This window comes from Falco peregrinus, chromosome 5 (genome assembly GCF_023634155.1).
Source record: "Falco peregrinus isolate bFalPer1 chromosome 5, bFalPer1.pri, whole genome shotgun sequence".
Taxonomy (NCBI): Eukaryota; Metazoa; Chordata; class Aves; order Falconiformes; family Falconidae; genus Falco; species Falco peregrinus.
Window position 1 is genome coordinate 107,726,466 of NC_073725.1, and position 133,164 is coordinate 107,859,629.

General features: G+C 61.9%; 9 protein-coding genes across 19 annotated transcripts; 5 read left to right on the forward strand and 4 right to left on the reverse strand.

The window, feature by feature from the left end:
- Window positions 1-11,376: 11,376 nt before the first annotated feature.
- On the forward strand, window positions 11,377-16,909 carry HYAL3 (hyaluronidase 3). The gene is made up of 4 exons (XM_055806186.1): window positions 11,377-11,419; window positions 15,166-16,095; window positions 16,205-16,294; window positions 16,460-16,909. Exons 2-4 carry the CDS (start codon window positions 15,199-15,201, stop codon window positions 16,811-16,813), a joined length of 1,341 nt encoding a protein of 446 aa, XP_055662161.1. The 5' UTR covers window positions 11,377-11,419; window positions 15,166-15,198; the 3' UTR covers window positions 16,814-16,909.
- NAA80 (N-alpha-acetyltransferase 80, NatH catalytic subunit) lies at window positions 11,846-14,081 on the forward strand. The gene is made up of 2 exons (XM_055806187.1): window positions 11,846-12,202; window positions 13,292-14,081. Exons 1-2 carry the CDS (start codon window positions 12,067-12,069, stop codon window positions 14,020-14,022), a joined length of 867 nt encoding a protein of 288 aa, XP_055662162.1. The 5' UTR covers window positions 11,846-12,066; the 3' UTR covers window positions 14,023-14,081.
- A 2,567-nt stretch (window positions 16,910-19,476) lies between the features above and the next one.
- IFRD2 (interferon related developmental regulator 2) lies at window positions 19,477-23,550 on the reverse strand. Of its 3 annotated transcripts, none has more exons than XM_055806666.1 (12): window positions 23,465-23,550; window positions 23,044-23,160; window positions 22,864-22,948; window positions 22,607-22,731; window positions 22,366-22,523; window positions 22,083-22,133; window positions 21,558-21,727; window positions 21,340-21,445; window positions 20,938-21,075; window positions 20,663-20,791; window positions 20,491-20,586; window positions 19,477-20,346 (listed from the first exon to the last, which is right to left on the reverse strand). In XM_055806666.1, the coding sequence occupies exons 1-12, from the start codon at window positions 23,490-23,492 to the stop codon at window positions 20,266-20,268; spliced, it is 1,284 nt and encodes a 427-aa protein (XP_055662641.1). In that variant the 5' UTR covers window positions 23,493-23,550; the 3' UTR covers window positions 19,477-20,265. The 3 variants fall into 3 exon arrangements, with proteins under 3 accessions (XP_055662641.1, XP_055662642.1, XP_055662640.1); XM_055806667.1 differs by having other exon boundaries at window positions 20,696-20,791; window positions 22,864-22,951; XM_055806665.1 differs by having other exon boundaries at window positions 22,864-22,951.
- A 3,526-nt stretch (window positions 23,551-27,076) lies between these two features.
- Window positions 27,077-29,328, forward strand: LOC101910501 (2'-5'-oligoadenylate synthase 1-like). The gene is made up of 6 exons (XM_005229802.4): window positions 27,077-27,393; window positions 27,568-27,862; window positions 27,942-28,117; window positions 28,200-28,441; window positions 28,529-28,661; window positions 28,741-29,328. Exons 1-6 carry the CDS (start codon window positions 27,199-27,201, stop codon window positions 29,242-29,244), a joined length of 1,545 nt encoding a protein of 514 aa, XP_005229859.1. The 5' UTR covers window positions 27,077-27,198; the 3' UTR covers window positions 29,245-29,328.
- Window positions 29,329-30,156: 828 nt separating this feature from the next.
- On the reverse strand, window positions 30,157-43,490 carry LOC101910325 (semaphorin-3B). Of its 6 annotated transcripts, XM_055806434.1 has the most exons (19): window positions 42,616-43,137; window positions 39,732-39,877; window positions 35,511-35,644; window positions 34,386-34,546; window positions 34,239-34,301; window positions 34,034-34,153; window positions 33,864-33,957; window positions 33,655-33,774; window positions 33,208-33,353; window positions 32,999-33,113; window positions 32,838-32,907; window positions 32,611-32,755; window positions 32,284-32,503; window positions 32,104-32,195; window positions 31,893-31,934; window positions 31,631-31,788; window positions 31,464-31,519; window positions 31,247-31,386; window positions 30,157-31,168 (listed from the first exon to the last, which is right to left on the reverse strand). In XM_055806434.1, exons 3-19 carry the CDS (start codon window positions 35,614-35,616, stop codon window positions 30,728-30,730), a joined length of 2,289 nt encoding a protein of 762 aa, XP_055662409.1. In that variant the 5' UTR covers window positions 35,617-35,644; window positions 39,732-39,877; window positions 42,616-43,137; the 3' UTR covers window positions 30,157-30,727. The 6 variants fall into 6 exon arrangements, with proteins under 6 accessions (XP_055662409.1, XP_055662411.1, XP_055662407.1 ...); XM_055806436.1 differs by lacking the exons at window positions 39,732-39,877; window positions 42,616-43,137 and adding an exon at window positions 43,323-43,490; XM_055806432.1 differs by lacking the exon at window positions 39,732-39,877.
- A 7,890-nt stretch (window positions 43,491-51,380) lies between these two features.
- SLC38A3 (solute carrier family 38 member 3) lies at window positions 51,381-65,961 on the forward strand. 3 transcript variants are annotated; one of them, XM_055806139.1, is made up of 16 exons: window positions 51,381-51,525; window positions 58,886-59,037; window positions 59,186-59,270; window positions 59,363-59,478; window positions 59,932-60,005; window positions 60,086-60,178; window positions 60,253-60,334; window positions 61,151-61,233; window positions 61,390-61,448; window positions 61,916-62,089; window positions 62,224-62,303; window positions 62,739-62,839; window positions 62,938-63,062; window positions 63,531-63,675; window positions 64,146-64,249; window positions 64,359-65,961. In XM_055806139.1, the coding sequence occupies exons 2-16, from the start codon at window positions 58,928-58,930 to the stop codon at window positions 64,461-64,463; spliced, it is 1,536 nt and encodes a 511-aa protein (XP_055662114.1). In that variant the 5' UTR covers window positions 51,381-51,525; window positions 58,886-58,927; the 3' UTR covers window positions 64,464-65,961. The 3 variants fall into 3 exon arrangements, with proteins under 3 accessions (XP_055662114.1, XP_055662113.1, XP_005229855.3); XM_055806138.1 differs by lacking the exon at window positions 51,381-51,525 and adding an exon at window positions 56,498-56,670; XM_005229798.3 differs by lacking the exon at window positions 51,381-51,525 and adding an exon at window positions 56,712-58,362.
- Window positions 65,962-67,594: 1,633 nt separating this feature from the next.
- GNAI2 (G protein subunit alpha i2) lies at window positions 67,595-83,034 on the forward strand. Its single transcript, XM_055805289.1, has 9 exons — window positions 67,595-67,786; window positions 76,651-76,693; window positions 76,874-77,015; window positions 77,393-77,553; window positions 80,059-80,187; window positions 81,314-81,443; window positions 81,663-81,816; window positions 82,192-82,399; window positions 82,563-83,034. The coding sequence occupies exons 1-8, from the start codon at window positions 67,669-67,671 to the stop codon at window positions 82,380-82,382; spliced, it is 1,068 nt and encodes a 355-aa protein (XP_055661264.1). The 5' UTR covers window positions 67,595-67,668; the 3' UTR covers window positions 82,383-82,399; window positions 82,563-83,034.
- A 256-nt stretch (window positions 83,035-83,290) lies between these two features.
- GNAT1 (G protein subunit alpha transducin 1) lies at window positions 83,291-88,096 on the reverse strand. Its single transcript, XM_005229797.3, has 8 exons — window positions 87,805-88,096; window positions 86,339-86,381; window positions 85,965-86,106; window positions 85,733-85,890; window positions 85,521-85,649; window positions 85,306-85,435; window positions 85,066-85,219; window positions 83,291-84,809 (listed from the first exon to the last, which is right to left on the reverse strand). The coding sequence occupies exons 1-8, from the start codon at window positions 87,908-87,910 to the stop codon at window positions 84,619-84,621; spliced, it is 1,053 nt and encodes a 350-aa protein (XP_005229854.1). The 5' UTR covers window positions 87,911-88,096; the 3' UTR covers window positions 83,291-84,618.
- Window positions 88,097-90,872: 2,776 nt separating this feature from the next.
- Window positions 90,873-114,453, reverse strand: LOC101924245 (semaphorin-3F). 2 transcript variants are annotated; one of them, XM_055805287.1, is made up of 19 exons: window positions 114,293-114,453; window positions 111,013-111,182; window positions 101,535-101,695; window positions 101,301-101,363; window positions 100,731-100,850; window positions 99,227-99,307; window positions 96,914-97,007; window positions 96,403-96,522; window positions 95,257-95,396; window positions 95,065-95,179; window positions 94,789-94,858; window positions 94,539-94,683; window positions 94,200-94,422; window positions 93,294-93,382; window positions 92,935-92,976; window positions 92,528-92,685; window positions 92,381-92,448; window positions 91,460-91,593; window positions 90,873-91,373 (listed from the first exon to the last, which is right to left on the reverse strand). In XM_055805287.1, exons 2-19 carry the CDS (start codon window positions 111,131-111,133, stop codon window positions 90,963-90,965), a joined length of 2,355 nt encoding a protein of 784 aa, XP_055661262.1. In that variant the 5' UTR covers window positions 111,134-111,182; window positions 114,293-114,453; the 3' UTR covers window positions 90,873-90,962. The 2 variants fall into 2 exon arrangements, with proteins under 2 accessions (XP_055661262.1, XP_055661263.1); XM_055805288.1 differs by lacking the exon at window positions 99,227-99,307.
- Between the last annotated feature and the right edge of the window lie 18,711 nt (window positions 114,454-133,164).

The following is a 133,164-nucleotide window of genomic DNA, read 5'->3' on the forward strand; positions in this document are numbered from 1 at the left end:
AAACCTTAGTAACATCTTTACGAAAGCAGGTAAGATCAGTTAAGATGTTGGGAATAGCTAAAATGGTAACTGCAAAGTGTGAAGTATGTTTGAAAAATAATCCAGTGATTAAGAAAAAGGTTCAAATGGGTAGACTGAAATCTGGTACAGAACCTGGAGATTATTGGCAAGTAGATTTTTCAGAGTTACCTAGACAAAATGGGTACCGGTACATCCTGGTAAGGGTTGATACTTTTACAGGATGGCCAGAAGCCCTTCCCTGTCGCAGCACACAAGCAAAAAGAGGTTGTGAAGCGGTTGTTACAAGAAATAATTCCGAGATTTGGAGTTCCTATTGGAATTTCCTCTGACAGAGGTCCACCCTTTGTTGCTGAAGTAGTCCAAAGTGTTAGCAAAGTATTGGGTAGTAATTGGGATTTGCATGCGTCTTGGAGACCACAATCTAGTGGAAAAGTGGAGAGGATGAAGCAAACTTTGAAACGACAAATAAGTAAAATTTGTCAAGAAACCAGTCTAAAGTGGCCTCAGGCACTTTCATTTGCATTATTATGAGTCAGGGTACAGCCAAAGAGTGGAACCTCGGTCAGTCTTTATGAATTATTATATGGAAAACCATATGAGTCTCTAGAGCCAAATCTAAACATACATGTAAAAGGAAAACAAGATGCCTATAACTATTTGCTTTTTCTAAGGAAAACTTTGGCTGCGATTTGGAGTGCAGTAATTTGGAATAGACCTTTACCCCTGGAAAATTCAGTGCATGATTTCCAACCAGGAGACTATGTCTATGTGAAGACCTGGACCTCCGAACCTTTGCAGGAGCGCTGGAGAGGACCTTTCCAGATACTGTTAACCACTTTTACAGCTATCAAGATAGCAGAATCAGATGCTTGGATACACTATACTCGAGTGAAGAAAGCACCTACTCCATGGAAGATTGTCAGTCGTGACCCAGAGACTTGAAAATTGACACTGAAACATGTCTAATTTTTATATTGGATTTTATTTTGGTCGGTAGTGTTGGTGGCATCATGGGCTGGCTTGGTGGACAGGAACAAAAGACAAGTAGAAACAGAACAAGTGATTGAAATTCCCAAACAAATGGCTGAGGAAAATTTGATGGTAGGATTGACTAAAGAATTTGCCAGTTTACAAAATGTCACGCAGATCACTGCTTGTTTGCCAATACCGAGGGCAGTAGGTGAATCTATTCCATGGGGAATGTTAACCATGAATCTGACCAATCTGGAATGTAAAAATGAGACCACCTATTGTGAACAAAGGCCAGTAACTCAATGGTATGAACAAGTAAAGGTTATCAGAAAACAGTGGAAGTCGCCAGGGAAAGAAACAGATTGTAAAAAACTATTGAATTATGATTTTATAACAGGATCCCGACCTAGTGCCATAGCTTGAGTTCTCTTTCCTGGGGGTCCAAATCCCCAGTTAGGATGGTGTTCTTATGATGAACAACTTGAAACCAATGTGAGCAGAAGTGTCATGAAATGGAAGTGTAACAAAACGGGCCAAGGTGCCCAATTAGTAGAACAATGGGACTCTATACGGTCTATGTCCATATTTTCCCATTTTCAGTATATGGCAAGAACTTCTTGGTGTTTGACCTGGGATGGAAAAGTTTTTTCAGTATTACCCTGGGTCAATGATAGGTCAACTTCATCGGGAGAAGGAAAATAAAATAGTGCCATGGTGGAAATGTGAAAAAGTGTATGATTGCAGTAATGCAGACTTAGTAATCCAAAGAATTCCTCCGTTGGCCGCTGCTTTGAAATAGGGTTGTTTCTGTCGAGGTCTTAAGAATATTTTCAATTTAACCGGCACTTTCACAGTTAGAAAAGGAACTTTGTTTAGTTGCAGAAAAACTACTATTCGAAGTCCAGGACATTTAGTTTGGGCATTAAGTGATGGAACCTGGAAATCACATTTACCATTAGAAGGTAAGGTGAAAGAAATTACTTTAGGCATGCCAACATTGTGTCCAGTTTGCAAGAAATCACCCTTTAGAGGATCTTTAGAGAATTTAGAATTGAAACGAATAAAGAGATCTGAGATAAATGATGATATTTGGAATGAACCATCTACAGGAGTGAAAATTGGCTGGGCACTTGAATCACTTTTAAATCCTATAGCTTCATATAGAAACAGAGCATGGCTCTATCAGTTAACTGGTCAAGTGGAAAAATTAGCAAACGTTACCAAAAAGGGGTTTAAGGAATTGAATATACAATTACAGGCGACCTCCAGAATGACTTTACAAAATAGAATGGCATTAGATATGCTCCTACTTAAAGAACACGGAGTATGTGGATATCTCAAGGATAAGCTGGACCACTGTTGTATCCACATTTCAAATGTCACACAAGATGTGGAGCATGATTTGGATTTATTAGATAAAATTGAAAAAGAAACAGAATCAATTCAAGAAGATATGTCAGAAGACTGGTTGGGGAAAATTTTTAACAAACTGGGATGGAATTTGAGCTCTTGGATACAATCCATAATCAAAACTTTGTTTCTGTTACTAATTGTAATTCTGATGATCGTGCTAGTATATGCAAGTTTGAAGAAACAGTTTACCAACAGAATTTCAGTCAATCGTATGAGAGAAGTACCAACTATTCCATCAAGACATAGTCCACCACCAAAATATGTTGAAACAAATGATATGTAAATAACGTGAAAGTACTGAAAAATGATTTTCAACACTTTCAAAGGGGGGAAATGTTATAGATTTGTTAATAAGTTAAGATTGATTGACTTTATTTGATTATTTGATTTTATAAAATTATTTTATAGAATAGAAAGATAGAGGGATAAGAAATCTATTTTAATGAAACTTATAGTTGCACAGCAAAAGCTGCTATGAGATCCTCTGTACATCCCGTACCAGGGCTAGAAGAATGGGCTACAACCACTGTTAAAACTTTGGTAATAACTTCAGGGTTTGAAAGGTTTCTTTGTATTTGACCAGTCTTCTGTAGGTAGAAGGTGTATTGAAGTGTCAGAATATGAGATGAATGGAAACTGGGGAGAGTCGACTGGAACAGCTTGTGCTTACCTGCCAAGAAACCGTGAACTTTAGTAAAAGGTAATTCCGGCAGGGGGAGATCGCGACCACCGACTCATATACCACCTACCCAAATCGTACCCCAGAGCCATTTCTAGACCTTTCTAAGCTCTACTGCGCAGAATCGGATATAGGAGGAGAATATGTTAACGCTTTACGGGAAATATCATGGCTATGCATGAATACTTAATGAATATGTATGAATAAGTTCTATATATGGCGTCTAATTTTGAGACTTGGTGTGCGTTGATCGTGAGAGGACTCGCTCACGCACCCGGCCGTCAATAAAGAAGTGTCTGCTTATCTACATCACATTGGTGTCGATAAGTTCTTCATTCCGAGATTTCGGTAACACAGGGAGCTCCTTCCATTCCGAGCAGGAGGAGATGGGCTTTGCTGTGGGGGTGTCACGGCCTGGGGTGGGCTGCCCCGGGGCTGGGCAGTCTCTGGAGGCTCTCAAACCCCGCCTGGCCGTGACCCTGAGCGGCTGGCTCCTGGGAGAGCTGCTTTCGCAGGGCCTTGGGCTGGATGGCCTCCAGAGGTCCCTGCCAGCCCTGGCCAGTCTGATTCTGCCGCTCTGTGCGGAGGCGCGGGGCCGGCCCGCGGTCAAGTCACTCACAGGCGAAAAATGGACTATCCTATTAGCCTTTTCATTTTTGATTCAACTTTTCAACCCTATGGTCTCTTAGCACAGTGGGTTCCGCAAGATTTCTTTGATTATTCTGGAATGGGTATTTTTAACACATAATTTTGGAAAAACAGTTACCACAGCTATTGAAGTGATACCTGTGGTAATTCAGAAAGGAAGAAAGCATTTATTAACTTTAGACGGTGTTGAACCTAATATTATCTATTTGCCTCTTGATACAAAACAGCTAACTTTTTTAACTCACCATTCTTTTGTTTTTCAGTGTGCTCTAGCAGATTTTACAGGACAGATAAGTATTCATTTCCCAGGACACAAAATTATACAATCCCTGCACTTTTTCTCTTTTACCTGCTTCACAATTAGCTATCACGCCAATAGTTGATACCCCTGCAGTATTCACTGATGGATCTGGCAAAACAGGCCGAGCAGCGATAGTTTGGAGAGATGGTGAAGGAAACTGGAAAAGCAACATACGTATTGTCACAGGATTGCCTCACATAGTAGAACTCGCTGCAGTAGTCCGTGTTTTCAAATTATGGACTACCCCAATAAATGTTATCAGATTCTGCCCACATGGCAGGCCTTGTTTCTAGGCTAGAATGCTCCTTTTTGAAGGAAATCTCACACGAAGCCTTATTTGCTCTTCTCTGGGAGCTCAAGCGGCTCCCAGATCGATGGGCACATCCATATTTTATACAACACATACGCTCACATACCTCCTTACCCGGTCCCATAAGTGAGGGGAACACACAAGCAGACAGGCTTGCAGGTATCATGCAGGTCTTACCTGACAGTTTTGCACAGGCCCATTTATCTCATGAGTTCTATCATCAAAATGCAAAAGCACTGCAACGCACGTTTCAACTGACTCTGGACCAAGCAAGGCAAATTATACAGTCGTGTCCCGATTGTCAACAAGTTTTGCCTGCACTGTCGATCTAAACTAATCCTCAAGGTGTTTCGTCACTTGAAATGTGGCAGACAGACGTTACTCATATAGCCCAGTTTGGCAAGTACAAATATGTACATGTCTCTATTGACACTTTTTCATCTTATATTTATGCATCAGTACGCTCAGGTGAAAAAGCAAAAGATGTTTGCAGACATTTTATTATGGCCTTCGCCACCCTGTTCCGAAACCTATAAAAACAGATAATGGCCCAGGCTATATAGCGCATAAGACAGACATCTTTTCAACAATTCAGCATATTACAGGCATTCCACATTCTCCCACAGGCCAATCCATTGTCGAATGCACACGTAGCACTCTTAAAACTATGTTGCAAAAAAAAATAAAAGGGGGAGTCTAAGGTTAACCCCACAAGAGCGTATGCCAGAGCGGGCTGGAAACTAGGACCATGCATGGCAATCAGTTAGCTGAGGGGAATGTACTCGAGCTTGTCTAGACAGCAATTAACATGATGAGACATGTTTACAGGGCACAGGGGAGTGGGAGACGGATGGCGCCAAGGAAAGGTAACACCTTGCTGTTAATTGATGGTAGTTAACCACCAATCAGGGATTGCCTAGGATGCAATGCTTAGCTTCAAGAACCAATCTGTTTAAAACGCGCAGCTTCTGAAAGTGTATAAAAACACGTGCTTCTGTACAATAAATTGACATTTGCTTGCATCAAGCTGCGTCCTGTCTCTTCATTCGCCGCAAATTGGAGACCCCGACGTGATGCGTTTAAGGATCTAACGTGAAGGGCTCTCGAATCGCCTATCTGAGCGACATGCAGCGAATCCCACAGAACTTTGAATGATCTGCTGAAAGGAAGCAGGAGCCGACCAGAAATCCCTCCAGAGTTGAGAGGTGAGCTGTGGGAAATCCGTAACGGGGAATCAGGCTTCGTCCCCAGAAAGAGACGTATATGGACTCATAAAGGGTCTTCTAGTCAGATCAGGGAGTCCGTGCCTCAGTCTCCTCAAATGGTGACCCCTATGGTGGTGTTCCGAAGCCTTGGAAGAATAAGGACGGAAAAAAGACAGCTCGTGGAAGAGGGCTGCATTCCAGAGGAGACGGCTTGGCTGAACGATCGTCTTGCTGTCTGGACCAGGCGGACAACCTAAACCCCGAGGATAACACCTGTATTCATCGAGACAGGTGAGCAGCCAAGAAACTTTAGAGACTTGGAAAGAATGAAAGTGTGTACATACAGCAGCCAATTGTATGATGCTGCCCTGGAGGGGAACTCCGTGTCGGGAATGCATTTAGCATCTTGGTGGCAAATTCTGACTACTCTTTGCCAAGTGTGGACTAATTCTACTAATGGTGCTAAACCAGAGGAAGCTGTAAATTCCACCGACAGCGCGACTCTTCTCAAGACACAGTCAGCGATGGCAATTCCGTCCACACCTCCTCTGCCCCCAAAGCTTCTGTCACTGATTGCAGCGACCCTTGCAACACAGGAGCAAGCACAGGAACAGGACAACTCAGAAAATTATTTCATTGACACTGATAAACCTTTTGATCCAGGTCCTATAGATCTGGAAAAGGAGCTAGACCTTTCCCCCACCCCCTTGTCTCTCCTGATGCATTGATTGTATTTTTGGGGAGGGTGAAAAGGGAGTCTGAGGGATTGGTGGCAGGAATGCAAGTGGGAAACACTTAAGTGATGGGTTTTGGGAGTCGCTAGGGCATGTTCAGTATTTTGTCAGACAAATCAACCTGCAGAGTGGCAGCCTGTGCAATACGAGGCTGTTAAAGGGTTAAGCAAAGCAGTGCGGGAAGGGAGGATTCATAATACATTTGCTATGTCCCTTCTTGAAGTGATGGCAGAGCCTTATACACTCACACTGCATGATTGGAAGTTATTGCTTTGTATGGTACTAACTGATACAGTATATGATGTGGTTATCTGATTTTTGTGAGCTATGTGTAGTGGCCTTGACTGAAAACCTTAATCGGGGAATTGCTGTTAACTATGAGCAGTTGGCTGGAGCAATTAACTGTGCTGATTCTGGGACTCAGGCAAGGTATCCCAGGGACAACTGTTTGCAAATGAATGAGATGGCTATTAAAGCAGTCAGGATGCGGGAGTCTTGCCACAGTCTTGCAGGGTCCTAGAGAGTCACTAACTTTAATACTAACTTTATTGATTGGCTTCAGAATATTTTGCAACAAGTCGAACATCAGGAAGCTCAAGGGTTGCTTTTAAGACAACTAGCTGTGATAATGTCAATGAAAATTGTAAACGGGCAACTTTCACAATCGCAACCCCAACATGTGTCAAATGATTGTAACGCAGAGCTCACAGCAGACTGTAATTCTCAGGCTGAGTTCTGGAATGCAGCATAACACATTTTTGCTTCTCTAATCTCTTCTGTAAGAATAGTACACGCTCTTAACTTGCTTAGTAAATTAGGCTGCTAGCTTGCTAAACAAGGTAATACTACAAATACTGTTCTTTTTTTTCTGGCTTATTAACAGATGTTGATTCTGTCCATCATATGTTGCTACAGAACCGAGTTGCTATTGATTTGTATTATTAGCACAGGGACACAAGTGTGAAGACTTTGATAGGATGTGTTACGTGAATCTGAGTGACCATTGTGAATTAATTTACAAAAGTATACAAAACTCAAAAGACTTAAAACAAAGATCTGCAACAGAGCCAGGGGCGGGATGCCTTTGGTCTCTTCTCACGGCTGGGAAACTTTGGGCCATGACTCAAAAGTATTACAGGATTTATTATAATTATCTTTAATAACCACCTTATTGATGTTTGCCTTATGTCTCCCATGCTTTTTTTTTCCTGTATTCAGTGTTTAGTTGATTGTAACATAAATCAGGTCATGGTCGCCCAGCTACACACACCCTTTGCCTTGTCGCAATTAACAAGCAAAAAAGAGGAGGATAGAGAATGTCTGAAGAGAGACGTAGGAGAGGAAGCTGGAGAATATTTGACCTAACAAGAGATGAGAGAACAGCTGGGTATTGTGAAGGAGAATAGGAAAGATAAACATGGTTATCTAGTGTTTAATAGGTGTCTGCATACTTGTAGAGATATATAGCTATGTAACTACATGAACGATTTCTGCCCTGAGCGTGGTGGAGCATACAGCTGCAGTTTGTGTCCGGGCTCAGATGTAAATAGGGGCTTCTCTGTTATGGTAAAAGTGTTTCTCTTTGCATAAAAAAGAAAGGGAATGAAGGGAATGACCCCAGAGGTATGTTCAGAGAAGGCATGCAATGTTTCGAACTTTTTGACTGAACCAGTTCTTGTTTGGTGTGCCCTTCCACCTATGTATAATGTTAATCCAAAAGAAGCTGATATTGTTTACACTTTGAATGTTGATAATTGTCTTTCTGTAGATGCTAATGTAGTAGGAGGCTATGATGGGAACGTGTCGCAGCGGTTCTTCTCTTATCCAGAGTAACAGCAGGGAAAGCATTAAAGAGTTAAATCACCTTGTTTGGTAGGCAGTTCAGAATGTGAGTCAAAATTGCCACTGCTTTTTGTTGTTGGTTCAAGGACATGGCTGTGAGGATTTTGATGGTATGTGCTGTGTGGATTTTAGGCGCCCCATTGCAGCAACATGTTAACAAAATCTGAGAAAATTTCAGCCTTTTTGGCATCCATTCACTCAATTGGCAGTATTGTTTGTTTGCTATTACCTTGGTTGCTGTCATGTTTGCAAGGGCCCTGCAGAACATGGCAAGCCTGGTACTAGCTGTTCAAAAACAAAAAGGGGAAATTGTAAAATTGTACGGAACAAAGACAGTGGGTTATTTTGACATTAATAATATGTCTCAGTTGGTTTTTTATTTGTTCTATTACTTATACCTTGGTTTTACTCGTTCGATTTCAAAGGTTCCTTTTGTGCAACAGGAAGGGGGAGATGCCGGAGCGGGCTGGAAACTAGGACCATGCATGGCAATCAGTTAGCTGAGGGGAATGTACTCGAGCTTGTCTAGACAGCAATTAACATGATGAGACATGTTTACAGGGCACAGGGGAGTGGGAGACGGATGGCGCCAAGGAAAGGTAACACCTTGCTGTTAATTGATGGTAGTTAACCACCAATCAGGGATTGCCTAGGATGCAATGCTTAGCTTCAAGAACCAATGTGTTTAAAACGCGCAGCTTCTGAAAGTGTATAAAAACACGTGCTTCTGTACAATAAATTGACATTTGCTTGCATCAAGCTGCGTCCTGTCTCTTCATTCGCCACAAGCGTATAACTAAAGCTTGTTATGTTTTGAATTTTTTAAATCGTTGGATGGAGGATGGACCTCCTATACACCACCATTTTGGCTTACACAATGCTTCAAAATCTAATGAGAAAGCACAAGTTATAGTAAAAAATTTGCAGACAAATCAATGGGAAGGTCCTTTTCCATTAATAACTTGGGGTAGAGGGTATGCTTAGGTTTCCACAGGTTCTGGCCCAAGATGGGTACCAGCTCAATGGATCAAGCCATCATTATCTCAGTCATTGCCATCACCTGTGCCATGACGTCAGCTGCATCAATATGGATCCCACCTCAACCCAAACCCAACATCTGGGTAACCTTGGCCAGTTGCACTGGGCAGGACACACTATGTCTGTCAACTGCTTCTCTGGAAAACCCTTTTACAACCTGTCTGGTTGGACAACCTGTTGATGATTGGCCCGTCCCCTCAGATAAACGGATCATAATTCAGGGATTTGGTGATGTGGTTAATAATTGGGATGGTTGGGTTCCATATTTAACATATGGTGGGATCGAACCACAGGAACTGGACTTACTAGGATCTGTAAAAATGGATTATTGTGTATACTTTAACTACACAGGCAAAGTTGATATAAAAACAATTCAATTGTTAAATGCTACCATACCTGCATATAGAAATGCTAGCACTTGGTGTAATTATACTTCTCCTAAAGTATCAAAGTCTAGCAATTGTCCACAGGATTATTTCTAATCTGTGAAGATCGCGCATGGCCTGGCATTCCCTCCCATGTGAAAGGAGGACCATGTAGCATTGGAAGGTTAACTTTGTTAACACCCAATACATCCATGATTATGACTCATAAGTTACACTGCCACAAACGCACTACACATGCCTTTAAAACGGATTGTAAAGGTAATATGGAATTTTGGAGCCCTGGTGATATTATAGCAGCATCTATATTTGCTCCAGGAGTAGGAACAGCGCAAGCACTAACCAGCTTGAATAAGCTTGGCTGTTGGCTTGCAAAACAAACTAATGCAACTTCATTAGCCCTGGGTGGACTATTGTTAGACATTGATGCAATAAGACATGCTACGCTACAGAATAGAGCTGCAATAGATTTTTTGTTAGCGCAAGGTCATGATTGTCAGGATTTTGATGGACTTTGATCTGTCTGATCATTCTGAATCTATTCACGAAAGTATAGAAAATTTGCAAGGAGTACAGAAACTACAACAAAGTGATGCTTTTAACATTTTTGGAAATATTTTTAGTAGATTAGGTTTAACTGCATGGATAAAAAGTTTATTACAAATAGGCATAAGATGCTTATTCATTTTGATATGTATTCTGATCTGTATTCCATGTATGTTAAAATGTGTGCAAACTCTAATAGATAGAGCATTGAAGCAAGCCTTTTTTATATATAAAGAAGACGGAGATGTGGGTATTTCTCAAGCTCGCTCGACGGTGTCAGTGAGCAAAAACCAGCCTTGGGAGAGAGACACGGTTATGCTTGTTGGAAGGAAGCCATGGAACCAAGGAGAGAAACTTTAAAATACGGAGTAGGCTGCAAAGCTTGTGGCCGTGTGGATAAAGGGAGCTGCTAAGTTGCTGTGCTTGCAATAGAAAAAAGAGCTAAGAGTGGAAAATTATTAAAGCACAGTTATACGCTGATACGTCAACCCGCTGTAAAGGTATAAAAGGTTTGCTTGATTTTATTAAGTGTCTTTGAGTGTCTTCAAGGTGTCTTTGATCTGCTCTTGGAGTCTGTCCATCAATAAGCTACAGCCAGGCAGCCAGGGGAAGGGCCACCAGCCCCCGTGCCTGTCACTGCCTCCGGCACCTTCCCTCAGGGCGCTGCCTGGGCTCTGGGCACCGCACCTGGGCCTCGGCCCGACGGGATCTTATCAACGGGACAAGGGGCAACGGGCACAAACGGCCACGCAGGGAGCTCCTTCCCTTCCGAGCAGGAGGAGATGGGCTTTGCTGTGGGGGTGTCACGGCCTGGGGTGGGCTGCCCCGGGGCTGGGCAGTCTCTGGAGGCTCTCAAACCCGCCTGGCCGTGACCCTGAGCGGCCGGCTCCTGGGGGAGCTGCTTTCGCAGGGCCTTGGGCTGGATGGCCTCCAGAGGTCCCTGCCAGCCCGGACCAGTCTGATTCTGCCGCTCTGTGCGGAGGCGCGGGGCCGGCCCGCGGTGCTGAGGGGCGGTGGGGCCGCAGGGGCAGCGGGGTCGGGAAGGCGGTGGCGTGGGCTCTGAGGGGCCGGTGTGCGGGACAGCCGGGAGCGGGCAGCCCGGCGGGCAGCGGGAGGCGACGGGCCGGGGACTGAGCCGCCGCGGGCGCACGCCGCTCACGCTAACCCACGGCGACGCGCATGCGCACAACGTTGGGCGGCACCGCTACGGGACGGGCCCACAACGGCGCCGCAGCCTCCGACCGCCAGAGGGCGCAGCCGGGCCCGGCATGCGGCGGCGCCGGAAGGGAGTGCTCGGCGCGGCAGCGGCGGAGGGGCCGGCGGAGTGGTACGGCCGGGTCGGGGCCTGGGGGCGCGGGGAGCGGGACGGGGGGCGGTGATGGGTCAGCGATGGGTCACCGATAAGTCACTGGTGAGGCAGCGATGGGGTCAGTGACGGGTCCGTGGTCGGGACAGTGACAGGTTCACGGATAGGTCACTGATGGGGTCAGCAATAGGGTCAACGATGGGTCCATGATGGGTCCAGCGATGGGTCACTGATGGGGTCTGCAGTGGGGCCAGCAATGGGGTCAGCGATGGGTCTGTGATGGGGTCAGCGATGGGGTCAGCGATGGGTCAGTGATGGGTCACTGATGGGGTCCATGATGAGTCCATGATGGACTCAGTGATGGGGTCCACGATGGGGTCAGTGATGGGTCTGTGAGGAGGACAGCAACAGGGCAGTGATGGACTCAGTGATGGGGTCCACGATGGGGTCAGTGATGGGTCTGTGAGGAGGACAGCAACAGGGCAGTGATGGGGTCCGTGATGGGGCCATTGATGGATCAGTGATGGGAACAGTGATGGAGCAGCGATAGGGTGGGGGCCATGTATTGAGGAGGTGCAGCCATGGGTGGTCCACGCACCATGTGCAGGTGTAGGCAGGGCCAGGTGCCCTGTGCCAGGGTGCAGTCTGGTTTGGGGTGCTGAGGGCAGATGGGGCCCTGGACAGACGTGTCATTCACATTGGGGAAGCAGAACCAGGGGCTGTGGTTGGCCTTGAGCCTGGGCTGCTTCCTGCCACGCTGCTGCACAGGCACCGAGGGCGCGGGAGCCGGCAGCAGCAGGCAGGGTGAGTGTGAGCAGGGTGAGCACAGGGCAGAGTGAAGGTGGACAGGCTGAGAGGCGGGCTGGGTGGGTGCAGGCAGGGTGAGCAGCAGGCAGGGTGGGCAGCCCTGTGTCCCTGGACAGGAGCTGGAGAGGGACAGGCTTGGGGAGGAACTGGGCACTGGGGTGACCAAAGCTTGGCAAGGCACCGCAGGCAGAAGCAGCAGGAGGGCAGGCATGAGCAGGGCTTCCCACAGTATTTGGGGCACCCAGAGTGCAGAGGGATGCTGGTGGGGTTCTGGTGTGGGTTTGCTGGGGAGATGGAAGGAAACGTATCACCCACCTGGGGTGCTGATGGGGCCTTGGGGTGCTGCCTGGCCTCCAAAGGGGGGAGTGCAGTCTGGGCTGGGAGCCAGGGGTCTTAGAGCTAGGGGGGTGACTTTGGGGACACCCTGAAGGGTGCAGGGGCAGGGCAAAGCCAGGCCCTCCCCACCCTTCAGAGGGGGAAGCAGGGCAGTTTGCTCAACCCCAGTTAGTAAGCTGGCATGCCAGTTCCTCCTGCCCTCTGCCTGTGGCTTTTCCTCTGCAAGAGGAAGAGCCGCTGGGCTGCAAAAGGGGTCCCTGCTGCACACCGCTTGTGGTAAGGGGTTCCTCACCCCTCAGAGGCTGGCAGGGCCACCCTGAGCCTCCACACAGGTGCAGTATGGTTGGGGTCTGCTCAGTTCCATGGTGCTGTAGCCCTCTCTTGCCAGCTGGGGTCACGTGTGATGATCTGGCTGGTCTCCAGTGGGTGCCCAGGAGGCAGGAACTGGTGGCAGGGCTGGGAAGCGGCAAGGCCAGCCTTGTGCCTCCTACCCCTGCCCCTCTGCTGGCTTGGTGGTGGCAGATCTGCCTGCAGGGCTTATGGCACAGGTGCCTGGAGCTGGCACCATGTGCCACTTCCCCACCGCAGTGCTGTCATTCAACTTTTGGACCCGCCGCCAACCCCCACGAACCCATCCGGCCACGCTGCTGGGGAGCTGCGCCTGTGCTGGGGCTGGTGCTGGGCTGTGAGGGGGACACATGGTCTGTCCCCCGCTGCCTCTAAGCTGTGGCCTGCTTGGTCTCCCATCAGTGAGAAGAATGGGCTCCATGTCGGAGGAGCTCAGCCTGGTCCCCCTGCACCAGAGGCCAGAGCTGCTGGAGGCCTGCGCCAAGCTCCTGGGCGAGGAGTGGGGGAAGAGCCGGGCGTCGCGGCTCCACATGCTCCAGCGGTCCTCGGACACCTTCCCCACCTGCCTGCTGCTGCTGCGGAGCCGGGGACGTGCAGAGGCCCCTGCCACCCAGGAGGGGCCCTGCCAGCTTGTGGGCCATGTCCGGCTCTCCCGTGTGGCTGGCCGTCCTCACGACCTCTTCGTGGAGAGCGTGGTGGTGGCCCGGGCGCTGCGGGGCCAGGGCTATGGACGGCAGCTGATGGAAGCCACTGAGCGGTGGGCCCAGGCCCGAGGCTTTTGCTGCCTGCACCTCACCACCCACGACAAGCAGCATTTCTACGCTCACCTGGGTTTTGTCCTGGGCGAGCCAGTGCAGAGCGTGGCCTTCCTCAGCCCTGCCATACCCACTGCAGTGCTGCGGCTCTTCTCTGCCCCTCCTGGTGCTGCCACTGCCACCACCGCTAGGCCAAGGGTGCCCTCTGGCCCCCTGTCTCCCTGCCAAACCCCTGCCACCCCCCCACCGCCCCCACCACCACCGACCGTGGTTTGGGCGAGGGGAGTCCTGGCTGAGAACAGCAGGCAGAGCCTCCTGGAGACCCCCCACCGTGATGCCAAAGGGCTGCCCATCTTCTGGATGAAGAAGGACATCTGAGGGGCTGGGGCCCTGAGCCAGTGATTAAAAGCAGTGCAGGCGGGAGCTGCCTGCCCCGGCGCTGCCTGCCTGCCTGCCATTCTTTGGGGCTGGCAACAGCTCCCCCAGCCTCCCTGGTTTGTGCTGGCCCCACGCATGGGGGCTGGCAGGGAGGTGGTCCCCACACCCACTGGCTCTGCTCCTGCCCAGCCCCTAGGTCGCCCAGCTGGGGCCCTGGGACCACCAGTATGGCAGGGAGCCAGGCCCACTCCAGGCTCTGGGGTTGGGACTGGTCCCAGGAGTGCCACCCAGTCCCACCAGTGTCTGCTTCACCCAGGGGACTCGCTGTGGGGCAGCTGGGGCTGATGACATGCTGCGGCTGCTGCTCTCCCCACAGAGCAGCCTGGGGAAACTGAGGCACATGATGGCAGGAGGGGCAGTAAAGCAGCATGGGCTGCCTGCACTGGGCACCCCTGCACTGGGCTGCGAGGGGGGCAGGCAGCCAGGCCCCCCCGAGGCAGCTGGCAGCAGCAAGGGCTGGAAGCACAGTAGTGGGAGCGGGAAGGTCAGGGAGAGTGGCTGAGCCCTGCATGGGGGATTAGCGCTGTCCTTGCTGTGTCACGAGGCTCCCAAGCCCATCCCCTGCCTAATCCCCTCACCCCAGGTGGCCAGCCAGCACCGGGCAGGGGGGGACAGGGCTGCCTGCTGCAGCAGCTCTCGGGGGGGAGGGCAGGGGCGGCGGGGGCTCAGTCCCTCAGCAGGGCACCTGGGCTGGCCAGGCCCTACTACGAAATGGGGAAGAGGGGGGTCACAGTGCCCCTGCTATGGGCAGGGCTGGTAGCCAGCAGGGAAACTGAAGCACCGGGGTCAGTGGCTTGCAGTGCCACACCAGTGCCATGCCATGGCTGTGGTGGTGCAGGCAGGGGTGCTGGACACCAGGGCGCAGCAGGCAGAGGTGCCCGCTGGCAGCGCTGAGGAAGGATGTATCAAACACCCAAGTCTGCTGAGTCCCATGGGATTTTGGGGTGGGCAGCATGTACTGGTGGGGCACCCCAGCCCTAGTGGCTAATCCTAGCCCACCACGTGCCATGGTGGCAGTGCCAGTGCAGCTGGGGTGCCCGCTGCACCCTGCTGCCACATCCCCCTGCTCTCCTTTCCCTGCAGGGTGCCGGCCCCGCAAGCAGCCAGCAACACAGGATGGTGCTGGCGATGGTGCTGTGGGCCTGCCTGGTGCTGGGCATGGCTGTCGGGGAGAGCCCGGCACCAGAGCCCCTGGTGGGCGGGCATCCCTTCGCCGTGGTGTGGAACATCCCCACCAGCCGCTGCCAGAACCGCTTCGGCCTGGGGCTGCCCCTTGGCGACTATGGCATTGTGGAGAACCGGGATGGCCACTTCACCGGCCAGAACATCACCATCTTCTACAAGAACAAGTTTGGGCTGTACCCCTACTTGTCCCAGCAGGGTGTCCCCCACAATGGAGGCATCCCCCAGCGGGTCCCCCTCGGCGCCCACCTCACTAGGGCAGCTGAGGACATTCGCCGCATCCTGCGCCCTGCTTTCCGTGGCCTGGCCGTGGTGGACTGGGAGGAGTGGAGGCCTCTCTGGGCCCAAAACTGGGGGGCCAAGCGGATCTACCGGGCGGCCTCAGAGCAATGGGTGCAGGACCAGCACGGCCTCCTGCCAGCGCAGCAGCGGCTCCAGCTGGCCCGCTGGGAGTTTGAGCAGGCAGCGCAGGCTGTGATGGAGGAGACACTTCTGCTGGGCCAGACCCTGTGTCCAGGGGGGCTCTGGGGTTTCTACCGCTTCCCTGACTGCCTCAACAGCAACTGGGCCAAGGAGGCCAACTACACCGGGCAGTGCCAGCCAGCAGAGGTGCAGCACAACAACCGCCTTGGCTGGCTCTGGGCCACCTCAGCTGCCCTCTACCCCAGCATCTACCTGCCACCAGCGCTGCCGTCTGCCCTGCGCCACCGCTATGTGCACCACCGGCTGCGCGAAGCCCTGCGCGTGGCCACCTTCAGGGCCAACAGCCCCCCGCCCGTGATTGCCTACTCCCGCCTCTCCTTCCGCCGCTCACACAGATTCCTGGAGCTGGTAAGCACTGCACAGCCAGGGCTGGCAGCTAGTGTGCTGGGGGTCCTGCTCAGCACTGGGATGCAGCCTGTGCCCCCCCAGCCCGGTCACACCTCTCTCTACCTGGCAGGCTGACCTGGTGCACACCATCGGGGAGAGTGCAGCGCTGGGTGCAGCTGGACTCGTGCTCTGGGGAGACATGTCGTACTCCCACTCGGCTGTGAGTATGGCCCCTTGCTGCACCACAGCCAGCATATGGTCGGCAGCAGGAGATGGCGTGGGCATGGGATCTATGGGATTGCCATGTCCCCTGTGCCCACTGGGGAGGGGTGGCCAGAGGGACCCCAGTGCTGGGGCGGGTTCTCACTGGTGCTTGCTCCCCCAGGAAAGCTGTGCCAGCCTGCACCACTACCTCACATCCACCCTGGGTCCCTACGTGGCCAATGTGACAGCAGCAGCCCAGGAGTGCAGCTATGTGCAGTGCCATGGCCACGGGCGCTGCGTGCGCCGGCAGCCCCACGACCTGAGCAGCCTCCTGCACCTTGGCCCTAGTGCCAGCCCACCAGGCTCCTTCCGCTGCCACTGCTACCGTGGCTGGGCCGGCAAGGACTGTGCCCGGCGAGTCAAGCCCAGCCCTGTCTCCTCCTGCCTGGTGCCCACCCGTGCTCACAGCCTCTGCAGGCACAACAACCTCCCACCCTCTGACACCTGCCTACCACGGGACACATGGGGCTGGTGACCATGACCGGGGACCGTGGCAGTCCCCTACCCCAGCAGCACTGCTGTCTGGCACTTTCTATAGTCCCATTAACTTAAATAAATCCTCGTGACACAGCTGGTATGGTCCTTGTGGGTGAAGCTGGGGGGCTCCGTGATGCCCCCAAGCTGAGTGTAATTGCCGTTGCTGCCGAGAGGCAGCAGCCACATCAGCTAGGCTCTGGATGGGCCCACCAGTGCCTCGGTTTCCCTGCACAGGCTTTACCCTGATTCCACAGTGAGCTGGAAGCCCCTTTTGTGGAGGCAGGGGGCACCCCCACAGGCTGCTCTCCCTTTGCCATGCTGGCACCATGCTGCTGGCAGCCCTGACTGCGCCAACCGCGCCCCCCTCCCCACAGCTATTTTTAATCCCCCCCAACCGTGTTTCTCACTGTCCTATTTTAAGCAGTGCAGTTGGTGCACCAGGAGCCCTGTGCCCGGCTCCCAGGGGCCCCGCACCACCTCGCTGCCTACTCACGCTGCCTGGGCACGGGGCACAGGGAGCCATGCCCAGGGAGGCTGGAGAAGGTAGGCTAGGGAGCAGGCTGGGGGCTGGCGGGGGCCCTGGCACCCCGGAGGGGACCGGGTGGCATGGGGCTATGGGGTTGGGGTGGAAATAGTGGCCAAATGCTGCCCTCCACTGCAGGGGCTGCAGGCAGAGATACCTGCCCAGGAAAGGAGGGGGTCCTGGAGGGCTGCAGGCACAGGGCTGCAGGTTTTGGGGAGGGGGCAAGCAGCTGGCTGGCACAGCCCCCCCACACCAAGTCTATGTGACTAGCCATGCCCCCAGTCAGCGGGAGTGGATACAGGGGTGATGGGGGTACCCATGGGCCAGCCTTCAGCCAAAGGCAGGGGTCTGGGGAGGGTCTGGGGGGACTCCAGAGACACTAGCTGAGGCCCCCGAGCCCCACCACCCGCCAACCCCACGGCAGCATGCACCACCCCTCCAGCAGCAGCACGGCGCCACACTGCCCTGCGACATGCCACTGACCCCGAGAGGGATCAGGAGCGGGCACAGTGCCACCCTGCCTTGTTCCACCACAGGCACAGCACCTGGGCCCTTCCCACTGCTCAAAAATGCAGAAACACCCAGAAAAAAATCCTTTCCCTCTACTCCAGTGTAGGCATGCTTGCTTCCCAAGACAGTGCTGGAGCTATGCCTGCTTCCAGAAAGCCCCCTCGCTCCGAGAGAAGCACACGCTCACCTGGGCAGGGGGCACCAGGGACCCCTGGCACAGCACACACCCCACATCTCCATCCCTGCACCCCTAAGTGGCACATGAGCAGCGCCCCGGGGCAAGCCAAGCCACGCCGCAGGCTGGAGCTGGCACTGCCCTTCCCACCAGCTCCCAGCTGGCCCAGGGGAGCCCCAGCCTGCCCCACAGTGCCTGGGCTACCCGGGCCGGGGAGGGCGGGGGTGGCACGTTCCTGCCCCCAGGCCAGGGCCAGATTCCAGCCCCACTAACAAGGCTCTGGGACTGTGGCCACCAGGCACCCGCTAACTGCTCTGATGACAGCACTGGGGCTGGGGGACACAGCCAGCTACTGCCCGGCCACAGGGCTGCGCTAAGGGAATACTGGCGTTGGCTGCCAACCCCGGCACAGCACCAGGCTGGTGTCACAGCCGGGGTCACCTCCAGGAGGGGTCTGGTCCCCTCGGGGGTGCCCAGGGCAAGCAGGGGCTGCGGCCAAGGCCCACACTCACCCTCTGTCTCCACTCCCAGCAGACAGCATGGGAAGGGCCGAGGGTGCTGCACCGGCAGAGCCTGGGGACCCTGAGGGCAGCGAGCCTGGAGCCGTCAGCCTGCGCCCTGTGGAGTCCATCAGCGACCTGTACTGGGCCTCGGGCGGGCAGAAGGGTGCCGAGGGTGAGAGCAGGGTGGGGGTCCTGTGCCAGCCCCGGCCGTGCAGGTGGCTGGGCTCTGACTTCTTCTCTCCCCTGCCCGCAGGCAATGGCCCAGCTCCCTCCAGCAGCCTGCGTCGGCCACCGCCTCGCCCTACGCTCCCCGGCCCCCTGCCGCTCCTGCCCACCCTGCGCCCCATGCCTGCTACCAGCCCCTGCCCCTGCCTCGGCCCCAGCCACCCCCTGCTCCTGGCCCTGCTGGGGCTCCTGGCACTGGCAAGCCTGGTCCTGGCCACACTGGCCATCTACCTGAGTGGTATGTGGCACTTGGGGGGGGGGGGGGGCGGGGGGGCGCAGTGGGGACTGTGGGAGGGCAAGGCTGCCCATTCCCAGCACATCCCCATCCTCTCTCCACAGTCCTGCAGAACCAGTCGGTGCGGGCACTGGCCCAGTGGCTGGAGAGCCAGGAGGACGCCGTGCATCAGCTTCAAGCAGCCAGCAGGCAGCTCTGGGCTCGCCTCAATGCCAGCACCGAGCCCAGTGGGCACCGCTGAGCTGCTCCTGGCCCCACCACAGGCACCGAGCCACCACGGGAAGGGGCACTGAAGAGCGGGAGGGAGGGGCGGGCAGCCCTACCACCATCCCCATCTCGCTCAGACCTGGCAGCATCACCCCACAGGGTGCAGGGTGTGGCAGGGGCTATCCTGACCCCTACCCCAGGCTGCAAGAGAAAGGGACAGGGCTGCAAGGACTGGCACCCGCCCCAGCGACAGCTGCTCCTGTTAACAAGGCAGACGGCACCCTCCAATTAGCCTTTTAATTACCTCCTGTAATCAAAGTCTTACAAAATCACCGCCATAGACACATTCCCGGGGTAACGGACACTCCCAGCTGGCATGGCCTCATGCCCACCCAGGCAGCAGCCCCCGAGGCTGCACAGGCAGCACCAGAACTTGCTCACCATGTCACCCCCTGTAATTAATTTCCCACAAGAGAACTATTTCACACAAAGCATTTGGCTGGAAAAGGGCTCAGAGCAGGCAACTGGCAGGGCTGGGCAGAGCTCCACAGAGCCTGCCACCCCATGCCACTCTGCCACCACCCCCAAGTGCCAGGGCAGCTGCAGAAGCAGCGGTTGTGCCCACCATGGCAGAGCGGAGCACTCCTGTTGCAGGCACAGATACCAGGGCCTGCTGCCTGACAGCCCTGCACGGCTCTGCCCTCCCACCCCACCCTTCAGGCTGTGCCAGGCCACCCCCGTGCCCCCGTGGGACTAAGGAGGGGGAACACAAGCCCAGCCTCTGAAAGGGGCTGTAGGAGCCCTGCGAGACCCCTTCCTGCCATGCCACGCAGAGCCCCAGCTGCAGAGCAGGCACACAGCAGCACCCCACCACCTCCCCCCCATGCTCTTCTTTCATCCTTTTTTTTTTTTGGTTAAAAAAATAAAAGAGGGGGCAACCCCCGGTAGGGCAGCTCCAGGCATTAAATACTCTGCTGTACATGAATAAAAGCCCAAGGGCTAGGGGCACCTGCCCCTCACAGTGCTGGGTCTGCAGTCCAGGTGGGCTGGGGGCTCTGCCCCCTTCTGCCCATCACAGCACATCTGCCCGCTTGTCCCGCACCCGGCTCCGGGCTTTCGTACGGGCTTTGAAGGCAGCTGAATTGTAGAGGTGCTGGGAGGGGAGGGAAGGAGAGATGGGTTAGGGGAGCCCCTCTGCCCACCTCTCCACCAGTGTTCACCACACTCAGGTGCTTGGCTGGAGCTCATGGCAGCACAGGAGGGGACTGAGAGCACAAATCTGGGTGGTGGCACCCACCTTCTCAAAGCGAGACACCTTGCTGGCTTTCAGAGTGGCTGCATCCAGCACCAAGGGAGGCCCGAGGCTGAAGATCTCCCGTAGCAGCTCATTGTTCTGTGGAAGCAGGGGCCCATCAGCATCCCTGCCAGCGCTGGCCTGACACCTCCCAGCGCAGTTGCCCAGCCCCTACCTGGAGGTGGTGGCGGATGCCAGAGCCCAGCACCTCTTTAAAGGCTTGGTAGGTCCGCTGGCGTGCCCAGCTGTCCAGGCACATGCACTCCAGGCCAAATCGGATGGTCTCCTCCTGGTACTCCCCGCTCTGAGCGGAGAGAGGGGCATCAGCAATAAGCTGGGCACCAGCCCTGTGCGTCCCTCAGCTCTCAGCAGAGACAAATCACCAGGCAGCTGGGCAGCAGCCGCACAGCCAAGGCCTTGGCAGGGAAGGGCACTGACAGCCTCCAGTACCTCGATGAAGCGCAGGATGTCCCGGAAGATGGACCGCTGCTTCCGTCGGTCCGTCTTGGCTCGGTACTTGTTGCTCTCAGTAGCCAGGACCTTGAGCTGGGCACGCAGGAACTCTGTATCTCGGTGGCACAAGTCCTCCTGCCAAAAAAAAACACCCAGTGGGGCATGGAGGGGATGCAGCTCCAGGCACTGCCTACCACCACCATTGCCAAGAGAGGACAGGGGGATCCCTGGGGCCAGTCCCTCTGCCTGGGCACCTGCTGGTGACACCAGCCTGGAGTGTCCCAATGCCATCAGTGCCAGCTCAGCCATGGCATGGACAGGGTGCCAGTGCCAGCAGCTCCCTGCCACTCTGCTGCCTGCCCACCCGATGCCTTCTGCTGCTGCAGAGCCCCGCCATACCTCCACATCCTGGGCCAGCTCGAAGACCAGCGCAATGGTTTCCCCAGCCAGGATGCGCAGCGCAACACTGCTGCTGGACAGCAGCGGGGGCAGCTTCAGCCAGCAACTGGGACAGGAAGGCAGAAGGGCAGTCAGAGGGGCCAGGTGCCACCCCCGAGGCTGCACCCTCTGCAGCTGGCTGCCCCACGCCAGCCCCAACACCCCCACACCCTACTCACTTGTCCAAGATGCTCTTAATATGGGAGGGAGGGCAGATGGTGAGGAGCAGGGACCATGACTGGAGCGCACTGCAGTGCAGAGGGCCATGCTGAGCAGGCACCGAGCCCCCCTCACCTGCACTGAGGGGGCTGAAGATGCCCTCCAAGCAGGACAGGCATGAGACCAGGTCCTGGAGGGGGAAAATTCACCTGTGAGACTACAATTGCCAGAAGATGCCATGGTGAAGCCATGCATTGGGGACCAAAAGGGACTCACCCTGCCCAGGGACACCAGAAGCTCCCCAAGGCAGGAGAGGCTCTCCTCCACCCAGGACAACCCCCCCCCCCCCCCTCTGTGAGGAGTGCTTCCCCTCCCCCCAGCTCAGCTCCATGCTGCCCAAGGAGCCTGGGCTGTCACTGATGTCCTCATGCCCCTTCCCCAGCTCAGCTCCAAGCTGCTATGGCATGGTGGGCTGATGGCAGGTGGCACAACAGCCCCCAGGGTGCCCTCTGGTAGGGGTAAGGACAACACCCAGACGCAGTTACCTCAAGGTCAGCAGCTGCAATGTAGCAACACATGCCCAGCGCTGTGGCACACTGGTGAGAAACATGGGGAAAAGGCAGTCAGAGGAGGCAGTACCAGGCCAAACTGAGCACCCAGCCAAGGGGAAGCAGGGTTGGGGTGTCCCTGCTTTATGTCACTGGTCCCCACAGCACCCAATCCTGCCACACTCCGATGACTACAGGGCCCCCCCCCAAAGGCATCGCCTGGGCTCTCCCCACTGCTGATGTACCCGCCACGGCCAGGAGGAAAGGGGCTGGGCCTTACGCTCTGCCGGGCGCCGGGGCTGGCCATGCTGTCTGTCAGGACACTGACAAGCAGGGGCTTCAGGCTGCAAAAAACCTCTTCACCCTCCGAGCCAGAGCCCATCTGGAGGCAGAGGAGGGTGAGGACTGTGCCTGCCAGAGCCTGTTCCTCCCCTTTACCTGCAGGCAACACAAGAGACCTCCCTCAGACACTAGTCATCAGCCCCACCATCCATAGCCCCAGCACCTGCCTGCACCCTGACCTTTCTTGAGACACTTCTCCAGGGAGTCAGTGAGCATGAGGCGGCGCTCCAGCAGGAACTCAGAGAGGATTCTGGAGGACAAGGCCAGGTGGAGGCTCTGCAGTGCCGCCTGTCGTGTCTTGGCGCTGCAAGAGGCCACAGGAGGTCACGGGGTGGGGTGGCCTGGGACGGGGCACATCCCTGCCCCTGGCTGGCAGCGCCAGCAGGGACGGGCAGTGTGCCAGGCATGCCCACGGCAGGTGACAGCCACTCCTCACCTCTTGTCCAGGAGGCTGTCCATGTGCTCCTTCAGCCTGTCCTCTGCAACCTCCTCCTGGCCTTGCTCACCCAACACCTCACTCCCTGCTGGGGCAGCACACACGTCACGGAGGCGCCCCGGTGCAAAGGCCCACGGGCAGGGGACACAGCACCCACGCGGGGCCATCCCCGGGGCTCACCTGCAGCCTCCTCGGCAGGGCTGGCCCCCTCGCTGGCGCTGCTGCAGTGGCTCAGCACCTCGCTGCCGGCCTCCTCCTCACTGGCGGGCGAGCCTGCCCGGGCGCTGCCGGGGCCACCTGCGCGGGCGTTGGGGACAGGTCGCTGTCAGCCCGTCCCCGGCCGTACGGGAGCGGCCGCCGAGGCAGAGGCCGGGGCCCGTGGGGCCCACGGGGCCTACGCAGGCCCCCGTGCCCCGCTGCCGGGAGGGAGGGCAGGGCATGGCAGGGCATGGCAGGGCACGGAGACCCGGCCCGGCGGTCCCCCGGGCTCCGTGGCCTCGTCCCGCCGCGGCGCGGCACCCCCCTTCGGACCCCGCCGGCCCCGCCACCCCCCGCGGTCCGCCGCCTTCCCATCCTGCACCGCGCCCGGACCCCCACTCACGGCGCGCGGCTCGGCGGGAGCGCGGCATGGCCGGCGCGCGCGGACTCCGCGCCCCTCCCCGGGCGGGAGGCCCCGCCCTCGAGCCCGCCCCCGGGCCCGCCCCGCCCCGCGGCCCCCTGGGACCGCGCGCCGCCCCCTGCGCATGTGCCCCGGCCGCGGCAGCTCCCGTCACGCACCGCGCGGGGGCGTTGGGCCCCGCCTGTGCCCCGGCCGCGGCTGCGGGCTCTGCGCGCCGGTACCGGTACCGGCTCCTGGCCCGGCTCCGTGCCCCGGCTCCGTGCCCCGGCTCCGTGCCGCGGCTGCGGGCTCTGCGCGCCGGTACCGGTACCGGCTCCTGGCCCGGCTCCGTGCCCCGGCTCCGTGCCGCGGCTGCGGGCTCTGCGCGCCGGTACCGGCTCCTGGCCCGGCTCCGTGCCCCGGCTCCGTGCCCCGGCCGCGGCTGCGGGCTCTGCGCCCCGGTACCGGTACCAGCCCTGACTCCATGCCCCGGCTGCAGGTCCTGTGCCCTGGCCCCGGCTCCGTGCCTCGGCCCTGGGCCCCGGCCCTGGCTCCGTGCCCCAGCCCTGTGCCCCATCACTGGCAACGGCTGCAGGCCCTGTGCCCCAGCACCGACACTGGCTCCATGCTCCGGCCCCAGCACCAGCCACAGCTGCAGGCCCTGTGCCCCGGCTCTGTGCCCCAGCCCTGTACCCCAGCCCTGCCCTTCTGCCCATATCTGTGTCTAGGTATCTCTTGCCCCCGGCCATGTCCCTGCTCCTGCCCATATCCCTGCCTTGCCTGTCTCTCTGCCCTATCCCTGCCCAAATCTGCACCCGTGTCCCTCTCCTGTCGCTATTTCCACCCCTGGCCCATCACTATCCCACCTCCATCCCTTCTTCTACCCCTGTCCCTGCCTGCATCTTATTAGGAAAATCTCATTCCCTGACTATTGTACCAATTAGTCTTTATAGTATTAAATTGTACGAACTTTCTTAAGATACGTATTTTTTATATATGTATATCATATATAATACAATTTACATTGTATACTGCATAGTTATGGTTTGATGGTCATGGCTATGGGACCCCAGCTCCTTGCAAGGAGGAAGAGGACAGCCCAGCACAAAGGATGAAGGCTACCACAGGGCTCTCAGGATAAGGCCAGCACCCCTGCCCCTCCAACACCTTCCTGGGACCCTCCTGTTACCTGGCCTCACAGGTAGTACCTGTAGTGAGACTGACTCCAGGGTTACCTGGACAAGGAATTGCAGTGGCGTTGCAAAGCAGGTGTTGGGGGCAGGGGGGTGTAAATAGGAATTGATCAAACTGTGCTGTACCCCGACACTTGAAAGGTATGAGAGCAACATGTGAAACCACATTTGGGGTGACCCTATTTGGCTGGGACCTGCCACGGGCACGAATAGAGAATGACTCTGTCATTCTCATCTTGGCGTCCTGACCTCACTCCTTGGGCCACACAGGCCAGGTGTGAAATGCTTGTGACATCTGTCCCTGCCCACAGCCCTGCCTGTACCCCTGTACCTGCTGCTGGTCCTGTCTCTTCCTCTGTCCCTGCCCACATCCCTGCCCTTGTCTGTATCCATGCCCCTCTCTGCATACCTGCCCATATCCCTGCTTCTCTTCTTTTCCCTGCTCCTGCCTGTATCTCTGCTTCCATCCTTGTCCCTGCCCACACACCTGCTCCTGTCCCTGTTTCTGCTCCTGCCCATAACTGCCCAGATCCCTGCTGATATTCCTGCCCCTGCCTGTCTGTATTCCTGCCCTGGTTCCCTCCCCCATTGTCACCCTACACTAAGGGGACACCCATCCCTGCACCAGCCCATATCCCTGCCCTGGCCATGTTGAGGCTTCTGCCTGTATGTCTGCTTCTGTCCTTGTCCCTCCTCCTGCCTGTATCCCTGTCCCTGTGCTGCTGCTTTCCCTGTGCCAGCCACTGTTGCTGCCCCCAGCTCTGCCACTTCCCCTGTCCCTGCCTGTGCCCTTATGCCTGTCCCTGACCCTGACTGCACCCCACACCCATCCCCATCCTTACCCATGTCCCTGCCCTGTCCCTGTCCCCATCCTCCCCCTACCCGCTGCCTGTCTCCTGCCCATGTCCTGACCCCCTGCCCCAGCCTGCTCCTGCCCCTACTCCCTATCCCCCTTCTCTTCCCGTCCTTGCCTGCCCCTGCTCCTGCCCACTGCCCCTGCCTGTGGCCCCTGCCATGTCCCTCCAGCCTCCTGTCCCTGTCCACCCCTGCCCTGAGCTTCCAGGCCAGAGTTTCATGTTTTTGGCTCTTCCCTGTTTCCCGGGGAGACTCAGTGCCGGCGAGCGGGGCTGCCCGTGGGCACCCACTCCGCGGCACCCGGGCTGCCCACGGGACCGACAACCCCGCGCGGGGGATGGGAGGGCCGGGGAGGGCGGCAGAGCCGCGGTGGGGGCCACTTCGGTGGGGGCCATTTCACTTTCGTTTCCAGCCGGCTGAGGCAGAAACCGAAACCGGAGCAGAAACTGAAACTCCCGTTTCCCGGCTCCGGCGCTTAAGGCAGCGCGGGCAGCAGCGCCGTACCCGTACAGCCCGCTGCCTCCCGCGCCCGGGGGGGCACCAGCACCCCCTGTGCTGCTGGCACCGGCTGCCTCCCGCGGCCGGGGAGGTCAGCCAGACCCCCTGTGATGTTGGCACTGGCTGTGTCCCAATGCCAGCGGGGTCAGCAGGACTCCTAGTGATACTGGCACCAGCTGCATCGCACTGCTGTGGGTGGCAGCAGGACCCCCTGTGATGCTGGCACCAGCTGTGTCCCACTGCCAGGGTGGTCAGCAGGACCCCCGATGATACTGACACCGGCTGTGTCCCACTGCTGCGGGTGGCACCAGGACGCCTGGTGATGCTGGCACCAGCTGCGTCCCTCTGACAGGGCAGGTACCAGGACCTTTGGTGCTGTTGGCACCAGCCATGTCCCACTGCTGTGGGTGACACCAGGGCCCCCCTAAGTGGCACTGGCCATGTCTCGTTGCCTGAGGTGATACCAGAGCCACTGGTGACACTGGCACTGGCTGCATCTCATTGTCTGTAGTGATACCAGGGCCTCTGGTGATGCCAGCACCAGCTGTGCCCCATTGCCTAGGGTGACACCAGAGCCTCCAGTGGCACTGGCTGTGTGCCATAGTCTGTGGTGACACCAGGGCCTCTGCTGGCACTGCCAGTGGCCACATCCCATTGCCTGTGGTGGCAATGTGCCACCAGCCATGTCCCAGCACTGGCTGCACCCCAGCCCAGGCACTCGAGCTCCCGGCATGGGCACAGGCAGGCGCCGGTGGAGGCAGGGCACACCCAGCCCCCGTGGTGGGACACTGCCTCCGGTCAGCTGGGCACCCAGAGGACACCCTGTGCCACTTCGGACCCCCCGGGCCACGAGGTCCTGCGGCACCCCAGACCCACCAAGGTGTCAGTGCCGCCCCCCAGCTGGATGCCGGCTGATGGCGGTGCGGCGCTGCCCCTCCTGTCCCTTCCAGCCCCCGTGGCGATGGCACCGGGGAACCCGTGGGGAGGAGCCCCCCGGGAAGCCGAGGCCGGCGCCACCTTAACTTCCCGGCGGTGACGCCACAGAGGCGGCGGCCGGGGGAGGTTTAAAGCTGCCGGTCGGGAGCCGACGGAGGGACCGCGGCGGGCAAGGGCCAGCGGGGCGAGCGAGGCTTGCAGGCAGGAGCTGGCAGGCAGCAAGTCAGGAGCGGGATCCTGACCACATCTAGCAGGATGGATGTGGCGCAGGTGACATCCATGAATGGGCTGAGGACGGTGACTGCCGACAGGCTGGATAGCTGGATCATGGAGACCCTGCAGCCCAGCACGGCTTTCAGCAAGCAGGTGAAGATGACAGTGAAGCAGATCTGTGACTTCCTGAAGGAGGACTGCTTCGAGGGCAATATCCACGTTCACAAGACTGTCAAGGTGAGCACTGCTCAGCTCGGGAACCAGCTGGCACCCCTGCTTTCACCCTTCCCTCTCTTCTGCTTCTCCCATTCCTGCTCTGCCTCAGTTTCCCCTGGCAGGTCCAGGAATGGCAGAAGGCAGTCCCCACGCCGAGGGTCAGCAGTGCTGAACAGGCAGGTTGTCTTTCTGTAGGGCGGCTCAGCAGGCAAGGGCACAGCCCTGCGGAACAACTCCGATGCCGATGTGGTGCTCTTCCTCAGCTGCTTCTCCAGCTACCAGGAGCAGAAACAGGAGAGACCCTATATCCTGGATTTGATCAAGAGTAGGCTGCAAGCCTGCAGGCAGAGCCTGATGTTCACTGTGAGCATCAGCGAGCCCCGGTACAAGGGTCCCGGCAATACACCGCGCTCCCTCAGCCTCACTCTCTGCTCCAAGGAGACCTTGGAGTCCATCGAGGTGGACATCTTGCCTGCCTACAATGCCTTGGGTAAGAGCTGTGGGCTGGCACGGGGTTGGGCTGCAGCATCAGCACCGGGATGGCTCTCACCCTCCTTCTTGCCCTGCAGGGCAGGTGAGCAAGGATGCCCCACCAGACGTGGAGGTATACGTGGGGCTCCTGAATGCCAGCAGTGGCCCTGGTGAGTTCTCCCCCTGCTTCACTGAGCTGCAGAAGAAGTTTGTGAAGCGTTACCCTGCCAAGCTGAAGAACCTCCTGCGCCTGGTCAAGCACTGGTACAAGGAGGTGAGGGGCTGCTCAGGCTTCCCTGGCACCCATTGGGAACTCACCCTGGCAGCTCTCACCTCCATCCCTGTCTTCTCCCCAGATGCTGAAGCCACAGTACCCCACTGCAGACCTGCCCCCCAAGTATGCCCTGGAGCTGCTGACCATCTATGCCTGGGAGGAGGGCACAGGCTCCCACGAGTCCTTCGTCATGGCTGAGGGCTTCCGTACAGTGCTGGAGCTGCTGTGCCGGCACCGGGAGATCTGCATCTACTGGGAGATCTATTACTCACTCCAGCACAGACAGATCGGTGCCCACGTCAAGAGACTGCTACGCAGTCCCCGGTGAGGACTGTGCCTGGTGGGACCTGTGCCACCCACCCCATGGCACTGCCTGGGACTGATGGCAGCCCCCACCCTCTCTGTTTACAGCCCCATCATCCTGGACCCTGCTGACCCCACAGGGATCCTGGGCCAAGGCAAGGATTGGGACCTGCTGGCACAGGAAGCTGCCCGCCACCGCTCACTGCCCTGTGTCAATACCGCTCAGCCCTGGGACGTGCAGGTAAGGCCGTCTGTGCCTGCGGGTGTCATGGCCCCCCTGCCCCTGCCGACCTTGCCCACCTACTCTTCTGTCCCCACAGCCGGCCCGGCCTGTGACGATTGAGGTGAGGCAGCTGGTGGGTGTCAGCCTGAGCAGGACCGTCAGCCCGGGCACCACCATCTGGCAGCTGAAGGAGGAGATCGAGCAGGCATGGGGCATCCCCCGGTACAGGCAGCGCCTGGCGCAGCAGGAACCAGGCAGGAGCACCCTAATCCTAGAGGATGGTGATACCCTGGCCACCCATGGCATCTTCTACAACACCACGCTGATGCTCCTGCAAACTGAGCCCCAGACAATGGAAGTCTTTGTGAAGGATGACAAGAACCGGACCACCACCTACACAGTGTTGCCCACTGACACCGTCCAGCAGCTGAAGGAACAGATCCACAGCCACAGGGGGCCTCCCGCCAGCCAGCAGCGCCTGACATATGGCTCCAGGGAGCTGGAGGACCGACATACGCTGGCGCACTACAATATCCAGCCCAGGAGCACCATCTTCATGCTCCTGCGGCTCCGGGGGGGCACAGGTCCCCAGAACTCCTAGTTCCCTGCCTGCTTGCCCTCCTGACTGTTGCCCCACACGCTCCAGCACCATCCCTGTCATGCTAGAAATAAATGCCTTAGTAGATCCCTGTGCTGCTTATTGGGCTGGGGATGGTGCCAAGTGGCATGGGGGGTGGTCAAGGGGGCACCCCATTGGGATGAGGGCAGATCTCAATGCCAGCAGCTGCTGGGACAGCACAGAGACACATAGGTGCAGAGCAGTGGTGCTGCCCAAACCCAGGGTGCCCAGTGGGGTCTGAGATGCAAGCCCAGTGCCAGCAGGACCTCAGGGAAAAAACAGTTCCATCCTCTGTCTGCTCCTGCCTGCAGCAGCTTTTAAACCTTCCCCAGCCACTGCCCTGATCACCATTGGGAAGTTAAGGTGGCCCCAGCCCTGGGTCCCCAGGGTGCTCCTGCTCAGGGTGTCCCCTGGGTGCTCAGCTGGCCGGAGGCAGAGTCCCACCGCAGAGGCTGGGTGGGGCCTGGCCAGGGGGTCAAGTGCCCGGGCTGGCTCGCAGCCAGTGCTAGGACACGGCTGGTGGCACGGTGCCACCATAGGCAATGGGATGTAGGTGGTGCCAATGTCACTGGGTGCCCTGGTGCCACCACAGCAGTGGGAGGCAGCAGACCCCGAAGTCACCCTCTGGGCACTGCCTTAGGCACTGGGCTGTTGGCATTGGGGTTTCATTTTTTATCTTCCAGAAATGAAAGGGTGGGGGGGAGTGGGAGCCTGGGAGCCCCTTGTCCACCTTGGTGATGTCCTGGCAGGGTTTGGCTCCTGCAGCTCCCCAGGTGCTTCTGAGCTCCCCAACCCTCTTGGCTCAAGGAGCCAGTGGGTGCCACTGATGTAGGGCACTGAGCTGCCCTCCCCATGAGTGCTCCCTGGGGGTGGCAAAGACTTGAGACCCTGGGCTGAATCCTCTGCTTTATTGTGCTCAATTAGTACAAGCCCCCTCGCGCTGCTGCTCTGCACCAGGGGCACTGGGCACTACCTCTGTGCCCCCCCACATCTCTGCTCTGGGCACCCCTCCTCCTGCCGGGCCTCCAGCGTCCCGCCAGCGCCTGTCCTGCCCCTCCAGAGTCCCGTTCCTGCCTGCAGCTCTCTGGGACCCGAGGGTGGCCCTGCTGCCCCAACCCCCTCGGCACCATGCCCAGGGGAGCACAGCCTGGCCCTGCTGCCCTCCCACCGGGGCAGGTTTACATTCATCCGTAACAGCCGTTAATAAATATTTTGGTGGCTCTGCGGTGCCAGCAGCCGGCTGGGTGTCCCCACCAGTGCTGGAGCTGGTGACAAGGGTGGCCAGCAGCCCCTCAGGGTTGGTGATCAGCCCGGCTGCCCTCCTGGCCCTGGAGCTGCAGCCCCCAGCCGCTGCCACGCCCAGCTCCGGTGCTGCCGGTGGGGCGGCCGAGGCCAGTGGGGGGCTTTGCCCCTGCCCGCGGCCCCGCTCCTAGGCAGAGCCCGGTGCCCGGGGCTGGCCCCGGGGTCACCAGGGGGATGCGCTGCGGGGGCCCCGCTCGGCCCGCGGCCCCTCATGGGTGCGCCGGTGTCGGGCTTTGCGCAGCTCCTCACTCTGCCCACGGCTGGGGGGTCCAGCTTGGGCGCGGGGGGGCGGGGGGGGTCTTCTCCGGCTCCAGAGCCGCTGGCAGACTCTGTCCGCAGCCCCCAGCGGCGGGCGCTCCACCAGCTGGAGGAAGTCCCTGTACCAGACCTTGCGTCCAGCGGGGCCAGCGATGAGCTGGAGGTCTCCGTCAGGCGCCATGCCTGCTGCCTGCCTGGCGCTGATCACCTCCAGGGAGAGCCGCAGCAGGGGCTGGGTGAAGCCATGCTCGGTGGCGTGGCAGAGGTAGAGGCCGGCGTCAGCACGCTGCACACTGCGCAGCAGGACACCCCGCTCTGTCCGCACCACCCGCTCATCCATCTGCACCTGCAGCACCCACAGGGACAGGTGGTCAGCTTGGCACAGCAAGGTCCTACCAGCGGCACCCAGCTGGGGAGAGCCTACCTCTCGCTGGGGGTCATCTGGGGTGCGCTGGTACATCCAGAAGACACGGGCTTGCAGGGATTTGGGGATGCACTCCAGGAAGGCGGTGCTGCCCTCCACCCCATAGAGCTGCTTCTGGGGTACGCTGCCCCGGCGGGGGTCTGGGGGGACATAGCCTGGCTGTCAGCCCCCACACTGGTAGGGCTGACCCCCAACCCCCAGCCAGATCCTAGCTCACCTTCGGAGCAGAGCACATTGGGGTCACCGTTGCGGACATCCTGCCGGCGGAAACGCCTGTGGGGAGGTTGGGGAAGAGCAGGGGATGCAGCAGCAGGACCTGCATCCCTCACCATGGCCTCGGGGCAGGTGGGCCACCTCAGCACCACAGCCCGGCACTTCACCTACCTCTTGGTGTTGGGCACGTAGCGGGTGCAGGCAGTGCCATCCCAGGCACAGTACGGGTCCCGGGCCAGGCAGCACTCGGCGCAGGCTTTGCCATAGGCGCCACAGCGGTGCAGGGGCAGCTGGGCCAGCGCCGTAGTTGAGCCAACATAGAGCTGTTGCTGGGGTTGGGGGGACAGAGCACAGCTGAGCACCCCTGCACTGCAGCATGGAGCCAGGCAAATTCACGGTGGGACACGGGGACCCAGCTGGAGTCCTCCCTTACCCGCTTGGAGGAGAGCTGCAAGCTGGTGATGGGGGAGGCATCCTGCAGGCAGAGCGTCGGCAGGAGTTAGAGTGCGCAGGAGGACCCAGGCATCCAGCTTGCCGGCTCCCATGTCCTGGCAGCTGGAGTGCCCCGGCACAACTCAGAGCACAGGCAGCACAATGGGGTGACGGGGGTCCAACCTGGGGGGTGTGCAGAACGCCTCCCTCACCTGGAAGACTTGCAGCTCCTCCAGCAGCAGTGGCTCCATGTGGTGCCAGCTCTCCTTGGGCACCGAGACCACCTTCAGCACTGTGCCCACATCTGCAGGCAGGGAGAACTAAGGCTGCGGATCCCAGCCCTGTCATCCCCCAGCCACCCACCCTGCCCCAGCCCCGGGGCCACCATGTACCTGTGCCGATGAAGAGGACATCGTAGTGCCCATCAGCAGCGGTGACACGGTCCACGGCGATGCGGGTGAAGGTGTAGGGCATGGCGGCTTGCAGGAAGAGGGGACGCTGGCCATGTGGCAGCACTGGGTTGTACATCAGTGGGTGGTGCCGGGCGAACTGGATCACTTCGTCTGGGAAGTCCTTGGTGGAGCCGAAGGTGCCAAAGGTTTTGCTGGGGCACTGTGGGGAGGCGGTGCTGGCTGAGCAGGGTCTTGCTCCCCAGTGCCCCCACCCTGAGTACCAGCATCCACCAGTGGCACCAGCCAGGACACCCCTGCACCACATACCATGCCCGGGCGGGGGTATGGCACGCGCCCCTGGTACGACACCCACTGGTAGTTGGGACCTTCTTTGTGAGCAAAGGGGCCCAGGAAAGCCCGGCGGATGTCAGCCATGGTGTAAACACAGACAGCAGAGCCCTGGAAAACAGAGCTGGTGGGAGAGAGAGAGGATGATGTGAGGGGTGAGGAGGGCACCACTGGGCACAGAGGGAGCAGTGGGGAGGGGTCTCGACCTGGAGGTGGAGAAGACGGCGTAGACCAGGGGGTTGCGCTTGTCCCTTGTCTGCAGCAGGAAAACATCCCCTGCAAGGAGGGAGGGTGGGCACCAGTGTCACCCCAATGTGCCAGGGACACCCACAGCCACCCTGGGGGGCTGCCCCTGCCCTGCACTCACGGAGCTCATCAAAGTGGGTGTCTGCCCCGTCAGGTCCTGGTACAGCACAGACAAGCCGAGCCTTCAGGAAGGTTGTCCACTTGTTCACCAGGCTGCGCTGCCCACCCATATCATTCTGTCAGGAAAAGGAGGGCACCAGCATCAGCAGCAGCTGGTGGAACCAATGGGCACTCCCGGCCCCCTGGCCACCTGTCTGTGGATGCTCTCACCCGGCAGATCTGGCCAATGCGGGCAAAGCTGGTCTTGCCCAGCCCCTGCTGCCGCTCCACCGCAGTCTCACGGAAGAAGAAGTAGATCTTGTCATCGTCAGGGTCCTCGCTCTCCGGCACCCAAAAAACGGCCACGAACTTGGGCTCTGGGGGCAGAGAGGTGCCATCTCCAGTGCCCCTGCTAGCTCTGCTCCCCAGGGAGCCTGGGGCACCTGCCGGGGTCCCCCCCCTGCCCAGCTGCAGGGCAGAGGCAGAGTGAGGGTGGGACCCCACTGGGCACCAGGGGTCTGCAGAGGGCACGAGGACCCCCCAAACCACCCTCCACAGGCAGCAGAGGACAGGGTGCGGCCAGGCCTGGAGGACTCATTGCCCTGATGCCTCCAGGGAGCAGCGATGCCACGCCGGGGTGCCAGCAGCCCCGCTGCCCTCCCACTTCCCAGCACTGACCGTTGAGCCAGCGGGAGTCATGCTGCTCAGTGCGGATGGAGGGACGCCGGCCCAGGCTGCGGAAGATGGTAAAGTCACGGCCCATCAGATCGGTGGCCACCCCAGAGTAGAGCTCCTCGCCTGGTAGGCACCAAGGGAAGCGTTACGGGAGTCCCCCCAGCACCTCCCTGCCACACTGGCCCCCAGCGCTGGGCTCAGCTCCCCCTTACCCACGAGGACGGAGGCAGCTGTATGCCGGGGGTCATACGGGCTCTTCCCCTTGCCATCCTCAGTGCGCCGGGGGTCCAGCTTGAAGACGGGCTCCTGAAGAGAGGTAAGGACAGGCGGTGGGCAGGCGGTGGCAGCGAAGGGGCCACAGCGGTGCTGGGAGGGGGCTCACCTCTGCGTGCTGGCCAGCCTCCACAAAGGCACAAACAGGATGGAAGGCACCGGTGCCACAGGCATACAGGTGGGTCCGGTTGTAGGGGTGCAGGATCTTCACAAAGTTCATGCACTCAGCCTGGGGATGGAGGGCATGGGGAGGCAGTGCTGAGGGCAGCCCCCCAGCACTCCCCTGGCTCCCCTTGGCACCCCCCGGCGCTCACAGTGATGTCCTTGCCTGCCCAGTTGCACTCTTCCCTCCACTCCACTGGCGCCGGCCAGTAGATCTGCAGGGGGAGAGGGAGATGCTCACAGCACTGAGGTGTGCCCATGGCTGCCCAGCCATCGTGTGTCATGTCCCCCCCCATTACCTTCCTGTCCCTCTGGCTGATGTCATCCAGGGCCAAGGAGAGGAGGTGGTTCTGGGCACCAGCGAAGAGGCGGCCACGCTCCTCGTCCAGCAGCAGGGCCTCATAGCAGCATGAGCGCTCCAGCGCGAAGAGGCGCAGCCCGTGGCGAGCCTGCAGCTCTGCTGGGACCCGCCGGCACTGCTCAGCCCAGCCCTGCTGCGGCACCTGCCACTGCCTGGCACACTCCCCTGCCCCAGACACATGCCCCAGGGGGACTTGGGTCTGGCCATGGCCCCCCTGCCATGCCATCCCCTCCCCCAAACCTGTCCCACTGGCTTGACCAGGTTCACCCGTCCCTGTGTTGGCCCAGCACCCATCCCCACATCTCCCAGCACCCATCCCTGTGTTGGCCCAGCACCCATCCCCACACCCCCCAGCACCGATCCTGGTGTTGGCCCAGCACCCATCCCCACATCACCCAGCGCCCATCCTTGAACCAGCTCAGCACCCATCCCTACACCACCCAGCACCCATTCTCAAACAAGCCCAGCACCCATCCCTGCACCGCCTGCCCCGGCGGCAGGAGGTGGGGAAGAAGGGGCCATTCCCTGCCCCGTGGCGCTAATCCCACCGTGGCGGGAACAAACAGCCCTTTGTCAGGCTGGGAGGAGAGCGCTTGCCTGGACCTGCCGCCGGACAAAGCCCCCCGCACTGTGCTGGAGCCCATGGGGTGGCCAGTCAGGGCACAGCAACAGCTCCACGGCTGGCACGGCATCCCCGCCAGGCATGGCAGAGCTGTGGCTGAGGAGTGCCACCGCGGTGCACCGCAGGGGCACAGGCACCTGAGTGGGCACATGCCTGGGGCCAGGAGTGAAGGCCCAAGTGCAAGCACGGCCCCAAGAGCAGGCAGGTGGCCCTGGGGGGCTGGCAACAGGCAAGGAACGTGGCAGCCCGTGCCAGTGCCAGGCAGCACTAGTGCCGGTGCAGTGGCAGAGCTGGGGGCTTGCACCCCTCACATCATGCTGCCCACCCCACCCACCCACCCAGATGCTCCCATCCCCCGGGACGATGCTGGGTGGTGACACAGAACCAGTGCACTGGCACCTGACCCCACGTCCCCCAACCCTGCCCGTGTCCCAGGCTCACCGGGGAAGGCCAGCTTGAGGCGGGGGGTGGCAGCAGGCGGGGGGTGACCGGCGGCGGCGGCGGTGCTGCGCAGCAGGAGCAGGAGCAGGAGCAGCGTGCGGCTCATGGCTGGGGTCTGGCTGGCGGCCCCACAGCTAGGGCAGAGAAGCAAGACCTCAGCTCGGGTTACAGCCCCCTCCCCGCAGCCCCCAGACCACGATCCCTCCCCGGAGCTGCTGATGGGATCCAGAGAGCCCCAAGCACCGGCACAGGGCAACCCCGGCACAGCACGAGGGGACCCCTCCTACTGGACTTGACCTGGTGATTATGGGGGGGCCACGAGCCAGCCACATCTCTTCCTGGTTTTTAAGCCCCCATTAATCCAACCCTGAACCTAAGTTGCTCCAGGAACAGCCCTCCCACTCCTGCACATGGGGAAACTGAGGCAGCCCAGCCAAGCAGCACCCAGCCCTCCCCATGCCGGCTCAAGCCCTGCCAGCAGGAGGGTGCGGGCTCTGCCCATTCCTGCCTGCAAGCAGAGAGCTGTCCTGTGGGGATGGGGACAAGGACAGGGCAAGCACCTGGGTGGTGCCAGCCGGACAGGGCACTCTAGGCAGGCAGCACACTCCTGAGCACCAGGCAAACTGGCCACTGTGGGAGTCGCAGGGTTCCGTGACTCAGTTTCCTCCACTGCTACAGCCCCCACAGTTTGGCCCCTGGACCTCCTTGTACCACCCTGCAAACGGGAGCTGGGTTTGGGGGGGGCTCTGGCTGAGCAGGTGCCCACAGCCCCTGGAGGGGCTTATGCCAGCATGCCCACTACCCTCATGGGCTCCCACCACAGGGTAGGGAAGAGCTTCCCTGGCTCCAGCACTGGCACGCTCTGCCCTGGGGAGCAGGAGGCGATGGTTATCGTGAGCACCACGCCAACACGCAGCTCCCCACCTCGCCTGCCGGGCCGCAGCAGCCCCGGGCAGCTGCAGGCAGCTGGGACGTGCCAGCCGGCACCTCCCTGCGCCACATGCGAAGCACAAGCTCAGCCACGCCGGCCACCAGCCCCTGGCACGGCCGATGGGTTTCACCCCTGCCACAGCCCCCAGGCCCTCGCTGGGACACCGGTGATGACTGAAGCCTCGCTGTGCCACCGGGGTGGGTGCAACTGCCCCAGGATCTGCCGTCCTGCTCAGGCACGGTGGGAGCCAGACCAGAGAAGGCACGCGTGCATGGCGGTGCCCGGCACAGATCAGGGCACGTCTGCCTGCTGCCCAGCACAGCTGGCCAGAGCTTGCCCTGGGCTCCTACGGGCAGGGGCAGCCCCCTCCGGGGCTGGCAGGGTGGGAGTGAGTGCTGGTGGGCAGCGGGCAGCGGCCCCGGCCGGGCACAGCGCCGCAGGGCTGGGCTGCCCGCTGGCCTGGCGCGAGGGCAGCAGGCGCTAATGGCATTTCCAGAGGTGCTGGGATAAGGCGGGGGACCCACGGGGCCCTGCCAGCCCCTTCGGCCACCAGCCAGCAAGGGCCGTGGCGGGGGCACCATGGGTCCTCCCGCCTGCCCGGCACCTGCCAGCACCCGCCGGGAGGGCCGGGGCAGACCCTCGGGCACGGACTCCCGCCCCCCCTCCCCCGCCGGCTTCCCCGGCCCGATGCTGGCACGGGGGGCAGGTTGGGAGGGGCGGGCAGCAGCGGCAGCACCGGAGCCCCGCGGTGCCAGCACTGACAGACGCCACCACCGAGACCCCCGGTGCCAACCCCCCAGGTCCGCCGGTACCGACCCCGGCCCCGCCCCCCCAGTGCCAGCCCCGGCACGGACCCAGCCCTCCGCGACCCCTCGGTGCCAGCCGGGGCAGACCCAGCCCCCAGCCTCCCGGTGCCAGCCGGGCCCCCGACCTCACCGCCAGCGCCCCTCTGCCCGCCCGGGCAGAGTCCCCCGACGGAAAGGCAGAGACCCCGGCCCAGGCCAGCCCCCGTAGCGGCCCAGGCCAGGCCCCGTAGCAGCCCCGGCAGCCCCCGCACCCTGCCCGGCCCCCGGCACCCACCTGGGTCCCGGCTCGGCTCGGCCCGGCCCGGCCCCGCCCTCCGCGTCCGCCGGGAGGGAGCGGGGCGGCCCCGGCGGGGCGGGGCGGGGCGGCGGGCGCGGCCCGCCCGGGGGGCACGCGGACACGGGCGCGCACGTGTGGGCACGCGTGGGTACGCACACTCGTGCGCGTGCGAGCGCATACGCGGGTGCCACCCGAGGCCCGGCCGGCCCGGCACCCGCACCCGCGTGCAAGCACACACTCGCGGGCACTCGCACGCGCGTGCAGACGTGCAAAAACACGCACAGGCAAAACCACCCGGGCACGCTCAGACTCACCCACACGTGCACACACACCCACTCACACGCAGGCACAGGCGTGCAAAATCACCCAGGCATGCTCACACGCGCGCACACCCGCGGGGAGCCGTGCTGCCACCCCCCGTGGGTGACACCCGCGGTGACACCCGCTGCCCCCAGGGCAGGGCCGAGCGTCCACGCTGGGCACACGAGTGGCTCGGCACACGCGTGGCGGGGCCGCCTCATCCCCCGAGCTGTCAGCTCCGGCCGCGCGTGGGGTGCCACGGGCCGCGCCGGGGTGTGCAGGGGCCGTGCCGGGGGGCACCGGAGGCCGTGCCGGGGGTGGCGGGGGGCCGGTCCCGCGCCCCGCTCAGCTGCAGCCCAGATGTCTGGCCCGGGCCCAGCCCGGAGCAAACAAAATTCCTCCGCTGCCTCCCATTTTCCAGCCGCTGCTGCCAAGAATAGCAAGTGCCGAGCGCTGCCGGCAGCGGGGCCACGCGCGCCTCGGCAGGCAGGGCTGGGGGCCGGGGGGAACATGGGCTGCCCCGGGGGCCACCCCCGGCCTTGTTCCCCCCTCCGTGCCCCTGGATGTCCCTACCTGCGGGTGCAGGAGTCCAGGAAGGCAGGTCCAGCATGAGGCAGGGGGTGCAGGCAGGCAGGGGATGCAGGCAGGTGCAGGGTAAGTGGGGAGGCAGGGGGTGCAGGCAGGCAGCCGGTGCAGGTGGGCCGGCAGTGAGCACAGGCAGGTGGGCAGCAGGTGCAGGCAGGCCAGCAGTGGGTGCAGGCAGGCTGGCAGCAGTCGCAGGGTGGCAGCAGGTGCCGGCAGCCCGGCAGTGGGTGCAGGCTGGGCAGGTGCAAGTGCAGGTGGGTTCAACAGGCAGTGGGAGCGTGGCAGGCAGGCACAGGCAGGCCAGCAGCAGGCAGGAGCAGCCGTGCCAGGCAGGGTGCCTGGACAATGCCCTTCTGTCTCACTGCCGGTAACCCTCCTGCTGCCAGCCTGGGCACACCGGCGTGCTGGCAGGCTGGTGGCCAGCGCTTGTTCCCCTCCTGGCTGTGCCACGGTGCTGAGTGCCAGCCCAGCATCATGGGTGGCAAGGGGGACAGGGATAGTGAGGGGAGGGGGTTGGAGGGCTGCGGAGCCGCTGGCACCGGTATGGCAGGGGTTACTCTGCTGTAAGACTTTGCCCAGGCACTGCAGCAGGACTTTGGGCTGGGTGGCCCCCACAGGATCGGGCACGGCATCCCTGTCCCCACTGTCCCAGCCTGCCAGGGGACAGGGATGCCATGCCTAACCCTGCACAGTGGGCACCTTCCTGTGCTGTGCCAGCACCCTGCCTCAGTTTCCCTCCACCCAACTGGGACCTTTTCAGCTGGTGCTGCTCTCGGTTTGGCATGGTGAGGTGGCCAGGTGACGTCACTGTCACCCCAGCCCCGGAGCCCTGCAGGGACCTCGCAGGCAGCAGCTCCGCCTGGAGAAACCATCAGGCGTCAGAAGGGCCGGGCTTCCATCCCGGAAAAAACGGCGCGGGAGGGATGCGCCACGTCGCCCGCTGGCCACCCCTTCCCGCCCCAGCGGGTGATCCTGGCAAGCACTGAAGCTGCCGGGCTCTGGCACGGTGACGGTCCCCAGCTGGAAGGAGCATCGCCACCAGCGTCCCGCCCTCATGCCCACGCTCGCTGCCAGCCCCAGGGACGGCCGCACAGCCAGGTGCTGGTGGCCTGGCTTCCCGCCAGCGCGTGGGTGTCACCGCCAGCGGTGCGAGCAGGTGCTGGCGCCTTCGCTCTTTGATCCCTTCCCTGCTGCCAGCAGATCCGTGCCCGGGGACCGCTGCCTGGGCCAAATCTCCCCTGGCGGTTCCGGCTCCAGTGAGCATCGGTAGCTCTGCTGGCAGCACCCGAGCCCCCAGCGGTGTTTGTGGAAGGAAACGGCACCTCTCCGCCTCCGCAGGGCTCCTGGGGGTGGCACGGTGGTAAGGCAGCAGTCAACAGCTCCCACACCTTCTGTGCTGGTGGGCGAGCTGGCACGGTGTGGGATGTATGCATGCCATTGGATGGGTGACCAGGACCAGCTGGAGAGCCTGCATGAAGGGAGATGGGCATCCACTAGCCACAAGCATGGGGACAAGTCCTGCACCCCAAACGGGAACAGTACCTTGCTGGGAGAGTCCTGGTGATGCCACAGGGACCTGCGGGATGACCCAGAGTGGGGGGGCTCCAGGGTGGCCCCTCATCTCCCTGGGAGCTAAGGAGCATCCCTCTGCCCTGGTGGAGCCATCCTGGCTGGGGCCAGCCAAAAACCAGGGGAACAAGGTGAGCTGTGTCATGCCAACCAGTGCCGTAGGTATCCCCGTGCCACCTGGGCTTGGCATGCTCCCCAGCCAAGAGATACACTTGTGCAGCAGGATGGCCTTTGCCTGCACTCCCAGTGACACTCCCAGCTTGCTGGGGGGAGGGGAGTGTGCAGAGGGTGGAGAGGCATCCTCACCCCAGCCTGCACCTATGGCCCGGTCATGGCCTCTAAGCTGGTACCCCCTGGGCCTGGCCACCCCAAAAAGCCCTTGGTGGTTTGCGACAGCACCAGAGATGTGGTTTTAGGACTCCTTTGGGAGTCCCCCCAGCATGGGGCTCCTCACCAGCTGCCTGCATGGCTCCTCCATCCCAAGACCTGCTCCCCAGCACAGCCTGTGGATTTTCCAGTGGGGAGAGTTGGGCCCTACTGTGCCATGAATACCACAGGGAGCTCTCCCATCACCACTTTGATGGGCATGCTGGTTTCTCCTTGCTGACATGCCTGGCTTGGCTGTGCAGGAAGGCAGGGAAGTGGTCGCATGTCCCTGTGGCATGTGGTGTTGGGCCACAGGTTAGCATCAGGTCTCAAGTGGCTTCCATGTCCCTGGTGCAAGGGGAGGATGTGCCAGGCAGGGGACGGAGCCCATGGAGTCCCAAGCAATCCGGCGTGAGGGCTTGGCTAGTGGCGAGCAGATGCACCTGAGCCAGCTGCATACTTGTAGTGCAAGCATGGTGGTGGTGTCTTGGGGTGACACCAGCTTAGGGATCACACCCCGTCTATGGATACACCCCCCCAACCCTACATCCACCACCTCCATCATAGCATGCTGGCGCAAGACCCCCACAGCAGGCACCCGCGTGGCCCAGGCACATTCCTGCTGGGATTAGGTGCCGGCTCCAGGCAGTGCCATGCCGGTGTAGCCTAGCTAATCCCTTTTTAATTGTCCCCATGCCACACTGGGCTGAGCCAGGCCGCCCAGGGGATGCAGGGTGCTGGGTGCACCCCAGTGCCTGAGCATGTTTGGGGTGCCATCATCGGGTGTCCCTGCTGTGGGACCGAGCCATAAGGTGCATGGTGAACCTTTGGGGTGGTGATGAAGAAGGAGGCATCCATCCTCCCGGTGCAACAATGGCTTTTTGGGAAAGGGAGGGATCCTGGGCTTCATCCCATGCTGCTGCCCCACGGTGACCATCCACCCTCGGCTTTGTGGCTGCTGGCAGCCAGGCTCCAGGGCAGACAGCGGGGCTGCATCCCATGCACTGAAAGCCCCTAAGCCTGAAGCTCCTCAAAACCATCCCAGTGAGGCAGGAGCTTTGGCAGGCTCCTGCCATCAGCCCACCCCTCTCCCCATCCTGGCGGGAAGGCAGGAGAGCTTCTGGCTGAACAGCCCTGCCTGCTGCCCTGCCCCAGACCCTCTGGCCCTGCCCTATGCCACACCAATTGGTGGCATCCACCTCCTCCAGGCTGTAAAAATAGGCTGATGTCCCTGCCACAGGGTCGTAATTTTAGCCGGGGTGTGCCTCACTAAGAAGCATGCAGAACCTTTCATCTGCTCCCACTGGCCCAGCTGCATCCACACCCGGGGCTGATGTCAGCCCCTCACTGCACACTTGCTTGCCCCTGCCCCGGCACAGTGCTCAGCGGTGCAGCCCAGCCACCTTGGGCACAGCACTCACCTGTGGGATGGCAAGGGCAGGGGAGCAGGGAGAGAGGTGCCCGGGTGCCCCTTGAGCCGGCCCACTCCCCATCCTGGGCATCTTGCCCCCAAAGCTGGTGGCACCAGGGAGTGCAGCATCCCACCATCACAGCACCCAGCAGCACCCAGCCAGGTGGTGGCAGAGGGGTCCCGGCACCCTGCCTGCCCACCCTCCTCCTTTCACACTGGCCCCCCAACACAACAGCCACTTTAGATTGCCTCCCACGGTGCTCCCGCAGAGCCACGGCGGCTGGGAAGGCTGGGGGGGGCTGTCACTGAGCATAATGCGGCTATTGATGGGCGAGCCGGCAGCCCCGGCACGGCACAATAGGGCCTTGTCTGCTGGCCCAGCTCCTGCTCCTGCTCAGCCCTGTGCCCAGCATTGGGCTCCCCTCTTCCCCGAGTGGCTCGGAGCTCGCCCAGGTGCCAGCCAGGACAAACCCTGCTTGCGGCCAAGCAGGCGAGCATGCAGCAGGAGCCATGGGTGGAAAGGCACAGGGTGAACACCCCTTTCCCGTAAACCAGTGTCCAGGGATGAGGCATTGCTAGGGAAACCCCCCAATACGGCGGTGCGTGCCCCTGCCACCCCAGCTGGGACAGGGCTTCAGGGTCCCCACTCAGCCATGGGGTGACAGGGACAAGCAGGTGGCTCATGCCCAGCGATGCCTTCATGTCCCTCTCAGGACTATGTCCAAGCATGCCGGCATGCAGCACCCACTGAGGGGAGACAGGAACCTGTCAGCCCCCTGGGCAGCTCCACGGCCCTGGCCCCCCAACCCCGCAGCCCCCTTCGATGGGGCAAGCCCGGTGCCCCACGGCTACTGTCTCACCTGCTATGGTGTGTGGGATCTGCCGGAGCTTGTCTGTCTTCTTGCCCAGCGGGTGAGCCGGGGCTGTGGCTGCCGCCTGCTCTTTAAACCCCAAATCCTCAGTGCCGGGCGCCAGTCCCGCCAGTGGCGGGGGCGGAGGGAGGGGACGCAAAGCCCTGGTCCCCGCTCCCGGGGCCGGCACCAACAAAAGGCAGCTGTGTCCCGTGTCCTCCCTGTGCACCCAGCGACCTAGTCAGCAGCTCAGGGGGACAGCCCCTTGGGACCCCAGGGCTCTCCAGGGTGCTGCCACCCCCTCTGCCTGCACTGGGAAGCCAGGAGAAGCATGAGCGAGCCCTGGGACCCTGATCCTAGCTGCGGAGCATCCTGACGCCCCCAAGGAGCCATTCCTGCCCATTTGGTCCTGTCCCTGCCTGGAGGGGTGCCAAAGCAAAGGTGCTTGTTTCTGTTCCCCTGCCTCATCTGCTCCTGCAAAGCCCAGCCCAGACAGACGTGGCTGCTGCTGCAGTGCCCGTGCCCAGGGGACTCACCCCACGGGACCCCCAAAGCCCTGCCCTGCTGGGGCTATGGGGCTGGGTGGCTGCCTGTAATGCATCCCTGTGGTCCGAAGGCCAGGAGCAGCCCGTACCGCCTCATTAACACGGGGTAAATGTGTAACGAGCCCCTGACCAGGCTGAGGCGGTTTGAGCTGCATGGTTCCTCTTGCCTACCTGGTATGCTGGGAGCCAGGGATGTGGCAGGTCTATCCCAGCAGGAGCCGAGCAGAGGGCAGGAAGGAGAGTAAAGTCTGTCCTGTGGCTGGGCATGCTGGGGGGACTTCAACACCTGCTGGAAGGAGCAGAACAAGTAGCGCACCAGGCTGGGACAGGAACAAGCCCATTCCCTGTGGGGAGCCAGTAGGCTGACCCACAACCCACACCCACCCCAGACTCTGAAAGGCTCAGCCCAGCTGCCCGCCGGCAGGGTGTGAGGTTGAGGGAGCTGGGCTCTGCTCTGTGGTGCCCAGTATCATGGGAGGCAACGGGCACCAATTTAATAAAAATAAACCAAGAAGGAAATTCCATCCGAAGGCAAGAAAATTTTTTTTTCTGCTGCTACAGTGTCCAGGCACTGGCATGGCTACCCCAGAGGCTGTGAAGCCTCCAGCTGTGGAGACAGGCAAAGCTGGGCGGGCCCAGACAGGAGCAGGGGAGCTGCGCTGGGGGAGCACGGGGGCCCCAGCCTCCCCCTGGGGCACCGTGCCCTGTGCAGGAGGCGCGGGGCTGGGAGGACCCAGACCCTGGGATGCCAGTGCCACTGGGGAGCTTGCCGTGCCACATGGTGCCGTGTGAAAGCCATGGGCGCCATGCAGTGTTGAGCTCTGTGGGTCACTTTTGGGGAGTCGGGGGCCCTGGGGTGTGGGTGGCCCCACTGGTGAGGTGGGGGGTGGCACAGCCACCCCTTCCTGTGGGAGGAACCAGGGGAGGCAGGGGCTGCCCCATGGCAGAGCAGGCAGAGTGCTGAGGTGCAGGCAGGGAGAGAGGGCTTTTGGGGGGACACAGGCCTGGGGTCACATGAGTGTGGCAGGGTGGTGGGTGCCTGGGGAGCCCCAGCAGGGCCAGGCTGGGGGCAGGCAGGGTGCAGGCCAGGCGCAGGCGGGGGGCAGGGTAGGTGTGGGCAGGGTGCAGGCAAGGCGAGGGTAGGGGGCGGGCGGGCCATGGGCAGGGTGCAGCCAGGTGTGTGCAGGGCATGGCAGAGTACAGGCATGGTGCAGGCCCAGTGCGGGCAGGGTGCAGGCCCGGTGCAGACAGGCCGCGGGCCTAGGGCGGGCAGGACACAGCAGGGCACAGGCCCGGGGCAGGCCCGGTATGGGGAGCGGGCGGGCCCGGGGCAGGCCCGGGGCGGGCAGGGGGCGGGCCCGGGGCGGGCAGGAGGCGGGCCCGGGGCAGGCCCGGGGCGGGCAGGGGGCGGGCCCGGGGCGGGCCGAGGCCAGGCCGAGCCGCCGGCTGCCGTCAGAGGGCGATCGGGGCCCGCGCGGCCGGGCCGGGGCGGGGCTGAGCCGGCCGGGGCCTGACGCGGGGCAGCCGGAGCGCGGGCCGGGCGGGGCCGGGCCTGGTGCGGCGCAGCCTGGCTGTGGCGTCAGGCGGCCGGGGTCCGACGTGGGGCAGCCTGGGCCTCGTGTGGGGCAGCCGGGTGCCGCTGTGGGGCAGGCGGGGCCCTCTGGTGCCGGTGCCCCTGGCCCTCTCCCGGCAGTGACGGCCATGCCAGGGCAGAGCCATCACCGGCTGCATCATGTGCTCCTGCCTGGCAGCGGGGCTGCGGGGGCTGCAGGACATGGGCTGGTTCCCCCTACCCACACCATCACAGTCATGGGATGGTGGTGTCCCTGCATGGGCGGACTGCAGGGTCACCAGCCCCGTGCCCGTCGCTTCAGCCAGTGCGAACTGGGAGCAGCTGGCCGGCTGTGGCCACAGCAGCACACTCACCTTGCCGGCGGCAGGACAAGGAGCGGGCAGTGCTCCTGGCGCAGCCAGCAGAGCTGGAGCAGCCACCTGTGCCCTGCACCCATGGCCTGTCCTCCCTGAGGACAAGCCGCAGCTACAGGGCTGGGTAGGGCAGCTGGAAGCCCGTATCCCCCAGCCCTACCCTGGCCGTGGTGCCGCCATGAGCACCACTGCTGGTGGCAGCATCCCCCATTCCACCCATGCGGAGCCTGGTGTTGGTGATGGGTGGGAGCCGCTGCCTGCAGGCAGGATGTGGATCCTGGGAGCAGGCAGCAGGGTCTTTGGGTGGCAGGGGATGTCCAGAGGGAGAATGGGATGGGGAAACAGCCTTTGCCATCCCCCCAGCCTCTGCCAGAAGTGGGGTGCCCCTCCGATGGGGAAGCAACGTGAGGGGGCAGGGAGGTTTCCATGAAGCACCACGCTCTGCTGGTGGGGAAGAGTTTCGGGGAATCAGGCTGTGGGGGAAGCACGTGGGGCAGCTGGGCAGGGCCCGGGCACGTGCCCCTGGTGCACACTGGCCGCCTGCCCCCAACAGGCTGGACCGCAGGCCGCGGGGACTGGCCCAGCCCCACAGCAAACAGCTCTGAACTGGGCAAGCTGACCCCTGGACTGGGCAAGGAGGGACCGCCCCACACCCAGGGCCAGCAGTCACGGGGCCGCCCCAGCACTTTACCTGCTGTGCTGACTGCCTTGGCACAGCTCCTGTGCCAGCATGGTGGGTGCTTAGCCCTGCTCCTGCTCTGTCAGCCCAACTCCCAGCTCAGCACCCACAACCCCCAGGCTCTTTCCCAGCTGTGGGGCAGGTGGGCTGGTACTGTTAACCCCCCTGGCAGCGCTGGGCAGGGTGATACTGCCAGCTCTGCTTGGGGGGGGGGGGTCCTGAGGATGGGAGTGCTGGGGGGTGCCAGGTGCCTGGCCACGTGCTGGGGCCAGCGGGGGCTGTTTTCCTCTCTGTTTGCTCAGCTATGGGGACGGCCAGCGATGCGGATCAAGGCCGGCGTCCCTCGGGCAGCCAATTGTCAGCCAGCTCAGAGGGGAGGGAGAGGGGCAGCCGCTCTGGGGCTTTCCCAACCATGGAGGGGGCCAAGATGCCAGCACTGTGCAGCCAGAAACAGTGCCAGGCTCAACCCACCCAAGCGCAAAGCTGGGTGATGCCAGCGGGGACCTGGGGGTGCCCTCCAGGACCCCGGAACCTAGTGCTCCCCAGCTGCACGCTGGCTGGGGCAGGCACCCCCTGCATTCCACCGCTGTGGGAGGCTGAGTACCCTGATGCTGGGGAACACAGCAGCCTCAGTCCTGAGCGCTGCCATGTCCTTTTGTGCTTCTCCTGCTGAATCCCTTGCCCTGGCAGGCCATGAAAGGGCCTTTATCCCCTCTCCTCCTCATGGCTGGATCACACCTGGCAGGACCCTGTGCTGCTGTCTGGCCCCAGGGCTGCCAGTTACCCTGGCAAGGGTGGAGGTCCAGCACAGCCCCACTGGTACATCCCACCAGGAGTGGGAGCAGACAGCAGCTTTGCTGGGGCTGCACAAGCCCTATTATCTCCTCAGTCAGCTGTGGACCAACCGCTGCCCCCCAGGGAGAGGAGGGACACGGCTGTGGCCACGTCTCCATTTTTGGCCCGGTTATTTATATCTTTAAACAAGGATGCTACAGTTGCCTGGGCCAAAAGGCATCCCTGGTCCTTCCCCGCTTCCTGCTCCCCAGCTCCCCAGCCATCTGCCGCCCTACTGCCCAGGCCCAGAGCAGCGTGCCTGGGCCCCCCTGGGGCTCCCCCAGCCGGCTCTGTGCTTGTAACAGCTTGCTGGGGAGCTTGAACAGGAGACCCCCCCTCCCCGGGTGCTGCGGACCACCCAGTGCTGTCCCACATTTCCTTCTGCTGCCCCATGCCAGGGCCCTGCTCCTGCTCTGCTAAACATTAACCACCCAGCCCAGCTGTGGCTCAGCCGTGGACCTGGTGTCCCAGCAGGGTTTGGCTGGGGGTCTGGCCTGGCCCTAGCCCAGGCGGATTTTGGGGCATAGGGCAACCCAGCCCTGCTGCCTGGTGCTGTCATGAGCCCCCCATGCCTTCTTGGAGTCTCTGGGAGCTGCCTGAGCTCCCTCCCTGTCCTTGGGTAGCTGAGGTAGCTGCAATGTGGGATGGCCGAGCTCCCTGTGGGATGGAGGACCTTCGGACTCGGGGAGCTGATGGTCGGCAGCTCGCAGCCCAGAAAGCCTCAGGCCCTGTGCACATGGGAGTGTTCCCTGCAGGCTGGTGGGTCCCCCTGTGAGCCCAGGTCCCCCAGCAGAGCAGGACCCTGGCACCATCCCAAGGGAGAGCTGCCAGAGCATCTGTCTCTCCAGCAGCTGCCACCCAGCACCTCTTTGCCTGCTTGAAGGAAAATGCTGCCAGCCCTATTCCTGGCTTTCCAGTGAGATGTAGGAAGCAACAGAGCTCAGTAACTGGGGGCACTGGGGAAACAGGCCAAGACTCAGAGGAGCTGGCCCAGAGCAGGGCATTGGGTGCCGGACATCTCAGGAGCATCATGGCCGCTTGGGCTTGTTTGGCTTTAATAATGCATTTAAGTTGCATTTAAAAGTATTGAAGTCCTTGCTAAGTCCTTGCATAATTGCCTTAAAGGCATTTAAGCCCTTGCTGCAGGATGGCAAGCCCATGGAGGCAAAGCCCCTAGCCCCAGTGAGGCTGTGGGTGCTGCCAGCAGGGACAGCGGGGACATGGCTGCCCTGCCTGAGTGGCAGAGATGTGCAGGCTGCTGCCAGCACTTTTGAAGGTGACAGAGAGGATGGTCCCCCTACTCCAAGAGGAACAGTTTCTTCCCACCTCCTAGAGCTCAGGGCATTCTTCCACCCTCAAGTGCTTCCAAGCACCTGTGGTGCTTGATGGCTGGAGGAGCCTGTGTGGGACTGGTGTCCTGGTGGGAGCTGCAGGAGCTGGGGGTCCCAGGACCCTCTTCCAAACCTCACAGGACTGTGGGGAGAAGCAGTGGGGTTACCCTGGGCTTGTCCTCAGGTCCTTGGTTCCTGGTGTAGCGCTTGGCAGGGAAGCGATTGAGTGCAGAGATAACCCACCCTTCAGGTCTGCTGAGCAGCGCTTTGCTTCTGGCTTCTGTAAAGTTAATTGGTTTCGAGGTTCCAGGAACAAACGAAGGAGAAAAACCCACTCTCCTGATGTGCGGGATCATTGAATGCTCTCTGGCAAGTTATAATTGCAAATCATGTTTTGAAATCACATTAACCAATTAGTCCTTGTTGTTGTTGTGCCCTGCCACATGACAGCGTGTGCTGCGAGGGAGGTGATGGTCAAGGGCGAGGGAGGGGGCCACAGGCTGCTCCCTGCCAGCTCTGGGCCCAGGTGCCATGCTGCTGGCATTTGGGGGGCTTCTGCAGAGGGACAGGCTGGGGGGAGGAAGGCTCCTGCCCTGGGCATGGCCTTGGGGAAGTGTCACCCTGGAGTCCTCCCAGCCCACGCCACTGGCCACAGGCATCCCTCTCCTCCTGCCACCAGCATTTCTGGCCCCTTTTGTGACTTGCTTGCTCCCCAGTGATGGGGTCGGGGGGGCAGTGGGGTCTTAGAGCCCCTGACAGGTGCTGGGGCCATGCCTGTGGGATGGCTGGTGCTGGGGACCAGAGGCACCTGCCGGTGTGTTCTTGGCAAGGACAAGCTCTGGGAGGCTTCTTGCTCGAGAGGACATGGTTGTGACGGGGGCAGGGCACTGCTTGGGCTGCAGATCTAACCATTATCTCTGCCATATCTTCCTGCCATCTCCCATTTCGACCCTGGGAACAGTGGGCAGTGGCAGGCAGCAGCCAGGCAGCAGGCACAGAGGCCATGTAAGGAAACCAAGCGTGACAAGGAGAGCATGCCCTGGCTGTGCATGGCACCCACTCCTTCATGGCTGGGTCCTGGCTGGCCTTGTCCCATGCCAAGATGCTATCGAGGCCAAGGGGTTTTAAGGGGGCTCACTTTAATCGGCTCTATCTCTGAGTGTGGCTGAAGGATGAAAAATAGGTCAGCTTTTGGCCGGGGGGATTCGTAAGAAAGCAAACCACATGGGGGTGGGCTGCAGGCAAGGGCTGTGGCACAGCACAGCCGGCACAGTGCTCAGCTCCCTGCCACTGGTGAGGCAGGATGCTGCCGTCAGGACATACCGTGCCGTGCCACGCTCCCCCAAAGGCTCCTCACATCTGGGAATCCAGTGTCAAACTTTCCAGCTGGCCGGAGAAAACCACACGGCTGCAGTTTCGCAATGCACTGGAGCCCAGGCACAGGCCTGACACCACCAGAGCCAGTGGTGAAACGGCCCTGGGCTGTGCTGGGGAGGCACCATCAGCCAGGGGGTTCAGGGGGCTGAGAGGAGGGTGTTAGCCCACCCCTCTCCTAGGCAGCCCCAGCTGCGACGAGGGGACTGGTCCCCATGCTGGCTCCCCAGTGCATGGCCAGCCTGGCTGCATGGGGCTGGAGCCACCACATGCTGGCTGTGGGATGTGGGGACCCTCTGGGACAGGCTCTGGGAGGTCTGGGGATGTCTTTGCTCCCTTTTCCTCCTCTCCTTCTCATAGCTTTGATTTTCTACAAAGCTTCAGGTAGGTACGGTGGGGATGGTGTGAATATCTCCTCTGCCCAGCTGAAAAGGGGGAAATGATAGAGGGATGTCACATGCCAGACAAGACAGGGGGTGATAAAAAGGGGTCATGGCTTCATTTGTGCCAACAGGAGAAGGGGAAGGGCTGGGAAGGAGCAGCCAGGCTCTGAGTCACTGTCCACAGCCCAGCCCCCCAGCATGACCACCCTGCTGGCACATGCTGCACCCCCATGCCATGGGTCCACCCTGCCTGTCCCCATCCCCAGCTGCCCGCGCTGTGTTTTCTTACAGGGTGGCAGCTCTCAGACTCCTTTTACAATGGGTGCCGAGGTGGGTTGCCACCCATTCTTGGGACATCTCCTTGCTGGTGCCACATGGCTGGCGCCCACCTTCGCCAGGGCAGGGGAAGGGTTAAGTGGATGGCTGAAGCCCAGCCATGCCCATGGCCCTGGGTGTCTCTGACTCCCTCTGACCCCCCATCCCCTCCTACCAAGCTGCCAAACCTGGCTGCCTCCGGTCCCCCAGCATGCCAGCCAGCGCTGGTTCAGAACTTACGCATGCTGCTGTTATTAGAAATTAGTTAATGGATGTCTCCAGCCAACGGAGAGCGGCAGTAACAGGAGCCGCAGGATTGCTGGGAGCGCGAGAGCAGAGCTGCCATTGAACATTTAACGTCCCAGGCGAGAGGGTGCTGCCGAGGGGAGATTTTCCTCCTCCCAGCCCGATGGCGACGCTCACTGCCGGCCGTTGGTGTTATTTCCATCCCAGGCCACCCGAGGCTTCGCAAGGATTTATGAAAGATATGTGTAACACAAATAAAGGCTCCCAGCAACGCGCGGAGCCGTCCTGCTAACGTGCAGTGGCTGTGCAAGGCTTGCGGCTCTAACGGGGAGGAGGGTGCACCGAGCCCCAGAGATTTACTCTGAAGTTAAAGCCAGGCAGGGCAGAGGAGCAGGAGGTGGTTTGGGGGTGACAGCCCTTGGGAAAGGGCAGGGAACCCACAGGGACATGCTGATGGCTGGCCAGGAGCTGCTGGCTCTCCCTGCAGTGTGTGAGATGCTCTTGGAAGAAGAAATTTCTTCTTTGGGGCATTTTTGTGGGGATAGATGCCTAAGTTGTGTCTCCAAGAAAAAAGAGGTGTTTCAGCTCAAGTGGGGAAGTTTGATGGAGACGAGAGGAGGGGACTGGACTGTCCCCCCCACTCTGGGTCACACTGGGGTGATCCCACACGGATTGTTTTCTCCCAGTGTTCTGAGGTACCCGGACAGCCCCTGCGGGGGCAGCTGGCACCCCGGGCCGGGCTGCCTTAACGTGGTAGCGACTTGAGCTTGGCAGGCCGGGGGGAGAGCCTGGTTGGGGGGTGTTGGGGGGACCCTCCCCAGCTGTCGGGTGACTCTGCTCCCCCCGAGAGGGGAGAAACCCCAGCCAGCGGCCGGGCTCCGGCAGCAGCCCCCGGGTGCTGCGGGGGCCAGTACCTGGCGGGGCGTCCATGCCCGGTGGGACACCGATGCCGGGTGGGACACTGATGCCCGGTGCGTCGGTGATTCCCAGCGGGAGAGCGATGCCCGGCGGGGGCGGTGACAGCGGCTGGGGCCGGGGCGAGGCGGGGCCGGGGCCGGGGCGGGGGCCGGCTGCTCTCCCCCCGGCCGGTCCCTCCCCGGCGCTGCCCCTGACGCTGCCCCGGCGGCGCGGAGATTGGGAGCCGCCGCGCTGGGGGCGGGCTCGGCTCCGGTTTAATCTCCGGCTCGGCCGGGATTACGGCCGTAGGATAGTCTAATCCGCGGCACCGGCTACCGGGGGCTGCTCGCCCCAGCCCGAAGCAGAGGCACCGCCGGAGAGGGGGGCAGGTAAGTCCCCTCCAGTCCCTCCCAGTCTCCCCAGTTGCACGCACCCCCGTGCTTTTTGCCTTCTCCTTCGGGAAACTCCGTGGCTGAAGGCTGCCGGGGCTTCGGAGCCCTCGCCTCCCCTTGGTCCCCCCCGCAGCCCGTCCTAACCCCCCGCCCGGCCCCGTTTTCCCCCCACCGTGCCCCGCTGCCCTCCTCCTCCTCCCGGAGGCGGGCAAGCCCCCCCCCCCCCGCCCCCGGCAGCCCTGGGAGGGCTCGGGGGCTCCGACAGCCCTGGCAGGTGGCGGTGCCCGGGGGCTGTTTGCTTTGCTTTTCTGCTGCCGCTTGCCTCTCCAGCTGCTTAAAGCCTCCCACGGGTGGGTAAAAAATCCTGCGAGGGCAGAGGGAAGGCAGAGGCCCCCCCGCCCCGCCGCCTTTCCACCCCAGCACCCAGCAAAGCTCCTCCCGCGGCGCGGTGCCGGGGGGGGGTCGGCATCGCCGCCTGCTTTGCTGATAAAAATAACACCAACCTCCAGACCCCCTTTTTCTGTCCCTTTTTTCCACTTTTAATTTTTAATTGCCCGTGGGAACGACATATGTTTCTTAAGGCTGGAAGTGTGCGCGGGCAGGATCGGGTGTCAGGGTGCTGGGGCGAGGAGCGGAGCGCGGCGGGGGGCACAGCCAGGGAGAGCGATGCTGGCGGTCGCGGTGCTGCCGGGGCTTGGCCGGGCTGTGCGTGCCGTGCTTCCCCGGGCCGGGGTATTTATAGAGTCTGGCTGGCCGGGACAGCGGTGTGGAAAGGCAGGCGGCACATTGCGTTCCCACTGGCCACGCGTGTCCCATGCCAGCGGTGTGGTGGCTTGCGCTGCCTGAAGCGGCTTGCAAATGTCCTGCCGGAGAGACATCTACCCCAAAGGTAGTGCCCTAAGGCATGGCAGGTGGCTGCTGGCCGTGGGTTCTCCATGCTGGGGCTGGCTATGTGGTGGCACAGGTGACCAGGGGACCTAGCAAGTCCCCAGCAGGTGGGATGGAGGGAAGGCAGAGCCCCCGTGCAGGGCTGAGCCGCAGCTGACTGTGGAGGGCATGGCCGCGCTGAGCTGCCACAGAGGAGATGGGGAATTTTCCACTGGTGGTTGGATCACGCCCAAGTTGAGCCATTAGACCTGCCTGGTCCCTGCTGCCGGCCACGGGCACGCTCTTGCCTCCTGGCTTCATGGGGGCACCCCACAGAAAGCCATCCATGCCCCATGACACTGCCCTGTCCCCTGGAGACTGAGCACTGGCATGACTGGGCTCTGGTGGCCAGTGATACTTGGGGGGGCGGTGGGGGCACTCTGGCCCACCCAGGGGTGGCATGGGGGGGGTGCTGGCGCCGTGGGGGAGCCTGGCTGAGGTGCAAAGGGCCCCGCAGCGCCCGACCGCGCTGCAGCTGTAATCACACGCCAGGGCTGCAGCCACGGCAAACAAACAGGCACCGGCAGAGCCTATTTTCCTTGGCACGTGGAGACGGGGGGAAGGAGTGGGATCCCACGGGCTCCTTTGGAAATGCAGCCCTTGAGAAAACAGAGGTGGATTGGGGACAGGATGGGCCCCCCATGCCCCCAGCCTCTCTCACCGTGTGGGTCTCGGGCACTGCGCACCTCCCTGGCTGCTGACGCAGGTTTGGGGCTGGCTGGGTTCCCCGTGCCAGCAGGGGGACAGCCAGCCTGGTCCTGCCATCCCCGGGCTGGGGAGCAGATGCCAGGCTGGTGGGGTGGCCCAATGGCTAGAGCTGCAAGGCCAGGGGTGGCAGTGGTCCCACGGGGCTTGGGCAGGTCTTGGCCCCAGGCTGGGACAGGGTGCTATGTTGGGGGTGCCGGGGGCATACGAGGGTGCAGCTGAGGCTGGTCCCTCCTGATGTCCTTGGTGCTGCCGGCAGCAAATGACAGTTTGGATTTTTTGCCATTGACCCCTCAGTGTCATCCCACCAAGGCCAGGTGTGTTTTAGGGAGTGGGAACTCCTGGAAAGCGTCTCACTTCCAAGGCAAAACACACTCCAGAGCTGTGATAGAAAACACAACCATTTTTTCAGACAGTACCTGCCCATCGGTCACCACCACAGTGCCACCATGCTCCCTGGGTGGCCCTGAGGTCCTGATGGGCAGTGCATTGGCTTTAAGTTTAAAGCAAAATCCAACATTTAGCCTAGAGCCAGCTGTTTGGGCTCAAGCTGCCGTTTACACCTGGCTTCCCCCAGAGCCACGCTGGGTGCCACTAGCCTCATGCTGTGCCTACCCTGTCCCCACGCTGCCAGCTGCCTCTGCTGCCTGACCTTGTCCCACATGGGCTCAACCCCTTCCTTCCACACTGAGTTGTGTCAGCCTGGGCTGTCCCGATGCTGTGCACGGCTCCCCTTGCCTGGCCTCGGTTTCCCCACTGTTCTCCCCAGCTCTCCTTGGTACTGGCGCTTGGATGCAGGAGGACCTGGTGCGATGGGGGTGGCTGGCACCTGTGCTGCAGCCACTTGATCCTCCTATGGCCCCATCCTGGGGCATATGGCTGGCAGGGGATTGCCATGGCTGAGCTGTGCCATGGCTCCGGCACTAGAAAACCCTCCCCATGGCCCCCCTGTGATGTTTAGCTCTGCCACCCCCTTCCCTGCAGTGCCTTCCCCTCCCCAGTATGTCCCAGACCCAAGCACATCCACTGCTGTGGGATGGTGCTGGGGTGGCCACAAGCCAGCCCAGCTGCTGGCACACTCTGCCTGTGGGCACATCCCTGTGCTTGGGCAGAGCTGTCCCTGAGGACATGGGTGCCGCTTGTGCTGTTTGAAGGAAGATCCTGGGTGGATGCTGCTCGCTGCATGGCATGGCAGGGATGGCCTGGAGCTGCTGGGGTAGGTGTTGGTGCCCCTGGAGCCCTGCTAGCTGGGACAGTGTCTTCAAGAACCACTTGCTTCTTGTTGCCACTGCCAATTCTGCCCTGGCTGTAGTGCCATGGGCATCACCTAGCCTGAGGCTGAGTCGTGGTGCAGTATTTGGGGCTGAAACCCCAGGTTGCCCCAGGTCTAGATGAGCCCAGGAGCAGTGAGCGTGCTGCCCAGCTTGTGCTGGGACCGTGAGCAGGGCTGACTGGCATGATCATCTGGGAGGCTATCTGGTGAAGGTCTCTGGTGGGGCTATCTAATGAGGGTCTCCAGCAGGTCTGTTTGGGGAGGGTCTACAGTGGGGCTACCCAGAGGGGCTCTCCAGCCATGCAGTGGGCAAATTGCCTCCAGGTAAGCCTCCCCACGGCTGATGGTGTCCCCATGCGCATGGGGGTGCACCTCAGAACCCTCACCCCAAAGGTGAGGTGCCTGGCCATGCCCCTGGGCAGCCAGATCTGCCCTTCTGGGTGCCCACTGCTCCCGGGGAGGTGGGACAATGGCACTGCCTTTGCTTGGCTGTGAGGTGGAGGAGAGAGAAATGCCGTAGATTTAAAAACAGGTTTGGGGTGCTAATTTTAGGAAGGCAGGTCAGGGGGAAAGCCATGCCTGCGTGCGCTCGGGGGGAAGGGCAGGCCCTGCTCCTGCAGGGTTGGGCTGGCTCGGCTCCCAGTGCTCAGGCTCCCAGGGCCACCCGGGGAGGGGATTCTCTGTGGAGGGTCAACGAGAGGTGTGGGGGGGTCCCCACTGTGTGTCTGCCCTGCTGGAGCCAGCCTCCCTGGGGAGGTGATGCCCGGGGACCCCCGAGATTTGGGCTGTTGCCCCAGCCCTGCCTGTGTGCCTATGGTGGTTCTGGGGGCTCACCAGGGACCCCAGGTTGGAGGTCACCCTGTGCCCAGCAGCGGTGCTGCGGGTACCCCCAGGTCTGGGGGCCGATGGCAGTGGTGGGGGGGGACAGCTGGCATCTCTGCCTGCTTGACCATGCCGCCTGTCCCTCTGGGAGGGCTATGTCACCAGCGAAGCCCCAGGGAACATGAGACCTCTGTGTGCCCAGCTTTGCGGAAACCCGAACAGCCACCTGGGCAGGCAGGCACCGACAGGGGGGCCTTTCTGCCTGCCCCCCAGCATACACCGGCGGCAGTGGAGTACCTGGCTGTGAGCACGCAGGCCGGCAGCTGTGGCAGGCTTGGCATTAAAGCTGGATTACCACCCGGAATAGTCCCACTGTCCCAGCTGGGGTGGATTAGCTGGGATTCATCTGCAGAGGGAGAGGAGATAGAGAGGGGGGTCTCTGGCCGGCAGGGGTCCCTGGCTTGGGGGAACACCCACCCACAGCCAGGGAGACCCGGTGCCTTTGTCCCTCATGGGTGAGAGTCGTGGGCTGCGGGCACATGGCAGGTCGTTGCATCCCAGGCTGGCACTGTGTGGCGCAGGCAGGGCTGGCAGGCAGCGTGCTGTACTCCCACCGGCATGGCGTGCCCCAGCAGGGACTGTGCTGTGCTGAGGCTTGACCAGGGGAACCAGCATAGTGCGAGTGTCTGGCTTTCCCAGGGTGATATGTGCCCTCCTCACCATGCTGCCAGGTGTGATGGACCTCCGACACATTCCTCTGGTATTGCCGACTGAGCTCTCCTGCCCCAGCCCGCCCTGTTCCTGGCTGTGCCTTGCTCCCAGCTGGGTTTTTCCACCTTTGAAATAAAGTCTGAGTGGAAGCGAGATGCTGGGCAGAGGGATGCAGCCCCTTCCAGGACCACATCCCCCACCATGGTGTCCTGGCCCCCGAGGAAGGCTGACAGGGGGGCTGGGGCAAGCCCAGGGCTGCCTGGCTGCCTGCCAGGGAAAGGGATTTGGGAGCCCTGCTGCCCCATACACGTGTCCCCATCTCGGTGAGGCGGAGCAGGCATCTGTGCTGGCCGGGACGTGGTGTGAGAGACCAAATGTAGCCTCCCCTGGTGCGCAGACGTGGCCGGCGGGGAGGGTACGTGCCGCCCCACGCATACGGCTTGCCGTTCCCCGCGGGGGGGCTGCGGGACAGCACCGGGGCCCGGCGCGGGCTGCCTGGCTGTGCCGGAGCATTGTTGGGGTGGATGATGGCCCTGGTGTCACTGAGCAGTGGGACAGCAGGAGCAGCCCTTGGAAGAGCACATGGGCTGCCCAAGGCGGCAGCAAGGATGGCAACACCCCGTCTGTGTGGCGGGGATGCGCATACCATGGGGTGAGATCCCTGGGAGATGCTTTTTGCCTGGAGTGGAGCATCCCCGGCTGAGGTGGGTGCACAGGGACAGGGGTGAGCCTGCCACCCCCTAGCCCTGGGGGGACACACGCCACCCCCCCCAACCGGGGGCCGTCCACCGCTCCATGTATTTGCTGTTCTGCCTGGCCTTATCGCAAGGCAAACAGCGGCAGGCAGGGCACGCTCTGCCCGATCGAAGCGTCTCCTGATCCCTCCCCTTTCATCTCCCCCCTCTTCCCTGGCCACTGCCGCTGGGAGACCCTGGCCGAGGGGCAAAGGCCGGGGCTGGCTGGGGAGGTGGCGGTGAGCGGTGCCGGGGCTGTGCCAGGGCTGTGCCGGGGCTGTGCCAGGGCTGTGCCGGGGCTGCCCGGCGGGAGGAAGCGTCTGGGTGGCAGTGCTAAGCCCGGTGCATGCAGAATGAGCCTGGCCGTGCCGCTTGCTATTCCGAGAGGCGCTCGGGGGAAGAAGCTGGTATTTCCTGAGCCGTCCGGCGAGGTGTAATTATAACCTGGGAGAAGAAAGGGGCTGCAGAGGAGAGCGCCCAGCCTCCCTGGCGCCCGTGGGGGAGCGGGCAGGGGGAGTGGGGCAGCTCCTGCCTGCTGCTGGTGGGAGGCAGCGAAGCCTGTGCCTGTGGGCAGCCCAGCAGTGCTGGTGGGCATCAGGGAGGTGATGGAGCACCGGGGACCTGGTGGTCCCCCTCCAGCCCGGCACTGGGAGTGGTGGGCTTGGCAATGCCTGCCCATGGTGGCGGGAAGGCGCAGAGTTAACGGTGGTGTTTGGACGTGCTGGCAGCCATGTTCATGCCTGGATCTGGCCCAAGCAGAGGCCTAGTGGAGGGGATAAATCATCACCCAGCGCCCGCCCTGTGCTTCCCTCTCTTCCCCCCTGCACAGCTGAGCCTCCCTGCTCTGGTCCTCGCTGGCCTGTGCCCTGCCTCAGTTTCCCCACCAGGCTGGGTGTCGCAGGCAGGGTGGCCCAGCCTTGTGCCCCCTACCCTAGGCCAGCCTTAGGGGCTTGGCCCCCCCTCCCCAGCAGTGCTGGCAGCCAGTGCGTGGCCTGGGATGACCCCGCCAGGTCTCCTCTGTGGCCTGAATGGGCAGGGACAGGCAGGGCAGCAGCTCAGGAGTCCGGAGGTGCTGACGCCCACACCCTGCTGTGACATCCTTCCCTTGCGTGCTGTGGGGGCTGCTGTCCCCGTCATCTCCGTGCTCCAGCAGTGCCACAGGAAGGCTTGCCTGGTCCCCAGGGCCACTGATCCCCTAGAAGAAAGATGGGCATGTCCCCTTTTAACCCCACAGGGATCCAGTGACAGGGCACCAGCATCCTCCCTGGGGTTGGGGACCGCGCTGCATCCCAGCCAGCCATCACCCTGGGCTGGGTGGCATCATCCCTTGGCCAGAGATGGCCCCAGTATGGAGCACCCCAGCCAGCCGGACAGGACCCCAGACCCTCAGGGTGGTGGGTGACCCTGCCCAGCTGCCAGCCTGCCCCAGAAAGCCACCCTGTGCCGTTTCCCAGCGGGGCGGGGAGGGCTGGGGCTTGCACAGAGGCAGCTTTGTGTGGTGTGCCAAGGCGTCCCGCGCTCGGCAGCCTGGCTGCCTTCCCCTGCCAAGGAGCTGTCTCCTGGCCCCGCGCTCTTTCCTGCTCCGTTTGTCCAGCCCTGACGTGCCCCCAAGACCCCTGCCTTGGCACCTTGGCAGCACTGGCCCTGGGCGGCGGGATGCGGGTGAGCCTTTTGCGCCGGGCAGTACCACAAGGCTTTAAGTAACGGTGGTGGCTGGGGGGACCCTGAGCTCCCCACCCCGTCCCCAGCTGCCCTCCCAAACACCCCCACTCGCCTGTCGGCACCCACCTCTGAGAGGGGAAACTGAGGCACGGAGCTGATTGCTGCAGGCAGGGTAGTGGAGGTGGGCAGGCGTTGTGGATGGAGGCTTTGGGGCTGGGCTACTGCAGTGCTGCGTGCAAGGGAGCGGAGCAGCTCTGTGGGGTGGGCTGCGGGATGGGTGGGCTGTGGCATGGCTGGCTGAGCGAGGGGACAGTTCCACCTGGGGACCCTCGTGGAGCTGTTGGAGCCGGGGCAAGCTCTGTGGGACGTTGTGTGCCAAGCGAGCAGAAGGGAGAAGTCCAGCCTGTCCTTGCGATGGCATCAGCGCTGGTGCTGTGCCTGACTCTAGCATCCCTGGTGGATGCGGGACTTGTGGATCCCAAGGGCAGCCCGTCTCCAGACCCCTGTTGCCCCCCTCTTGCAGAGCCCAAGGAGAGCCTGCAGTGAGCCCAGCCACCTCGTCGCCATGGATGCCACAGATGTGCCCCTCCAGGCTGAGATGGTGGAGCTGGTGCCCAATGGGAAGCACACGACTGCGCTCACCGCCTCCACTGTCCCCTCGCTGGCAGGCGACAGGTAGGGGCCCCAGGATAAGTGGAGGTGCCAGGGGCTTGGGGGGTCCTGCCAGCTGCTCCCTGCCCTTGCAATACCTGGGCATGGAGGGGGGGGGGCATGGTGGCCCTTGTGTCTACTTTGGCCTCACCCCACGCCCTCCGGTGCCCAGGTTTGAGGAGAACCAGTCCAGTGCAGCAGAGATGGAGGAGTTCCTGCCCCACGGCACTGACAAGAAGCAGACGCACTTCACCGATGTGAGTATCAGCATGGGCACTGTGGTTGTGGGATGGGGGTAGCTCCTGGTGTGACCGGAGCGTCCCATCCCTGCTGTGTCTTGTGTGCACAGTTCGAAGGGAAGACATCTTTCGGGATGTCTGTCTTCAACCTGAGCAACGCCATCATGGGCAGCGGCATCCTGGGACTGGCCTACGCCATGGCCAACACCGGCATCATCCTCTTCCTGTGAGTGTGGTGCGCCCATGGGGGCTTGGGTGAGGGGCGCTGGGGGGGGCCTCTCCAAGGGCATCGGTGGGTCCTAGGGGTGCAGACATAAAAGGGGTCCCTGGCTTGGGGTGGTGCAGGGACTGGTGTCCCACTGCCTGAGCAATGCCCGTCCCTAGCATGAGCCTGTCTGCCCCTGCCAGGCGCTGTGCCCCACTGGGGAGGAGGAGGAAGGCTTGACTTCCTTCATACAAGACCAGATTTCCCCACGTGGCCCAAAGGACGCAGGTGCCGGCTGCCCTTGGGCCTGTGGCCCATCCACCCTGTGAGCACCCAGCCGGTGCCGAGGCGAGGGGCCGGGTGACCTGCCAGGATGGCTGCCTGCAGGCAGAGCCTGCCTGTGTGGGATTTGCCCTACGGCTGTGTCCGAGCCTGGTGCTGTGACTTGCTGGTGACGGCGCTGTCCTCCCGCAGCTTCCTCCTGACGGCAGTGGCCCTGCTCTCCAGCTACTCCATCCACCTGCTGCTCAAGTCCTCGGGCATCGTGGGTGAGTGTCGGGTCCTCAGTGGGGCTGTGCCAGGGGATCCCCTCCTGACTTTCACCCTGCCACCACTCCCTGTCCTGCAGGCATCCGTGCCTATGAGCAGCTGGGCTACCGAGCCTTTGGCACGCCAGGGAAGCTGGCTGCAGCCATCGCCATCACGCTGCAGAACATCGGAGGTGAGGAGTGGGGCTGGGGACAAGGGATGGGACTGGAGCATGCTGACGCAGCATGACCTCGCTCTGCCCCACAGCCATGTCCAGCTACCTATACATCGTCAAATCCGAAGTGCCTCTTGTCATCCAGACCTTCCTCAACCTGGAGGAGAAGACCACGTGAGTGCCTCCTGCCCACGCTGCCTGTGTGCCTTCCTCGGGCAGGTGCCAGAGCTTCGGCTCCAGCTGTGCAGCCCATGGCAGGGATTTACTGCCATTAAGCCACTACTATTTTTGATAACTGTCAGTGCTGAATAAGCCCCTGGGTGGGATTAAACTGGGCTGAACTTCCAATCCCTGCTCCTCACATCCCCTTGGGATCAGGCTTTCCTCCTTGAGTAGAGCCCAGGGCTGTGGGATGGGGGATGGGAACTCTGGTTGGGAATGGGTCCCCGCATCCCCACCCCATACCTGCATCCCCACCAGAGCCATGGGGGGTGAGAGCTGGGCAGAGCTGCCACTGGGACCTCCACCAGTCCTGGACTGGGCATCCCAACCAGGCTCAACCCCGACTGCTCTGAGGTGTTTGACCACATGTAGGACCAGGGCTGGGCAGGGGTCCTGCCCTGTGGGCAGCCAGGGGCAGCTCTCTCCACCTGGGGTGTTGAGGACCTGGCTGAGTCCCCTCACAGATGCTGGTACCCTGGGCTGCCCACAGGCAAATATGTGCTGAGAACAGCAGTTCTCAGCCTTCCCCACAGCAGCTGTAACCCTTGGGGTTGCACTACTATGGGGGTAGGCAGGACCCCAGCTCAATTGCCCCCAGGGACACTGGCCTCAGGGGTCCCCAGGGACGCTAGCACAGCAAAGCTGCCAGCATCCTTGGGGCTGCCAGATCTGGGATCCCCACAGATGGCAGACAGCCCCCCACCAATGGCTTCCTGTGCCTCCTGTGCCCCAGCAGAGCAGGGCAGTGAGCAGTCCCTCTGCTTTCAGGGACTGGTACATGAACGGGAACTACCTGGTGATCCTGGTTTCTGTCACCATTATCCTGCCCCTGGCTCTCATGAAGCAGCTCGGTAAGTCAGGGGGATGCCACCTGCAGCCCTGGGGTCTGACAGTCCGGGATTCCTGTGGGGTCACGGTGTCAGCCTGGGGGTGGTGGGCAAGGAGGGGGCACCCATCCAGCACAAGGGTCCTGCCTGGACCCACCAGCTGCTCTCCTCCCTCCCCAGGCTACCTTGGCTACGCTAGCGGCTTCTCCCTCAGCTGTATGGTCTTCTTCCTCATCTCGGTGAGCACCTGCTGGCACATGCTGGCAGCTTGGGGTGCCAAGCATCCCTTCTGCTGGGGTGCGTGGCTCTGCTGGCGCGTGGCTGGGCTGTGTGCTGTGGTGACAGCAGGGACAGTGGGTGCTCGGGGCTGCAGAGATGCTGTGGTGCTGTCACACTGCTGGGTTATTTTTGGCTGAAGAAGCCAAGCGCTGGGGAAAGGGGAAGGGAGAGGATGCTGGGGGGAACTGTGTGTGTGGGCCCTCCACGTGCCACTGCCCTGCTCTGCCCCGCTGCCCACCCTTGCAGGGGCAGGCTGGGGGTCCAGCATCACTGTGGGACCAGCATCACTGTGGGGCACTGCTGGCAAAGGGTGACCCATGGAGGGGTCCCTGCAGGGGCACCCTCCTGCCGGGTGCGGTGTTGGCTTGGGCAGCTGGTGCTGGGGGGTGCTGGTGCTGCCCCTCCCCATGTCCATCTTTCCCCCCAGGTCATCTACAAGAAGTTCCAGATCCCCTGTCCACTCCCTGAGCAGGAGGGGAACCTCACGGGCAGCCTCAATGCCACTGCCATCAGCACCAGCGACTACCAGAACGGCTACACTGTCCTCCAGGCCCCTGAGCAGGGCACTTGCAACCCCAGCTTCTTCACCCTGAACTCCCAGGTAGGGACCTTGGATGCACCCCTAGGGCTCCGGATGAGCCCCCACCCTGTGCACCCTATGAAAGTGGGTGGTCCTGGCCCTGACAGCACCTGCCAGCTGGGCCCCTGGCACTCAGCCACCCTCCTCTCATGCAGACAGCATACACCATCCCCATCATGGCCTTTGCCTTTGTCTGCCACCCTGAGGTCCTGCCCATCTACACAGAGCTGAAGGAGTGAGTCCTGGGTGGGGGCACCCATGGGGAGGGGTGGGCTTCTGGCACCCACCCAAAGGCAGTGCTGTCTGGGTGTGGGACCTGCGCCAGGGCATCATGGGGAGGTGAGCGATATGACCCTGGGTGGGTGGCGGGTGGTAGGACCTGGGATGGGTGGTGTCAGTCCCAGGAGGTGGGTGATACAGCCTGGGGTGGGTGGGTGGCTGGCTGGTAGTGGGTGATATCACCCCTGGAAGGTGGGTGTTATGACCCAGGGTGGGTGGATGATGATGGGTGATCTGACCCACCACGCAGCCCAGGAAGGGGAACAGAGCCCCTGTGCACCCCAGGGTGCTCTGGCATCACCCCTCCTTGATGGGTGGGTCCTTGGTGCCAGGAGTTGCCACAGGGTGGGCTGGCCTGTGGGGGCCATGCTGAGCTCACCATCTCCTGCAGTCCCTCCAAGAAGAAAATGCAGTGCATCTCCAACATCTCCATCATGGTCATGTACCTCATGTACTTCTTGGCTGCCCTTTTTGGATACCTCACGTTCTATGGTGAGCCCTTGGGGAGGGGGCTGGGCACCCTACCGGCATGCTGGCACCGGGGTGGCAGTGATGGGACTCACCCAGTGGCTCCCCGCCGGTGCCCACAGGCCGGGTGGAGTCAGAGCTGCTGCACACGTACAACAAGGTGGACCCCTTCGATGTGCTCATCCTGTGTGTGCGGGTGGCCGTGCTGACGGCTGTCACCCTCACCGTCCCCATTGTCCTCTTCCCGGTGAGTGGCCCTGTGGGGATGCCAGATGATGCCACCACCCCTGGCTGCCACAGGGCTTTGGGTTGAGGCTTTGAGAGGGGAAACTGAGGCAGCGATGGGCTGAAACCTGGGAACAGGATAGCAGGGATCAGCGGGGCAGCAGGGATTGGGGAGTAGGACCAGGTGAGTGTCAGGGACAGGGCTGGGGCATGGGTGATGGAGACCAGCAGGGCCATGGGGACACGGCTGGGAAGGGGTGACAGGGACCAGTGGTGCCATGGGGACAGGGCTGGGGCAGGGGAAGGGGTGAGAGAGACCAGCACAGCCATGGGGACAGGGCTGGGGCAGGGGAAGGGACAACAGGGACCAGTGGGGCATCAGTGTCAGGGCTGGGACAGAGGAGATGGGGATGAGCAGGACTGCAGGGACAGGGGTTGGGATGGGGCCTGACTCCAAGGATGATGTATGACACCCTGTCCCTGTCCCCAGGTGCGCCGGGCCATCCAGCAGATGCTGTTCCAAGGGAAAGACTTTAGCTGGATCCGCCATGTCACCATCGCCGTGGTCCTGCTGACCTTCATCAACCTCTTGGTCATCTTTGCCCCCTCCATCCTTGGCATCTTTGGCATGATTGGTGCGTGACAGTGCCCCACTCCTGTCCTGCCCTGGGTGCTACATGTTGCAGGCAGCACATCAGCCTCAACCCCTGCCTGGTGCTCTGCCTGAACCCCCGTGCCTCAGTTTCCCCTTCTCAACATGCTGGGACCAGGTGGCATATGGGGTGCCCCCCATCCCTGTTGCAGCAGGCTGGTTCCTGCAGCGTGATGCTGCACTGCCGGCCACTGCTTGCTTCTCTCCTGGGCACTTCCCTTGATCCCCCAAGCCAGGCTCCCCCTGCTCAGCACCTGGCTCGGTGCCAAGGCCCTGGCTGCGGGGAGGGGTGTGGGGATGGTGCCAGGACACGGTGTCCCCAGGTTCCTGGAAGGCTTTGCCAGGGCTGGCGTGGGGGGGCAGAGGGGGACAGGACCTGGCCTGGCAGCGGGGCTGGCAGAGCTGAGCTGCGGGACGGGGGCCCCTTGCCCGCTCTGTCCCTGTCTGCTCCAGGTGCCACCTCTGCTCCCTGCCTCATCTTCATCTTCCCCGCCATCTTCTACATCCGCATCATGCCCAAGGACAAGGAGCCGCTGCGCTCCACCCCCAAAATCTTGGTAAGCATGGCAGGGGCGGGCAGAGATGGGGACAGGGATGGGGGTCCTAGGGCTGGACTGGGGACCTCGTGGACCTGGCCATCCCTGACCCACTTCCTTGTCCCCACAGGCTGCCTGCTTTGCCCTCCTTGGGGTGATCTTCATGATCATGAGTTTGAGCTTCATCATCATCGACTGGGCCACAGGGGGAGGGAAGAGCGGCGGCAGCCACTAGCCAGCACCGGGTGCCCATGCCAACCTCCCCCCCACCTACCGGTGCCCCAGGGAGAGCCGGCCCTGGGCTCAGCTCCCACACCATGGCCCCACCAGGCTTCTCTGGGGACCTTCCGCCATCGCTGCCATCACCCGTGGTGGTGGTGGTGAGGGGGCATGAGCCATGGCAGGCACGGGGACCCCCAGACCTGTGCTCGGGGTGGGGCAGCAAGCCCAGGGCAGGTGCTGTGCCCCCCACCCCCGCTCCAGCAGGTACCCTTCCTGCTTCGCGCCTCAGTTTCCCCATCTGTAAAATGGGGAGAATAACACTGCCCTACCTCACCAGGAGCTGGCTGTCAGGTGGAGCTCATCTCTGTGCACCCAGAGCCACCAGCAACAGGCACTGCCAAGGGTGCGGGCCACTGCCCACCACAGGGGCTGAGGACTGGGGCAGTATCCTGGGCCCCTCCAGGGGCTGGAGTTCAGTGGGGACCCATGCCAGGACCCATCCCCAAGCCACCCATCCTCTCCTCCTGCCATGCCCTGCTCCCCAGAGAGATGCCACCCCAGCATCACGGGGGCACCCCAGTCCCCACTGGCAAGTGTGGTCCTGCTGCCATGGTTGGTGGTACCCAGCCTACTGCTTTTGAGCCTGCTTGGGGAACAGTTGGCTCCTGGTGCCTGTGGATGGGACCCTGGTGACCCCCAGGCCATACTTGGGGACAGGCTGCACCACCGTGGGGAGGTGGCACGCCTGCAGGGGCTTGGTGCCCGCTGGCATCCTGCCCATGCTTTGGTTTGGCTGCCCAGGACCTGGCGCTGCCGAGGGGTGCAGGTCAGGAGTGCAGGGGGGGGGGGGGATGCTGGGGGCAGCGCTCATCGGCGTCCAACTCAAGGCTCTGGAGCCACCCCCCTACCCGTGTGCCCAGATGCCAGGGTGATGGGCAGACCCCAGTTCAAGCTGGCCCTGCTTGCCTGGCACCTGAGGCCAGCACCCAGACTCCACAGCCCTCTCCTAACCGCCCATCCATCCATCCTGCTGCGATGCCCCACGCCACGCCAAAACCCAGAGAGTGGCTCTCCCACCCCCCAGCTCCCCTCCCAGTGTGGGGGGGCAGCCTGGCAGGGTGGGAGCATGGGGGGGGGGGGGGTGGTGGTGCTGCCTTGCAGCAAAGTACATAAAAGACGTATTTTTTTACTGGGGTGGTGGAGGCTGGGATGCTTTTTATAAATACTGTATATAAGAGTAGATCTTTTTTAACGTGTTGTGTTGCTCTGGGTAGCTCTGTATAATGTACATATCTATATGGGGCGGGGGGGGGTGTGACCCGCTGCCACTGAAGGGAACTGCTGTGGACCCTCACCGTGGCAGCAGCCCCTGGCACCCCTGTCTCAGCCTGGCCACCCCTGTGCTGTGCCAGGGGGGTGACGCTTTTAAATTATCCGTGGGGTGGATGTCCGTGCTGGCCAGGAGGCCGGCCGGCAACATCTCTGGCAGCGAGAATAAAGATGTGAACGTGCCCAGGTCTCGGGCGTCACTGGGTGTGCAAGGAGCTGGCACGCAGGCTGGCACCTGGCACGCAGCGTCCTAGGACAGCACGGACAGAGGGACACACGTGCATGTGGGTGCACGGGTGTACATGGGGACAGCAAGGACACGCGGACGCACAGGGTCCATGCACATGCATGCACAGATGCACATGGGGACAGCGTGGGCGTACGGATGGTCCCACGCACCCACGGGGACAGATGGACACACACACACACACACACAGACAGACAGGGGACCGCCGGGACACAGGCGCGGGGACACGGGGACACGCACACGCGGGGGGCAGCGCTTTGCGGCCGCCAGGGGGCGCTGCGCTCCCACGCACGGTGCCGCCCGCGGGAAACTGACCAGGGCACCGGGATCCCGGGAAGCGGGACCTTGGGCAATGGGGCTCCGGGGATCCGGACCTCGGGAAGCGGGACCCCGGGGAATGGGACCTCGGGCAGCCAGACCCTGGGGAGTGGGACTCCCGGTGAGCAGGACCCTCGTGGAAGCAGGACCGCCAGGAGAGCGGGACTGCTGCGGAAGCAGGGCTAGGGGCATCCCACGCCTAGTGCCGGGGCAGCAGGTGCCCCCAGTGTCTCCCAGCACCCTCCGGAGGCAGACCCCAAGCCCCCCAGCCCTCTCCCACAGCACGGTGTGGAGTGGAGGTGAGACCCCTCCGGCCCCTCCCCAGGCGTGGGCCCATCTTCCCCCCTGCCCGCGGGCACGGGGCTTCACTCCAGCCGGCCCCAGGCCTGGGCACGGCGCCAGCTTGTTAGCAAAGCCTTATTAGCACTGCATCCCGCTCCCACGGGAACAACCCTGCCCCCTCCACACCAGGGCCACTCATGGACCCCACGCTGGGCTGCGTTTGAGGATGCTGCACCCCTTCCCCCTGACATGGTGGTTTCGAAATAAGGGCATCCCTTGCTGCCCCCCACCTTGCTTGGGGGGTGCCAGCCTGGGGGTGAGGAGGGGCTGGGGGGCCCAGGGGCTTCCTCGGCACAGGCCAGCCCCACGGGGCAGCTGGCACAGCCGTGCACCCTCCTCGGGCTGCGTGGGGTGTCCAATTCCCTGGGAGCCAGGGAGGAGGGACACACAAGGTCTGGGGGTGTCCCCTGCCCTGGGAGAGAGCTACTGGGTGCCCCACCCTGCCCGGTGCCACCTTGGGCAGTCCCTCCCAGCCCCATCCCTTGCCGCGGGCACCCTGACACCTGCCAAGGTGCTCCCTCCTCCGGCAATGTCGCATGCGGGTCCCCGAGGGCTGAGCCACAACCCTGTGACACCGTGTCGCCACAGAAGGTGGCCTTTGAGGCACAGCATCCCCTCACAGCGCTGACCCCTGGCTGCACCCACCTCTCTGCCCCCACAGGACCCCAGACCCGAAACGCAGCACCCAGGCTCCACCCACCCCCTCCTGCCCGCCCCGGGGCGCGGCGCGTCCCACTGCCCGCCCGGCCGGGAGGGGATGAGGCCCCGCCCCTCCGCCAGCGGCCGCCCCGCCCCTCCGCCCGCAGCCACCCCTCCCCTCCGCCCGGCCCCGCCCCTCCGCCCGGCCACGCCTCTCCGCCCGGCCCCGCCCTCCCGGCGACCCCGTCCTCCCGGCGGCGCGCAGTGGGCGGGGCGAGCCGGGCCGGGCCGGGCAGGGCAGAGCCGCGGGCGCGCGCAGGCAGCCGCCGCCGCCGCCGCCGCCATGGGCTGCACCGTGAGCGCTGAGGACAAGGCGGCCGCCGAGCGCTCCCGCATGATCGACAAGAACCTGCGGGAGGACGGCGAGAAGGCGGCGAGGGAGGTGAAGCTGCTGCTGCTCGGTGAGCCCCCCGGGACCGCCCCCCGGGCACCCCCCCATCCCCCCTCTGGGGCTCCCCCGCCCGGCCCTGCCGGAACCGGGCAGCCCCGCCGCCGCCCCCGCCCCGTGCTGCCCGGAGCCACCCTGGGCACCAGCCCGCGGGGTGCCGGCCCCGCCCCGGGGATCCCCGGCAGTAGGATGCTGCTCCCAGCCCAGGCCTCGGCACCACCCACCCCCCTCAGTGGGGTGCTGGCCCCATCCCGGGGATCTTCCCCCACCGGAGTGGGGTGCTGGCCCCATCCCGGGGATCCCCCTCCCCCACCGGAGTGGGGTGCTGGCCCCATCCCGGGGATCCCCCTCCCCCACCGGAGTGGGATGCTGTGCTGGCCCCATCCCGGGGATCCCCGACCACCGGAATGGGATGCTGACCCTATCACAGGGATCCCCCCCTCAGAGCGGGTTGCTGGTCCCCTAGCAAGCCTTGGGTGCCCCTCAGGAATGGGGTGCCAGCTCCACCCTGTGCTGTGGGGTGGCCCCCAGAAGTGGGGTCACGGCCCCACTCCACCCCACCTTGTGCCTCCCACCCCATTGACACCCAGCCCTGGCACATCCCTTTGGGATGCAGGTGGGAGCATCCCTGGCAAAGGCCTTGCAAGCCTGGGATGGGGCATCCTGCCTGCCTGGGACCCCCCAGCTGCCCAGCCGTGGTGGTGGGCTTCTCCATGGGCTTCCCTCACCCTGGCCCTGGGCCAGCTGGGGCAGAGGTGATGGGGCTGAGGGGCACCTGCCGCCCTGTGCCCCCCTCTGCCTGGGTGCCAGGGCAAGCCCCAGCCCCTCCACACCGCTCTGGCCTTCCCGGGCAGTGGGAGGCCAGGGGGCCGGGGCAGCAGGCTGTACCCCCAGGCTCTGCCCCACGGGTACCCGATTTTCCACTGATAACGGGCCGCTCACACTCTTCAAAGCACCCCGGCAATGCTCCCGTGGGCGTTCACAGACCTGCCCTGTGCCTGTGGGCCAGGCAGCTGCTTAGTTATTCTTATTTATTCATATTTTTTAATAACTCAGAGTTGAGCTTTTTATTCCCTTCCTGAAATTCCCAGGGAGAGCCTCGCTCCAGGTGTGAAGCGGGAGTGTGGGGGGCTCCCACGGCGCCGTGGGGCAGCAGAGCTCGGGGCAGGAGGAGAAATCCCTGCCTGCTGCACCGGCAGAAAATGTCTTTGGGCTTGTCGGCGGAGGAAGCTGCCGGCAGCAGGAAGTCACGCCGAAATCCGGCAGCCCTTTATTTGCTCAACCCCTGCCTGCCTTGAGAAATACGTAATTAACGCCTTGAAATGCCCGGTCAACCGAGCGCTTGGGCTTTTTTGGGTTGATTTTTTGTTGTATTTATGCCTTGACGTGAATACTGCTTAGTGGCAAGACCCATCCTCGGGGGGGCTGGGTGGGGGTCTGTGATGTTGGGGAGGGGTTGGCTGGTTGTGCAACCTCACTGACCTGCTTGTTTCCGGGGAGGGGAGGGCGCCGGTGGAGTGAAACCCCACGGGGTTTGCAGGCTGTTGGGGAAACACGTGGTCCCCCTTCATCGCGAGCTGCTCCTGCGCGGGGGCCTTGCTGCTGGCTTCATTCCTCTCGGACTGCTGCCCGGGGTGACATAACGGTGCCAGGGGGTGCAGCCGGCTGGGGGAGGTTGGCATCTCCTTTCTGCAGGCTCTGGGGACTGGCTGGGGTGGGCAGCATCACCCCAGTGCTGGTGCAGGGGTTGGGGGAGCCTGGCCAGCTGGCGCTGAGCTGCACTGAGGGGCGGCCAGGGGCTCGCTGGGCAGTGAGGACCACGGTGTGGGCTGGCCGGCCTCCCTTTCCCATGGCGTGCTCTGTGCCGAAGCAGAAGGAGGAGGAGGAGGAGGATGGCCGCACTCCCTTCTGACGGGGCTGGTGTTTACGAGTGGCATTTCTGATCTCGGCTGGTTTCTAAAGCCAAAAATAGAGCAAAATGGTTCGGTTTTTAATATTTTTTTTAAAATGTTTATTTTTTCCCCTAACAGCTGTTCAGGTGTAAATAGCACCAGAGCCTTGGGTCACTACTGTCCATTTCCAAGCCAAGCTGTGGCCAGAAAATCCTCCTGAGCTGGCAGGGAACAGCTGGGGAGGTGGGAATGGTGTTGGCCCCCCAGGGGCTGCTGCTTGCAGCATCCATGAGAACCCATCGAGGTGGGGATGTGGTGCTGGGAGGATGCTCCCATGTCCCTGCTGCCTGCCCTTCCTATGGCTTGTTTTTTCTCCCATGGTTGGAGGAAGCTTTGAGGAGAACTGTGGCCTCACATGAGCCCAGGCAGGTGCTTTTTGGTGAGCACCATGGCTCTTGGGCGCGCGTAGCAAGGCAGAGCTTCGCGGTCCTCCCTGGGGGCTGCAGCCCTCCAGCATCCTCCAGAAATAGGGAGGAAAAATTAGGGAGGAATAAAAATGAGGAGAAAAATAGCTTCACCCTTTGTGCCGAATCAGTCTGCGGCACAAAGAGATGCCTCTTCCGAGCACTGCGCTGCTTTTGCTGGTGACTCGTGCCGTCCCACAGCTGCAGCTTGGAGCTGCTGGTGCAGCCGGGCAGGACGTGGCGTGAGCAGAGAGCACCAGTATCGGCATGTGGCAGTGGGAGTGTAGCAGCGTGGCGACCACCAGCACCGCAGAGGGCTTGGGGCTGACTGGTGAAGCCACCTTGGCTCGGTGCTGTGCCCTGTGTGTGGCCACGAGCCCACTTCTGCCTTCCCTCTGCCGGGGCAGGCGAGCTGGAGGGGGATGGACGTGCACTGTTGGCGTGGTGGGGGCATGCAGGACCCCCCCCGATGCCACGTGGCACTGCAGGTGTGGGCGCAGCACCACTCTGCCTGCGGCACCTGTCTCTGCCTGGAGGTTTTCCTCTGCTGTTTGCTGGCTCTGGCAAATAGGTTGCGTGCTGGGTAATTTGAAGCTCCAGTCTCTGATGGGGAGAAGACCCAAATGAAGCAATCCCTGCCCCCCAAACGAAGCAATCCCCTCACTCTCTGCCACTGGAAACCAACAATCTCCCAAGGTTTTGGTGCTGGGAGAGGCCAGAAGCCGCTGTTGGCACCTGAAAGCACCTGGTGCATCTGCCCCTTGCAGCAGTGCAGCCAGCAGCTCCTGCTGCCGGCTCTTTGGCATCACCAGGGCTCAAACCTCTGAAGTCACCGACTGTTTCTGCTGGGCAGCGGTGGAAGTTGGGTTCTGCTCAGCCCGCCTCCCTGCCCATGGGAGCCAGGGTGCTCCGGGGGGTGCAGGATCAGAGGCAGGCAAGCAGTCACCTCATTCCCTGGTTCCTTATCTTCCTTTGGAAGATTAGAAAGCAAAAGGCTTTCTTGGCTACTCGGGGAGAGGTTAGAGGCTGTGAAGGTGCCTGGGGCAGGGGAAGGCGCTGGTGGGGTAATTGTGTTGATCCTCAGTGGTTTTCTATGCTGGAGGTGCAAACCCTGGGGCGAGGATGCTCCCCTCACACCCCGCCCGGGCTGGGTTGCACCAGGGTAAATCGTGCAGGCAGCTGCCTGTACAAGATCCTGCCTGGGCGAGCCGGTAGCTGGGGTGAGGACGGCAGGGGCAGGGCTTGGCAGCTTTTTTTTTTTTTTTTTGGGGGGGGGGGGGTGTGTGTGCATAAAAATAGAGGAAGGGAGGGACCAGCTGCGACTTTCGGAGCCCCGGCACTGCCCAGGGCTTGCCTGTGAGCCACCCACCGGTTTTGCTGCGCTTTGTCCTGTCTTGGGGTTTTGTTTTTGTCTTCCCTCCTGCCCCAGCCCAGGGTGATGGGAAGGGACCGGCTTTTCCCTCCGGTGGGGACACTGGTTGTGTTTCTGGCCATGGACCAGGAGGTGCCATGGTGTGGGGGGAGCGGGGAAGAGCTTGGTGCTGTTAGATCCAGGAGGACCCCACGTCCAACCCCTTGCAACTGACGGCCGGGTGTGGGATGGGTTGGGATTGGGATGGGAGGAAGGAGCCTGGCACCTGGGTGCTGGGATTGGTCACCCTGATGTCCCCACTGGTGACGTCCCAGGTGCAGGCAGCAGTCCCCTGCTCTAAGATCAGTACTTAGGCTTTGCCCAGGAGAGGGGGCAGGCTAGTATGTATATATTTTGACATATATGCATTAGAAATGTATTTTATATATTTATATGTATAGGCATCGCTTTTTTGTATGTATGTATTGCTTTTTTGTATGGAGCAATATATAAATTTATTTTTATATGTATTAAGAAGAAAAAATATATATGGCTTTACAGAAGAAGGTCTGCCGTGGGCTGAGCCCGCCCAGGGCTGTGGTGCCAGCAGGGCCAGGGCTGTGGTGTGCCCAAGTGCCATTGTTGTAGCCAGGGCTGGCCTGGCTGCTCCACAGCCTCTGGGTTTCCTGCTCTGGGCCGGAGCGCGGGTTTCCGGGCCGGAGACCGGCTGAATCACCAGAGCTGGGGGAGCTGAGTAATTCTCCATCCCCACTGGCAGAAAACCTAGGTGGGGGGAGCAAGGTGATGGCAGCATCCTGGCTGTGCCAGCGGGTGAGTCCCCACCCCATCAGGGCGAGATGGAGGGTGACAATGGCACCCAGGTGTGGGGACACGGCCCTGCCGGGGGCAGCTCTCTGGCTTGGGCTGCGCTGGAGCCGCTCCGGGTGTTTGGCGTGGGGAGCATCGTGGTGTCCCCGTGCCTAGAGTGACTGGGGGGGGTACGGTGGGTGACAGTCTTCAGGAAGCCCCTTTTCTAGGGGTGAGCCCCCAAATTGATGCTAGTGACCCCAAAAGTGTCTGCTCGCCGCTGAGCCGTGCGGGGGGCTCTTCCCCAGCCACTCTGGGAGGGGGCGAGGGCATGGAGGCAGTTAGTGCCAGCGGAGGGGGAGAGGGACCGCTACAGCCACAGCAGGGGCAGGAACAGAGCAGCAAAGTTTCAGGAATTCCTGGAAAAAGCCTGGCACAAGGGTAGTTTTGTCCAGTTTGTGAACAGCGGTGGTCATTGTTGGCACTGGGGGTGCGTTTGCTGTGCTCCCCCCAGGAAACCATCCCCAGCCCACCTCCTCCTCCCCTGGGCACTCCAAACATCCTTCCCACTGCTGATTGGTTTCTATTTTCTTTTTTTTCTTTTTTTGGGGGGGGGTCGGGGGGTTGTTGCATCTCCATCAGATGCCTTGGACAGGGGGGTCCGCGCCTCACTGGTGTCCCCCAACTTTTTGTGGTCCCGCCTGGGGACATGGCATCCCACCAGCTGCCGCTGCATGGGTTCCTCCTGGGAAGCAGCCAGCCCTGTGCCGGAACGGGACAGCCCTTGGGAAAAACGCCCTGTGTCTCTGTGGGGTTTTAAAAAAAATGAGATTATTTTTACAGCAATTTTCCATCTATTTTGGGTAGGAAGGAAAATGCCGAGGGGAATCTTTTTTATTATTATTATTTGAGTCTTTAGGTTAACGCTGCTTTTTAACACACACCTTTGACAGTCCTGTTTGATGGTGCTCACGAAGGTGCCAAGGGGGGTGGGCTCTGCAGCCGTCCCTCTGTCCTGCAGGGAAGGGGATCCAGTGTGTTTGTCCAGAAGTCAAAACCATCGGTAAATCCATGCTCAAATAATAGCTGCTGTTTGCTGGGCCGGGAAAACTTGCCGGCACAGCAGCTGGGGATGGAACTCCGGGTGCTGAGGACGGGGATGGCTCCAGACCCACTGGTGGATTGAATTCCAGCTTCTCCCCTGTAATAATGAAAATTTTCCAGCTGTGCATCGCTTCCATCCACGCCTGAATATTTGAATGCATAAACCAGGATGCTGCCGTATGGCAAGATGGAAAATCCCCTCTTGGCAGTGTGGGGTAAGGCGGACCCCAAAATCTGTGACCAGCTCCTTAAATATATGGGATTAAATATATGCTGGACAGAAATACATTGCATATACTGCATTACACATATGCTGGCCAGAAGGCATCTAAAATCATAGGCTGCAAAATATATGTTGGCTAAATAATTTTTTGCTGGTGGATTAACGGGGCGTTTTGGAGCCAGGCAGCTGCTTGCTTATTTTAAATTTTTGAAGATTATTAAAAAAAAAAAAAAAGGAGGAAATCAGCCCAAGAGAAAGCTTTCCTCCTATTTTTGACAGGCGCCGCGCTGGGAATGAGCACTGCCTGGTCCTGGCAGGCAGGAAGGGTGGGCAGGGAGCAGGCAGGTCTGGAGGAAGCCCATCCCTAGGGTCAGCTCATGGTGGGGGGCTTCTCTCCATGTCCCCTGCCGATGCCTGGCTGGGGCAGGGGGTCTGAAGGACACAAAGCCCTCCTTGTGTTGCCTGATTTGGGCAGGAGGGTGGAAGGTGGCAGCTGGCACCCTGCCTGGAGATTGTTTTGGGGTTGAATGGACGGCAGCCAGGGTTTTCCGGGGATTGGAAACCCTTCCGCTCTGCCGTGCTCACCTGGGGGGGGCAAGAAGGGTCCCCCCATGCTCGGCTGGGTGGGAGTCGCTGGTGCCAGGACACCTGCCAGCCCTCAGCAGATGCTGGGGGTGGCACGGCGAGGGAAGGCGCGCAGCTTCCCCGGCCGTTACCTGGCCCCTTCGGTGGGCAAAGGCCATTAGGTGAGAGGGATGTGGGAACAGGGGGCCAACGCTAATTGCTGCTGCGCCGGCTGCTTAAGGGGCACTGGTGGGACAGCTGGTGGGTGTTACTGATTCAGGCCTGAATGTCTGCTCACCGCAAGCACACGGGCTCCAGTGCCAGGCGAGCTCCTGGCGGCGTGTGGGGATGCTGGCTTGAAACAGGGGCGATGGCACAGCCGCCTTCCGCAGGCTGTGGGGAAAATGGGAGCCACGGGGAAAGTTTGCAAGGATAATGGCTGGCCGTGGTGGCTGCCAGCCACTGTCACCCTGCCGGTGACTGTCACCCTGCTGGGAGCAGGCAGGAGGTCCCAGCAGGGTTTTTTGCTCCAGGGCAAGGAGCAAATGTCAGGCAGAGCAGGAGGCTGGGGGATGGCTGTCCAGCACCTCAGCCTGGAGTTGCTTATAAGCAGGGTCCTGCCTTGCCCTGTGCCTCAGTTTCCCTGTCCAGGCACCCGCTGGGGAAGGGCACAGTGAATGCAGCCAGCCCTTGGCCGCCTAGCCCAGCCGTAGGGGGTGGCGTTGTCAGAAACCAGAGGTATTTCATGGAAAAAATGAAGGGATATGCTTAGTCCTTCCCCCACCCTGCTCCCAGCTCTGGGCAGGAGTTGCCAGCACTGACCACGAACACCGGCTGGGCTGCGCCGGGTGCCGCGTCAGCATCCCAAGGGCGCCGGCAGAAGCCGGAGAGCCCCTGCCGTGCCCCGCGCTCACCTCTGGGCTGGGCAAAGCTGCTCCCTCAGCACATACAGCATGGAAGCTGTGCAGTGGGGCAGTCATGGCCATAAATATAGGGTCTGCATGGCCCCAATGTCAGGGGGGCCCATGCCCTGAGCCGTGCCCGTGATAGTGCCTGCGGGGGACATGCCCATCACCTAGGTGGCACGGGCAGAAGGCATTTGCTCACTGCTGCCATGTCTCAGCTGGCACGACAGGCTCTGTTTTTCCCAGTTAATTTTAGCATAATCTCCATTTACTTTTTTGGGGGTTTTGGTTGGTGTGTTGTTTTTTTTTTGTAAGCTCCTCTGTAATCTCTCTTCCCCCTCTGTGGCCATGCCAGCACAGCCCTGCCACTGCCTGCTTGGGGCCCCCTGTAAGGGCGGCTCCATGGCTGAGGGCAGCAGTGGGGGGACCCGCCAAGAAGGCTGGGAAAGGATGCAGGTGTAGACTTGGTTTGGGGGGATCCCCTGGGATTTGCACCCAGAGGCTGGGGCCACACTGGTCCCCGGCCAAAGGGGGCTCATCCTGCTGCAGGTCCTGGGGTGAGGTGAGACAGGCGTTCATCCATCTCAGTGGCACTCCCTGCCTAGGGGGACAAGGGACATACGCCATCCCTTTCAGCTTCCCCTTTGCGCTTCCCCTTTCTTGCAGCCGGGGTGACTTTGCTCCTTCCCCGCTCCCAGGCCAGGGAGGCAGGGCTGGGCCAGGAGCTGCGTGTTGCCTGTGCAGGGATGATGTCCCCAAGGGGGAGAGGGTGGCAAGAGGGGGAGCCTTAGGTGCCCTGGCTGTCCCCTCTGAACCCCTGGCACCCCACGTTTGGATGCTGAAAAATAAACCCACCCAAAAAGCTGTTGGCTTTCCCTGCTGGCAGCCGCCTCTGCAGCTGGGCTGGGGCAGGGACCCGCAGGCTGGAGTGCGCGCTGTGTACGAAGCAACCCGGGGGTGGCTGATCCCGCTGGGAGCCGCTCGAGCCGGCTGGCAGAGGCAGCAGCTTCTTCCCGAGTTCCCTGGGGTGCTCAGCTTTGGGTGCCTGGCCCCCAGCCTGTACCTGGGGGCACGAGCATCTCCCCGTCCTGGCTGCTGCTGGCTCCAGCCACGGACACACGGTGAGGCTGGCACTCCCACTGTTCCCTGGCATACCAGGGCCTGGAGCTGGGGTGGGAAGTGATGGGTAGGGCTTAGCCCCCCATCGCAGGGGGTCCCCAAGCTCAGCTGAAGCCGGGACTGCCGGTCACCTTGGCTGCAGCATGCCAGGACTGTGGGGCAAATGTTAGTGTGTTGGTGCTGTTTTCCTGGCCCACAGAAGGTGTCATTTCTCCCTTTGGGAGCTATTGCAAGGTCCCCCAGGGCTTCCCTTTTCCTCCCCCTTTCTTGGCCCTGACATTCGCAGTGCCCACCCAAGCATCTGCTCTGGGCAGCACTGGGAGCTCTTCTCCAATGGCTGAGGCACCCACTGCCCTCCCTTCCTGGGCTGCGGGGGTCCCAGTAGGGTGGGGGTCCCCAGCTTAGGGCAGCACCTCACTGCTCACCCCCCCTTCTCGTTTCTCCCCAGGTGCCGGCGAGTCTGGGAAGAGCACCATCGTCAAACAGATGAAGTGAGTGGTCCCTGCACCATCGCTGTGGCTGGTGTCACGCAGATCTTGGCCATGGGCTCTGAAACTGGTGGTGGCTGGGCAAAGCTCCCCAGCAGTGTTGCCACAGAGCATGGGTCGGGAGCAGCACCCCAGGGTGCCCCGCCAAGGGCTGACCTTGCCTGTGTTTCTCCCCTGCCCCAGGATCATCCATGAGGATGGCTACTCAGAGGAGGAGTGCCGGCAGTACAAAGCTGTGGTCTACAGCAACACCATCCAGTCCATCATGGCCATCATCAAGGCAATGGGGAACCTACAGATTGACTTCGGAGACTCTTCCAGAGCGGTGGGTGCCCTCCTGTTCCTGCCATGCCTGGCAGGGGTGGGGGTTCTTGGGTGCAAAAGCAGATGCTCCCGAAGCTGGACCAGAATTAAGTGTGGCCCTGCACAAGCCCTGCTGCTCCCTGGCTGGCTGTGACCTGTCCCTGGCGCTGAGAATGGGAGGACCCAAAGCATAATCCATGGGTGGCTGCCCTGGCACAGCCCCTGGCGGGTGCAGGGGTGGGGAGTCCCGCTGCTTCCTTTGGGTCTTGTCCCCATCCACCGCTGGAGCTCCTGTCCTGCTGTCTGGGTGGGATGCGGTGGGGTCTGGTGAGGTCCTTTGAGGCAGAGTGAGCTTCGATAACTCCATGCAGATGCTTGAGCCCTGGTTTTTCCCTGCAGGATGACGCTCGACAGTTGTTTGCGCTCTCCTGCACCGCCGAGGAGCAGGGCATCATGCCAGAGGACTTGGCCAATGTGATCCGGAGGCTGTGGGCTGACAACGGGGTCCAGGCTTGTTTTAACCGCTCCCGAGAGTACCAGCTGAATGACTCCGCTGCCTAGTGAGTACCCCTGCCTTTCTCCCCCATCTTGGCTGGATCCGAGCCCTGCGGGACACATGGCTTTTACTGAGCAACAGAAAAAAACCCCTGGGGGCTGCTGTTCCCCATTGCCAGGCTTGGGGGCTGGTACTGCTACTTCCCGCCCAGCACTGGGGCTGAGCTGGAGCAGAACTGGGAAGGCAGATGTTTCAAAAGCTGTTTCCTCCTCTGGCAGGGTGCCGTGTCCCCTGGGTGGTGGGCACCAGGGTGTCCCCCTCCAGCCAGTGCTCTGTCCACACTGCCCTGCCCTGGGGGCTGCTCTCCCCTGGCCTCCCTGAGATGGCTCCCGTCCATGTCCACCTGAGCACAGCTGGGGGTCCTGCCCACCCTCATAGCCCTTAACGGGCCACGAAGGCAAGAAAAAGCCCCAAAGAAAGTACTGGGGACCCTTGTATCTGAACAGGATGAGTAAGATGCATGCACAAGAGGCTTCTTTTTAACTGAGTTTATATGGAAGGACTTGGCATCACACTAACGTATTAATCAGCAAACTAGTGTTTAGGTAAATTGCCTGCATCTGGTTGGGTTTATCCCTGAAGAGATTTAATAAATAAGTTAATCTGCCTAAAGTATGATTGCTGGAGAGGGTGGTGCAGCCGAAGCCTTGTTCAGCTCGCACAGCACTCTTCTGCCCTCTCTGCCCAGAGCCCTCATGATAAAGCAGTGCTGAGGGGAGCTCGTGATGAGCCAGGAAAATCCCGCCAGGGCTGGCCGTGCCAGGGATTGAGCATCCTTGGGACTTGGTGCCGTCCTGGGGGCTGCTCGGTGTCCCCCCGTGCCAGCCCAGCTGTCCCCTTCTGCTTGACGTGAGTGGGTCCCTTTTCTGCACTGAGGCCACGGGGTGGAAAAGGTTGCAGGAAAGCTCATGGCAAGCACTAACCCCGGAGAAGCTCCTGCTGGTGCTTTCCTCCGGTGCCTGCAGCTTTTGTTTCCTCCTGCCTGGCACCCGCCTGCCCCCCTGGCCCCTGTTCTGCTCAGCCCCATTGCTCCCCAGCTGGTGCTGGCATTTCCCTGGTGGTGCCGCGCTGTGCCGTGGGTGCTGGTTTGGAGCCACGGGAGACCCAGCAGGTGCCTGGCAGCTCGCATGCACAGTTCGAGCAAATGTATCTGCAAAGTGTCTGCAAATTGAGTATTACTGTAAGTGCGTTCATGGAGCATTTGGCACATTGCGGGGGTTGGATAAGCATTAATTAGGAGCCCCCTCGAGCTGCTGCTCCAGCCTTTTTCCAGCCCCACGGAGATGCCGGTGTGGTGGTTGATATGCCATCCATCCCCGCGGGGGTGGTGCTCTGCCTTCGGTGCTGCTGGCACAGGGCACCCTGGGGATGAGGAGCCCCGTGATGCACCTGGCAGGCAGCCCACCCGCACTCCAGCCCTCTGCAGCAGCCCCCCGCCTCCTCCTCCGCAGCCCCTTGGGGTGCCAGGAGCTCGGGGTGGCTGGGCGGGCGCTCGCCATCTCCCCAGGGCTGGGTGCGAGCTCCGAGCGCTGCGCACAGCCCTGCTGCCGTGTTTCCTGTTTTTTTGTCAGCCGGAGGCCGTGTGTGTTTCCGGCTGTTTTTGAGCCTCAGTGGCAGCGTCATGCCGGCCTCCCCGCCATCGTACCCTGGCAGGGTCCCGGGGAACCTACGCCTCCGGCTTTGCCACGCCAGAGGGTTTCCCGGGAGCTGGCGAGCGGCTGTGCTGCTGTCAGAGCCAGGGATCCCTGTGGCCTTACGAGTTGTAATCTGGCTTTCACCAGATTACAGGGCTGCAAATGTCTTAATTAACACAAGCCTAATTTGCTTAAAGGAGCCTGTTTATAGTAACCCAATTAAAGCAATGTGAGCTGGAGAAATCAAAACCCCAGCAAGCCTCGGCCGGTCCCAGTGGGTGCTGCAGCTGGGGATCGAGCCACTGCCGCCGGCAGCTGGGATCTGGCAGGGCTGGGACAGGCAGCAGGGAAGACAGTGCCACCCCGGGGGGCTGGGCGCAGACGGCAGCCTCCTGGCCACGCTGCTCCCCATCTCTCCGGCTGCCTGCCTCCTGCTTCCTCCCAGGACGCTGGCCCTTTGTGTTTTTTGACTATAAATGGCACGGTGCCATCGATTGTTTCCGCCGGCACTGCAGTCGGTTGCCATAGTAGTGAATACTTTCCTCTTGCCGTTTCCCCCCTGCGCACAGCCAGGGGAATGGGGGGAGCCCCCCAGCCTGGGCTGCATCCCCTGTTCAGCCCCCCAGTGCTGACACACTGCCCCCCGCCAAGCCCTCGTTCCTGTGTGTCCCCTCGCCACCCCAGCAGCTGGCTGTCCTGCCCTGCCCGTGGCTGGCAGGGCTGCGGGGTGACTCTGGGGTGCAGGTGCCCAGCCAGAATGGATGATGACGGGATGTGGGCAGGGGACCCTGGGGTGATGTGGGGATGCCCCATGGGATTTGGGTGAGTCGTACCCCATGGTTCAGCTTCCACAGCGCCTTTTGCTCCTTCCCCAGCTATCTGAATGACCTGGAGAGGATAGCCCGTGCTGACTACATCCCCACCCAGCAGGACGTGCTACGCACTAGGGTGAAGACCACCGGCATCGTAGAGACCCACTTCACTTTCAAGGACCTGCACTTCAAGTATGTCCGACCCTTCCCCTTTTGCCTTTTCCAAGGAAAAAAAAACCTTTTTCTCCCAATGCTGGGTTGGGTTCTGCTTGAACGCTGCATGCACTGAGCCCTCTTGGGTTTGCTCATGGCGGGAGCCGCTGCCTGAGAGAGAGCGGAAACCACCGAAATAGCTGGAGCAGCCTCAAAAACGCCTCACAGGGCTCAGCCCAGGGGCGGATCCAGCCCTGGTGAGGAGGAGAAGGGGGAAGGCATCCTCCGGGTGTGGTGACGCTGCTTCCGCAGCGGGAAGGGTGCAGGGCGGGAGCTGGGAGTCTTGGGGTCAGGCACCAGTGCTGCTGCTGGCACCCCGGGGCTGCTTTTCACTGCAAACCCACGGGAAATCATAAGGGCAATGATTTCAGAGGCAAAAACCTGGCATTGCACACATCCCTGGGGATTTAGTCACTTGGCAACGGAGCTGCTGGCAGAAGGATCTGCTGGGGTCCTCTCCGAGTGCGGGGGCGCTGGCAGGGACCCCTGTGCCACCCTGGTGGGATGGAGGCGCTTCGTCACACATTGCTAGGGCAGTGCTTTGGGGGTGTCATTGTGGCAGAGGGGATGGTCCAGGGGGATCCAGCATGTTCTGGTGGGGACACAGCAGTGAGGCAGCCTCCCTGCCAGCTGGGTGGTTGACAGCAGCCATGGCGCTGCTGCCAGCCCTTCTCCATGGTGGCAGGGCATCCTCTGCTGCTGGCAGCAGGAGCGGCATGTTGGTGCACTGGGATCATCCCCTGAGCCCTCGTGCTGCCCGTGATCCCACTGAGCCCACAGCCACTTGTCCAAGCACCGTGGCTCCCCCTGGGCCAAGGTGTCCATCAAAACCCCGCAATGCCCGATCCAGAGCGGGTCTCCAGGAGCATCTACTGCTCCAGGGAGCATTGCACTGACACCCCATGGAGGGGCAGCCTGAGCCTGCCCTGTCGCTGGGATGCACAGTGGGTGCCGGGGCAGATCCATGGCACCAGCAGAATCCCTGGGGCAGAGGCATCATGCTCTGCCTGCCCGGTGCCACTCCTGCTCCAGGCAGCTGGGGAAACTGAGGCTGGATGGGGGGTGGGGCCAGGAGCTGCTGCCTATTGCCCTGCCACTGCTGCAGGATGTTCGACGTGGGTGGCCAGCGCTCGGAGCGGAAGAAGTGGATCCACTGCTTCGAGGGGGTGACGGCCATAATTTTCTGCGTGGCCCTGAGTGCCTATGATCTGGTGCTGGCTGAAGACGAGGAGATGGTGAGTCAAGGGGGATGGAGACGGCACCATAAGCCATTCCCTCCCTGGGGGGCTGGGGGAGCACACCCTCCTCTGGTGGCCACCAGTGCCCTGGCCAGCATGGCCCAAGCCTTGCAGGGCTGTCAGCATCCCCTGCCTAGACAGGCAGGAGCTGGGCAGCAGTGGGGTGGGTGCTGCCTGGGGGTCCCTGCCTGGCTCAGCTGCCACCTCTCCTGTCAGAACCGGATGCACGAGAGCATGAAGCTGTTTGACAGCATCTGCAACAACAAGTGGTTCACGGACACATCCATCATCCTCTTCCTCAACAAGAAAGACCTCTTTGAGGAGAAGATCGTGCACAGCCCCCTCACCATTTGCTTCCCCGAGTACACAGGTACTGCTGGGACCCGTGGTAGGCCCCCATGCCCCTGGCAGGAGGAGTGGGCAGCACCTTGCCTGGGCAGCGTGGCAGGAGATGCTGAGGATGGAGATGGTGGCTCTCCTGTGCCCAGGCAGCCATGTGTTGGGGCAGCAAGTGGGGTATGGTGGTGTTTGGGTGCCCCAGGGGATGGGGGAAGATGAGGGGTGACAAGGGGCAGCAGCCCTGGGGTGTTTAGCTGAGGCTTGCTGTGCCTGGGGAGCATCAATTTGGCATCGGGGCGGTGGCTGCAGTGGCGTGGGGAGCCAAGCTGAGTGCAAGCCCCTTTGGCGGGGGGGTGCCAGTGTCCCTGGGCGACTGTGGGGCACCCCCATGTCTCCTCCTCCCCAGGGGCTAACAAGTATGATGAGGCAGCTGGCTACATCCAGAGCAAGTTTGAGGACCTGAACAAGCGGAAGGACACCAAGGAGATCTACACTCACTTCACCTGTGCCACCGACACCAAGAACGTGCAGTTTGTCTTTGATGCCGTTACTGACGTCATCATCAAAAACAACCTGAAGGACTGCGGGCTCTTCTGAGGGCTGGCGCTGCCCAGGTGGGTGGTGGTCCTGCTGGTGGCCCCCCAAATGGGGTGTCACAGAGCATCCCCTGGGGCTGGGACGGGCGCTGCCTGGGGTCCTGCTGTGGCACAGGCTGGTGGTAGGTGCCCGTGTCCCCTGTCCCCAGACCCCACCTGCTCACCACCTGCTCTCTCCTAGGACCCCCGGCCCTGCCGGCAAAAGAAGGACCACATCGCCCTCCCCACCTCCTGCTTCTCTTTGGATTCATCCCTCCGCCCCCACCCCATAAAGAGACTTTTTGGGTGCCAGTGCAGTGGCAGGGCCCATGTCCCCCCTGCCACCCATGCTTGCCCCCCGCCATCCTTCTTCTCCTCACCGGTGTCACCCTTCCTGGGGAAAACAAGGTTTTCATCTTGGTTTTTAACCCCTGAACCGCTCCAGCCCCCCTTGTCATTCGCTCCCGAGCCCTAGCGCTCTCACTGTTTACATTGCAAGTGTTGCTGGCTGTGGGGGGACACGGGGGGTCCCCTCGGGGATGCCCACCCAGCCAAAAAACACGACTGATGACATTCCTTTTAGTAGACCAGAGAAGAAAGAAAGAAAAAGGAAGAAAAAAAAAAAAAACCACCACAAACTCAAAACCATGCAAAAAACCACACCACACCGGCTGGGGCAAGGTTGCTTTTTAAAGAAACCTTTTTACCAAACTATTTAAAAGCGTCAAGTGCTACGTGGTGGCGGCGTCCTCCATGGCCAGCCCACCCCCCAAATGTGTGCCTTGGGGGGGGGGGGTGTCTGCGCCCCACCCCGCCTCGCTGCCCTCCGCTTTGCTGTCCAGAGGGATGGGCAGCCCCTGGCGGGCAGGGGGATGCTGCCTGCTGCCTGTATCCCACCCCCACCCCCACCCCCGCCTTCTTTCTAAGCCTAGTTTTGTAGGGCTAGCTGTTGCATTGGGCGAGGAGAGCCCGCTGTACAGTGGCCCCTGCTGTCCCCCCTCCAGCCTGGGGGGGCCCCTCAGCCGGTGCCTGCGGCCTTGCTTTTCCCACAGGATGTTTTACCGAATTGTTCACATGGTTTGAAATAATAAAATGTAGAAAGGAAAAAAAAAAAAAAAAAAGAAAAGAAAAAAAATATATGTACTGCTGCCCTCGTGGGGGTGGGTGCTTCACCTCTGCGGGAGGGCTGGGGGGGTCCCCTGGGGGTGGGAGAGGGACCTGGGGTGGGCTGGCGTCACACTGGGGGCTCAGCTGCATCCCCTGGGAATGGGAGGTGAGGGCAGCAGTGGGACCCTTGGGGAGGGTGGTTGCTGGGGGGCTGAGCCCATCCGGGGGTGCTGGCTCAGCAGCTGGGGTTGCTGCTGGGGGGGGCATGGCTATCCCCTGGCCCTTCAGCAGTGGGACGGTGGCACTCGGGGGGGCCCCCAGTACTATGTACCCTGTGACCTGTGGCCCCGAGGGAGAGCTACCACCCCTTGCACCCAGCAGCCCCCAGGGACCCCCCAGCAGCACCCAGCTCTAAGGGGTACCCAGGGAATGCCAGCACCCAAGGGATCCCCCAGCACCCTTCAGCTCCAAAGGGGTACTGGGGAATTCCAGCACCCTGCAGCACCCCAAGGGACACGGAGCACCAGGGGGTACCCAAAGAACCCCAGTCTCCCCAGTGCCAAGGGTCATCCAGGGACCACCAGCACCCCTCACCTCCAGTGGGAACCCAGGACTCCTCAGCACCCCTCAGCAACAAGGGGAACTCAGGGACACCCAGCACCATGCAGCAGCCCAAAGGACCCCTGGGACCACCCACCACCCAAGGGACTCCCAGTACCCCCAGCTCCAAGGGGTACCCAGAGAGCCCCAGCACCCTGCAGCAGCCCAAGGGACCCCCGGTACCCCCAGCTCCAAGGGGTACCCAGGGAGCCCCAGCACCTTACAGCAGCCCAAGGGACCCCCAGTACCCCCCAGATCCAAGGGGTAGCCAGGGAGCCCCAGCACCCCAGGGTCACCCAGTGGCCCCCAGCATCTGGAAGCCCCAGGGACCCCCAGCACCCAGCAGCACTGGGTGCCCACAGTGCTGGCTGGTAAGATGACTGGGAGGGAGGGGGAGTGAGGCTGTGCCACCCACTCAGGGGTGGCTCTGGGGCTGAACGGGTCAAATCCTGGGGGTTCGGGGCAAGCGGAGATGGGGTTGGGGGCAGCAGTGGGTCTGGCCCCCAGTGGAGGGGAGGCCCAGGCTGAGGAGGGGGTGCTGGGGCTGGGACTCAGAAGAGCCCGCAGTCCTTGAGGTTCTCCTTGATGATGATGTCAGTGACAGCGTCGAAGACGAACTTGACGTTCTCGGTATCGGTGGCGCAGGTCATATGGGAGTAGATCTCCTTCACGTCCCGCCGCATGTTCAGCTCCAGGAACTGCAGCTTGATGTAGTTGCCCGCATCATCGTAGGTGTTGGGACCTGGTGGCATGGCAATGAGCAGGGTCCCCTCTTGGGCTGGTGTGCCCCCCCGCCGTGGGTGCTGGCACGGTGTCACCCAGTGCTCCCCCAGCGGGCAAACCTCGCTGGGCCATGAACAAGGCTGGTGCAGCATCACTTGCATGGGGTGCTGGGGCCACCTGGTGGGTGGCTGCTGCAGGGTGCTAGCACCCAGCCCTTCACCACCACCCCACCGCCACCCGCCCGCACCCGGTGGGAGAGCTGCTGCCATCCTCACCGTCATAGTCAGGAAAGCAGATGCTGAGGTGGGCCTTCTTGATCTTCTCCAGAAAGACGTCCTTCTTGTTGAGGAAGAGGACGATGGAGGTGGTGGCAAAGTAGCGGTGGTTGCAGATGCTGTTGAAGAGGTGCAGGCTCTCGTGCATGCGGTTCTGTGGAGGGATGCAGCCCCATGGTGACCCCCCATGTTGTGACGGGGACAAAGCGGAGGGGGTATGGAGTGGTGACCCTTCCTCACCACTTCGTCATCCTCCACCAGGACCATGTCGTAGGCGCTGAGGGCCGCAATGAATATGATGCAGGTCACCCCCTCGAAGCAGTGGATCCATTTCTTCCGCTCCGAGCGCTGGCCACCCACATCAAACATCCTGAGAAGAACAAGGTGGGATCAGCACCCCCACCCCCTGCCCACCCACCCCTGGCACCATACCTTGCCAAGGTCTCAGCCCTCACCTGAAATTGAGGTCTTTGAAGGAGAACTGGGTCTCGATAATGCCGGTGGTCTTGACACGGGAGCGCAGCACGTCCTGCTCCGTAGGGACATAGCCAGGGGTCACCAGGCGCTCCAGGTCTGACAGGTAGCTGGCCAAGCACGCAGGGAGCATGAGACACAGGTCAGCACTCCCAGATCGCCCTTCCTTCCCAGACCCCCCCACCACACGTACTAGCCGGCTGAGTCATTGAGCTGGTACTCAGAGGCACGGTCGAAGCAGGCTTGGATGCCTGAGTCCTTCCAGAGCCGCCCGATGATGTCTGACATTTCCTTGGGCATGGTGCCCTCCTCGATGGTGTCCGCGAGGTGCATCAGCTTGCGGGCATCATCCTACAAGGGAGAGGGGCTCAGCAGGGCCAGGGGGCTGGGGGAACCTCTCCTGCCCAGAGTGGAGTGCTCCCCACCTGGCGAGCCGCGTCCCCATACTGGATATTGAGGGTGTTCATGGCTCGCACGATGGCCAGAATGGACTGGAGCGTGTTGCTGTAGATGATGCTGATGAACTCCAGGCATTCCTCCAGCGAGTAACCGTCTTTGTGGATGATCCTGGCCAGGGAGGGAGACGTGGGGCTGAGCTGGGCACCATGGGGTGGGGGGCACCCATGGATGCAGCATGGGGATGAGCTGGGCGCCATGGAGCTGAGCCAGGCGCTAAGGGGTGGATGCAACCCATGGTTGTGGCATGGGGCAGAGGTGGGCATGGTGGGACAGGGCCACCCCATGGCTGTGGCATGGGGCAGGCACATGGCACGGTGGAGCACATCTGAGTGGCACTTACTTCATCTGCTTGACGATGGTGCTCTTCCCCGACTCCCCTGCTCCTGAGGGGACAAAGCACGGGTCACGGTGACACCCACACCATGAGCAGCCCTGGCTCCACCCTGCACTGGCCCCCTGAGACCCCCAGTGCCTGGCACAGCTTGGGGGCACTGGTGGTCATGCCAGGTCAATGGCTCAGGGCAGGGGGATTACAGACTGGTGCCAGTGGGCATTAAGGCTGGGCTGAGCCACCGTGGCTAATGAGATCTGTGGTGGCTTAGCTGGGGACGTGCTTGGGGACCCAGGGAGAGGCTAGGGACATGGTGGCATCGCAACCCTGCCACCCACCACCCAATGCCCCAAGCCTGTGGCAGTGCAAGGGGACGTGCCTTGGGCTGGGCCAGGAGGACAGCACCCAATGGCACCCATGGCCCCACCATGTCCAGGGCACCCCAGTTCTCAGGCATCACCAGGACAGCTGGAAGGGACTGGGAGGGACCCACAGTGCCAGAGGGTTTCAGGGACAGACACCGGGGTGATGGTGTGGGCTGCATGGAGGTGCCTAGGAGGATGGGGTGAGGTTGGGGGTGCTGCTGGGGTAGGGTGCTGGTAGGTGGTGTTGTGAAAGCTCTTAAGATGGGTTGGTTGGGGTCAGGGGGCCTGGGAGTCAGGGGATGTTGGGTGGGTTGGTTGAGTTTGGGCGATACCTGGAAGCTGGGGGATCGTAGGGTGAGCTGTTGAGTTGTTGGGTTTGGGGTGCCTGATGGGGGGGCGGGTCTTGAGCAAGCTGTTGACATGAGCTCTTTTAGGGGAGCCTGGGAATGAGGGACTGTTAGGGTGGGCTGGTTGGGTTTAGGGGTGCTGGAGGGGATCAGGAAAACATTGGATGAACGTTTGGGGTGGGCTGGTGGGGTTTAGGGGTACTTAGGAGCAGGGAGCTGTTGGGTTGACTGTTGGACTGGGCTGGTTGGGTATGGGGGGTGTCAGGGAAACTTTGGGTGGGTACTTGGGGTGGGTTGGTTGGTTTTAGGGTTGCCTGGGACCAGGAGGCTGTTGGGGGCATGCTTGGGGTGGGCTGGCTGGGTTTAGGGGTGCTGGAGGCATCAGGGAAACATTGGGTGGGCTGTTGAGGTGTGGAGGGGTAGTTTTAGGACTACCTAAGAATGGGGGTACTGTTGGGGTGGGCTGGTTGGTTTTAGGGGTGTTGGGGGAGTCAGGGAAACATTGGGTGATTTGTTGGGCTGGGCTGCTTGGGTTTAGGGGGTGTGTCTGGAGGGGGTGTCAGAAGAGCATTGGGTGGGATGTTTGGGGGGCTTGGTTGGGTCGAGGGGTGCCAGGAGCTGTCAGAGGAACGCTGGGTGGGATGTTGGGGTGGGCTGGTTGGGTTGAGGGGTGCCAGGAGGTGTCAGAGGAATGCCGGGCGGGATGTTGGGGTGAGACGCACAAAGGATGGGTATCTCGCCCAGGATATTGTCCCCTCCATACCCAGCAGCAGCAGCTTGACGGTCCTGGCATCCTTCTCAGCGTCCTCCTTGAGCTTCTTCTCCAGTTCACGGGAGTGCTTCTCCTCTGCGCTGGCCCCGGCGCCCATCCTCCGCCCTACGGCCCTCTGGCTCACCCGCTCCTTGGAGGTCAGCACCAGGATGGGCAACGAGCTCCAGCCCCCCGCCGTCTCCAGCGCACTCCTCCCTGTGCCCGCCGCCACTGCCGCAACCCACCACCCAATGTGGGCCAAGGACGTGGCCAAGGTCCCCGGGGGCCGCCCGGTGAGGTGCTGTGCTCAGCACCTGTGGCTTAAGCTGGGCCCCCGCTCCCCTCCACAGATAAACCCCCCTAAATCTGCAGCGGGCTGAGCTCAGCAGTCCTGCAGCTCCCGGTGTCAGCGCTTCTGCGGGGGGGGCAAGGCCGGCCAGCCCCCCACTTTGCCCCTGCTCTGAGGCTGGGGCAGTGACCTGGCCACCCCTGGGGACACGGGACCCCCACATAGCTCCGGCTCTGCTGTGGACCCCGGGGTGGGGAGTTGAAGCTGGGGGTGGGGGTGGTGAGGAGGTGTCCACCAGGGTTTGCAGGGGCTGGGGGCAGTGGGTGGAAATGTCCCCATTGTCCCCAGCTTACACTGGTCATGCCCCTCCCCAGCTCTGGACCACTGCCCACAGTCCCTCCCACCGGTAAATCCCATCCCAGTTCTCCAGGTCCCTCTGCCCCCAGGGCATCCCTGTACCTCCAGTGATGGAATGCCAGCCCCAGTCACCCCACCCTGTGTCCCCAGGGTCCCTTCTAGGACCCTCAGTCAATGTCCTCAGGCTTTCCGGGTGCACTCAGTGTCCTCAGCCACCGACCAGTACACTCCCAGCGTCACCAGGCCAGCCCAGTATCACTCCCCAGAATGTCCCCAGGCCCCTCCAGCAACACCTGCACAATGTCCTCAGGGATGCCCCGAGTACCCTCCCCCAGGTCTCCAAGCCCCTCCCCAGTAACACTCCCCAGTATCCCAAGGAGAAATCCTAGGATCCCCCCGCCAGTGTTGTCAAGCAACTCCAGTCAACCCGTGTCCTTAGGACATACCTCCCAAAAAAACCTGTCCAACATCTAGGGGCACCCCAGTGCCACCCCAATGTCCCCATGCCAACCGAAGTGACCCCCGCAATGTCCCCAGGCCCCTCTCCAGTGTCCCACGCACCCTCCACTGCCATTGTGGCCACCTCAGTATAACTTAAGTGTCCCCAGGGACACCCCAGTAATCCCTCTGTGTCCCCATGCCACTTCCTCCAGTGCCCCCAGGACCTGCCAGGACTCCCCCAGGTACCCCCAGTAGAGCCCAGTGTCCCACCCCCCCGTCCCCAGTGTCCCGCCGCACGGCACCGCGGGGCTCCTGCAGCGCCGCGCTCGGCCGCCAGGGGGCAAAAGGACCCAGCACAGCACCACCAGTATACCCGGTATTGCCCCGGTAACAGCCTTACACCGCCCCCAGTGTGCCCAGTACTGCCCAATACAGCCCTGCACCACCCAGTGTGCCCAGTACAGCCCTGCGCCGCTTCCAGTGTACCCACTACTGCCCCAGTACAGCCCTGCACCGCCCTCAGTGTGCCCAGTACTGCCCCCAGTATAGCCCAGGACCTCCCAGCACTGACCCCAGTGTCTGTGGGGACTGCCCAGAGGAGCTCAGTACTACCTCCATTGCTCCTTGTACTGACATGCTCCCAATACAGCCCAGTATTACCCACTTACAACCCCCAGCGCTCCATGCAGAGCCGTCCCCCCATGCCCCCAGTACCATCAAGTACTCGCTCCCAGTATCAAATCCTAGTGTTCCAGTACCACCCCCAGTGCTCCCAGTACTGACTCTGAGTCCTCCCAGTGCCTTCGGTAACACCCAGTACTGGCCACTAGCCCAGTCCAGTGCATGCCCCAGCATACCCCTAACCCCCAGGCAGCACACCCTGTACTGCCACCTCCCCGTGCTCCCCAGTCCTGACCAGGGCCCACCCCCCAGGGCCTCTCCAGGCCCCCCCCCCCCCCGCTGCCTGCCTGGCTCCAGCCCACCCCTGCCCCCCTGGCAGGGTTCGGGGGCAGAGTTAAGGGGATTATGTGCCCGGGATCAGGCAGCAGCACAGGCCCTGCCTGCCTGCTCCCTGCCTGCTCCCTGCCTGCTCCCTGCCCGCTCCCTGCCCCCCACAGAGCACACGCAGGCGCCCACATCTGTCCCAAAGCCAGTGTTTATTTGGGGGTGCCCCTGGCTGCGGCAGGGGGCACTTGCTTGGCCCCTGCCACCCCTGCGCTTCCCATGTACAACTATTTACAAGCCCCTGCACCTGCCTGGGTGCCCCAAGGGGCAGCTGACGGGCTGGGTGCCCCAGCGCCCGTGGGTGCCAGTGCCAGTGAGCACCAGCGGCTGCTCGAAGTTTTACCCCAGGCACAGCCCCTTCTCCTTCTCTTCCCCACCCAAAGACCCCGGCCGAGCCCCCACCATGGCCTGGACACCTGGATACTGCCACAAGGGTCCTGTCCCACTGACCAACCCCCCAGGGAGGGGGACAGGGCTGCACACCCTGGTCCCACAGCCCCCTTCTCCTAGGCTTGCCTGGTGGTCTGCAGCTTCCCCACAGAAAGCACTTGTTCCTCAATAACCAGGTGGGGAAACTGAGGCATGAAGCTGCGAGGGCTGCGCACAGCTTGCAGGGGCAGACCTTGGTGGCGCTGCCTCTCCCACTGCCTTGGCTGGGGTTTGTTCCCCTCCACAGGGCATCACCCCCTCCCACAGCAGGACCCAGCACCTCTGGCCCCCCAGCGCAGGGCCATGCCCCAGCTGTGGGAAGACAGCAGCTGCAGTGCCCAGTAGTCCCCACACACCAGGATCCCGGGGTCCTGGGGCAGGGGGGAAGACAGCAGTGCTGGTGGCGGCTGCCTTGGGGGTCCCCACCCCTGCCTGGGGCCAGGAGGTGGGAGTCACATCACCCCAGTGACTATGTACAACCTACAAATAAATACCATCTCCCGTGGGAGGGGAGGAGTGCGTGTGTCTGCGTGCGTGTGTGCGTGGATGTACATATATATATATATATTTTTATTTATTTATAGATATTTTTAATATTAAAAGGGGGGAAAAATAGACCACTGTGCTAGCAAAGTCCCTGATGATGGTTTCATGTATGCCCGTAGGTCTCTGGCTGGTGATTCCGGCGGTTTCGAGGCTTCTTCTGGTCCTGCTGCTCCTTGGCTTTGAGGCCAGCTAGTGGCTGTGGGGGGCTAGCGGCCGTGTGCCGCCAGTAGCCCTGGCAGTACTGGTCCAGAAGTCCCATTTCTGGCTGGGTGAGGAGCTGCAGCAGGTCCTGGTAGCGAGGAGTGGGGGCACCCGGCAGGCCAGGGGGGGACTCCGCCTGGACCAGCACGGCGTGGACGGCGCGGCCACTGAGGACACGGAGCTGCACCTTGGTCACCGTGTGCTTGAAGTTGTTCTCGGTGGCGGTGCAGGAGTAGAGGCCACTGTCGGCGAGCTGGAGGGCACGCAGCAGCAAGCCCTGCTCCGTCCGCAGCACCCGGCCTTCCACCCGCAGCTGTCAGGGGGAGAGGTGGCATGGCTCAGTGGGCTGGTCCCTGGCCCCCCACCCCACACCCCCTCCCAAGCAGCACCCTGCCCTACCTCTTTCCGCCGGTCACTGTTGTCCTTCTGCAGCAGCCACTTGACGCTGGCCTGGGGCGAGCGGGGCTGGCACTCCAGGAAGGCAGTGCTGCCCTCCACCCCATACTGCACTGCCTCCACCATGTTCTTGTTAGCTGCAGGGGTGGGCCATGGGCAGCTGGGTCACACGCCTCCGCACCCCTGCCCCGCTGCCGTCCTGCCCAGCCCACCAACTCTCCAAGGGAGAGGTCCTGTCCATCTCCAGCCACAGGCCTGCCTGCTCCCCAGACACCCAGCGAGTATGCTCCTTCACCTCTAGTGTAGCCATGCTTCTGCAAGGGTGTCTGTCTGTCTGTCTGTCCATCCATCCACCCACCCACCCATGTTCATCTTCCTCTGAAGTATCCATACGCTCATCCATCCACCCATTCATTCGTCTACACACCCACCCATTTGTAATCATCCTTCTCCCCACCGTATCCATCCATCCATTCATCCATCCATCCATCCATCCATCCATCCCTTCCTCTATCTACCCATTCAAATCTGATCATTCTCCTCCACAACATATCCATCTATCTATCCATCCTCCATCCTTAATGTATCCATCTACCCATCCATGTTCATCCTACTCCCCAATGTATCCACCCACCCATCCACCCAACCATCCACATTCATCCTCCTCTCCAATGTATCCACTCATTCACACATCCATCTACCCACCAACCCATCCACCTGGGCTCATCCTCCTCCCCATTGTACCCATTATTTCATCTATCCATCCATTCATCCATCCATCCATCCATGCTCACCTTCTTCCCATATACCCACCCACACAACCATCAGCCCACCAGGGCATCCATCCACCTCTGTGCCACTCTGGTCATTGCCCACACCCCCCCCACACCCCACCCTCAGCACGCCCCCCCAGACCTCGCTCACCGTTGGAGTTGTAGCCTCGGCACTGGCGGATGGGGTTGCCATGCCGGACATCCTGCCGCCGGCTCCGCCTGTGGGGAGGTGGAAGGTGAGCTGGGGAGCCTGAAGCCAGGGTGTCCCTCCCTGCCGCTGTCCCCTGGCCCCCCATACCTCTTGGAGGAGGCAGAGTAGCGGGTGCAGGCGCTGCCATCCCAGGCACAGTACGGGTCCCGGGCCAGGCAGCAGTCAGCACAGGCTTCCCCGTACACATCGCAGCGGTGTAGGGCCAGGTGGGTCACACCTACAGCCGAGGACACGTACAGCTGTTGCTGTTGGGTGACAAAGAGGACAAAGTGAGATGCTATCTTGTCCCCACCCCACAAGGACCACCCAGAATGAGCTGCAGCCTCCTGGTACTGGAACTGGCCAAGACACCAGGGCCACCTGGGGTCACTCGAGCCAGCTTGCCTGGGGCTACCCATGCGCCTCCCCTTCTGGTGCTGGGGTGACACTAGGCAGTGCCGCGGCCAGGCCCGTAATGGGATCTGCCCAGCACCCTGCCATTTGCCGTGACTCACCCTCTTGGAGGAGATGGTCATTGTCTTGATGGGTGCTGGCACCTAGACGAGAGCAGAAGTGAAAGAGAATGAGGGGTGACTGCCTGGCCTGATGCTGCAGCCCTGGGGTGGGCGCCCCAGACCCCTGCAGGCAGCTAGGGCAGGCAGGGGCGGGCAGAGGGAGATGCGAGAAGGCAGCAGGCAGGAGGACCAATGCTTGGGGTTCCTCCAGAGCCAGACAATGGGTGGCTGGTATCCCAAGGGACTTGCTGATGTCCCAGGGGGCAGGTTGGTGTCCCAAAGAATGGCTGGTGTCCCAAGGGGATGGTTGGCCCGGTTGAGGACACTCAGCAGGGTGTGGAGGGCAGGCCAGCCCTTACCTTGAACACCTCGATCTCCTCCAGCATGAGCTCCTCCGTCTCCATGTCATCCCGGGGGAGCACGATGACCTTCTGCACGGTGCCCCGATCTGCAAGACACCATGGTGCCCGGGCACTCAGTGCCACCCTTGAGCACCTGTGCCCTCCAAGCCTGGGAAGGGGGTTCCTGCTGGGACTGGGGGGAGGAAGGATTCCCCCAAGCCCATGCCCATCTCTCTCCTGCTGCAGCAGGCAGCTGTGCCTGGGGCGCGGTGTACCAGCTCAGGACACTGCCTGTGGCTAGGCACTGCTGCCACCCAGGGCAGGGTGGGGACAGCAGCTGGGAAAGGATCAGGATGGACCATGGGGGCTCTGGGATGTGCATTGGAGCAGCGGAGGCACTGAGCTGGATGATGGTGCCTGCAGGATGGGCACTGGGGCAGGGGAAGGACAGGGCTGGATGCTAGTGCCTCTAGAATGGGCAGCTGGGCAGGGGAGGCATGAAGCTGGATGATGGTGGGCTTAGGATGCGCAATGGGAAGAATGCAGGATAGGCACTGGGGTCAGGAAAGGATGAGGCTGAATGGTGGGGGCCATGGGACGGGCAGGGCAGGGGAAGGACCAGGCTGGCTGGTGGCATCCCTAGGATGGGAGGTATCATGCTGGGTTGCTGGCTCTGGGGATGGGAACTGGGCTAAGGGAAAGACCAGGCTGGATGGTGGGGGTCCATGGGATGGGCACCGGGGCAGGGGATGGACCAGGCTGGAGCCTCAAAGAGGGGCAGGGATCTCAGGGGAGGGGTCTCAGCCCCTCACCCTGCTCCAGCGTGGCGGAGGGCACCGTGCTCTGGCCAGCCCTGGTGGTGCCCGTGCCCTCCGGGGCCGCGCCGGAGCATGCTGCGTTCCCCGCGGTGCGCGGCGTGGGTACCTGTGCCCAGGAAAAGCACCTCATAGCGCCCGTCTGCCGCATCCACCTGGTCGACGGCCACGGTGGTGAAGCGGTAGTTGACGTTGGTGCGGACCACCAGCGGCTGGCGGTGGGTGGGATAGACAGCGTGGTACATCAGCGGGTGCGTACGCATGAAGTTGATCACTTCATCAGGATAATCCTTCGTCGACTTCATGGATGGGGTGAAGGTTCCCCCGGGGCACTGTGGCACAAACATCACCAGTGCTCAGTGAGCTGGTATTTGGGCATGCGACCGAGGGTGCCGGTTGCATGGCAGGTGCCAGCTCACCTCCCCACGTGTGCCCAGGGGGTACTTACAGTGCCTGGCCGGGGGTAGGGCATTTTGCCTGTGTAGGGCACCCACTGGTAGTTGGGTCCCTCCTTGTGTGCGAAGGGCCCGTTGAAGACCATGCGGATGTCAGCCATGGAGTAGACACACACGGCAGAACCCTTGAAGACCGACCTGGGAGGAAGGACCTGCTGCCACCCTACACTGTGGCATCACAGGGACCCCCACCCAGCAGGGGCCCATCCTCTGCTGCTCCGTGCTGGGAGTGTCAGCACTCACCCCGAAGCAGAGAACACAGCGTAGATAACGGGGTTCTTGGTGTCCTGAGTCTGCTGGATGAAGACATCCTCTTGGGACAGAAAGATGGGGGTGTCACCATGGGGAAGGTAGGCAGGAACACCCTTGCACTCAGGGATGCCAGGATAGGGGGGAGAGCAGCTCCCCATGGGACAGCAAGAGGTGGGGGGGCAGCAAGAGGGTCCCCAGCTCTCCCCAGGGTGCCCCCCAAGCCTGCAGGAGTGGAGAAGGTCTCCATCCCCCTCCTTGCCCACTCACGGAGCTCATCAAAGTGCGTTTCGATCCCATCAGGTCCTGGCACAGAGCAGACGAGCCGGGCCTTCAGGAAGGTGCTCCACTTGTTCACGAGGCAGCAGTGGCCCCCGTCGTCATTCTGCAACAGAGGAACCCCCATGCTGAGCCCTGCCCACTCCCTTGCCCACTCCCCTGCCTGCCTGCTGCTCCACCTACCAGGCAGATGCGCCCGATGCGGGAATAGACCCCAGGGCTCAGCGGGGCATCAGCTGACTTCTCTCGGAAGAAGAAGTAGAGCTTGTCGTCATTCCTCTCGCTGCTGTCGGGTATGAGCTGGGCACGGACAAAGGCCGGGTCTGGAACGGCACGGCACGGCACTGTCAGCCCAGCAGAAGCCTGCCCCTGGCTGCAGCGGGATGCTGAGCCCCCCTTTCCTCTGCTCCTGGAAAAGCACTGCTGTGGTTGCAGGGAGACAGCTGGATCTGGACCATAGCTGCAGAGGTGAGCAGAGGAACTCGGTCTCTCTGGTGGTCATCAGTGCTCCAGGAGTGCCTTGGGGCTTCCCTGAGGTCCTTGGGAGCACCCCTGAGGTCCACAGAGTGGAGAGCTCCAGCAGCTCTGAACAGGGCGGTGGGAACCAGTCTTCCCCCGGGGAGGAACCACGCAGACTGGAAGCTTCTCAGGAAGCTTCTCCCTGCCATCCATCAGCCGGTACCCAGCCGTGCTGACAGCTCTCCCTCTTCAGGTTACCGCCCCGCCGGCTCCCCAGCCCGGCAGGATCATCCCATCTGCTCTGCTCTGTTTACTCAGCTGCCGCCCTGCAGGCAGGGGTGCTCTGAGGGGGGCAGGATGAGTGCTCAGGGTCACCGACTGCAGGCGACATGGTTGACATCTCAGCCCTGCAGAAACCTACACACAGACTCTGGCAGAGCCAGCCCAATCTCTCACCAGCTGACTGCTCCCACCATCCAGCAAAGCTCCCAGCACATCTGCCACTGCCACACACAGCTGTCCCTCTGCTATTCTGCCTAGATTTCCACCCATCCATCCATCCATCCATCCATCACACATCCCTCCACCCATCCATCATCCACCCATACATCATGTGTCCACCCATCTGTCCACGCATCCATCAGCTGTCAACTGTCAACCACCCATCCATCCATCCATCCACCCATCCATCAGCTGTCCATCCATCCATCCATCCATCCATCCATCCTTCCCACTCCACCACCCATCCACCCGCCCATACTGGCTACTGTCTCTGTCCTGGGAGGACATAGTACAACACGATGAGTTTCATCTCTAGGGCTGGAGCTGCGTGGGCCCCAGGGAACCTGAGCCAATGACACCCAAACTCACCGTTGAGCCAGCGTGAATTGTATTGGTCTGTCCTCATGGCTGTCTGCTTGCCCATGGTGCGGAAGATGGCGGCATCTGTGCCCATGAAGTCGATGTAGACACCAGCGTAGAGCTCTTCATCTGCAGAGGGCAGGAATCAGCCAGGGACCCCCACCTAGTCCCATCCACCCACCTTCTTCCACTGCTCTGGGCTCCATCCAGCCCTAGCTCCAGCCAGTAGCCACAAGGCACCAAGAGCCACTGCCTGTGGCCATCTCAGAGAGCTCAGAAGGTTGCCACTGGTCTGTAACCAGGACCTCCACCTCTGCTGGGCCAACTGCCCAAGGACTGGGCATCCCGGGTGCCCAGCCATCCACCGCTGGAGCAAGCAGGGGTGGCAGGGGCAGGAACCTGACTCCCAGGGGATATTTGGGCAATGCAGGAAGACTGTGGGAGCAGCTATCCCATCCCGCCTACATGCTTCCTCTGCCCAACACAGGCAGCACTGGCCCCAGGGAGCTACAGAACTCACTTATTAACGCAGAGACGGTGTCTACTTTGGGGTCATAGGAACACTTCCCCTTCCCTGACTCCAGCTTGTCTGGCTCCAGGTAGAAGATATAATCCTGGAGAAGGAAGCAAATGGAGGAGCTGATTAGACTTTCACCCCTCCATCCCTGTGGCATCTTCCAAAGCCCACCAGGAGAAGCAGGCTCCTCCAGGATGAAGGCCAGCAGCAAGGATGGATGCGGGTGGACCACACCAGGGGTCTGCAGGTCTTCTGAGAAGCTGAGGTCCCCGTGAGCTACTCCTCCAACGGTGCTGGGTGCTTCTCCATGCCCTCCACCACTTGGAGACTTGGTTGAACTGCTGGGTTGAAACAGGGCATCCATCCCCCAGGTCCACTTCTGGGCAAACATCTCCCTTTGGCCACCTCTTTGCTCCAGCTGGCCGCGTCGCACGTTGCCATTTGGCTGGCTCCAGGTCACTCAGCTCCAGCAGCTTTGGCAGGCAGAGTTTGGCCAGTGGCACAGCTCAGCACAGCTTGGCTGCCAGACCCACCGCAGTCCTCTTGCCAGGACCCATCTTCCAGCAGGCACTGCCAAGGTGGCATCATGGGGAGATGCTGCACCCACGCTGGGGGATTTGCCCCCACACTGTTAGCTGTCTCTCCACCTCTGCCTCCCCTGTGGCCATCCCTGGCACTGTCACACATCCCCAGCCAGGCAAGACCCACACTGCCTCCGGAGACAGACACAAAAACCTCTGCCAGTGCCAGCTGGGGGCAGGCAGGGCCAGGCTGGCCCAGCCAGGGCACCCTGCACCACCTGACATAGGGACCATCAGAGCAGGGATGAAGCAGCAGCATGGCAGCACTTGTGAGGAGCCCGGGTGCAGGGGGGTACCTCAAGCAACCAAATCAGAGTGGCGGAACTGCCCACTGGCCCCATGCCCTGGCTTTGACGCAGGGGTGATGGACATGGTGGCAGCCATCCTCCATCAAAAGGTGAACAGCATCCTGGCAGAGCCCCCAGCTCCAGGAAGGGCAGGATATGGTGGGGAGCTGGGATGCTCACCGAGCACATCTCCCACCAGAGGTTTTGCTCATGCCAGCTCCTCCTGGGGCACCTCAGCCCCAGAGATGGGCACAGCCACACTTCCACCGTCCCCATTGCTGCACTGCGCTGCCAGAGCCACCATCACCATCACAAACGCCTCTGCCTGGTGACAGCCCTGCTCCCGAGCTGAGCAAACCATCACAGGGAAAACCTGGCTCTCCAGTGCAGCCCTGGCCCCAGCCGCATCATCTCACCCTCCCAGTCAGGCAACCCATGAGCCATCACGGTGCCGGCACCACTGCTGGGCTAACGCGCCTTGAAATGCATCGGAGTTGCGGGAAAGCAGGTGCTGGCAGCCCCCAGGGAGCCCCCGCCCAGGGCACAGGGAGCTGCACCAGGGAGCTTCTCCCTGTGGATGCTGGGGCCAGATCTGGCAGGGAGGGAGGAACCAGGGGAGCTCGAGGGGGCTGAAATGGCAACAGGGCTTGCCCAGCTGGCACTGGGGAAGTCAGCAGCAGGAGCTGCCCGCAGCCAGTGAGATGCTCGCAGCTGAGCATCACCCTCTGCCCCCCCTACCACCCATCCTTGGAGCGGAGGGGCCAGCAGGGGCAGAGGGCCAGGCAGGAGGGAGACCCAGGCTGCCACAGGATGCCCACGCCCCACCTGCTCCCCAGCCCATGCACTGACCCATGTTAGTCTGGAGGGGAGAGGCTTGGGGGGTGACACTGTCAGGGTGGGCAGGACGCTGGGTGTTCCCAGAAGCTGGGGCTGCCATCGCCTCCCTGAGCCTGCTTGCCCGCTGGCATGACACAAGCCCTCCCCGGGGCAGGGCAAAGCAGCTGCTTAGTCACGTTTTTGTAGACCCTACCAAAACACCTCCTGCACATCGCCTTGGCATCCTCCCCTGAACCACCTCAAGCCCTGTGGCTCTACCGACAAGTGGCCCCACTTCCAAGGGACACAGCAAGCCTGGAGCTGGGCAAAGCTGGTGGCAGGGGGGAGAGCCACCGTCCCTGACAGTGTCCCCCACAGGGGACCCGTACATGGCCTGGGAGGAAGGAGTTAGTGAGAGAAGGAGAGCAGACGCCAGGCCGGTGGCCGAAAGATGCTGTGCTGAGAGGGAAGGAGACGGCGGGGATGCCCACGGAACCGGGGATGCCCACGGCACAGGGCGCCTGGCCCAGGGGTCGGAAGCATGCCGGTGGGAGGGAGAAGGAGCCCGCGGCTCTGGCGCGCCCCGGGGAGAGTTGGGCACGGCTGCGGCGGGCTCCCAGACCGGTTCCCACCTTGCTTTGTGCTGGTCTCGGGCTGAGGGGGCTGTCGGTGGATCTGCTTTCCCGGCCTCCCGGCTGGCTCGGCGGAAACCCCTGGGGAAAAGGAGCAGGGCAGAGAGTTAGCGCCCGTGGGGGGAAGGACTCCCCAGGGCAGGGGCGGGTGGGGGGACCCCAAGAGCTGGGGTGATGGGTGCCCATGGAGCAGCAGAGCTGTGGTCCCCCTGGGTGGTGCTGGTGGGGGTCTCCGGATGCTCCAGGCTGGGCCGTCCTCCAGCAGGAGCTTCTCCAGGACAGATCCTACTCTCTCCCACAGAACTGGGGTGCCCTGGCACAGGGAAGGAGAGAGCGGAGAGGCAGCTGCCCGCAGCCAGCCAGGTTAGGCTCACACCTGGGCACACAAAGATGGCACCTGCCACCCAGGTGGCAGCACCCTGAGCAGAGAAGCAATGCCCCAGCCCCCGGTGCCCAGTCACGGCATGGGGGAAGCTACTGGCACTACAGGGTCACTGGAATGCCCTGTCCCTGCCACAGCGCTGCTGGTCTGCTGGAGGGGACACACGATGCTGTCCTCAATTGCACCAGCACCCCTGCTCCTCCTCAAATGCTGCTGCTGCCCAGCCTGGTCCCAATCCAGTCCTAATCTGGACTGGCCCAAGCAGCGTCCACCCTTCTTGGTGCCTGTGCCAGGCTTGGGGGCATCGGGGCAGACACACATCCTCCATGTCCAGCGCCGCGTTCCTCCCTCAGCTCAGGCTGGCAGCACCCAGCTCCCTCTGACCACAGAAGAGGACACAGCCCAGGACCTGCCACCCCAGCGCAGAGGGGATCGACACCTCACAGGGCTTGGGGCCCCCCAGGACACCCACGTTGCTACTTGCAGAGACTGGCTTCCTCCCAGGACTATTCTGAAACTGCTCCTCTGTCTGCCACACATCCAGCCTGGTGGCACACGGCTTTGACCACCCTCTCAGTGCATACCATGGTCCTTGGGGCTGTGTGGCATTCATACAGGGATGTCCCCGACACAGCCACATGCACTGGCACAGCCCCTGCCACAGTTTTCCCTGTGCAACACCAGCACTGGCACAGTGCCAGGCATCCTCTGCATCCACGGCAAGGGGCTCCGCAGCCTGGTGGTGGGTGGGAAGCTGGGGGTGACACATCTCTTGCTCCGGTGGAGATCCAGCAGTGGCTGCGACCAGCAGGGTGCGAGGGCACATCACATGGAAGCCAGCATCAAGGTCCAGCCAGGGTGGCCCAGTTCCAGCATGAAGAGAAGTCCTCTGTCTGTGGAGATGGCTTGGCCCCACTCAGCAGCACAGCACTGTTAGCCACGGTCACCCCACTGCCTGCTGTGGCCCCCAACCCTCTGCTCCCCAAACCCCCTGACACCAACCAGCAGAGGCAAGCCATGCCGTGCTGCCCTCCTGCACCCCGCTGCAGTCCTGTGGTGGCTGCACCAGCACCACTGGTCCAGGCACTGGCTCAGCCCCCACCCATCCCACCCACCCCTTACCTGGGCTTTGCGCCCACGGTTGACGAAGGCGCAGATGGGGTTGTAGGCGCCGGTGCCACACACGTAGAGGTGGGTCCGGTTCCAGGGCTGGATCAGGCGGATGAAGTTGCCACACTCCCCCTGGGAAGCAGAGGAGGGGGGTGCCAACCCCAGCAGGGGGCCATAGGTTGGGGTGGGGCCATGGGCTGGCACCATGGGTTGGTGTGGGTCATGGGATGGTGTGGGTCATGGGTTGGCATGGGCCACGGGATGGCATGGGGCATGGGACAGCATGAGTCAGGGGCTAGCATGAGCCACGAGCTGGCAAGCTAGAAGGCCCAGCCCTGGCTGGCAGGAGGAAACATGAGGAGCTTGGCCTCCTACTTGCCCATGAAGCTCTCCAGGACCTGCAGGGCTGGGACAGAAGGGGTGAGAGAACACTGTGACACCATGGGATGCCACCCCATCCCGGCATGGCTGCAGATGCTGCTGCACTAGAGGGGACCTGGGGGATGGCTTTTTCAGGGTATGACATGAGGACACAAATCCCCCTGAGTGCTGGCCAGAAGGGGGTTCATGGTGTCCACTCACGTTGCTGTTCTTGCCTGACAGGATGCACTCTTCGATCCTCTGCTGGGATGCGGGCCAGTGGATCTGCAGAGACACAAGCCCAGGGGAGACCAGGGCTCACATCCAGCCCCACCTCTTCCCCACCAGTGCCAGCAACGCCCATCGAGCTCCTGCCCCAGCATCCAAAATGCCCCCTCGTGTGCCCAGTTGCCCCCCTCCCACCTGTGCCCCCCCTACCCTGCGATGGCAGCTTACAATGAGGGGCTCGCGGTTGATGTCATGGAGGTCCAGCGAGAGGACGTAGTCCTTGCTGCCCACGTACATGCGGTCGTGGTCCTCGTCTTTCAGCAAGATGCGGTAGTCGCTGGAGTTGAGGAGGAAGTTGAAGAAGTGCGCTGTGCCAGTTGCCTTCAGCTCTGTGGGGGCAAAGGGGCAGGTGTCAGCACCCCAGGGACCCCCACCTGCCCTGGTGCCACCTCTGCCCCTGAGTTCAAGGCTGGTCCCAGCTGGAGGACATCCTGCCAGAGGAGATGCCCACCTTTCCCTCCATGAGAGCCATGATACTGCCACCTCTACATAGGACATGGGACAATGACAGAGATGCACATGGCTGGTTGGGACAACCAAGAGTGGCCAGGGGAGGGGGACAGCAGGACCTGGGCTCAGGAGACCCAGCACCCCACAGGAGGGAGTGGAGCTCCCCACTGAGATGGGGCGGGAAGCAGGGGCTCCCTGGCACACTAGCCAAGAGCCCGCAGCTCCCAAAATCTCCGGCATCATCCCTCTCCTGCCCTGTGACCCCACGTCTCAGCCAGTCCACTGGCTCCTCGATGGGGAAGCTGGGACCCCAAGGAGCTCCCTCCCGGGGAGGGGACAAACCTCTCCCCGGCCCCACGCACCCCATCCCCCCTTGGGAAGTTATTTTTAGCCTGAGTGTGGGAGCAATGAGTGAAAGAGGATAATGAGGGTCATGAATATTCACAAGTGCAATGAGGCAGCCAGATGGAAGGCAGAAGTGCTGCAGATGATGTGGGCCAGTGCCAAGGACCACGCAGCAGGGGCCAGGACACGAGCAAGACAGAACCCTACCCCCATGGGACACTACCTACTCTGGATGCCACCCCCTCTGGAGGTGTCACTCCCTTCCGATGTCAAGCCCAGCCATCTGATGCCACCTCCATGGGATGACACCTGCCCTGGATGTCACTCCCTTTGGAGGTGCCACCCCTTTGGATGCCACCAACAGCCATCCGATGTCACTCCCAGCCATAAGATGCCACTCCCATGGGATATCATCTTCCCCATATGCCATCCCCTTTGGAGGTGCCACTCTAGATGCCACCTCCATGGGACACAATCTGCCCCAGATGCCACCCCCTCTGGAGATGCCACCCCCTTTGGATTCCCCCCTTCAGCCATTAGACATGGGGGTCTCATGGGACTGCCACGGGATGCTGGCCCCATGAGCACCCCCCACCCTGCATTTTGTCCCTCCACACCGGGGTGTGCCCTGTGCACCAGGGACCCCCCTTCCCGGGTGGGAGTGGAGCAGGTTCCTGCAGCTCGGTGGCGGGAAGGAGCATGCCGGCTTCCAGGCAGGGCTGGGCAGGGCTCCAGCGGCCAGCTGCCGCTCCCAGCCAGGATGCCAAGCGCCTGCAGATCTCCCTGACCTCTCACCTTCCAGCCCCATGGGGGGCTGGCAATGTCCCACAGGCATCCCCAGGGCTCCTTCCCATCCTGGGCACCCTGAAGACATGGGGGGGCTGCCCTCTTTGGGGACTGAGAGGGCTGGGGGGCTGTGCCCTGCACCCTGGCGGTGGCAGGGACCCCCTTGCACAGCCCTGGGGACACCCTGCTTGGCATTCTGGGGCTGGGCTGGCGGACTGGCAGGGGGGTGGGCACCTCTGGGGCAGGGTGGGCACCTACCCTCCTGCCAGCCAGGGGAAAGGGAGGTCTCCATGGGAGCCCATGCCAAGGGGGCACAGCGGTGCACAGGAGCAGCCAGATCTGTGCCCACCGGTGTCACTGGGAGAACCCGCCCTGTCCCATGGCCAGCAGCACTGCCCCCCAGCCCCCAGCCCTGCCGCACGGCACCTGCAGCCCACTCAGCACTGCTCAGCTGCAGTGGGGAGGCCGCTACATGCCGGGCACCACGGGGCACAAATCTGCTGGGGCTGTGGGAAATGCTGTCACGGGACGTGACATCAACATCCCCCTGGCCCAGGGGTCTGCCTGCCAGCCAGGGCTGGATAGAGGGGGTGAGCATGGTGGGCACGTGGAGGGGCTGGTGGGCAGGGTGGGGTGCCACGGTGCAAAGGACAGGGGGACAGGGGGGCTGCTCACCCACCTGGTGAGCACACTCCTCCTGCCTGTCCCATCTGGGCTCCAGATGTTCCCTGTTGCCAGTGCTGGCTTGCCTGCCACTTGTGGCATTCCCTGCCTGTCCCATGGTGCTCCCTGCCTGTCCCACAGTGCCCCTGCCTGTGCCACAGTGCACTGGGTCCAGTCTCTGCCTGTGCCACGGCCCACAGCTGCCCCACTCACCCACGCAGTGCGTGTGTGCGTATGCATGTACAGCATGCAACACGTGTGCATGCGTGTGTGCCCCACACAGCATGTGTGTGCATCCCACGCAGCATGTGTGTGTGTGCACGTACACTGTGCGTGTGTGCCCCCCACACAGCGCATCTGTGCATGTGTGTGCCTCACTGTGTGCGTGCATGTGTACATGTGTGTGTGCGAGTACAGGTGAGTGCCCCATACCATTACATATGTGCATGTGTGCCCCACACAGTGTGTGTGCATGCACGTGTACCTCACACAGCACGTGTCTGTGTGCATGTGTGTGCCCCACACAGTGCCCTGGGGACACAGGGTGACTTTCTTGGGGCTTCCCCCAGAGGTATGCTAGTGTCGGGGAGGCTCTGGAGCTCAGGAGCCAAGAAAGGGCAGGGTGGCTTCAGCAGTGGGGTGACGCAGGCAGAGCAAGAGGGCTCGTCCCTAGCACTAGGGACCAGCTGCCAGAGCCATACGCCCAAGTCATCCTGCTTGGGGCAGGGACAGCCCTGGTGCAGGCAGAGCTGGGGATGGAGGTTAAACCAGGCAGACCCCCATGCTGGGACAGCCCCGCATCTGCCATCGCTGCCTGGCCTGGGGACACCACGTCCAACCTCCCCAGGGGCATGCTCCCATCCTCACCTCCCAGCTGGGACCCTGGGGCTGAGCCGGGCAGCACCAGGACACCAGCAGTGCAGGGTCCCATGCCAGTGACAGTCCCAAATATCCCACATCCATCAGGATGGCCGGCCCCAGGACTTGTCAGGGGACAGAGCCAGCAGCACAAAGGGCCCTGGCCCCCCGCTGGGGGCACCATTCAGCCCCCCACGGCCCAGCGATCAGAGGGGGCATCCCCAAAGCAGGGTGGTGACGGACCCACTGCCCCGTGACGCCCTCTCCAAAGGCGATGGACGGATGGGTGAGCCCCCACCCCAACTTCTGACCTCCTGAACCGCCACCTTCCCGCCCTCCCTGCCTAATCCCCCACCACCACTGTGCCCCCAAACCTGCCCCCGGCAGCCACGGGGGGTCCCTGGGGACAGAGCGGGGCAGGGGCCCCCCTTGGGGCTAGGGAAGCTGGCTGGTTAGCCGATGTGCCCTGATGAGCATATTCCCTCCCGCATCCCTGCTGCCAACCCCAGCACCGGCAGAGCTCCCCTGGCTGGCCAGGAGCCTAATCCCATTTTAATTGCCCAGCACCGGAGCCAGGAGCCGCCCAGCATCACAGCCAGGGTGGCCTCCCCGGGGATGGGGCCGGTCCCCTCGCTGCATCCTGCAGAGCCCCCACCAAGCCTCCATCGGACTCACCTCCCTAGTATCGTTTGGTGGCCTCAGGCATTGAGATTTAATTACCCTGCGCCTTCGAGCGATGCTGGCGGCCAGGAACCGTCAGACCCTTGGCCAGCAACAAGGGGTGATGCTCAGCTCTGCCTGCTTGGCTCTGCCCGCAGTGATGGCAAGCAGCACCGCCCAATTACATGCTCTGCAAAGCCAAATCCCCCCCCCGCCCCCCCCGGTCATGCCAAATTCGGGCTGAATTTACAGCTCCAGCAGCTGCCCACACCCTCCACCCTCGCTGGCTACCACCACTGTCCCCCATCGGGCAGGGATGAGTGGTCCCTGCCCACTGGCACAGAGGCCAGCACTGATCTCCAAAGCAAGGGTAGATTTTAGGGGGCCCCTGATAAACCGAGCATCCAGAGGGCATCTCATCCCAGCGCCCCAAATACCCCCAACCCCCTCAAAACACCACCGGAAGCGCCGGCACGGAGAGTTAATGCCACTATAGGACCAGAACTGGTCACCTCCCCAGGTGCACTATTGCTGCACCCCCCCTGAAACCAATTACAGGCGCTCTCACCTAATTAGTTTCTAATTATGGGCTTGTAGTGCATTCAACATAATTAGCATGTAAATTACACAGCGTGTTTATATTCAATAACCGCTCTCCCCCTGGCTGGCAGAGGCAGTGCCTTTTGGGAGCCCTTTCTTTGCATGGGGGTGAATGAATTCACACCGCATGCCGATGGAGAAGCCAGCACTGATCCCAAGGGAGCCTGGCCCAGCAGGGATAAATCCTGGGCTCCATCCCAAAGCGGTTTATCCCATAAATTTATTAAGTGTGCCCCAAATTTTCAGGATGCTTCCCCCTAATTTTTCCCTGCTTGAAATCAGGGATGCAGCTTTTTTGGGTACCTGGCAAAGAGGAAGGATGGGGAGCAATGCTGGGAAAGGGATGGGGGGCTGGATGTGTCCCCTCCCGTGTTTAAAGCATTTGTTGTTACTGGGTCTGATCAAAGAGCTGGGTGGGTCACCCGATGAAAGCAGAATTGCTTATTTGTTTGAGCATCACTCCGCTACCCCTTGATGGGTTATTTATGATGTAATTAAGCTAATTACATGTAATAAGAGAGTTTCCGTGGCCCCCAGCCAAGCTTTTTTCCCATTTAACCGATTCACAGGTGGGAGGAAACCAAAGCCGCCTTGCTGGGGCTTGGGGAGATGAAATGGCTCCAGCTCCCGATTGCTGCCTTCCACCCCCGACCATATCCAGCGCCCCCCGGGAGCATCGCCCCGTGCCGGCACCCCGCTCCACTGGCCCCTGCAGCAGGGGACAGGTGCCACAGCCACCCGGCTCAAATCCCTTGGGATGAAAGCAGGGTGAGCCGGGTGCTTTCCCCCCTCCCCCCCCCCCCCCCCCCCACCATCGCAGCCTGGACGATTGGGCACAGGCCAAAAAAAAAAAAAAAAAAAAAGAAAACCCACATTTTTTCAGCCGAAACCGCTGATTCATCCCCCAGCGAGCTTGCCCGAAGTGCTCGCGGGTGGACGTGCCCCAACGAGCATCTCTGGTAGGGGGGGGGGCCCTGTCCCCACCGAGCATCACATGGCAGCAGTGACCCTGGTCCCCACTGGGGAGCTGGGCCAGGGGATACTCTGGCAGCAGGGAAAAACCCCTCGGGAAGGAGCCTGGCTTCAGAAAAAAACACTTCAGTGCCCCCAAAAGCAAAGAGCTGAGCTGAGGGTCCCCACCCGCCGCCCTTTGGGGCGTTTTTTTATACATTTTTTAACATTTTCTTCCACAGCCCCTGAAAGCAGCACAAGGTTGCCTTGGTGGGAATGCAGTTGCTTTTCCAGGCCATTCGCTCTGTGCCAAAAAGACGACAGGGAAGGCAGTGGCTGGGGTGCTCCGGGCAGGGGCCGGCAGCACTGGAGCCAGGGATGGGGGACACAGATGCCAGGAAGGGCCATGCTGGCTGCACTGCTCCAGGAGTGTTGTTAATTTGAGGGATAATGAGCTTACTAGATATATGCTGGGGGGGGGCTAAAATCGCACAGGGTGGTTTTTTTGGGAGGAAGGTTTAAAGGAGCTTATGGAGCTTTGCAGCCGGAGTTCCAGGGGGCTCAGACCCAGCAGCAGCCGGTCCTGGTGGGTGGGGGGGCCCTGCCACAGCCCCACAACCATCCCCAGCCAAAGAAATCCTTTTAGGGAGTCACAGAGCTCACCCTCATGTCCCTGTCCCCCAGGGCACAGGAGAGGGGACCGTGGCATCTCCCCCTACCTTTGAGGGGTCCAAGGGAGCAGCACAGAGGTCCAGCACACTCCCACTCTGTGCTGGGGTGAGGACCAACAGCACCAGCCCTCCCAGCACATCCCCACGGCTGGCTGTCCCCGAGCCTTTGGCCCTGCCTGTGCACCCCCCCCGTGTCCTCCCCATGTTTATCCCAGCCTGCTGTCGCCAGGCAGTGCCCACAGCTGCGGCAGCTTAGGAGGGCGCCTGGGTGGCCCCGGGGACACAGCCCCCCTTGCCGGGCTCCTCTCCAGCCATCTGCCACCTCCCCGGCCTGGATCAAGCGTGCCGATGTCCCCCAGCCGAGATGCCAGCAGGATGGGAGGGGAAACTGAGGCACAAGGCATCCAGAAGCAAGGTCACGCAGGGGGCTGGCAGCAGAGGCGAGAGGAGCCTCCACCACTTGATTTATTCTTTTTAAAGTGATTTTTTTCCCCCTGCAGGAACTGCCCTGCCTCTCACCCGGCCCCTCCTGGCCAGGGCTGTCCCTGGCTGGACCTCTGCCACGGCTTTTCCAAGAGGTGCCAGCACGGCTGTTCCCATTGCCACGTTGGTGTGTGTGGGGGGGTGGGGGGGGGGGGGGGGCGCGGGGGAGGAGCGGCTCCCCCTTTGAAGCCCCATGGAGAGCCCCTGACCTCGAGGGCTTCCCGCGGCGATGCGGGGTGAGAGCCCACCCTTCCTTCCCGCATGCTTTTCCCATGCCGGACAGGGAGCAGGACACAGAGGGATGAATCACCATCACCATCATCATCACCTCCTGCATCCTTGTGGTGAAAGCACAGACCTCTGCGGTGCCCGAGCCCCCGGCACGGAGGAAGGCCCAGAGGAGAGGGGGCCACAGGATGTGTACAGGAGATGGGGGGGGAATTGTTAGCAAGAAGATGATTAAAAATATCCACCCTATTTCTGGCCAGCACCGGGCTGAGATCTGGGAAGAGCTGCTGGCAAAAGGGAGCTGTGCCGGAGCCGCTCCCAGTGCTGTTCTTTCCGTGCAGGTCACCTTCCTCCTGCACGACACATGGACAGGAAAGCCTTGAGAGGGAGGACAGACGGACAGCAACCATGGGGGTCGCAGGGTGAGGGGGACGACTGCGGGATGACCCTGCCCAGCCCATCACCCTGCGCTGGGGTGAAGGAGCTCGGCTCCTGCCCTATTCTTATTGCTTCATTATTTTTTAATTTTTTTTTTCTTTTTTTAAAGCACTCAGAGACGACGGGGCTCCGTAGAGGATGACGCAGGCCCCGGGGAGCTGCGACAAACCTCCGGCGCGCGATAACAAGCAAAGGCAAACAAACCCAGAGACGCTCCCGGGGCTGGCGGGGCTCCAGGCAGCGTGGCTGAGGCGAGGCACTGGGGGGGGACGGATGGACACAGGGATACAGTGGCTCCCTCCAGCACAAATCTTTCCCCAGCACCCCACTAGGTGCCAATGCGATGCCACAGCCACCTGGGTCCTACCGGGCAGTACCTTGGCATGGGGATGCTTCAGCCAGAGGGACGCTGGTGGTGGGGACCTGCACCCCAAGCCCAGCAGCATCCCTCCAGCCCTGCCCACACCAACAGGCACCAGGTCCCCTGAAGTACCACAACCATGTCCCTGCCAGCACAGCCCAGCCCAGCTCATCACACCAGTGCCCCACAGCCCAGCCCCCATCACGCCCAGCCCCACTGCCTGCAGCTGCCTCAAGGGATTTGGGGCAGGGGATCTGGGTACTGATCCAGGCTCCCCAAGCAAGAAAGGGGCCGGACCAGCCAGCAATTGCCACTACCACACCACATCTCGCAGCCCCATGGCTTTGAGGAGGCTGCGGGCAGATTATTGACTCAGGGAAGCTGCTTACCGGCAGCCTGGTGTGCGGCTCCTGGCTGGCCCTCGAGGAAGACCCCAGGCTAATTCTCCTCTGCTGCCACTGCTGCAAGAGCGTAGGCGGGGAGGAGGTGAGCAGCATCCCTTCCCAATCCTGATGCTTGGATCCAGCACATCACCAGCATTTCTTCTCCATGTGCCAGTGCAAACTGGCCCTTCTCACACCACAAATGCCCTCTCTGTGCAGGGGGAGCCATGCCAGGCCACCCCAGGCAGGAGGGAGAAGGACCAGAGATCCTGGCACAGGCACTTGAGTGACACCACCAGGTCCCCCGGTCATGACCAGGGAACTCCACTCCACCCAGCCAGGGCCCAAAAACCAAACCCAAACCAGCCCCCACCCCGCTGCACAGCAGGCCTAACCACACTTATCCGGAATTAATCCTGCTCCCAGGCATGCCGGCACTGCGGGATGGCAACAAGCATTAACACACACCTTGCCGGGGTGGGGGGCACCGGGTCAAGCCAGGGCTTCACCACAGCCTCCTCCCACTGCAGCCACAAGGAAGAGATGCTCTGAGCCAGGATAAGGGATGCATCCCTAGGTGGGAAACAGCAGCGGCCAAAGTGCCCCAGCAGCCCCCAAAACCTCTCCGAAACCGCCTTTTGGAGAGAAAAGTGGTGCCTGCCACGCAGAGAGGAACTGCACACACCTTTCCAGCCTGGACTTGTCCCCAGCCGCTTCATACCAGCCATTTTTCCTGCCGAGACCAGCCTTTAAAGCCAGAGGCTCGCCCTGCCTGAGCCTTGTTTGCCGCGAGCCCCCTGAGCCCCTCCTGCCAGGGGGCTCTGCTGGACCGGACCAGAACTGCTGTGCTCACCATCGGCTCCGCCACTGCATCCCGGGCTCACCGGTTCGGTACATGACCGGAGGGCAAAGGCATGGTGGGAAAGCATGGCAGGGCGCAGGCAGCATGGCCCCGGCTCTCCCAGGGTGGCTCACGTTCCCCAGGACCCCAAGAAAAGGCAGACACAAGGCTCTGTGTGCCTGTCACCCTCCTGACACACATCCCTGGGCTCGGACGAATCCAAGAGGGCAGCTGGTCCCAGCAGGGCCTGGGGCGAGGGCAGTACCAAACACCCTGTGCTGGCGGAAGCTCCTCCAGGTTTGTAACCCTGAGCACTGCCTCATCGCCCCATCCAGCTCCCTCTCAGCATCCTCGAGGCAGGAGCTCAGGACCAACCCCTCCACCAACATGCACCCCAAAGCTGACCCGGGATTGTCCCCCTGGCTCCTAGAGTGGGCTGGGTGGGTCAGGCAGCCCCGGTACCAAAGGGTTAAGCCCCTTTCCCCCACCCCGGCATCCTCCCCTCCTGCCTCTAGCCGGCTCCCAGCCAGCTCCCAGGCATTAATGCCAGCTGGGGGGGCCAGGGCAGCGCCAAGCTGCTGTTTGGACTCGGGGCGCTGCTGGGGGGGGGCTTCTCGCACCTCAGCACCCAGCTTCGCCAGATGGAGGGAGTCACACACCCACAAGGGGAAGCGTACTAGGGGGACTGGGCAGGCTACCAGCCCCACAACCCCCCCAAGAATGGGAGCGGGGGGGAGGGGGCAAACTGGGAGCTCAGCCACACCGATCCCCATGGAGATTTCTGGGGGTGCAGCCTACTGATACCCCTGCTACCAGGTGAGAAGGGAGGAGGAAGCCTGGACCATGGTGCCCCTGATGTCCTCCACCTTCTTGGGGTCCCACCCTGCTCCCCACCCCCACCCCGCGACTCCTGCTGCCAGGCTCTTACCTTTGAAGGAGAGCTGGACCCTCGGGGTAGCAAAGCCGTGGTCCTTGGCATGGGCAGCCCGCCAGCCCAGAGTCAGCAGGGTGGCCCAGAGGAGGACGCTGACCACGGGCATGGTGGGCATGCACCTGGGCACCGATGTCGAGGGGAGTCCGGGACTTGGGGAGCTGAGCCTGCCAAAGAGGGCATAGCAGGGAGGGACATCAGTTTGCTGCACCCACCCTGGGATGTGGGGTACAAGTCCCACACCTCCCCATCATCATGCCACTCTTCATCACTCGCCGGCACACAGCACCCTGTGGGGAGGGCTGGGAGCAAGCCCTGGGGGGGCTCAGGTGAACCCTGCTCTGCAGGCTGGGGTGTGGGGGGCAGGAATTGGCGGGGGTGCCCAGTCTCACCTTCTAGGGTGCCAAGCTAAGCATGCAGAGTGAGGCGAGCACGGCAGTGAGCACCACTGCAGCACGCTCCCCCACCTAAGCCAGCGAACCTTGCCCAGGTGAGGAGCATCCCTCCTCACCCCCCCTAGCCTGCAGCATCCCCACTGCGCTGAGATGGCTCTCCCCCAGCACCTAGAGGGGTCCCATTCCCACCCCTCTTCGCCCCACCTCTCCTCCCAGCCCCCAGCAAAGCCACAGTGAGCAGAGCTGGGATCAAATCTTTCCAACATGAAGGAAATCTGGACTTCATTATTCCAAGAACGTACAAAAAAAAAAAAAAAGGGGGGGGGGATTTTTTTTTTCATAAATAAAAGAGGAGGAAAAAGAAGAAGAAAAAAAAAACCCTGCCTGTGTGCCAGGCAGCTGGACTCCCTGGGGCTCCAGCACTGAGTGGAGTCCGCCAAGCTGCCTCCAGCAAGCCACACACGCACCCCGGCACAGCACGGCATGGCACAGCATGGCATGCAGTGCCCCCAGTGTGCCCCACTGCCCCTCGGGGAGAGGGATCATCTCCTCGGGCCCAGGTCCCTCTCCCAAGGCAGCACCCTCCCAGGGGGCTCCAGGAGGCTTAAGGCAGGATTTGGGAGGAGGGCTGCGGTGGGAAGCTACTCACGTCCCCAGGGAGCTGCACACCCAGGGTGGGATGCGCTGTGCCGTGGTACCTGGGTGGGCTCAGGCATCCGGGCAGCACCCAGTCAAAGGTGTCTGCACCGCAAGGATGGGCACTGCCTGCCTGCATGCTGCACCGGGGGGTTCCCATCGTGCCACCCCCATGGGGACGTGCCAGCTGCCACTGCATAGCCCCGCAGGGGACAGGCACACAGGAAGGCGGCGGGTGGATGGCCAGGACCCCTTCAGGGCACCCCAGCAGAGAGATGCTGAGCTGCCAGGGGGGCAGTCCCGCATCCCGGGGCTCTGCCCACAAGGCCACCCAGGTGGTCCGGCCAGCCCCTCCCGGGGTGCACAGAAGCCAGGGTGCCAGCCCTGGCCCCGAGCGGGACAAGGACAGCAGCACCGACACCGCCAGGGGGGCACCACCGCAGCCCCTCCAACCGCAGCCCCTCCAGCGCCGCTTCCTCGGGCGGCAGGGCAAGACCTGGAGCACGGCGGCACTGCCGCTCCCCGGGGGCTCAGTATTTTTTTTTTTTCCTCACTCTTGCCTTTGGAGTCAGTAAATATTTCGATTTGCTCTTCTCCCCCTGAGCACACCCAGCTCTGCTCCATTGTACTGGCATTCGGTCCCCTTCCAGGCTGGCCCCCCTGCTTCTCCCACCCGTTCCCAGGCTCTGCCCTTCCCATCAGCGCCGGGCCGGGACAGCCCGAGCCCCCAGTTCCTTCGCCAGCCAAAACTCCAGTTGGTTGCAGTTAAATAACCCCCCTCCATCCAAGCCTCCCCCCCTCTCCCCGGCAGCTTTAGGAAATAATTCTGGCAAATCCCACTATTGCATTTGGATGGAGCGGCGTACGCGTCAGAGACAGGGAGCGAGATGGCAAACAAAGGAAAAGGGAGAGGAGGGGAGCGCAGCGAGCGCAGGGCGAGGAGGGGGGAAAGGGCCGGCGGCGAGCGGGGGGCACCCAGGCCCGGCTGGGAAAGGCAAATTCCAAGGAAGCAAAAAGGGGAAACGGCCCATCGGAGTGCACCTTGGACGGGAAATCTTTATTTCCAGGGTCATCTGCGCTCCAGGGAAACTGGGAACTCCAGGGGAGAGCGGCCACGTTCCTCCTCCCCCCAGCACCCGGGCTGGCTGGGGGTGGGGGGGATGTTGGCAATTAAAGTTTGGCCATTGCTGGTGCTGCCGCAGGAAGATCAAAATCCCGCTCGGCATTATCCCCCCTCCCAGGCCGGTCAGCCCAGCGCCACCGAGCCCAAGCGATTGGGGAAAGGTTTTCCCGGCTAGAACAGGGACTCCTCTGGGGGACCGAGTCCCCGGGGCCGAGGGGGGCCGGGGGGGCTCGGAGGTAAGGCTGCCCGCACGCCTGGTCCTGGGGCCTCGGGAGCGACCCCCGGGAGCAGGAAACGCTTCGGGAGGGAAAAGAGAGACCGGCAGGATGGGCAGCGGGAGGGGAGTCCGCCCCAGCTCTCGGCCATGGTGCCCGAGTGCACGGTGGCACCGGTGGGAAGGGGGCGGAATAAAAAAAAACCCAAAAAAGAAAGAAAGAAAGAAAATAAAATAATAACGTTAACCGGCCAGCGCGGCCCCTCGCACCCGGGAAATAACTTTGCGCAACTTTGCGCCGCCAGCCCTCCGGCACGCCTGGCCAGTCCCGGGGGAGAGCCCCCTGTCCCCTGCGCCCCCGGGCGCTCTGCCCCCCCGCGCCCCGTGCCCCGCTGGGGCTCCCGGTCCCCCCGGGCTGGCGGCGGCTGCCGGCTCCACAGGGCTGGGGGAGGGCGTCTGGCGAGTGCCCCCCTCCCCAGCACCCCCTCCTCAGCCACCCACCCGCCGCCCAGCCCTGCCGCAGCCCCCCCTGCCCCGGGAGCTCTTTGCCAGCCCCCGTCCCCTGCCCGCACCGTGCTCCCCGGGGACCGTGCCCCCGCCCCGGGCGGCACCGGGGCGCGCCGGGCTCCCGGGTGTGGGGGGACCAGCAAAGACACCCCACCCCACCCCCGGTACCGGCCCCCCTGCGAGGCGGGGCGGTGGGGAGGGCTGCAAAGCGCCCGGCGTCGCCGCCGGCTCGGGGCAGAGGTCCCGACCCCGGTGCGCAGGCACCAAGCCGCCCCCACGCCCCACCTGCCCGCTTCACCGGCAAGTTGCGGCGGGGGGGACACAGGCACGCACACGCGAGTTCCGAGCGGCGGAAAGTTTTCTCGGGGCGCCCCCGCTCCGCCGCCCGCTCCCTGCCCTTACCTCTGCGGGGGTCCCGGCGGCGGCGGCGGCTGGCGGGGGGGTGTGGAGGGCGGCGGGGCTCAGCGCCGCGCCGGGCACCCGCGGCCCCCCGCCATCTCGCGGCCGCGACTGCCGCCGCGGCCCCGGCCCGTGGAGCGGCGGCGGGGCGGGGCGGGGCGCGGGGCGGGGCCGGGGCGGCGGGCGGTGGCGGCCCGGCCCCGAGTGGGCGCCGCAGCCCCTGCGCTTGTCGCGGGGCGCCGCGGGGGGCGTCGTTTGCATAGCCCCGCCCCCCAGCCCCGCCTCCCCCCCTCCTGGGACAGCGGGTTCGAGCCCCGTCGCCCCCGCCGCTCACCTCCGACTCCGGCCTTTTGTTGCTCCGTGCCGGCGGAGCCCCGCGCCGTGTGAGGCCGCGGGCAGCAAGGTTGGCCTCCGGCGCCCACCACTCCCGCCGGCCCCGGGAAGGAAGCGCCTACATAAGTGCCGTCCCTCCTTTGTCTGCCGAGGCGGGCGGCGGGAGGCAGCGGGAGGCAGCGGGGAGCCGAGCCCGGGCGAGCCGGCGGCTTTGTGAGGGCTCCGGCTCCGGCGAGAAACCGCCTCCCACACACGGCAGCCCCTCGGGCAGGAAGAGGGGCACCTTCCCGCGGCCCCACCTCGTTGCTGCTGTCGCCCCCGCCCCGGTGGTCCCCGGTCCTCAGCCGCGGGGAGACAGGTGATGCCTGCCCCTCTCCAGTCCCCTGGAGTCCCCCTGCCCCGGGGACCTGCCAGCCCCCGGGCGCTCCCTGCCCAGCACTGGCGCCGGCATCCCTCCGCTCCGGGATGTGCCGGCCCCCTCCCCGCCCGGCCCCGGCTCCCCACACGCCGCAGCAGCTTCCCCCGAGGCACGGCGGGCAGGTGCCGTGCAGCTGAGCCCCGCCGTCCTGCCCTGCTCCCTCCTGCCCCGAGCTGGGTGCCTCGGAGCCCTTCAGATGCCGGGCATGTGCCCTAGGTGCCCCGCTCTGCTCCCGCCGGGCTGGGGGTGTCTGCGGTGCCGCCCGCAAAGGCAGGAGCTGCCTCCCCCTGCTATGGGTACGGCCCCTGCAAGCACCGCCGAGCTTGGCCCCGTGCCCCCCACCTTGGCAAGACCTTCCCCCTTGGCCTCAGCGGTCCCATCCACAGGTTTGCCACCTTTCCCTCTGCTACCCTGTTCCCATGTGGAGTAATGAGGTCTTAAGGGTGCTGAGAAAGCACGGAAGGGAGTGCTGGAAGGGAAGATGCCCTGATCTTACACCCATCAGGTGGGTGGGTGGGTGGGTGGGCCTGGGCCATTCCCCCTCCCCAGGGTGGTGCCGGTGCCTTGGAGCCAGGCTGGGGGGAGCCAGGGCCATCCTGGCACAGGGGCCACGGGATGGAGAGCAGTAGATACCTGCAAGCAGGTGCTGCTGGGGCAATTCCTCCCCTGAGCACAGCCCCCTGCTCTGTCCCTGTGGCCCTTGATTCCCTCAGTCACACCACAGGGAGGGGACACAGCAGGGCAGGGTCTCCAGCCAGGCAGGGCCACCTTGTCACCCTGGCACCCACTGGGGCTCAAGGAGGAGGCAGAAGGGGTGTCTGCTCCCAGCCCTGCTGTGACTGCCCCACTGCCACCGCCTCCTTTCCAGGGATGGCTCCTCGGAAATAAGCAGGCTCCATCCTTTGCCCTCACGCCTCTCCTCTGGCTGTCTCTGAAAAACGAGGAGTTTGTCACCGGCTTCTCATCACCAGCCACTCTGTGTGCGGGAGAGGGCAGCCGCAATGGCCTCAGTCAGCAGCACAAATAAATGGCCCGAAACACGATACGCCGGAGCTTCCTGGGATAAAAGAATTTCTAAGGAGAGGTTTTATTTTCGCTTCAGAGCCCCAGTCGCTTGTGGTCTGGTCCAAACACAAAGGCTGTCCTGAATTTCTCGTCTCACTTTCTCTTCTTGCAGCTGGCGAGCTGGGCGATGCTTTGGGGCACCCTCTCCCCTGCGCCGGCGCTTTGGCACGCTGGGCTGCAGTGATGGCAGGTCACCTGGCCTCCCCTGGCTCACGGCATCCCAGGGCCACTGGGCTCCAGCCCAGCCTCCTGGCCCCCGGTTGCTGTTCTGTGGGTGATGACACACATTTGGCAGTGCATTAAACTGGGACAGCCGCAGCCGTAGGCTGGTCTCAGTCACACCCCACTCCCCCACTACCTGCCTGGTGCTGGGGGGCCCTGCAGGTTCTCCCTTGAGCTGCGGTGGGGTAACACTGGTCAGAAGAGGGGGTGCCCAGCCCTGCCCCAGGCCACCTGTCCCCCAGAATGGGTGTGGGCGTCCTGGAGACTTGCAAAGGAGCCAGGGCTATGCACCTGGGTGCCTACTGTCCCCTCCCTGTCCCCATGAACCCTGTCTCGCTGGCACAGAAAGGGTCCTGGTCCCACCCAGTGTATCATTAACCCAGAACTGAGCCATTAACGGCTGGAGTCTCCCAAGTTCCCATCGTTATAAATCAGCCTTCCCATAACTTCCCTCTCCCCTGCTGCAATTTAAGCCTGTGGCTTCCTGTCCTAATTAACCAGTGAGGTTAATTGGCCCTCAGCCTCTTTATGCTTCTAAGCCTCTCTGAGGGGTGGGTCACTGCATCCCCTGTTCATGCATTGACCCTCGGATCCTTCCCTGTGCCTCAAGCTCTGCCCCCAGCACCAGGGATGGGAAGCACCGACGTGGCCACATTCATGCCACTGCTGAGGGCAGGTGCCCTGCCTGTCTCAGCCCCTGCCTGCAGGCATGGGGTGGGCACTTGCCACCACCCAGCACCCTATCCCTGTCTTCATCCCTGTTCCTGTCTCAGTTGCCACCCCTGTCCCTGACCCCATCCCTGTTCCTGTTTCCATCCCCGTCTCTATAGCTATCTGCATCCTCACCCCTATTTTTATCCTTATCCTTTTCCCCATTCCTGTCCCTATTCCTGTTCTCATCCCTATCTGTGTCCCCATTCCTATCCCTTTTCCTGTCCCAATTCCTATCCCCATCCCCATTCCTGTCCCCGCTGCCCCGCTTCCCTCCCTGGCCCCCCTTCTCCATGGCCCTGCTGCACGGCGGTGCCAGAGACCCCAGGCTGCGCCCGGATGCCTCAGCACAGCCCATGCCAGCTTCCCACTCCAGCCATCTGTCCCCTGCCTGCCTGCTGTCTCACACCTCCTCCTTGGGGCCAGGGGTCCCTGTCTCACCCACCATGGGAAGTGGATGCTGGTGGGCACCAGAGTGGGTGTCCCCGGGGTGGAGGAGGCAGTGGGTGGGTGTCCCTGGGGTGAAGGATGGTGCCAGGAGGGAGCTGGGCAATGCTGCCATCCAAGTGGTGGGGCAAAGCCTGCACTAGGTTTGGTAGCCCCTCTGTCTCATCCTGGGGACCAGCTCACTGCCACCCACCCCAGGTAGCCTGCAGGGACCCGATGACTTGCTCAGCCCTTCGGGGCTTGCCCTGGTGCCAAGCATCCCTGGTGCCAAAGCAGCCCCATCACCCCGGGCTGGGGGCTTGGGCACTGGGACCCCTCCGTGCCAGCTCCCTGCTGCCAGCTGGGCGGGCAGCGCTGCCTTCCCCGGGCTGGCAGGCATTGCCTTTGCTGTCCTGCTGCTGAGGGAAGCATTCCTGCTTTTTATAACCCTCCTGCCGCTCCCCAGTGCCAGCCCAGTGCCAGCCTGCCCGCGCCGGGGCAGCCCGGGGGCCGTGCCCAGGCAAGGCCGGGGAGCGGGGCAGCAGGGGTCGGGGCGTGCAGGGCCTGTTCGACCTGCACAGCTGCATAGCTTGTCTCCAGCTATTAAACAAACTCCTCCATCTCTCCCCCCTCCTCTCCGTCCCCTTCCCGCCTGCCAGGCGCTGCTTAACCCTCTGCTGTCCCGCTCCTCGTCCCGCAGCCTCCGGGCGGCACTAGCTGCCCCTGGCCGCGCCCCGAGGTCCGACGAACAGCAGCGACCCCCGGCGCTGCCAGTGCCCCCCAGCCCGGCCGGGCGGCAGGGGTGGCCCCTCCAGGTCCGCAGAGTGCCCGCAGCCGGCACCCTCCAGGACAGGAGCGGGCGGACCGAGGCAGGGCTGCAGGCGGCTGCCGGGCCCCCTGCCCACCCCGCAGGGCTTTGCGGGGGGCAGTGCCGGGGAAGCTGCGGCTGGGGGCTGGGAACGGGGGCACAGGGCTCAGAGGCTGGGCAGGGCAGCGGGATGCAGGGTCTAGGCGGCGCAGGGTACAGGCAATGTAGGGTGGGGGAGATATAGGGTCTGGGGGATGCTGGGCGGGGGGATGCAGGCAGAGGGATGCAGGGGCTGGGGATGTGCAGAGTGGGGGGATGCAGGGTGTGAGAAGAGAGGACCTGCAGTGCAGGGCAGGGATATGCAAGAGCTGGAGGGGACGCAGAGGGCTGCGGGGTGAGGGGCTAGGCCTCCCCTGACCCATCCCAGCACACTGCTTTTCCCACCCCGCTGGGAGAAGTGATGCTGGGGGGTGCCCCAGCGCCCGGGAGAGCTCCAGCTGCAGGTCTCCCCTGCAGACAGGGGCTAGGAAAGGAGGCAGGTGGGAGCAGCAGCCATGGGGTTCCACTCCTCGCTGCTGAGAACGGCACAGCTCGATGCGTGGAGGCAGCAGTGCTGCAGCCTCATGCTTCCAGCCCAGCTCAGCCTGGCAACACCACAAGAACAGCCTCCATCTCCCTCAGTCCCCACAAGCTGCCCACACGCCACAGCTCTCAGATACCAGCTTCATATGTAACCCTGAGCAGCTCCCAGCTCAGGAACCGCTGCAGAGGATGGAGCAGGATTCGTCCCTCCAGGCTGAATCAAGCCCTCTGGAAGGGTTGATGCGGCCATGCCATGCTCTACCCTCACCATCCTAGGACACTGGAGAGGACAGCCACTGCCCAGCCCCTCCAGGACCGCCCCGGCTGCCCTCTGCCTCTCATGCTCCCTCCCACAGATGTTTGGGATATCTGGGCCTTTGCCGCTCTGGCCCCAGTGACAAATGCTTGCCTGAGCGGGGTTTATTATTGTAAGAGCTTGGAGGTGGCTCTGGCCAACTTTCTGCCTGGGGCCAAGCCAGCAGCTGCAGGGCACCCTTCGGCACAGCCACCCTGGGGATGAGCTGTCCCCACCTTGGGCACCCTGTGCGTGCCAAGGGCCTGGGGACCCACCCCCTGGCATTGCTCAGCACCCCGTGGCACAGTGGGTGGGCACTAGGAGCCCAGGGCAAGCCCCCAGTCCCAGGCAGGGGATGAAGGCGAGTGCTCTATCCTTCAGCTGGCTGTGCTGGGAGAGGCGGCGGGTGTATGGGGGGGTGTGTGTTTGCTGAGAGCCCCCCCCCCCCCCCAAACCCTCTGCTGCTTCTCGCCTGCTCGCTTCCTGGCTGGGCTGTCGTGGGCTGGAGCGTGGCGGGCTCGGTGATCGATGGCCGAGGAGCGGGCTTGCCAAGCCCTGCGTGTTTGGAAGGCGCCGTGTTTGTCTTGGCAGGAGCGGGGATGTCATCTCCTCCGCCTTGCACCGTGACGAGCTGGGAAAGCCAACAGGGGGTTGTGCTGGAGTGGGTGCTCAAGTGGGTCCTCTGGCAGCACCAGAGGGGTCTGCCCCAGATGGGCAGGGTGACATCCTGGCGAAACGAGAGGACAAGCAGAAGGACCCAGTGTGTGCAACAAGGGTGACGTGGGGACAAGTCGATCCTATTGTTCCCTGGCAGAGTGGATTTGGCCGCCCAGATGTGCCCTGCACCTGGAGATGCCATCAGGCAGAGCTGCGCTCAGCCCAGCCACTGCACCAGTGCTGTCCCCAGGGTCACCCAGCCCTGTGCTTTGCAGGTGGGGAAACTGAGGCAGGGGGGCAGCACTACCTAGCAGTGGGTGCAGTGGGGCAGGGGGCTGAGGGGCCTGGAGCAGGACGGGCACCAGAGAAAGCAGAGCCTCTTGCGCAGAGGACAACCCAGCCACAGCTCCTCTGGGAAGGGGCTGCGGCAAGGACATCAAAGGTGGCGCCGGATCGATGCCCAGCCCAGCGCTGACGGCAAAGGCATTTGAAGAGCAGCTCTTGCCGATGATGGCGAGGCTCTCAGTGGATCGATAGTGGCCTGCAAAGGCAGGGGCAAATCCTGCTGGGGTTCCCCAGGCAGAGCAGGAGCTCATGAGGGCAGGGAGACGAGCACCCTGGCAATGTCTGCAGTGTGACATGCTGGCGGGCACGGGGCTGGGGAGAGGTTGAGTCTCATGAAATGGGAATTGCTGGAGTCAGTGCTGCCCCCAGGACAGGGGCATTTCACTCCCCTGCTGCTCCCCAGGAGGCTCGGGACAACAGTACTGGCCACAAGCCCTGCCCAGGACCATCTGGTGCTGCCGGTGACAAGCCCAGCTGTGGGGACCTGTTCTGCTCTGACCCTGTGCTGGTTTCTGAGCCAGGGGGATGGGTGGGATGTCATCCACAGCTGCAGCTCAGTGGGCAGCATTAAGGTCATCCATCCTTGTGGCTCTCTACGCTCCAGAGAAAGGAACCATCACCCACCCTTGTGTGGGAGGCAGCCCCATCTCATCCATCTCTTCTCCCTGGCCCCACAAGCACATCCCCAGGCTCTGCAGCAGCAGGACCATCACAGTGCACCTGACTGGGACCAAGCACCCCTGGTGCCCTCTGGCCCACACACATGTGGGACCATGGCATGGTGTGGGACCACATCTGTGTCACCCTAGGCGTTGCCATGGAAATTTGCAAGAGTTGTGCTAATGGAAGCAGGTGGCCCAGTTCCCAGTGAGGCCAGTCCCCTCTGCTTTGCCACTGGGTGCTCTGGGTACCCTGTGAAGTTCCCTGTGCCCAAGGGATTGGTGTAGAGTGATGCTGGGGCACAGTGACATGTACTTGACAGCAGGGGTGTGTCATGATGTGCAGCAGTGCCACAGAGCTTGGCTGTGTCCCCTCCAACACACCTGCATGCAAGCCATATTTAGGAATACCAGTGATTGCGGAGCAACACAAGATCCTTTCCGTGCTCTGGGGGAAGGCTGGGATCATGTCTGGGACCACCTGCCCCATGGCTGGTCTGTGCCCAATGGCACTGCTGTGTTAGCTGTGTGGGAGGTGGCACGAGGGCCACCACAGGTCACTGCACTGAAAGCCAAGCCACCAGGCCAGGAGAAGCATCATCTTTAGGGTAAGGGCAGTGTCAGACAAGGTGCAGAGCCTCTGGGGAGCTTCACTGAAGGGGACTTCACTGCTACCTGGAGCCATCTTCCAGCTCCCACAAATGCAGGGAGATGGTTGGTGTCATCTGTGGGAGAGGGCCAACTGGATAACTCAACAGTTTTAAGATAACTTCCCAATTTTCTGAGGCTACCAAGGGCTCTCAGGAGCCCAGGAAGGCAATGTGGGCAGAGGGTGGGGGCCAGCAGCTCTGCAGCACAGCCCTGATGCACTGGCGTACCGTGTAAGTGGGTCAGTGGTACAGCCATGGGCATCAGCGGGCACGGAGGAGCTGGAGAGGACAGGGCGGTGGCAGCCGGAATGGCTCAAGGGCTGAAAGAAACTGGGACACGTCCATGCACGTGGGTCCTCCCAGAGAAGTTGTCCTGGGAGCTGGATCACCACACAGGGAGAAAATAGCACCAGGCAATTGGAGAGGATTTCTGGCTGCGGGACAAAGCAATCGCTCAGCAACAAGACCCCTCACTGGGATGCATCCAGGGGTAGCTGCCTTCATCCCAGGGAGGACAGACAGATGCTGGCTACAGCCCTATGCCCAGCACAGCCCAGCCACCCCCAGCATCCCTCTGGGTGGAGAAAAGATATTCATCTCAGCATGAATCTGAAGACCAGACTGGGTCTGTGGTGGGAATACTGGTAGAAGCATTCTCCATGGAGACTAGGGGAATTGGGAGACCCCCCTCCAGACCACTGTGGCTGTACTGTCCTTGGATACTCCCCCTCCCCTCCCAGAAGCACAACCTGCCTCTCCCCTTCCCAGAAAAATTCTGTCAAAAGGATGCTCCTGCTCCTGGGTCGCCGTGGCAACAGGCAAGCATGGCAAGGGGGGATGCAGGATCCGACCCCCATCACTCCCCTCACCCCAGACTGCTTCCCAGCACCTCTGCAGCCCCATTGCCCCAGGGCTGGCTCCTTGCTGGGGGGCTGCCCCCTCCCCAAGGCCAGGCTCCAGCCAAGGGGCGAGTGAGGCCCAGGCATCCGATGCTGATGCCGGCATGTGCCTCACCGGGAAGCTGCCTCCCTGCCTTGCCCTTCACTGCTGTCCCTCCCTGGCTGCTGCCTGAACTTCAAAGCCACCGAAGGCCACATGGCCTGGAGCATCTTCTCCACATCGCTTCCAGGGTGGAGAAGATGCTTTGAAAGCCCCTGGCCCTTCTCCCCTCCTCTGCAGAGTAATTTCCATTTTTTTCAAAACCCCACAAAAAAAGAAGCCTTTTTCCTCTTTGTTTCTCTTCTCTCTCTTTTTTTTTCTCCCCTTGTCTTTGTCAGCTAAAAATATGCAACCCACCAGGGAGGGTGGGTGGGGGGAGCTGCTGCCGCGCCAAAGGTTAGTGCCAGTCCTGGGCTGGAAAAGCCGATGGAGGGGGATGCAAATGCTCCCCACCGTTTCTGGGGGGGTCTTGCCCCAGGAGAACCCCCCCCCTTTGCCTGGGCCAGGGGTCAGAGCTTTGCTCCTGGTATGCTAAGGGTGTGCATGGCAGGCAGGGAGGTGTGGAGGCAGAGCCCACTCAGGACATTGGAGGCAGAGCCCACTCGGGACATGGTGTGACACCCAGGGAAGGGGCTGGATCCAGATCCATCTATCCCGGCTGTTTCCCAGGGTGTTGGGAGATGCCATGGGATGCCCAGCAGCCAGGGGCAGGATGTCCAGGCACCCTGGGGTGGGGATGACCCTGCAGGGCAGGGATCAAAGTGTCCGAGGCTGGGGGCAGGCAGGCAGGCAGCCCCAGGCTGGAGCGTGGGAGGGAGGTGGGTGGCCACGGCGGAGGAAGGATGTGATTTACCTAATATCCCGCTCCACTGCAGAATGGATAGAGGAGGAAAACAACCCGGGGGCTCGTCGTCTTGGGAAGATGCGGTCAGGGGCTGAGAGGCACCAAGCCGTGCCAAAGCGAGCGGGGAAATTAAATTGGGATGAGTCACCTGGAGCCCGCAGCATTCACCTGAGCCACAAACCTGCCGCAAACACAGAGAAAAAATGTTTCCCAGCTCCCTGGGTTGCAATTTTAAGCCTTAGCCAGCTTTGCAGGAAGGTGATAGGCTTCAAAACTGGCTTATTATTCACACCACCCCCCCAACCCCCCCAAGGATGGAAACATATCAGCAGGATGTCTTGGTGCAGGGGTAATGACAAGCCACAGGGTCTCCTCTGGAGACAGTGACCAAGCAGTGGGATGCAGGTGCCAGGACTCCTGGGCAGGACTGACCCCTGGGCATCCTGTGGGGCTGAGAGTGGGTGCTCGGTGAGGGGAGGCAGGCAGCAGGAAGCCTGGGATGCTGCAGCATCAGCAGGATGGAATGCCGAGAGTGGGGGGAACCCACTGTGGAGTCAGACTCCACTGGGAGGCAGGAGGCAAATTGTAGGAACAAATTCCCTGGGCAGCCCCAGGGCAGCTGTGGGTCAGGGCATTTACCGGGCATCCTGGGATGGAGGTGTGAGGAGCAAGGAGGTGATGGCACTGCTGCTGCTGCTGAAGTGGGGACACACCAATGTGGGGGGCACCAGGCAGCACTGCTTGAACTTGGGGGGTTGGCCACCTCTCCATGGTGGCCTCCATGACTAAGAGGGCTAGGAGTGCTGGAGACAACCCATTCAGGCGATGTCCTGGCCATCTGAAACAAGCTGGCAGCCCCCAGCCCCGCAGGGCAGCTCAGGGTGTGGGGAGTGATTTATGGAGCAAAGGATTAGCCAGGCGGAGGCAGCAGCACCAGGGCACACATGGCAGGTGCTGACAGAGGGGAAAGGGCTGCCGGGGCAGGACGGGGGTGAGTCCCAGGTGGCTGGGCTAGAAATTCCTCAGCCTTCCCCAGAGCTTGGACTTACTCCTGCGGCAATAGAGATGGCGTCACCAGGCAGTGCAGGAGCTTGGGGCACGTCTATTCTCAGGCAAGCACCCTGGCACCCAGCTGGAGGGAGAAAGGGTATGTCCCAGCTGGGGGGCTGCTTGGACAGATCTCCCCCAACTCGCACAGCGCTATGTCCCAGGCATCCACCTCTCCTCAGAGGAGGAGACATCTTGGAGGAGATGTGTTTGGCAGAAGGTAAACTGAGGCACCGTGGGAGCTGCCTCTCCCCACTGCAAGGGGGTGTTTGAGCCAAGGTCAGGACTTGGCAGCTCTGGGATTCCCAGCCACAGCTCATCCCAGGGCTCCATGAGCTGGTGGGACCATGGGGCTCCCCAGTGCCTGACAGGCAGGCAGCTCCTGGCAGGGCGCTGCCTGCACTCGGCATTTGGAGAGCCTGCACCACCTCCGCCGGACGGCGATCTGCCCACGGGGGCAAGGACATCCCGGTTCCTGCCCGCACAGCCCGGGCAGGTGGCGTCGGGTGTCCGCAGCTGCTAGCCGCCTTTCATCTCCTTCCAGGCTGGAGCTCGCTTTCCGTCACCTGCTGCCCTCCAGGCCGGAGGCCAAGAGAGCCGCGGGCAGGGCTGGTGTGGGAGACGTGGCCGTTCTGCCCACATGTCCTCCGGCTGGAGGGAGGGCAGTGAGATGCCCGAGATGGGCCACAGGTGCTGAAGCAGCATCCTGCCCCACACACCCCACGCACCCCACTCCCAGCTCCTTGGCTCAGGGTGGGCTTAGCTGGGATGGAGCCCAGCAAAATCCCAGCCCAGAGACTACAGCTCTGTGCACCTCCCCTGCAAAACTTTCCATTGCCTTTAGCTCCTGCAATTAGTGGGAAGAGCAGGAGCTGGGGGTGCAGGCAGGGGTTGCCTGTGTGGGCTGGTGGGGAGGGGATGTTGCTGGAACACACATGGGCAGCAGCATGTGCACGTCTGGGCACATGTATGCGTGTGTCAACACATGTATGTGTTCTCGGGAGCATGTGCATCTGTGTGCATCTATGGAGAGACACATACATACACACATAGATACGTGTGCATCTCTGAGATGGTGTTGCACGCCTGTGAGACTGCAGCATCCCTTTGCTGCAGCGTTTCTCAGTGTGTGCAGCCTAATGAGCCGGCGCAGCAGAGTTAATCGAGGGGACAGACAAGCAGAGCTTGTCATTAAGAAAAGCGCTCTGGCAAGTACCAATGACAAGATGCTGCCTGTCCCCTCAGGCTGATGGCAGCCCCCGCAGGGGACAGTGACAGCCTGAGTCCCCAGGAAAGATGGCTGAAGACAAATGTCCCACATGCTGCAACCCTTGCCCAGGGCCAGCTCCATTAGTAAAAGCATCCAGGGAGCGGGAATTGCTGCTGCCTGCATGGAGGAATAAATCTACCGGCCCTGGCAGGATGGGGCTGGCAGGGGGGTGACGAGCCCTGGACCCTGTGGCTTGCCTACAGCCCTGGCTACACCCTGCTCACAGTCCTGCTTGCACCTTCCACCTGGAACATGCCCCTGTTGATGCACACTTGCACAGTGTGACAGTGCCTTGGCTGCTAAAGCTGCCCCCTCAGCTCCCACCATTAGGTTCCAGAGTGAACACGCAGCAGAGGGGATGGAACAGCCGGCTCCCAACAGCATGGTGAGCCTGCGCCAACAGCCCACAAGGACAGGGAGCCTTGCTCAGGGCTGTCAGATTCTTGCTAGAAAAGCTTGGAAAGCTGGAAAGGAGCCTTCACCGCCTCCATAGCCAGGAGCTCCCACACTCCATCTCCCTCTTCTCTCTTCCTGGCCATGCCGCTCCCTGGGGGGCCGTGTCCCCACAAGACATGGCCACAGACCCCCCCCTCAGGAACCTGGCCATTGCTGTGGGCATCTCCATCTTGAGGGCTGGGAATGTGTTATTCTGTCCCTTCCAGTATGTGTTCACTCTGAAACCTAATGGTGGGGCAAAAGCCTGTCCTGCAGGGAGTAAGGCATCTTGCTGGAGTGGGAGTCCGCCCCTCAGCCTCCTCCCCCCAACCACTGCAGCCTCCCCAGCCCTGCACCCCCTGCCCTGTCCACCAGCACCACAGACAGAATCAAACCCTCCTGGAGTGAGCATCCCCCTGGCCGGGTTCGCTCCCCTCCCTGACAAGGGGCTCATTCAGTAGCTGCTGAGCTCCTGTCAGGGGGACCAGAGTGTTTATGAGTTGATAACCTTATCACAGACACATCCCTAATTAAGCTTGTTAGTTCTTTATGATAAACAACATATGGACTGGGGCCAGAGGGCTCAGTGGGGCCGTGTGCTCTCCAGCAGCCATGCAGCCCGGTGGGGCAGTGCAGGCAGAACAGGCAGCCCTGTGTTTGTGCCTGGCTCTCCCTCCCCTTCCTGAAAGAACCTTCAACCCCGTGGCTTTGCTGACCCTCCAAACCCTAATATTAGTCTTGGGTTTCTCCTGTGGACCAGAGCGAGTGGGCAGGCGCAGGGCTGGATTGCACAAGGCTTTGCTGGGACCACAGGAGGCTCCTCCACCTCCCGCAGGGGAGGCCCATGGTGTCTGGGGCAGCACAAGAGGGACCTACTGTCTCATGAGGGCCTGGAGATGGAGGGATGGTGAAGCAGCTCTGTGCTTTCCATGGGGAGAAATGAGGGGACAGCAGCTCGACCTGCTGTTGAGTGCGTGACCCTCAGGGGTTACATAGCACCTGCCACCCACCCCAGGGTGGTTTCTTTGTCCATCCTGGTAGCTGAAGATACCCATCCATCCACCCATGCATCCACCCACCAACTCAGCCAGACATCCACCCACCACCCGCCACTGCCTTAATCCCTTCTTCTGCCCCATCAGCCCACCCCACCACCTGCCCTCGCCTTCATCCCTCTTGCCCATCTATCTGCTTTCCCTAAGCTCAGGGTGCTTGTGATCTGCTCACCCCCCCTCCCCTGCTCATTAGGCACCAGCCCACGTCTCCGGGCCAGGCCTGCTAACAGGGTGCAGGGGGGCACCTGCTCACCCCCCTCCTCACAATCCAAGCCAGCCCCAACATTTCTTATCTCTGAGATCCCACCTTGCCGGCGGAGGAACAAGGCAGGACGCCACGTCCCTGGGGAACAGCAAGCCAAGCGATAACGGAATCGCAGCGGCGAGGAGAAATTACCTTGCCTGAATTTTAAAAACTTCTCTTCTAGGTTGCCGTGGTAACTGAAAGGTGCATCACGTTGCTCTGACAACCCCGAAACAGCCAGGTTTTTGCCTGGCGGGCTCCGAAGGTTTTGAGGAGGGGGAGCCCAGTGCAGTGGGGAGCGGGTGGCCCATGGGATGTTCAGCCCCCAGCACTGCCCCAGATAGAGATGTCCCCCTCCCCACAGCTGCCAGCTGCCTCGACACCCCACCCTACCACCATTTCCAACCGTTCCCCATCCATCTCTCCTGGGAAGCACTGAAGGAAGAGGACTGTAAGGCTTCAAGCCCAACCATGTGGTCCCCTAAGAAGGTGGCAGAGAGGTGGGACATGCTCCAGGTTGGTCCACCCTGCTATGGGCATCCCTGGCACCGTGTGGGAGCTGCTGGAAGCCCCAGCAAGCAGCCTGGGGACCCTCCCTGCACCCTGCTTGGGGGGTGGGGTGTGTTTGTGCACCCAGCATGGCTTTGGGCTCCAAGCCCCCAGGCAAGTGACAGCAGCATTGTCCCAGCCCGCGTAAATCACTCTGCCACCGAAATAGCCCCAGTAGGGTTGAAAAATAGCAGGTGACTCACGCAGAGCAAAGGGTCCAAAATAGCCCCTCCGGAGCGCTCCTAAAATTAGTCTCCCTCCCGGGAGGTCCCGGCCACTGTGTCCTTGCCAGGGCACAGCCGCAGCATTGAGCCCGCCTGGCTGCTGCCACCGTGGCCGCTTCCCTCCTGGGGTTGGGGGTTGCGGAGCTCCCTTCGCTGCTCCCATCTCTCTGGGATCTTCCCTGAATCCACCCCCGGGTGCAGCTCAGCCGTGCATCTTTGAGTCTCTGGGCAGATCTGGGTGGCTCCTGCGGCTGCAGGTGGCTCCATGCAGGATGCCCCACGCAACGCTCACAGCTCCGAGCACCATAAAACACAGCCCAGGAACCTGTGAGCTAGTGGGGTGCTGAGGGCTTGCCCCTCCATCCTTCTTTTTGCCTGGATTTCGTCAGGGGGGGTGGCGAGGCAGTGGATCAGGTGTTTCCCAGCAATAGTGAGTCCCCCAGGAATTCGGGTTTTCCGATGCCAGCTCCCCCGCCTCACCGCTCCCCCACAGCAGGGCAGCACCAGCCTGCCTGCTCCCACCCGCTGCCGGTGCTGGGAGGCGTGCGGTCCGGGGGTGGGGGGCACGGGGGGACCCCAGGAGAAGCATCCGCTCTGCTGGCATGGCCGGGAGCGTTTCCCATGCAGGGCCATCCCTCCCGCGCGGGTGAATGGTACCCAGTTAATTAGAGGAAGGGATGAATAATTCCTTTTTATAATGCAATGTCGTGCGGCAGATGCCGTCTGCCTCGTCTCGGCGCGCCGCGCGCAGGAGCCCGCGTTATTCTGCTCTCAGCAGAGTTATTTATACACTGGGACATTTTTCAAAGTGCCGCTTTGATGGTCTTCCACCAGCTTGGAAAAAAAAGTAGTCCATCCCAAAATAACCCAAGTGAAAGTCACAGCTCTTCATTACGCACATCTTCAACCGGGGGGCTCAGAGAACAAAAACCTGTCACATTCCTCCCATCAAATCCGCCCTTTTCAAGTGCATTTCAAATGGGTTCAAACCACCGCGGCGGCGGCTAGACGAGCACTAATGATGCTGCAGGCGCATCCCACCCCAATTCGGGCTGGGGAGTGGGATGGAGCTGAGGGCTGGGGGGTTTAGGCAGCTTCCAGTGCTCACACATATTGTGCCCAGGACAGGGTGACCCTGCGGGGACCATGGTGGGGTATGCTGGGGGAAATGCAATCCCTCTCTTGCCTGTTTGTTCTTGCTGCAGGAAGCAGTTCCTCCCCCCAAACCAGGCTGTGGAGGAGAGGAACGAGCACCAAATAATTTTTTCCAAGGAATTAGAGCAAAAAACACCCCAGCCCCCATTTTCCCATTGCACCCGCATGCACGCACCCCTTGGGTCTGGTTGCTGTTAAAGGGAAAAAAAAAAGCAGCCGGGGGGGTGGGGGGAAGATGTTTGTAGGTGGTGACAAATTCCTGTGAAAACGTTTCTGACATGAAGCAGTCTCCCATCCAAGTTCCCTCCCAGTGGAGACTGCAAGCTGCTCCCCCCACTCCCATGCCTGGCAAGGGGCCTGAGCTGCTTGCCCCCCTCTGCCTGCTGGGGGCTGTGAGGCCAGGAGGTGCCCGACGGAGCAGCACGAGGGGCTCCGGCTTCCCCCCATCGCCTGCACCCCAGTGTACGCCACGCTGCCTGCACAGCCAGCCTGGCTCTCTGAAACCCCCTCCCCTGTGCTGGGCAAGGGGCTTCGGGTGTTTTGGTGGGGGCTGCTTGGTGACCCCCACCGTGGGGTGCCCTGAGCTGGACCAGGCACCATCTCCACCCACCACCACCCATTGCCAGTGCCACAGGAACCCCCAGCACTGCGTGGCATCCTATGGTGGCTTGCCACCCTGCTGTCAATCATGCCCTCTCTGTCAATCACATGCCCTGATTTCCCACACCAGCCCCTGCAGGAAGAGGACTAAGGGGCACGGGGACCCCTTGGAGCACAAGATGGGCACTGTGACCTGCAAAAGGGGGAAACTGAGGCAGCCTATGACACACACCAACCTCCCCAGGCATGACATGCCCTTGGGGGCTCGGTTTGCTCTCTGGGTCACCAGTGCCCTGCCTCCATCAAGCTCGGCACTGGCTTGCCCAGCTGCCTGCAGCCCCTCGGCCCAGCCAGCCCCCTCGCCCTCTCCCCCAGGGGCTCGGCTCCACCGCCCGCAGCTCTACACCACAGCCAGCCCAGTGTCACGGCTCTAGGGCTGCCAGCACTGCCTGGTAGGTGATCAACAGCTCGCAGCCAACAGCAGGGAAGACTCTCTGCTGGGGAAGCCATTTCTTTACCCTCCAGATTCTCCTGTTTCAGCATTTCTGCAAGGCTGGAACATCTTCCCTGGGAGAGCTTGGTGCTGGAGGATGTCCCAAGTGCCCAGGACAGGGTGAGCTGCCCGTGCCCAGCACTCAGCACAGCAGAGCCCCAGGGGCTGGCATGCAGCCACACACCAGTCGGCTGCCTGGCAGGGGAATGACTGCGCTGGGTGAGGCCACAGGTCCCAGGCCCTGGGATCCCAGTCCCCATCTGCTTTTGGTTTCTTCCAGCAGCACCAGAGCCCCCTGCTCCACCCCCCGTGGCTGCAAATTGGGTCCACGTTGCTGCAGATGGTAAGTCAATTAAAACCATCTTTTCTTCCGCCCCAGCAGGGAAACCTGGACCATGCAGATCCCAAGCCAGAAACAGGCTCTCGGTCAAAATGGCATCCGGATGGAGCAGCCAAGGGATAAGTGACACACCTCCCCTTCCTCACCCACACTGGTCCCACTGGGCTGGGCCACCCATCCAGGGCCACAGAGGCTCCGCGCCATGAGGCAGCAGGCGGTGCTGGCATGGGATGCCATCACTCCCAGGGAAGGGGCTGCCCTTCATTTGTGCACCCTCCACCTCACCCACCACCCTCCTGCCCCTGGAGCATCCCCCCAGCAAACAAGCAGGCTGCTGGGGGGGCCACAGTGGTACCTGCTATGCGGCAGCAGGATGCTGCTCCATGGCCCTGCCCATCCTCCCTGCCACAGCCCCACGGCTGAGGGGCACTCAGGTGAAATCGTTTAGGCAAGGAAGAGAAATCTATTCCAGGGCAGTTCCAAAGTATTTTAGACACATTTAGTAGCTTGGGAGAGGACGGACAGACACAGTGGGGAAGAGAATGGGAAGCAGCCATATTAACGCCCCTGCAGTGGAATGAGGAAAGGTGATGGAGAGGAGCTTAAGCACACATACACACACGTACAGGTGCACAAGTGCACACGTAGGTGCATAAGTGCATGCATGCAGGCACAGGTGAGCAGGCAGCTGCACAAGCACACATGCAGCTGCACATGCCCATGTGCCCCAGCCCGGGCTCTCCCTCTGCAGCCCCACAGCACCTCCTGTTTCAGGCTGCCTGTCAGCACCTGGAATATATACCCTGTGGCGCTGCTTTGGCTGGAATTTGCCACACGCATAGCCAAGGTGGCCCTGGCTCTGCACAGCACCCATAGGGCAGGGCACGGCAGGCTTTTTGGCAAGGGATGACTGCAGGAGGGCCAGTCCAATCCACACCAAGCCCTGGGGCCAAGCCGAGCTCCTGCAAGCACCCCAAGCATGCGTTGCTGCATCAAGTGCTCCAGACTGGTCCTCCTGCACCCCAGATCACTGGCAGCCCCGACCAGCAGCATAAGGATGTTTTCCTGCCTGCAGGCAGCGTTTTGGCAACCATGTGAGCTGCCAAGCAGGCAAGCAATGCCTACATGGGACTGGCCAGAGTGCCAAGCTCCACCATGAGTTGGTAACTCCAGCGATTAACAAATGCTCAGGAGAGAGGCTGTTCACACTAACGACTTGGCTGGTTTCCTCGCCTCAATTAGCACACAGGAGCTCATGATGCTCGAAGGGCCTCCTGGAAAGCCAGGGCATAGCAGGCTTGGGAGTTTTAATATTAATAACACTGAAAGCTAGTCAGAAAAATCCCAAACCTTCCAACAAGACCGACAGCAACCTTTGATTCTGCATATTATAGGTGTTGGAAGGAGCCGCAGCTTGGTTGGTGCCGAGGCCCTGGAAGTCACCCTGTAGCCAGCCCTGTGCCTGGGAGGAGCCCTGTTGCCGTTGCTTAGAAAGGGCAGGGGGTCCTTTAGGGTGTCCCCCTCAGCCCCCAGCCTGGGAGCTGTGCTCTTACTCTTCCCCTGTCGTCCACAGGGGAGGAGACCTTGTCACTGCTTAGCAATAGGGAAACCGAGGCACAGAAGGACTGCAGTGCAGCTCTGCCCAGCCAGGGACTGCTCTGCCTCTCTTCCTGCTAGTGCCTGCTCCAAAAACCTCTCTCTGGCACCCTGCTCCCCTCTGCACCCCTGGCAGGACCCACTTCAGCCCCATCTGGCACTTTGGCCATGGCCCAGCACCCTCCTGGGGCAATCTGTGTCAGGATCGAGCCCTCAGGAGCAGTGGCTCCCTTAGCCACAAGGGAGCTTGGCTGCTCAGCCGCAGCGGCGTGGGTGCGCTGGCGGCCCTGCGAGCTGTGCCCGCGGGAGCTCCCCTCCGCGCCAGGGGGATCCTGCCTCATCACAACGCGCTTCGCATCCCATGGCTTCTCCCCTCCGCTGCCCCCAGAGGTCGGTCCCCGGGGAGGCAGGGACACCATGTCCCTCTGAAGGCAGTGGGCCACGGCGCATTCAGTCACGAACAGCCGCATTGCGCTGCCTAAATTGGAGGCGCGGGTGCTGGCAGGCACCGGTGCCTTCATGCCCTGCTCCAGCGCCTGGCGCGGGGGCTGGAGGGCATGCCTGGGAGCAGGGGGGCTGCACGTCTCCCACACCAACGCTTCTTCCTTTCCCTGGGCGCCCAGCAGCAGTACGTTTCCCCTGGAAAGGGGGCTTTGACCCATCCACAGCATGTGTGGGGGCGGTGAGGCCCATTAAAGCCTTGCCCCAGGAGGGGCCCTGCTTTGGGCACCCCACTACAGCAGCTGTCCCCACAAACAGGACCCTGTGCCACCACAGTACGCTCCTGGCTCTGCACCGCAGCCGTTCTGCCAGAGGTACCGGCTGGGGCTGGCTCAGCTCCTGGCACCAGGGCAGCACTTTGCCGCAGCAAAGAGGGAGTGAGCCTGGCAGGAGCCGACCGGAGCCAGGAGAA

Bases quoted from the DNA above. Each gene is read 5' to 3' on its own strand.
- NAA80 (XM_055806187.1), top strand. From the start codon at position 12,067: ATGGGGCCCTGGACAGACGTGTCATTCACATTGGGGAAGCAGAACCAG. The intron at 12,203-13,291 runs GTGAGTGTGAGC...GTCTCCCATCAG, and splicing joins AGCCGGCAGCAGCAGGCAGG to TGAGAAGAATGGGCTCCATG.
- HYAL3 (XM_055806186.1), top strand. From the start codon at position 15,199: ATGGTGCTGGCGATGGTGCTGTGGGCCTGCCTGGTGCTGGGCATGGCT. The intron at 16,096-16,204 runs GTAAGCACTGCA...TCTACCTGGCAG, and splicing joins CACACAGATTCCTGGAGCTG to GCTGACCTGGTGCACACCAT. The intron at 16,295-16,459 runs GTGAGTATGGCC...TTGCTCCCCCAG, and splicing joins TGTCGTACTCCCACTCGGCT to GAAAGCTGTGCCAGCCTGCA.
- IFRD2 (XM_055806665.1), bottom strand. From the start codon at position 23,492: ATGCCGCGCTCCCGCCGAGCCGCGCGCC. The intron at 22,732-22,863 runs GTGAGGAGTGGC...GGCCTCTTGCAG, and splicing joins GACAGCCTCCTGGACAAGAG to CGCCAAGACACGACAGGCGG. The intron at 21,446-21,557 runs GTGAGTAGGGTG...TTCCTGTCCCAG, and splicing joins ATTAAGAGCATCTTGGACAA to TTGCTGGCTGAAGCTGCCCC.
- LOC101910501 (XM_005229802.4), top strand. From the start codon at position 27,199: ATGGATGTGGCGCAGGTGACATCCATGAATGGGCTGAGGACGGTGACT. The intron at 27,394-27,567 runs GTGAGCACTGCT...GTCTTTCTGTAG, and splicing joins ACGTTCACAAGACTGTCAAG to GGCGGCTCAGCAGGCAAGGG. The intron at 28,442-28,528 runs GTGAGGACTGTG...CTCTGTTTACAG, and splicing joins AGACTGCTACGCAGTCCCCG to CCCCATCATCCTGGACCCTG.
- LOC101910325 (XM_055806436.1), bottom strand. From the start codon at position 35,616: ATGAGCCGCACGCTGCTCCTGCTCCTGCTCCTGCTGCGCAGCACCGCC. The intron at 34,302-34,385 runs GTAATGGGGGGG...CTCCCCCTGCAG, and splicing joins TCAGCCAGAGGGACAGGAAG to ATCTACTGGCCGGCGCCAGT. The intron at 32,504-32,610 runs GTATGTGGTGCA...GCCTCCCCACAG, and splicing joins CATACCCCCGCCCGGGCATG to TGCCCCAGCAAAACCTTTGG.
- SLC38A3 (XM_055806138.1), top strand. From the start codon at position 56,635: ATGCTTTTTGCCTGGAGTGGAGCATCCCCGGCTGAG. The intron at 60,006-60,085 runs GTGAGTGTCGGG...CCTGTCCTGCAG, and splicing joins CAAGTCCTCGGGCATCGTGG to GCATCCGTGCCTATGAGCAG. The intron at 63,676-64,145 runs GTGCGTGACAGT...TGTCTGCTCCAG, and splicing joins TGGCATCTTTGGCATGATTG to GTGCCACCTCTGCTCCCTGC.
- GNAI2 (XM_055805289.1), top strand. From the start codon at position 67,669: ATGGGCTGCACCGTGAGCGCTGAGGACAAGGCGGCCGCCGAGCGCTCC. The intron at 76,694-76,873 runs GTGAGTGGTCCC...CCCCTGCCCCAG, and splicing joins ACCATCGTCAAACAGATGAA to GATCATCCATGAGGATGGCT. The intron at 77,554-80,058 runs GTGAGTACCCCT...CTCCTTCCCCAG, and splicing joins CTGAATGACTCCGCTGCCTA to CTATCTGAATGACCTGGAGA.
- GNAT1 (XM_005229797.3), bottom strand. From the start codon at position 87,910: ATGGGCGCCGGGGCCAGCGCAGAGGAGAAGCACTCCCGTGAACTGGAG. The intron at 85,436-85,520 runs GTGAGGGCTGAG...TGTTCTTCTCAG, and splicing joins TTCAAAGACCTCAATTTCAG to GATGTTTGATGTGGGTGGCC. The intron at 84,810-85,065 runs GTGAGGATGGCA...CCATGCCACCAG, and splicing joins CTGCTTTCCTGACTATGACG to GTCCCAACACCTACGATGAT.
- LOC101924245 (XM_055805287.1), bottom strand. From the start codon at position 111,133: ATGCCCACCATGCCCGTGGTCAGCGTCCTCCTCTGGGCCACCCTGCTG. The intron at 101,696-111,012 runs GTAAGAGCCTGG...TTGCCCCCACAG, and splicing joins GGTCCAGCTCTCCTTCAAAG to AGCTGAAGGCAACTGGCACA. The intron at 96,523-96,913 runs GTGAGTTCTGTA...TGCCCTCTGCAG, and splicing joins CACCGTCTCTGCGTTAATAA to ATGAAGAGCTCTACGCTGGT.